Source organism: Lygodium microphyllum, chromosome 20 (genome assembly GCF_053477565.2).
Source record: "Lygodium microphyllum isolate KBCC chromosome 20, Lygodium_microphyllum_v1.1.10, whole genome shotgun sequence".
In the NCBI taxonomy this organism is placed as follows: Eukaryota; Viridiplantae; Streptophyta; class Polypodiopsida; order Schizaeales; family Lygodiaceae; genus Lygodium; species Lygodium microphyllum.
In genome coordinates this window covers 21,197,141-21,341,319 of record NC_141154.1, presented here as the reverse complement: position 1 = coordinate 21,341,319, position 144,179 = coordinate 21,197,141, and the positions used below count along the sequence as shown (strand labels likewise).

Genomic DNA, 144,179 nt, shown 5'->3' with positions numbered 1-144,179 from the left:
CTATCACACTATATGCAATTGTGCTTAAACCCTTCTTTGATAAGCCTTTAGAATACTACCCATCCCTTCTCTTCCACTTTACTTAAGCTTATAACTTTTAAGAATAACTCAACTTTCAAGCTTTCCAAGGACTACTCATCATCCACATCTGATTATGTATATCAACTTTCAAATTCACACAGCAAGATTGTAGTTGCAAGACCTTTCTCAGATCTATTTATGCAATCTTTTTAAATTTTCCCTATACCCAATGCTATGTATTCGAGGAAAAACTCCTCTAAGAGCCTTTTTAAAGACAACCCAATTTGTAGCTCTTGTATACAATTCCACTAATCATTCGTGCAATATTTACACATTAGACAAACAAAATATTGGCTCCATCTATACTAAGAAACCCTATGAGAATGCATACTGCTTGCATATACTCAAATAATTTTAACTCGGATGTATATCAAAGTTTTATCCTAGGATCTACAAGTTTTTCTTAGTGGTGAAACCTTAGAAAAGAAGATAACATTCTGCTAGTTTGGAGATATATTTGAGTGGAAAAATATCAAAAGTCTTAATTATGAGCTATGCATCGCAATGTGGAGGTTAACTTTTTTCTCTTCTACTTTAAGATTCGAATCAATGCCATGCCATAATAAAAGCTAAATGTATCTTAATTATAATTTTTCCTTAAGATAACTAGTTTGCAATAATATCTCTATAAGAAAAACATTAAGGAATACAAAAATTTCAAACATACTTAAAGGAACACATTTGATGGATAATAAGCTACCATTAATCATGCCTATGTGAGTCAATAGAGCCTCAAACTTTGAGAAAAGCCAAATATCAACTCAATAGAACCAAATTGAGAGAATACGAAAGTTGAACAATGGTCTAAAGTGTGTGAAGCATATAAATCCACTCTATGGATATATAATTTTCTTAACAAATAATTTAACACTAGTGAGGCATACTAAATTAATTGTCTAATATGTTGCACAAAGTGTTATGCCAAGATCTAACCTCCAATTGCACTAATATTCTACATTGATGAATGATCTTGGGATCAACAACCATGGTTTGGTCCCGCAACAACTTAATCCTATGTATGAACCAATTCTCGTATAAATTTTTAACCAAACCTTTAATACGATTTCAGATGGATTTTTGGAGTCGGTGCTTGGCTTTGTTGATGCAATGTTTCTAGTCTTGATAACAAAAGCTTGAAATTCAATATGGAAAATATTTTCAAAAGTATAGTATAGTAGCGAATGCAATGGTTCTTCTACAAGAAATTGAAAGCTCAGAAATTTACTTGGTCCTAATATATTATTGCTTCGTTTGAGAAACGTTAATACATAAGAAAGTGGAATCTAAGCCAAAATAAAATGCTATTCGTACTCTTTCACGAAACCATGTCCATGACTTGGAGAATAACATTGACATTCACACAATTAGGATTTAGAAGGAAGACCAAGACACGATGGAAGGCGTTCGGTACGTTCAAGTGATACCATCAATCAGTTAAGTACTAGCACTCCGACAGAATATCACTTAGAGAAGCGGGCAGAATATCCATTATCACAAAGCATGAAACAAAAACCAGTTGAAATGAAGGATGTTCAATACAACCAGATAGAGTGGCACTCTTCCGTACGGCAACTGCAAGCTCGTTGCCAAACCGAACAAACAAACAATCTAAGACTGACAGATTTTACACCATGGCTGGAGCAGGAGCACTGGCTGGGCCGACGTTGTTGCAATACTTTTTGATCAAAGGGCACCGGCAGTATGGATGAGTGGCAGGTAGCTTCCTTAGTTGATCTGGATCACTAACTGCTGCTGAGACGCCATCATGCACCGCAGCATGAGCCTTTTCTCAAGAGTCCTTGAACAAAGGGCATTGGCAGTGCACCTTGTCCGCCGTCACCTCTAGCTGCTTAATCTGCATCTCATCCACCATGTCGGCCGCTGTAACAACACACAACAAGGGAATGGAAGCGTAGACTTAATAAGTGCTAGATGAGTCACGATTATTTGCCCAAGTATGCAGCCTATTACAGTGCCATAACGCGATTAACAGAAGACAACAAATTGAACGATGAGTGTAATAACATATGCTTTCGATGACACCAACACTACTGAGAAAGAGTAAGACATGTGAGGGCAAAATCGAGATAGAGAGAGAGAGAGATAGATTTGGCGTCCCTGAAAAGCTTCGCATCGGCTATACTACGCCCGCCAGCCAGAACATGTAGCATGATCATCGCGAGGGTAATGGTAGGGATGAGAGTAATGGTCGACATGATGGCTCGCAGTGATTTCTTGCTTCCACAAGTCGACTATGAAAAGATCGCTAAACACTGCAGGTACAACGATAACTTCATAGCTCAGGTGCATATATAGTAGCTGCATGCTCTCGAACTGCGTCGAGACGACCAACGTGCCCGCATGTCCAATGTGTGTACTGTGGCAGAAACCACTTGCCAGCCGAGTGTCAAGACCCTAGGTCAAGACCTTGCGCTAATTGCGGTAGGTTCGGTCATGATGTCGCACATTGTAGATTACCAAGAAGACTTCCATACTCACAATCTTATGGCCAGCCTTACCTAGCAAACAGGCCGCAACCATTCTTTGGAAGGGGACCCCCATTGGCTCTTCCCGTGCCTAACAATATGAAACCAACCATCCCTAGAATGGACATAAATCCTACAGGCATTCCTAGACCGCCTAGTCCTTACGTGACCCACCCACCGAGCGATGCTCTAGTACACTATGTGGAGGAGCCGAACGATGAAGAAACTTACATATACCCTTACGTCTCGCATGATGACAAGGGCAACATGGTCCTCATGGATTATCGACCCGTGCCAGTGATGGTGCTAGGATGAGGGCGAGGTAGAGGCCTAGGAGGGCAGCCGTAGGATCCGGTCACTTGTTGGACTTGTGGTTACCCCGGTCATCTCTCATCACGCTGCCCTGAAAGAGAGCAGCAAAACAGAGACAAGGCTGACCAAAGGTGCGCAGAGTGCGGAATCACCCATCTTTTCATAGATTTCCCAAAGCGAAAGCCGTTCTTTAGCTCAGCCAACTTGCCATCCATCCCATTGGGGCTATTTGGTGTCGAAAATCCCAATGGGGAAGCCACACCTATTCCATTGCGGCTTATGACTCGAGCCCAAACGAAGCAAGCCGCCATCTCTCTGCCAGGACCTAGCAATCTTGACGCCACCTCGATAGGAAAGAAAAGCCGCAGGCGGAAAAAGAAGAGATCGGAAGCTAAGGTCACACTAAAGACCAAGAGTGCTACGACTCTACCTGCGGGAAAGAAGGTTTCAGACGCAGAGGCAGAGACTTCAGCCCCTAACACTACAACAGAAACGAGGCATAGACGTACATGTTAGACGCGCAAAGTCGGGCGCGTCTATCACAGCGTCTATAAGCATGTGTAAACGTGCGTGTAAATAGACGTGACTTTTGCATCTATATATCCACGCAAATAGACACGCTTATATACGTAAAAATAGACACACACGTCAAAATTCAAATCATACTTAAATCATTTCTTTTCAAACTGCGCCTTTCCTTTCCTATGTTTTTTGCCATTCTGAAGCTTGAATTTAGCCAACATGTAGTCTCTTCATGCCTCACCTCCTCATGACTCACCTCTTCTTTCATTTCAAATACACAAGAAGGAAAAAAGGAAAGCCAAGGAGAGGAAGAAAGAGAGAACAAGAGAGAGGAGAAAAAGAAGAAGCAGCAAGCAAGGATGCAAGCATCAAGGGAGGGTAACTTACTAAGAAGAGGAAGAAGGAGAATGAAGAAGCACCACCACCCGCCACATCCTAGTGTAGAAGCAGATATAGATGCAAAAAACGTTTCTCTGGGGGCGTGTCTTTGAGCGCATATGTGGGTGCATGTGCTCTGCAGTGTGTACGCGAGGATACACACACTGACAGATGCCCACAGAGACGCAGGTATAGACTACACCTATGTCTCTGTGGGCGTCATCTATACCTGCGTCTACACAGGGTAATATAATTTTTCTTGTGTAGATGTGGAATCATGGATCCTCCAACACCCCATTCAACAAGGAGCAATTCATGGGGGAGATGACCAATTATCTTGGTCGCCCTCCCACTGCCGATGAGGTTTTCAATGTGATGTCTGGGACACCTATCACATCTTTGCCTACACAGGGATCAGCTGAGGTACATGGATCGGCCGAAGCACGTACATCTACAGAGGCACATGTATCAAGTGAGGTAGAGGGTAGTGCATGTCGAGGGAGGAGGGAGAGTGGTGCGGGAGGACGAGGAGGTCGAGGGCTTTGTGGGGGTTGCCTAGGTGGTGGCTCTTGATCACCCTCACCAGAAAATGAGAGAGGTGAGCCTCCACAAATGTACTACTCTATCACTAATGTTGGTGGTATCTTGCATGACTTCAAGAGGAGGGAAGTGATAGCCTACTTGAGGAGTGTCGTGCATGCCACATACAAAGATTGCATGATTCGCTTCAAGCACCAAAAAAATGGTTTGTGGCAAGACGTGCTGCGAGCAGTACATAAAAGGTACCCTAATCTTGAGAATTCACGATTCTCAGATGATTGGGGACGGTCAAAGGTGATAGACACGCTTCATAACAAGAGGTCTCACCTTATGACGCGCGCCAAGGAGTCATTGCGGAGACAAGAGCAGGGGCGCCCTGGATATGGCCAACCACCCAATTGCCACCGCAAGGAGTGGAAAGAGGCCAAGAAGAGAGCAGCGGAGAAAATGACAAGTCGCCAGCATGTAGAGGCGCGACGTATCCAGATGGCAACCATGGAATCGTCGCATTATGGATCGGGTGGCAGGGAGTCATGGGAGGCTAAGTTTGTAAGTATTATTTGATTTCTTTTTTTAAATTAAATTTTGTAATTTGTTTCACTTCATTATGTAGTGTGTTTTAATACGTTGTATGTTCTAATTGTTTTATAGTTCCATATCGTTGGTAGGATGCCTACTCCTAGAGAGGTAGGCTACCATCGAGGTCATAATCGGGCGTCCACTTGGCAGCATTTCTATGAGGAGGGACTCATCACGGAGGAGCAATATAATCGCGCCATGAGGATTCCACCACTAGAAGAGGTATGTTTTATTTTTTACATGAAAAGTATAAATAACTCTAATTTATTGTTTGTAATGGTATTTATATACTTTAATCCTTTGTGTTGGCAAACCCTCATGCATTTGAGGATAGCGAAGGGGGGACTAGCAATAGCGGTAGTGGCAATGGCAGCGGCACAAGCAGCGGTGGTGGTAGTGATGATGATGCCTCTTCTGAGGATATATAGAGGAGCCCCATGCATGCATGCCTCCCCTTGGCTTGTAATTTTCATTTTTGATACCTGCGTCTACACAGGGTAATATAATTTTTCTTGTGTAGATGTGGAATCATGGATCCTCCAACACCCCATTCAACAAGGAGCAATTCATGGGGGAGATGACCAATTATCTTGGTCGCCCTCCCACTGCAGATGAGGTTTTCAATGTGATGTCTGGGACACCTATCACATCTTTGCCTACACAGGGATCAGCTGAGGTACATGGATCGGCCGAAGCACGTACATCTACAGAGGCACATGTATCAAGTGAGGTAGAGGGTAGTGCATGTCGAGGGAGGAGGGAGAGTGGTGCGGGAGGACGAGGAGGTCGAGGGCTTTGTGGGGGTTGCCTAGGTGGTGGCTCTTGATCACCCTCACCAGAAAATGAGAGAGGTGAGCCTCCACAAATGTACTACTCTATCACTAATGTTGGTGGTATCTTGCATGACTTCAAGAGGAGGGAAGTGATAGCCTACTTGAGGAGTGTCGTGCATGCCACATACAAAGATTGCATGATTCGCTTCAAGCACCAAAAAAATGGTTTGTGGCAAGACGTGCTGCGGGCAGTACATAAAAGGTACCCTAATCTTGAGAATTCACGATTCTCAGATGATTGGGGACGGTCAAAGGTGATAGACACGCTTCATAACAAGAGGTCTCACCTTATGACGCGCGCCAAGGAGTCATTGCGGAGACAAGAGCAGGGGCGCCCTGGATATGGCCAACCACCCAATTGCCACCGCAAGGAGTGGAAAGAGGCCAAGAAGAGAGCAGCGGAGAAAATGACAAGTCGCCAGCATGTAGAGGCGCGACGTATCCAGATGGCAACCATGGAATCGTCGCATTATGGATCGGGTGGCAGGGAGTCATGGGAGGCTAAGTTTGTAAGTATTATTTGATTTCTTTTTTTAAATTAAATTTTGTAATTTGTTTCACTTCATTATGTAGTTTGTTTTAATACGTTGTATGTTCTAATTGTTTTGTAGTTCCATATCGTTGGTAGGATGCCTACTCCTAGAGAGGTAGGCTACCATCGAGGTCATAATCGGGCGTCCACTTGGAAGCATTTCTATGAGGAGGGACTCATCACGGAGGAGCAATATAATCGCGCCATGAGGATTCCACCACTAGAAGAGGTATGTTTTATTTTTTACATGAAAAGTATAAATAACTCTAATTTATTGTTTGTAATGGTATTTATATACTTTAATCCTTTGTGTAGGCAAACCCTGATGCATTTGAGGATAGCGAAGGGGGGACTAGCAATAGCGGTAGTGGCAATGGCAGCGGCACAGGCAGCGGTGGTGGTAGCGATGATGATGCCTCTTCTGAGGATAAATAGAGGAGCCCCATGCATGCATGCCTCCCCTTGGCTTGTAATTTTCATTTTTGATATGTATTACTTTCAGCTAGTGCTTGCAACCATGACGTCACAAGCACTAGAACTCATAATGTAAAAACGTTTCATCTATATATATGAAATTTCGTGTGCTATATACATTTTTTTGTTTTCAGTATCCAATCTTTGAAATAATCTTTCTCTGTTTTTCCTAAGTATACAATTTGATGTTGATGGGAGGAAAAAAACTAGCTACTCTTTGGTTTTTTTTTCATACCTCTGTTTTGTGTGTCTATCAGCACGTCTAAATTGCAGGATAAATGAGCATCTATTCTCGTCAAAAACTTTCAGAGTAAACGCGGTTTCAGATGCGTAGATACACGCGTGTATAGACGCACAATATAAATATATCCACTTTTTTATAAATATGATTATATATTTACGTAGCGCATTTATACGCATGTTTATAGGCACATCTAAGTGTGCATGTAACTCTGATCATAAGCACGCTTTTAGACGCGATTTTGTAGACGCGAAAATAGACGCGTCAATAAACACGTCCGACATTTTTTTTCACAATTCAAATATTGTGTCTACAAGCACGTTTATGGAGCCTTTTTGTTGTAGTGCAAGACGACCGAAAAAGGGAAGCACTAAGGTAGGGGAGTACCTGCATCCGAAGCGACTGTTAAAGGCCATAGAAAAGGTGAAGGAATGGGTAGGAGGCCCAACAGCACCTCAAAGACGCTGAGCCCATCATAGAGGACGAGATCAATGATCTCTCCAGCATAAGCATGCCAATATCATTGCCTCAACCTAAGTGAGCCGAAGCAATTGCGCCACAAGCAGTGCCGTTAAGACAAAGCCTTGACACGATAGAGCCACAGATCCACCGCGGCCATTGGCACGATCAATCTAGGCTAAGGGAAGGATGAGTATCTAACGATCTCCTGATCATGCTAGTGACCACCCCCGTAACACTTAGCCTGGGAGACCTACTTAAGCAGCACCCTACCCTATGGCAAGACCTTAAGCAGTGGGTTGAAGGATCACAAGGGAAAATCACGGCAGACCCTCGAGACCAAGATGCAGAAACGCAATTGCCAAGTTTGACACTGCACTCCGTGCCTAGATCCTTGCACGTCAACGCCTTTTGGGAAGGCTCTAAGACGCACGTTGTCCTACTGGTCCTAGCTCTAGGTGACATGACAAGAAACGGAATCGTAGACATGGGAGCTGGGGTTAGTGTGCTTAGCCACGCAGTGCTTTAGACTTGGGGAAACCCACCTGTCGAAGCTGTTAGGTTTAATTTCGCGTTAGCAAATGGCATGATAGTGAAGCCATTCGGGGTACTGAAGAATTGGCCAGTGAAGCTCGCAGGTGTGAGTTCTCTGTTGACTTTATAGTCATGAAGGGAGTGGACTACAATGTCCTATTAGGCCGATCCTGGATGCGCAATACTAGAGTCATCGAAGATTGGGGTAACAGCTTGATCTTCCTTGGCAATAGAACAGACGCCGTAAGAATAGAGATGGACACTTGGAAGACCTCTCTAGTTGACCTAGACGCCATCTCTACTATGCTCAAAGGGAACACTCAGGTCAAGAAGCCCTATGGGCCCTTGACCAAGTATATCCCAGGCCCCGAGGATGAGCGGGATCGGATGCACGTTCTCGCTACAATCGACCTGCCATTCTCAGACCATGAGGCGTACGAGCAAGCCATCAAAAGGATCGGCAAGACCAACGAAGCACTCTCTATACTAGTTTTCATGATGGCAAGAAGTCATTGAACCTTTCACCTTCCAAGTACCATCCAACAAAAGGGAACTCCAGGGGGTACTGGAATACCTAACAGACCAGCAAGCTGGCAACCCAGCTGCAAATTTCAAACCACTCCAAGATCTCGTAGAGGATTCCAAGTGGCAATGGACCAGGATGCACAATTTAAACCTCAGGTACAACTGGGCCCTAGTTCTTGACCAACGACACGAGGCATACCAAGCCCTGGGAAATGATGAGCAGTCGGATGACAAGGATTCCAGTGACGAATACGAAGATTGTCAATCCTTCAGTGAAGAGAGCAAGGGTGAAATAGATACCATAGAATACGACACTGAAGGACAAGAAATTGAGCAGATACGAGCAGATGCCAAGCCGTAGGAAAGGCAGACCCCTAGAATAGAGCGACGAGTCATGCGCATGGAATGTGATCGCGATTGGTTGGAATGCATAGGAGCCATATACCTTGAGCAAGTAGGTCGAGCCCAGCCAGGAATGAGATGTCAATACTTAGGACCGAATCACCATTTGAATTGCGGCCACCAGGGGAAACCACCTCTTCTAGTGAAGATGGAAGGTTTGACTCTGAATCGGAAGTTACTTCTGACAGTGATCCAGAGATCCCTAGGCCACCCAGGACCAGACGCACCAAGGAGGACCTACCTGTCCACCTGAGGCGTAGACGATTAAGGCAGGAAAAGGCAAAGCACCCTAGGGATACACAATCAGAAGAATAGCGAAAGCCACAGGACCTCCCTAAACGCTTCATGAAATTCAAAAAAGGGGATAGGGTGGTAGTTCTGTTAGGTGCCAAACGTCAAGGGCAGACGAGCGAACCAATCGAAGGACCAGCCAAAGTCAAGGAGGTAGACCTAGCCCTGGAAGGGGAAACACACCGACCAGTGCTCATTGCTGATGACTTGACTGGTAAAGAAGAATTGAGTCTTGTCGCTCTCTTGCAGGAGTACATAGACGTGTTTGCGTGGTCCTTAGAAGAGCTACAGGGGGTAGATCCGAGTGTTGTGACTCACAACGTACCCATGACAATGGACGCAACGCCGGTCAAGCAGCGACCGTACCCTATGAATCCAAAATATGCTCATGCTGTCAAAGAGGAAATTGACAAGGTGATGAGAGCTGGATTCATTTACAAAATTGAGCACACAGACTGGGTATCACCCATAGTCATTGTGATGAAGAAGAACAGAAAAATTTGAGTGTGCATCAATTACAAGAAGGTGAACACTGCTACGAAGAGAGACAACTATCCATTGCCATACATCGAGCACATGCTTGAGAGGGTGGCAGGAAAGGAAGCCTACAGTTTTTTGGATGGCTTCTCAGGGTACAACCAGGTGCAAGTGCATCCTGCCGACAAGCACAAGACCGCCTTTGCCACTGAGTGGGGCATCTTTGCATACATAGTCATGCCCTTCGGGTTGACCAATGCCCCTGCCACTTTCCAACGTCTCATGTGCACCATCTTTAAGGGCATGCTTCGTAAGGAGTTAGAGGTCTTTGTCAATGACGTGTGTGTCCATTCAACCTGAATCAAACACTTAGACAAACTCTGCGCAGTCTTTGAACAGTGCCGCTTATATCGTCTCTCCTTGAATCCCTTGAAGTGTCAGTTTTGGGTCAAGCATGGATGCATCTTAGGACACGTGGTGTCGAGGAATGACATTGCCACTAACTTCTCGAAGGTCAGGGTTATTGTTGACCTTCCACCCCTAGTTAATTACAAGGGAGTTCAATGCTTCTTACGCCATACAGGATACTATCGACGGTTTGTGCTGAACTACGCACTGATCGCCAGACCATTGTACACATTGCTAATCGTCTTCGAGTGGACCGAGGCATGCCAATAAGCATACAAAGAATTGAAAAAGGCTCTAACAACAGCACAAATTCTACAAGCCCTAGATTGGACCATTACCTTCCACGTGCACATCGATGCTTCTAAGTTTGCCGTGGGGGCAGTGTTGTGCCAACCTCGGGAGCACAACTTAGAGTACCCGGTGAGCTTTGCTAGCAAACAACTCACTGAGATGGAGATGAATTACTCGACAACAGAAAGGGAGGGATTAGCCATGGTGTTCGCTGTGAAGAAATTCCGGCATTATCTATTGGCCACATCCTTTATCTTTTTCGTGGACCATCAAGCCCTGCTCTATTTAGTGAACAAACCTTGTGCTACGGGCGCATAGCTCGATGGATCCTCCTACTCCTAGAGTTTGATTTCTCTGTGGTAGTATGAAAGGGAAAAAAACATTACATGGCTAATCACATGTCACGCATCCTCACAAGAGAAGCCGCTAGACAAGGCATCATTGACGAGTTACATGACGCCCACTTATTCTGCCTGTCTAGTGAGAGAGATTTATTTAAGGCTTATCTACCGCCGTATTGGGCGGACGACATAGTCCAAGTGCTCGAGCACGGACTGCCTGAGCGACCAATAGAAAAGGCCCAAATTACGTGCTTGATCCTGAAGATCCAACCCTACCAGTTGATTGCAGGTCAACTCTATAGGATGGGGCAAGACGGATTGTTGCGTAGGTGCGTGTGTGAGCATGAGATGCAGGATGTGCTCTTGGAGGTGCACAACGGCATTGTGGGAGGATACTTTAGTGGAGACATGACAGCACGGAAGGTGTTGCAGTCTCAACTATGGTGGCCTACACTTTTCTGTGACACCAAGAGATTCGTCAAGCATTGTGACAAGTGCCAATGGACAAAAGTCCCGATTCGTAAAGATCAAATGGAGTTGACCCCAATTATTGCTCACCAACCCTTCGAAAAATGGGGAATTGACTTCATAAGACCCATCAGTCCTACGGGTAGTACTCACAAGCCAAGTACATCGTAGTGGCCACAGATTACCTCACAAAATGGGTAGAGGCAAGAGCCACACGAAAAAATGACGCTAGGATGACTGCCAAGTTCTTATGGGAGCAAGTGATCTCGAGCTTCGGCTGCCCTGTCGAACTGGTTAGCGACCAAGGCACACACTTCATCAACGAAGTGATAGCACATCTCCTATCTACCTTTCTCATAATCCATCGCAGATCCTCACCATACTACCCTCAGGCTAATGGCCAGGCAGAATCAACTAACAAGATTCTTATCAACGTCCTGGTTAGCGACCAAGGCACACACTTCATCAACGAAGTGATAGCACATCTCCTATCCACCTTTCTGATCATCCATCACAGATCCTCACCATACTATCCTCAGGCTAATGGCCAGGCAGAATCAACTAACAAGATTCTTATCAACGTCCTGACTAAAGTAGTCTTAGCCTCACGGAGCAACTGGGACAACAAGTTGATGGCAACCTTGTGGGCCTACCGCATAGCTTATAAAACGGCAATTCTACCATTAGAATTCTTCGTTCTTGGCCTAAAACTTCAAGAACGATGGGAAGGGGAGGAGGCATGGACGCAACGCATGGTCGAGCTGAAATGCCTATTAGAAACTCGTCTTCTAACCACCCACTCTCTTATCTGTGAGAAAGCCCGACGCAAGAGTGGGTTTGGCAAGCATATCAAGCAGTGCGAGTTTGAACATGGTGACTTAGTGCTCCTTTACTCAATGAAAGGGCATAAGTAAAAAATGAAATTCAAAGGTCTCGGACCCTTCAAGGTTCGTGCAATCAGCCGAACCGGAAATGTCGAGCTTGAGACCCTAGACGGTGAAGGAATAGGCTTCTTCAATGGCAGTTGTGTCAAGAAGTACTTCCCTCCCACGTATCCTTTGCATGAGTCACCAATGTTAGGACCGCCGATCAACGTACGAGTAGCTACAATCACTGAAATCAACGAAGATGATGAGGAAGCTGTAGAACCCGCTTATCTCCGTGTCACGGTCGCTGCCAAGCAAATATACACTTTTAATGCCTTGATCGACAAGGGAGCAGACTTCAATGCTTAACCCACAATCATTGGATCCAACTTGGCAAACCATTACTTCAACCCACAACTGCCAAGTTAAACCCATATGGAGTTCAATCATATGCACTTCTCGGTAAGTGCAGAGTCGCCATTTCCATCGAGTCTGAGACTATTCCAATGCTTTTTTACGTGCTGCCAAGTGCTACAGACGCAAGCACGGAGTCACTGTTAGGGTGAACCTTCAAAAAGCAGACTCGCTGTAATGTTGATTATGAGTTGTAGCGCATCCACCTAGCAATAGGCAACGTGCGCATTGTCATAGCTTTCAGCAAGGGCTGCGCGACACCATCACCATCCGCAAAGCCACCGATAGAAACATCCATAGGCAAGACTAAGGAGGGGAAAGCACAGCTATCGCTCTCCGTCTTCCATGAACCGCAACCCACAGTGACCAAAGCAAGGGCCCAACAGCCTTGCCTCCAGTGGGCGCCTAAAGAACCGCGACAACCGCCTAGGAATAGACGCACCTATCATCATAAGACCTAGCACTCTAAATCTAGGAGGCCAAGAGGCAATCACAAGAAGAGCCGCGTGATCAAGCAAAGATGGGTCCCTAAATCCCTCTTCCATGCACAAGGCTACTATAAGGGAAATACCTCACTGTGGATCCCTAAAGTCCCCATGGCCAAAGGCATTAGTCGTACGCCACCCCCAAGCTTGATCAGCCCACGTCCCTCAGCACAGCAAAACCATAGGCCGCAGCGCTCTCCAGAGCCCCAACCATCCGACTCGTCTATGCTTCGGCCCAAGAGAGTCGCAAAAATCTATCGACCCAAGCAACAGCCACAGTTACAGGAGGCATCACCTGACCAAGTCAATCCGACTTGCCAAAGCAAAGCTTAATATAGCAGTCTATCTGTTAAGGCTGACCCTAATCCACCCATGTTCCAAGTAGCCCAACCACAAGCTCAAGGAAACTTCCAAGCGCCCATCTTCGTTGTCAAAAACGCTTGTTTTGCCAAACCTCAACCACTTGTTGGCCTTACACCCTCCTACGAAAGAAAATCATTTCTGGCGCTAGCCGCTGACGTTGCGGAGGACACCGGGGATGACATAGTTGAATGCATTAAACAACTCGATGCCACCTTCGTATTGCTAGCCCTCAACTACGACAGCTTGGACTTGGGTCTATTGGAAGAACCCTTTGCAACGGAAGTGCGCAATATGCCTTGCTCTTGGGAGACTTCTGAATTCGCATTTGCAAAAGCTTCTCGCTCTACTTCTGGAGTTGCTCAGTAGCGAGATATCCAAAGAGCAAGCCATTAAACAATGTCTCATCACATCATACGATCCACAAAAGACTTCTGCTATATCACTGACCAAGAGATCGCATGGTTATCCCACCTTGTTGACACTAGATCACCTTTCTTGAGGCAGTGGTACGCTCTTAGGTTGCAATGAGAAGTTGACGGATGTCGCATAATGACCAATGCCAAGCCATCAAAATGGTAGAGTATGATCCCACTTACGTCGCGCCTACCTCTTATAGAGTGTTAACCACTCTTCGAAGCCGACCCATGGACGAGCATATCAAGGGACATCCCTACCTTGACCGCCTCTTAACAGAGGAAGAGCTCCACATCGCAAGTCGGGTCGACTCTGGTGACTTCCTCATAGATGTCCTCACATGCATCACACACATAGAAATTTGACCCTTTGATCTAGACTGCGCAGCTCAACTGGAATATAATTCAAATTTCTACACTTGGCTCATTCACAACTCCTACCCCAACATGCCAAAATACCCTAACCTTTTGACCCCCAATCCTAGGAAGGATTCTTTTCAAGTTGGAAGGGGAGGGGGTATAGTGAAGGTGAAAGGAATCAGATGGGACTCACAAATGACCGCATAGCATCCAGGACATCCCTGACACACAAGCTAGGTTGCAGGCCAAGTTGGTACATATGCTCTTCTCCAGCCAGTGTTACAATTCCTTGATGCATCGAATTAGCGTACCAGTGCTGGAGAATGTAGTAACTTGTACCCTAGACGAAGTAGATTGGAATGGGCACGTGCAGAAAACGATTGATCAAGCGGCCAAAGCGCTAGCCCTAGGAAGTGATATTCCAACAGGTGGAGAATCTGAGGCTTTTAATGTTACTGAAAGAAAGAAAGCCTCCTCCAAAGCCTCCTTCATCGGGTATGGAGAAGTCTTGACTGCACTCATCCAAGAGGCAGTGAAGGAAGCACAAGAGGCGGAAGAGGGAGAAGGAGAAACGCCAGAGAGGTCACCTCCTCACTAGGACAAAGATAGGTCCACCGACAGAACTGAAATAGAAGAAAAAGGGGAGGGCAGAGAGAGAAGACTTGGAAAGGGCAAAGAAAGAGTCCCTAAAAGAAGCAAAGGAGAGAGAGCGAACAAAGAGACGGGAGGAGGAGAAGGAAAAAGAGGAATTACAGAAAGCGAAGGAGGTGTCAAAATAAGAAGCAAAAGAGAAGAAAAGGAGGGAAAAAGAACAAAAAGGAAAAAAGAAGAAAGAGCAGAGGAGGAAAGGAAGAGAAAAGCAGATGAGGAAGAGGAAGAGCTACGAAGGAAGGAGGAAGAGGACCTGGCGGAAGCCACCCACTGGTCCATTGAACAACAGAGCCGAGCAGATGAACTGAGGAGCTTGAGCCTGCGTAGAGAAGAGAGGCTAGGGTCTAGCACACAGGTGCCAGAGTTTGTGCCACCTCCAGTCCCTGAGGGCAAGGGCAAGACCCCGATCCATCTGATTCCTACCCTCGTGGTGTGCTCCGCTGAACCCACCACCATCACCCCCAGCATCCCGACCAGTGCATATGTGTCAAACTTCGTGGCGTGGATGCAGTATTTCATCAACAAAGAGATGGGCCAGGGACAGAGCACAGAAACCACGGCCACAGGACAGAAGAGGCCAGCTACAAATGCGGAGTCCAAGCAAGAGCCCAAAAAGCAGAAAGTCGAAGCCTCAACCTTGCCCATCCACACAACATTGACACCATCAACTAATAACGATGAATACGCCACCGAGCTGCTCTCCTAATTGGAGAAAGCTAAGGAGGAACGCAAGATATCCATGGCTGAGTTGACAACCAAGAAGGAATCAGTGGCCACCTTCCAGCTGGATAAAACAAGAATGATAGCCTTGCAGTAGAGGGAGATCGCAGATCTCAGACAAGAAATGAAGGCTAAGGATGAGAGGGAGGAGCATTGGAGGCAGCAGCTCGAAAACGAGACACAAGAGCTAGTAAAAATGCAAAGAGAGCACAAGCTCCTAATAGTACAGTACTAGGAGCTTGCTGCGAAATCTACTCAAATTGATGTACTTGTGGCTGAGCTGAATGCGAGGGATGAAGAAAGAAGACAGGGCATGGAGGAACAGCAGGAGGAAATCGAGCGCCTGACAGACCAGCTAACCTTTGAAAAAGAAGAGCAAGAGAGGCTAGTCAGGGAATTGGAAGACTATGAGTAGAAACTCATGATGCTAACCCTAAAGCAAGGAGAGAGCTTGGAAGTAATGAACAAAAGAGTAGAGGAGTGGGCTGCGCATAATGAAAAGAGGGTGAAGACACTGGCGCGATGCCTTACTGTGGGGCAGAGAAGGAGAAAATCATCGTAGAGAGCAAGGCAAAAGTAGCCAAAGTGGCCTTCAGCACTCAACAGAAAGCCTTCCTTGACACCATCCTGGACGCCACCCACACAGTGCAAGGAAAGTCATTGGAGGTGACGTAGAGAAAGCTCGACATGGCGTAGAGATCCGTACACGCTGGATTGCAGATGCCACCCTTACCTACGGAGGCTAGGGGTGAGCAACAAAAATACCTATTGCTGGCCGGCCTAACCCCCCAGGAGATCGATACCCTCGGATTTGAGGAAGAAGCAGCACACACAGAACGACAGGGGGAGGAAGCAGAACTGAAAATCGATATGAATCGATTCAGGGAGGATGTAGTCCCCAACCCCCCTTACCGTAGTCTTAAGAACCACCACAAGAGGACCCATCTGCGGAAAGAAAAGCCGCCTCTAGGAAAAGATGCAAAAAGCTGGTGGAGGAAGCCAGGAAAGAGCTAAGAGCCAGGCCAGCTGTGCTACCATCCGCACCTCTCTCACCGTGCCCTGATGATCTTCCCGCAAGATTCCACGCAGAACTGGTGTTGTGGGAAATACAGGAACTAGGAAAGGATCCATTCCCCTTTAGTTTCCTCCTACCCAACAGTCTGCGGAGGGTCGGCCTGCCACTCAAGGTGATGGACGAGGTAATCACGGTCGGTGGCCGGTTGGGGCAAAAATGGCTAGAAAAGCGAGAAAAGACCCCGACCTCTTGGCGCACAGAAGCGGCCGACTACTGGCAAAATAAAGTTTTTGAAGTCCCACACACTGTACAGGGCTACAAAAGCCCACCCCTATGGAGGAGGCGAGTATGCGACATCAGCATGCTTGCCTGGATGGCGTTTTGTAGCACCCTGCCATTTGAGCGGAACAACCCTACCTACATGGCGTACCCTCGAAGGATAGGGGTAGATTTTGATGCCACCCTCCATGGGCGGTACGACTTCCCTATTATTTATAATTCAACTATAGTTTCCTTCGAGCATGCCCTTCTTTTTAGTGTCGCCGAAAGCCTAGATGAGTCTATGACGCGCTTTCTTGTAGATTTTTCCTCATGTCCTGACCCCGCTTTTGTAACAAGTTGTAATTACCTTAGGTTACTTAGGCTACTTCTTAAGCAGGACCCGACTCCACAAGAGCGCGGTCTACCTCCCTTATTCTTTGATCCTAATGCTATAGACAACTGCGCCATGGCTCGTCTTATGATGAGGGCTAGTCTCCTTCCCTCTTTTTGCCTAGCCCTCCTAGAAGATATGAACGACAGCCAATTCACTAGGTGCAGTCACCCTTTCCTCTCCACCACTTTGACGCTTCATGTCCGCATGAATCTGAAAGATTACATGCAAAGTCGCCAGTTTTTGAATAAATCTATCCGACCCCCTTCCCCTCCTCATTCCGATGAAGACAATTAGGCCTATTTATCATTTCCAAAAAAAAAAAGAAAAAAGAAAAAAAGAAAAGAAAAGAGAAATGCACCACAATCACTGCACCTAGGGTTTTCCCTAGCCCCCTCCCCACTTCACGCTTAGGGCACATCAACGGCAGGACTTTCAGACCTGTCACCCTAAGACTTGCACCGCACCTCCAACGATGCACAAACCCGGTCCTCAAGTGTGGGACGTTACCAAGGGCTTGCCCAAGGTTTACCCATCTCCCAATTTCACTGCCATGGGCACCACACACTACACGGAGAGACAGACACACCCCTTAGGGAGTGCACAACTTTTCTTGTAGGTTATGTTCGAGTTTCAACAAATGGCTACTCCGTTGAAGAGGATCACCCACAGCATCCTTTAATGACCAAAACTTCCTTCCATGTGTCGACATCCAGCCATCTGCTGATGGCTACCATAATTGAACCAAGTCAAGAGAGATTTGCCATTGGCATAGATCTTGGAACCTCATCTTCCAAAGATGCATGCCCAACGCCTCAAGATCTACGGATTGCTTATTGATTCCACCAGCCTGAAGAATTTCAATGCAGGGTTGAAGATCTTCAATGATTGTACTGAAGACCTTCAACTCAAAGACAAAGACCTTCAAATCAACGACACAAATTTTCAATACGTAGACAAACTATATCTTTGTCAAGACACAGTTTGGGGGGGGCTTCTCCAGAATAAATTCCTCCAATACCATCCTCCTAATGGATTGCTTATTGCTTCAAGTGTTTCTAACGCTCAAGGGACAACTGACTACGTAACGAACGCGACAACTGTGTGAAAGATGCCGAGCATCTTCATGGAGTCTAAAGCATGCGGAAACCCCTCCTGGCCATCGTCACTAAACTCCATCAACTCTCATTCACACAACCACCTTGGAAGAAGGTGTCATCCCCCCACTAGTTCTGCCTCATAGCAACCCTAACTAGCCACTACTTCCCAACGTTGTGCCATGGGACTGGCACTTGGCTAGGAGAGGGATAATGTTACCGTGTTTCTCGGCTATTTCCCCTAGCATAGAGGAGCAGAAAATAGAAAAAAGGAAATAGCCAGAAAGGCGCCTTGACCGGTAACCAGACCCTGAAAAATTTAAATTACGACCCTCAGAAAGTCTCAGTGTCACCCTAAGGCGACGAAAGAGTAGAAGATGCACCATTAAATATGGAAGCGCTCCAGAATCCTTGTAAAAGAGCGCCAGGATCGCTCCTGTGCAAATTGTATGCATTAGTTGGGAATAGGATGAAATTAGAGTGGTGGGAAAAAAGGGCCTAGGCTATAGCTGGCCATGTAAACAAGGGAATGACCACCCAAAAGGGATTTAGGGTTTTGTATATAAAGTTGAAAAGTGAATAATAAGCTCATTCTTTGGTGTGTGGAAAAAAAGATTCTTCTTCTTCCTCTCTTCTTCTCTCCTTCTTGCTTCTGTGTGCTCTTGAGAGAGGGAGTGTGAGAGTGTGAGGGAGTGAGTGTGTGTGGGAGTGAGGGATCAAGAGGGTGAAGCTCTTCACCATCTCCTCTTCTCTTCTTCTCTTCTCCTCTCTTCTCTTTTCTTGCGTGCGCGGCTATGGAGGATGGAGCTCGGAGATGGAGGAGGCTTGAGGATGCTTGAGCTAGCATCAAGAATCGTGGAGCTACCAGAGTGCAAGAGAGAGAAGGGTACTCGATCAAGTATCAAGGTAAGGTCACTACACTCGTAGGATCGACGGCGCGTCAGCTAGGTGAGAGATAGCCATTAGAGCTCGCTTGGAACGCTTGAAACAATAAGCGGTCCGTGGGTCTTGGCGGTTGAGCAAAAGCTCCCAGAGCGGATCCTTACACAAGCTATCTTGCAAGAGGATGAATACTTTAGTATCCTTCTTAATATTGTTTACCATGGTGTCTTTTAACTCTTTGACAAAGTAGGCATTCAGATACAAAATTAGATACATCAATGTCCATGTGTGGCCAATAAAAATCTTCAATCAGTGTACGCAAAGTAGATATAATTCCTCTATGACCTTGGTATGGGGAACAATGAATTTCATGCAAAACAATTGATCGAAATGGAACAGTTAAACATAATCTTTTTTCATAAAACATAAATCCATTAGTGTAAGACAATGAATCAATAAGAATCCAATTATTTGCAACTAGTTTATTCCAATGAGCTTAAAAAGTAGGATCTTGGTGATAATCTTTCATTGGGATAAGAGAATCAAATGATATCACCAAAATATTGTGAATTGTGGGTCTTCTACTCAAAGTATCAGCAACAACATTCTCTTTTTCAAGTTGATAATGTATAAGGGTATGAAAACTTTGAATAAAAGCAGCCCATTTAATGTGTCGGTCAGATATTTGTGGTTGACTAATGTAACGTGTCCGCTAATATCATCCAGGACACGTCTTAGCAGTCCATCGGAAAGAATGTCTAGAAAGCTCTGCCTGGCACTCCCATGGAATGTTACGGGGTTTGCGATCTAGGGCTTTTTGTGTCTGCCATGCAGTGAAAGTATTCCGGCCGTTTCCACTTAGGATCGACCTGAATTAGGGTTTTCCTGTTTGGTCATTTCCTAACAGCAACTAACGTCGAACCCAAGCGAACTACTTTACGTAGAAACGCGAAGTCCAAAGCGGATTCATGCTACACTTGGTTTAAGGAGAATGGAAAGCGAGAGGGATGCAAAGCTCAACCTGTCTGCCATAAGGCATAGTCCCATTCCGTTCCCCTAAAACAACGTAAATCTGGTTAAATCATAACTCTAGGTCAACGTTTTTGTTGTTCGTGTCCTTTGACGATCATTCCGCTGTTCCTCGTGATTTGAGAAAAGTTCCCCGCCAACCGGGACCACCCATCCGTAGGACGGACCTATGGCCCATCCTCTGCACTTTCCTCGGGTTGTTTTAGTTATTTAATTATCTAACACATTAGTTGGACATGTAACAACCAGCTTCTTTAATTAACCCATTAGGCATTGGCTCATTCACGTAATCTTATCACTTCACATAGAAAAACAATATCAGACAAGTTCCTTATTAACAGGCCATCATATTTATCTTTGAAATACAAAGAGTCCAACCTGTAGGCTTATCCACAATCCGCCCGAAGGCTATCGAGTAATCCAGAGGGATTACTAATCCAAGTTTTCGCCCGTAGACTAGTATGTGGGTCTCGAGATCATATCCCGAGTCACATTAGTCTCTTGTGCAGGACCCGGAAGGCAAGGGATTTACGGCCAGAGCCCCCTCGGCACCCAAGCATCCTCCTGCTCCAAGTAGCGCTCAACAGAGAGACCTCTCATGGCGATTTAGGTCCACATTCTTGGCGCGGTCAACAACCCCCTTGGTTAGGGTCAGGCAGGCAGTCCGGGGTAATTGAAGCTGCCTCTTCCTTCAGGACTTTAACCTGAAGTATAGATATCCATTTTATATTTTAACTCATTGATCAAACAAAGCCAAACAGTGCTCTAAAATCTATATCAAGCACAAACATTTCCATTGATCGTTTTTGTTATTGGTAAACTACTAAGGAATGAATCCTTCCTTTCGAATGCATCCAGCACTCGATCCGAGATGACTTGCAACTTGGCAAGATCCCCTATATCCTGGGTTAGGGCATACCCTATTAACCCAACTTGGACAAACCTTGAGTTCATTACTTTAGTATCATTTTTGGATGCAATCCCAAGGCATGGATGCAATCCCAAGGTATGCAATCCCAAGAAATTACAATCTATACTGTAAATCGCAACTAATATACTTGTTCTTCTCCCAGTATAAGGTCCATAGTGCAGCATGGTCACGTGGACGAAATTTCAGAGTAGAGCACATCGACAAGTTACGCTCGACAATGGACTGTGGAGTGATGGCAATGTTTGAGCAGGAAAGCCGACGACGTGCCATAGATCCAAACCATGTAGTTGCAGAGATGGAGTATTTTGGATGTTTACAGAGTATCCTTGCAGTGGACTATCGAAGTTTCTCAGTTACCATATTTGATGTGCAATGGTTCAAGGTTACTCTCGAAGGAGCAGGTAAACCTGTTCGGCAAGGACCAAGTGGCTTTGTTGAGATTGACTCAACGAAGAAGTGGACTGATTTGAGTGATACATTTGTTTTGCCAAATCACTATGAGCATGTAAGCATCCCTAATACTTGATGCGCTTTAGCAATCTCAAAGTGGATTTTATACTAATCGTAATATGGATTAGGTTGTTTTTTTCCCTAATCCGCAACAACCTCAATGGTGGTATGTCATTTCCATGACATCTAGGAGTATCCCAGCGTTTGCTAGAACCCCCATACCGATCGTAGAAGAGACACCCTTAATAGCGGCAATGACAGAAGGCATACAAGAAACTAGGATGAACTGCCTGGAGGACCAATGCATCTCACCTATAGAGATAGAGGATGGGTTTTTTGAAAATGAACCAGAGTCCTCATTTTGTGAAGAATTTTGTATAGATCTTCCGGTGTATATTGAGCTATGTCAAGATGAGATTGTGGAACCCTAAACAAAAGTGACTCGATCAAAATGTTCCTCCCACTACATCATGTCCACTTTTTGCAAATCGGTTAGGAGAGTTTGTATGTTTTTGGAGTATCGTATTTTGTATTATCTAAATTTTTTAATTATTTTAAAATGAAGTCTTGCAAATTAAGTCTTAGTTTTATTATGTCTTGCAATTCATTATCAAATTCACTTATTTTTCCTTATATGTGCAGGTTTAGGATTTGGGCACAGACGGCAGCATGAGCCGGGATTTTACAGATGACGACATCGACACGATGCTAGCGCGTTTCTCACCGGAGTAGCTAGCACGGGTCAGAGATAGAGTTGATGCACAGCTTTCCTATTCCACCTCAGCACGATCGGTCCGATGCGTCGATCTCCAGTAGACGCAGTCGCAGGTCTTGCTTTGCTTCAGAGTCACGTGGTCGAGGAGGAGGTAGCTCCTGTTGTGGGTATGCAGATGCAGTCTCTCCCACTCGCATTGCCACCACGGAGTCGACACCGTCTTTCACTGGCGGTGGCGGGCAGACGTCTACTGCTCCCACTCCTTCACGCACCCCAACAATCACTCCGAGGGCTGACAAGAAGTACATGAAACCCACTCCTCCAGGTATGTATTTTCGCATGAAGATTTTCATAGTAGCACTTATCAATTCAAATTGTGTTTGACACATTTTTATTAATGTCTTGAAAGTACCCATTTGCAAAATCTTGCAGGTTACTCGTATCTCATAGATAAGGCCTCTAGCCATTTATACATGAATGATGATGGAAAAGCTGTCATCTCTAGGATGCATGAGTTGTGCCAACAAGTATTTTGGCACAACATTATAGACAAGTGAAAGGAGATCCCAAATGCCAGCAAGGAGTACACAAGCGATACATTGTATGAAGAGTTCCCTCAGCCCTCTAGCAATGATAGATTTTCGAGAAGGTGGATGATGATGCGTATGCGTGACTATCAATCGCATAGGCGGTCTGATGCACGCAAAGCAATCAAGCAGGGCAAATCGAAGCCGGAGTCGCTGGATACAGAGGATTGGAGTAATCTCCAGGATGAGGCGACATCCACTCCAAACAAGTGGAAGCAGTAGAAGGACGCAACAAAGGCGCGCTTGGACGCAGGATCGGTGCATCACCTTGGTAGCGGCGGCCACGCAACATTGTGGCAGATTTTGTAAGTATTAATAGGATAGAGTACTCTAATTTAATGACATCCATGTTGATGTATGTATTTCGAACATGAATCTCAAGTACGTTGTTTTTCAATGTTTGTGTGCCACAGCAAGGTTTTACGAATTGCGACTGACTGCACTGGAGGTGACATACGGGGAGAAGCATGGTTTGAGTGCCCTGATCGAGAAACTCTATGCTCATGGAGGACCGGTAAGTAGTAATAAATATCATTCCTAATTTGAGAAATCTATCATTATATGTCAGTTTGTATTTGGTACTCACAATTATATATGCATTTGCTGTTGTAGACTCCCTTCGATATGTGTAGGTTTAGGATTTGGGCACGGACGGCACGATGAGTCGGAATTTTACAGATGACGACGTCGACACAATGCTAGCACGTTTCTCACCGAAGCAGCTAGCACGGGTCAGAGATAGAGTCGAGGCATAGCTTTTTCGTTCCACCTCAGCACGATCGGCAGACTCTAGACAGTCCGATGCGTGGGTCTCCAGTAGACGTAGTCGCAAGTCTCGCTTTGCTTCAGAGTCACGTGGTCAAGGAGAAGGTAGCTCCTGTTGTGGGTACGCGGATGCAGTCTCTCCCACTCGCACTGCCACCTGGGAGTGGACACCCTCTTTCACTGGCGGGGAGACATCTACTGCTCCCACTCCTTCACGCACCCCACCGATCACTCCCAGGACTGACAAGAAGTACACGAAACCCACTCCTCCAGGTATGTATTTTTGCATGAAGATTTTCGTTGTAGCACTAATCAATTCAAATTGTGTTTGACACATTTGTATTAATGTCCTGAAAGTACCCGTTTGCCAAATCTTGCAGGTTACTCGTATCTCATAGATAAGGCCTCTGGCCATTTATACATGAATGATGATGGAAAAGCTGTCATCTCTAGGATGCATGACTTGTGCCAACAAGTATTTCGGCACAACATTATAGACAAGTGGAAGGAAATCCTAGATGCCAGCAAGGAGTACATAATCGATACATTGTATCGCGAGTTCCCTCAGCCCTCTAGCAATGATAGATTTTCGATAGGGTGGATGATGAATCGTATGCATGACTATCAGTCGCATAGGCAGTCTGATGCACGCGAAGCAGTCAAGCAAGGAAAATCGAAGCCGGAGGCTGGATACAGAGGACTAGAGTAATCTCCAGGATGAGGCGACAACCACTCCAAACAAGTGGAAGCAGCAGAAGGACGTAGCAAAGGCGCGCTTGGGACGCAGGATCGGTGCATCACCTTGGTAGCGGCGGCCACACAACATTCGTGGTAGATTTTGTAAGTATTAATAGGGTAGAGTACTCTACTTTAATGACATGCATGTTGATGTATGTATTTTGAACATGAATCTCAAGTACGTTGTTTTTCAATGTTTGTGTGCCACAGCAAGGTTTTACGAATCGCGACCCGACTGCACTGGAGGTGACATACGACGAGAGAAGCATGGTTTGAGTGTCCTGATCGAGAAACTCTATGCTTGCGGAGGACCGATATGCATTTGCTGTTGCAGACTCCCTTCGATATGCCACTACAGCGAGAGGAGTTTTCTGATGTGGATGAGTCGTAGAGAGCAGATTAGGCTACATAGGATTACTCCCCATCTTGTATTATGTATGGCATTATGGCCTCTATCCTCCATATGTAATAGCAAAGTATATATGATTCGGACTTCTATGTTGTCCCAATGACTCCATATTTGCTTTGTCGCAGTAGCACTTCTCAATTTAAGTTTTGTTATTTTCTTTATCAATGCAGTGCACATTTCTGTTAATTAATGTCATGAAAGTACTTGTTTGCAAAGTCTTGTAATTATTTGGGATTGATTGTCTAACTTCTTTGACAGCAAGAAATGTCTCTTAGCCCTATGTGGCTCTAACTATGGCAAGGCTACATCTGCAGCTCTGCCACAAAAAAAATTTATTCTCTGCAACCATTGGTATCAGCGTCGGAAAATTATTCTGCAATTGTCAGTATTAGTGTCAGAATTTGTCTGTAACCGTCACTATTTTCGTCGGTATTAGCGTCGGTATCTGCATCACTAAATAGTGATGCAAATAGCAATGATTTTCTAGCGATGCGAATACCAACGCTAATATCGATGACGGGGATATTTTTTATATTTCATAATGCTCTCCCAAGATGAATCCTCCTATGTCAACTCCCATCTAAATGAGAACTATATTCCTCTTGAATAACATATGAGACTATGTTGAAGCTCTCATATCCAATTACGTATTGTTCATAATGTTATTTAATAGCCTTGCATATACTGAACATGCTACTATATCACCCTCTAATGTAGGCTACGATGTCTTCTATAGCTTGTGATTTTTTTTCCTTTTGTCCTCATTTTTTCCTTCTCTCTAATAACAGTTGTATAATCCTCTCCCTTGCTCATACCTATTGAAGCCTTACTTTATCTTCCAATGAATATACCAAAGTGTTAAATGTACCATTCAAAAAACTAGGCAATCTTCCACCTCAAAACCTCCCCTTCTAGAGAAGCAAGACATATTTCTTCAAGTCCCTTTCCCCTTCTCTATTTCTTCTCTTTGACTTGGTGTAAATGAAGTCTAAAATAGCTATAGCAATACTACCCTCTTCTCTTTTCAGAACCAGTTCTAACTTCTAAATATTTTTCAAAAAGACTCATAAAACACAATACTCAATATGTACTTCTATATAATTTCTATTTTGAATCTTCTTTGAAAAGGACCCGTGAAAACACAATCTATACTTTTGTATAATTTCTTTTTTCTTCCCAATCATGCTTACTAAAAAAAATGTCCTCTTGTACGTACTCTACACTTGCATAGAGTTTCTTGTTTTCAATTCCAATCAAGCTTGCCAAAGAACATATCCTCTTGTTTTTTCTCATTCCAAACTTGGACTCCTATTTTCTATTAACAATCATCTCATGTTCAGTAGGAAGTGATGACCCTTTCACTCTTTCTCATCTTTCTTACTTTATTTTTGTATTTTTCTCCATAATGCTTTACATTTTCTTCTTTTCTTTCTGTCTTTGTTGGTAAGGCATCGAGAACAATACAAGCATATACTAGACAAAAAGCATAGGTATACACATAAGACACAAAGATACAAATCTCTCTTTATCATGCACACATATGAAAGGATTATTCAAGAAACATAAGGAGAACAATAGACATAGTGAACCTCATCAAAACATTCATAATTATGCATATCATATATTACACTCTAGTACATGGACATGCACATGTATACATGCACGAGTGCACGTGTCTATGCACGCACACACACATTAATGCATCCACTCATAAAAACTAGGAAATGGTATATACATGTTCATCACTCTTTTCTCACCAGTATTGAATGAAATATAGCCTACACTAACTACACAACCCCTTTGAAATCCCTTAAGGCATGATCAAATAAATGAAGCTAATTTCTCACACTAGGACCCTTTATCTAGGCTCTTACACATCCCTTGTGCAGCGGTAAGAATATCATGTTTATGCTCTTGATGAAAATATACCCAAGCACATGTGCATCTAATAGTAGATGCAATTAAGATCATGACATGCATGTCATGGTCCCAATGCACAAAAAAGAGAAATTAATGCATTGAAATGTTATTTGCATACTCTATTTTGACATTTCCATGCATCATGCAAATGCTAACATAGATTATTGGATTGAATTATGCCTTTTGATTGTCAAGACTTCATTCCTCAACTATGCAAATGCTAACATAGATTATTGGATTGAATTATGCCTTTTGATTGTCAAGACTTCATCCCTCAACTAGAAGGTTTAGCTTCACTCTCATACATGTTCCTAACACTCTTGATGAAAAGTATGATCATCAAAAATATTGATTTAAGCTAAAATAGTTGGGGTAAAAAAGAAGGGTATGTGAAAATCCTAATTAAAGCTATTTTTGGGTGAATTGTAGGCCAAAATAAGTAATCTTTTATATATATGGGCTTATTTTTTGTTAAAACTCTAGCTCAATAACCAAAAAAACCTTCAAAAAATAGCATTTTGTGCTAAAATTGATCACTAACTTTTATCTTGGAAGTAGTCCTTCATGGTCCATGTCTAACCCTTTCCCCTTCCACATTGTATCCAAGGTTCTCAATTAGCATAAGAATTTTCCAACATATTGTGTAAGAGGTGTGTGTTCAATGAGGGTGCAAACTCTCATGCATGTCCAACAAGGTTTGTTGAGGATAGACTAAATGGGCCTCATCCCATGTGGTGCAAGAAAATGGTATAATTCAATGCATTAACCTAGATCCTTGTTTCCAATTTGTGGAAAAGCTAGGGCTTGGAAATCTTATCTCTTCTTCGTGTTGTTTTCCTCTTTTTCAGACCAAATGCTTCTCAGTGTACATAATTTTTTTTACCTCCAGAGAAAGTGTTATAGACATTGTGGATATCAAAGTAAATAGAACTAGTGAGCTACTTAACTCAAACTTAATTATCATTATCATTTGGCTCTCCCAAGCAATTGCTTGTTTATGTTTTCACATCACCATTAAGATCTCATTGTATAGTCTCTATGGTTCCTTTTGCTTCAATTCCTATAATATAAATATGAATGGTAGATAAAATGACTTTTTATGGCACCTTTCATGAAACATCAACAAAGAAAGGGGAAAGGGAGAAATGGGAATAGGAGACTAAATCAAGCATGTGCAAAGTACCACACTTTGTGGTTATTAAATTTGTGATTTTTAATGGCCTTTTTAAGTAGCACTCGCTTACATATCTAATGGCACATCACTGCTATGATATGTATATAATGCTCTTGCATAACTCCTTCACTAGTCACTCATACCTTTATTCTCCTAGTTCCAATATAAAAATAAAGGGCAAATTTAAACCTAAAGGCTATTCTTCAAAGGTTTTGCTGACCATTGGACTAAATTTTTGAACATGAAAACTCAAGAAATAGCCCATACATTTAAAATTTTATAGTTTTGTGCTAGAAATTCATCCCAACATAGCGGAAAAATCATGCATTCTCTTAATGTTTGTCCCATTTTCTAAACTCCACCTTTGATCAACCAAACATTCTCCAACCTATTTACAAACTGAAAATCATGCTGTCTCTTATTTTTTAACCTACCTAAAACTCCTTACTTACCCGCTCTAGTATATAGGAGAAACAAACATACATTAACCAGGAAGAAAACACAATTCACCAACTACCATCTCAACTAGTGGTCGTGTCACTTTTTGAGACCTATGCAAGAACCCTCACTTTCATAGCATCTCACAAAATTCATAATTCTTACCATCTAATTTGTGATTCCCTCTGCCTCTTCATCAATAATATTTCTTATCCCTTCACCATTACTTCATATAGTCAGCGTGGATGGGATATTAAAGTATTAGATGTTATCTAGAAGGTTAAACCTTGGCTTGGATAGTGAAGTATGGGACATTATATAGGAGGGTAAACCCTAGCACATGTGATGAAGTATTAGGCATTACCTAGGAGGATAAACCTAAGTCTCTACTATTCTTTATATGAGGTGGCACCAATTTGAGTATACCCACATCATCGTTAAAAGTAGTGTTAACAATGAATCCATCTATTTTGGCATCTTTCTAACAATGGGACTTGGGCTATCAGCCAAGAAAACACATCTCTTAGTCTATACGTCAATCATTACTATGTGAGAGAGGTTGACAATGATGATGAGAGGCCAAGGTAGTGAGTGTTAGAGTTGAGAGGATGATATAGCGAGGGTGAGTGTGGGAGCCTCTTCTCCACCTCTTCTCTTCTCTTCTGCTTTCCTTGTCTAACCTACAAAGTCTCGCAACATGATCAAGATTTAGTGCTAGGTGATAGAGGAGATAGTGGAGGGGCAGGCGAGAAGTGTAGGCACAAATGTAGGAGCCCAATGAGAGTAGAATATAATGGCCCTATCTATCCTGTTTGTGAAGAAAGCTGAATTAGTTTACTATGCTAGGCTATGCATTGTCTTAGCTTGTTTAGTTTCGAGGGTGTTTGAAACACTAGATGGGACCACCCCGATGCCGCATTCCCCCTTACTAGTCTTTGAGGAGGGTGAGTTAACCACAAGTGGAAGAGAATAGAATTCCCGAATCCCCACACAGTCAACGTGATGAACTGACGGTACAGGCTTATAGCTTCTCCTACACAAAGATTTCCATGAAAAACAAAACATGGAAATGCGTACGCGAGGCTACAAACACGAGGAGGGTGGAGAATCCAGGCGGCACACGGATCGAGACTCGAGTAGGGCGCAGGTAGACGCGGTTCGAGAGCATGCGGCTACTATATATGGACCTGAGCTGTGAAGTTATCGTTGTACCTGCGGTGTTTAGCGATCTTTGCATAGTCGACTTGTGGAAGTAAGAAATCACTGCGAGCCATCATGTCGACCATTACTCTCATCCCTACCATTACCCTCGTGATGATCCTGCTACATGTTGTGGCTGGCGGGCGTAGTACAGCCGATGCGAAGCTTTTCAGGGACGCCAAAGGTGTCTCTCTCTCTCTCTAGAAGGAACTTTAGACACTAAACTAGATAGTAAAACGACTCACATTTAGTAAATGTATAAAATTTTCTAGTTAGCAAGTAGGAAATTTTAGATCTCAGTTAGGTTTTTAGTTTTACTATATAAAAATGAAGTTAGAACTAGCAAATAGACTAGTATTTAGCAAATGCATGTAGTTTTCTAGTTACCATGTAGGGAGTTTTAGATTTAAACTAGGATATTAATTTTATTTGATAAATATAAAGGCATCTATAACTAGTAAAATACGTGTTTACTTAGCAAATAAATCTTATAACTTATAAGTCATAGAAAATAGTCATTATCATAATAAGCTAAGTAACACTTCTTAAAACCATATTATGCTAATGTGTTGGACCCGAACCTATGTTACTAAGTCTTGGACAACTATTAATGTAACTTGCATCTCAATCTCCTCTTGCATGCTTTGCATTTCAAAACCACTGTTCATGTGTAGGCAGTGATAGAAAAACCATTTCATATAGCTATTGTTTACAACAAACATAGTTTAATGTACTAATTGCATGATGTGTAGAACTTTTAATGTGATGTAGTATTGTGAAGATTCTATTATGGTAACATAGGAAACTTGCAAATTTATCAAGGTGTAAACTTGCCAATGTAAATTTTTCATATCCTAGATATTTATTCATATTCTCATGCATGGTTTATATATCTAATGTCTAGATAATCATGCATTTGCATATACACTTATTTATTGAAGTCACACATACACATGATATATATTGTGTCACAAGGGTAGTTTGGACCACCTTAAACATTACGTTCAACCCTAGTGCAACACAAGAAGGTGGAAGATGTGTTTACTTGGCACAATAGACACCAGGGAACCACATGGTGCACTACCCGCTTGTATAGGTGCTATGCTAATAAGCATGCATGGTGGATCTCCAATGGTCTTCGGGTCCTTTCCATCCTCTCAGAGATGGTGTCCAACCATATCCCCTTGTTGGTCTCCCTTAGGGTGATCCTCTTAGGTAAGAAATCTAATGGTCCCTCCCCATTTAGACTCAACACTTCTTTTTTGGACGAGAAACAATTTGTTCAATCCCTATGTCGCATATGGGAAGGATTCAAGGACAACATGTGATCTCCTGTGTTCAGATGGATCAAATGCTCAGAGAGCATTGTTAAGGCCTCAAAGAGACATTGCACCAAGATGGTTTCTTGTAGAAAAAGGAATTGCCCCCTTGTTGCTAAGGCATGAGAAGTTGCTATTAGTGCTCTTGGCCTTACTCTTGGAGATCATGTAGTGCAGTTGGAATTGAGGATTTTTTCTGAAAGGAAGAAGAAAGGAAGGTCTTTATTGCTAAGGTCCAACTCAAAGGTATGTGGGACATCATGGGTGATGCTCCCACTTCTTGGTCTCTAGGCACACTTAGATCTAAACACAAGATAGAAACCATTGTTTGTGTAGAAGATGAGATGGGTAATATGATTTTTTATGATCAAACTGATCCCCCAAAGACACATGACTATGAAGCTAGAGTTGAGGCCTTCTTCAGAGTCTCTAGTTGACTCCAAAGGCATCAAGCGTAGTAGTGATAAATCTCTAGTTGACTCCCCCTTTTTTCAGAGAACAATGCCATGATGGCCTCCCCCTTGTACTTAATCGGGTCAGTGCCTCAAGATATCTCTCTGAGATTTTAAATAGAGGGCTCATTAATTTAGTGCCCAAGTCCTTTGAGAGAAGCAAGCCAACTCACTGGAGGCCTGTTAAGAATGCTCCCCTTTGCATACAAGGTTCTAGCCAAAACTTTGGCTATGAGAATTAGGATATTGTTGTCCAAAGTGGTCTATCAGAGAAAATATGGTTTCATCCATGGGTGCTCTGTACAGAATGTGGTTATGAACCTTGTGCTTGCTATAGATGAGGCTCTGATTTACCAAATCAACTTTGTCTTTGTTAATACAGACCTCAATAAAGCTTATGATAGAGTCAACTAGAGATTTATCATTGCTACGCTTGATGCCTTTGGATTTAGATCAATTTTCATTAAGATGGTCTCAGCATTGTTCTCCAATGCCTTGGCCTATATGATGGTTAATGGTTTGGCTCCCCCCCCCCCCCCCTCAAGAGGTTGATATGACAAGGATGCCCATTGAACCCTCTACTATTTGCCCTCATCATTGACCCTTCACTTAAAAGAAATGATATGGCAATGGTTGATGCTGCTATCTAGGGCCTACCCATGTCTAACAAATAGCAATTCATGGTGCAATTTTTCACTAATGACAATGCTAGCATATTGCAAGCTAAGAAATCATGGATTGATTTACTGGCTATCTATAAGGAGTTTGCAACTCTATCGGCATCCAACATTAGTGTTAGTCATGGATTGATTTACTGGCTATCTATAAGGAGTTTGCAACTCTATCAGCATCCAAGATTAGTGTTAGTCAATCCTTACATCGAACACAATATATATGGGCTCTCCTTCCAATCACACAACATTGTGGAGTAGATAGAAACAATAAAACTTAGGGATGGAGGAACCTAGAAAGAACTACACGTGATCAATTACTCATCAATTGGCCTTAGAGAGAGAGAAAGTCATTGGCTCTGTAAGGTCACATCTGAACACAAAACCCAATGGCCAACTTCACCAACCCCGAAATTGGTGCACCTAATTAAGCTTATAACATCCCCATAGGCAACCCACTTTGGGTGTGCAAGAAAGAAAGGGATATTAAATGCCCGCACCCACCAAATTGGCTATGAAGACCTAGGTAGAATGGAGGAAGGAATTCTTGTACACTAGACCATCAACATGGAGAAAGAGAGCTCAAAAGGCACGGTGGGCTATGAAGTCAAACAAATCAAATGCACTGATATAGTGGGACGTGACAATCAACATAGGCTACCTATTAGAGCTAGGATCTCATTGATTGTTAAGGTACCCTTGTGGCGTTGTCGAAGGATTTATGAAAGCAAAGTCGCGTCTTCAGAAGACCTTGATAGATTTCAGGATAAAAGATCGAACAGATGAATAAACAAGATGAGAAAATAATGTCAGGACTCTGTTTTATTTCTGTCAATAAGAGTTTCAAGATTCAAGATGAAGAAATCCGAGCAACCTCTCGAATGCATAGATCATATATACATTTCAAAGAAAATTTCCAAAAGTATGGTCTTCATTGATGAATAAGAAAGTGGAAGATCATGGATAATTTTCTGATTCAAGTTCCATCATGATGACTATTTACTGATATTGAGATGGCTTATCATCTGTTGCCTTTCAGTTCTTTCAGCCGTTAAAGGTCACAATCCATGTCCCAGCTTCTTTGGCACCTTCAGCAACCGCAAGGCCAACAGTTCCTAGACCGAATATTACAACAATTGATCCAGGCTCCACCTTTGCAGTGTTCCAAACAGCACCTAAACCTTTATCTCCTTGTTTAAATACTTCTCAACCAAAACTGGCACTTGTGAGCGGCTTTTGAAGCCACCAAATGCTGTTCCTTTCCAAACTTCACCTAGTTTAAGAGTAATTGGCTTTTCAACTGCTGCTGGCTCAACACAAATCATATGCTTATATTCATCATCTCCATAATCAGCCATAGCTTTTGCTTTTCTTTCCCATGGGTTCCAAACAACTGCATCCTCAAAAGTCAGAGCATCTCCTTGTTCTGTGAAGCGCTCTCGGTTTTGAAGGTTATCAAGATAATCCAAAGTTTCCAGTCCTTCAATTTGCACTTCACTGATATCTGAAACTGAGAAGTAAGTGTGCATAGCCACAGTAAAAGAGAGAGGCTTAGCATCAGTGTTGCGAACACGTGCAGTAAGTGTCAACTCTCCTTCAGGGCTTACAGCAACTCGAAGGCGAAATTCAAAGCTATGATTCCAGAGTTTAAAATCTTTCTCACTAGGTCGGAGAATAAGGTCAATGACCGCTTTGTTGCTGCTTGTTGACAAGGGCAAGGGATTTGGATCTATACTCCAGAACCTGTTCCGAGCAAAACCATACTGTTCTGTTTGATCTAGATTGCTGAACTAAGGAAAACAGATGGGAATTCCACCTCGGATAGCCTTTGGAGGCTTGAAGATTGCCTTGCTGCTAACAAACAGCAATTCCTCTCCACAGTCGTTTTTTTCCGCCTCCCGTCTGCCTCTGCACTTGAGGAACTTCCCTCTCCCTTTCCATCCGAGCTTTTTTCCCCCCTTTTTGTCAGCTCACTACTCCGAAAAAAAAAACCTTCCCCCAAAGCGTGGCTCCCCTGTCCGAGAAAAAGCCCCCTATCCCCCAAAAGATTGACCCAAATATGATCGCTGATGATATTGACATATTGGCACAAACTTTATTTGTAGGTCCATCTCGCGTAGCCTGCAACCAGGCACGCAATCTGAATTGCTTCCACGAACCAATACGATTGATAGGTGCAATAGGGACTTTTATAATCTCGGTGGAATGAGACAAATCTCCTCCATTTTCCCCCTGTAAATTGAGCTCATAACTCACATGTGACTTCTGCCCAAATGCTTGAAGTAAATTATCTAGGCGTATGCAAGTGGACGTTTCATTTTCAAGCGAGCTGTAGTCTACAGAAATGAGGTCTGCAAAGAACTCAGCTAGAATTACATGCTGTGGGCATGGGTACCCAAGTTCAGTAAAGTAGGACAAGGCATAATCCTGGGCAGGGCCAGCATAAACAAGTGACCCTTCAGCTAGCAGTACAAGGTCATCAAATTTTGCATAAATTGAACCTCGAGGTTGATGTATTGAACAGACAACGGTATGCCCATCCTTGGCTAGGTTTTATAAGGTTTCCATTACCCTTTCTGCCTGTTGTAGGCTCATCAGTAAATATTACTGAAGGGCTAGCAATTAACTCACAAGCAATTGACAGCCTCTTTTTCTCTCCTCCACTTATTCCACGCACTTTCGCATCACCTACACGACTATCTGAAGAAGACCCATTCGGTCTTGTATGGATGTCTGCAACAGCCCCATCCTCCATGCTCTCTACTTCTAAAATGCTGCCACATTTACCATAGATACTAATAAGTGTGCTATTAACAAAAGTATCTGAAGTGAAGCCCTTCATGCGAGCATCTGCATGTAATGCTCGGAAAATTTCTCAAGAAACTTTTCTTGGTTTCCCATCCATGCTCATAACATCTTCCTCCTCAATGAGGGCATCACATGCTTGAAATGTGATCTTAAATGTCTACTGATTTGAGAAAATATCCTCCTCTTGCATCTGTTTGTATAGTTGTAATGTCTTCTCTCCTTGACCCTATTCAACATAGACTGAAAGCAACCCTTCATGCTCGCTACTATACTCATACGCAAAGAATAAATGTAATCACAACAACTAAGTATGCACAAAGTATCTAATCGCACACACAACTTTCGGGTGGTTTTCACACCTCGAATGCGCAGCAATACGACATCCACCCCCTCTAATCCTGCGCATCCTCCGGATGGGCCAACTACCCATGATCGTTATCATCAAGATCCACAAACAGATCAATCTCTTCATTATGCATTTCCGGTAGATCAACAAGATTATCTGTCATATCATCTGTCTCTTCCATTCGAGTTTCTTGTCGTTTCTCTTCTCTTGAAAATTCTTCCAATGCATAATCCTCATCATCTCTTTTCTTGAAAATCTTGATTCTTTTTCCAGCAATAGGCACTCTAAGCACTGTCCCATCCAATTCTGTCAGCTTATATGTTGCATTATCAAAGACATGTCTGACTATGTATGGCCCAAACCATCTTTTCACCATCTTCCGAAGTGCAGTATGCTGATTTTCAAGACTGCTATCAAACACCAATACTTAATCTCCCTCTTCTATTGCTCTAGGCCGCAAGTGATGCCTGCTGTCAAACCTGTCCTTATTCCTTAGTCTAGCAACCTTCAACCTGTCAATAGCTAGCTGAATATCCTTAGGTCTCCTCTCCAACTGTCGAATCCGAAGAGCTAAGAGCTCCTCTCTCGTCAAATCCTCCTGCCAAGGTAAAACTGACCAAGTCAAAGCACAAGTCTCAATCGGCATAACAGGTTTCTGACCATACATCAACTCTGTAGGCATATATCCTGTGGTAACACTATGAGTCGTACGATCAGCCCATCAAGCAAATGGTAGAAGTCTTGGCCATTCTCCAATCCGTCCTCTGCATGCTTTGGCTAATGCTTTCACTATCGGCGGATGCCCTCTTTCACTCTTTCCATTTCCCTCTGGATTATACGCTGTGGTTAGAGCCAATTTGATTCCTAGCTGAGAGAAAAACTCCCTAGCTTCATCTGCATCCAACTCACCACGATCCGCAGTGATCTTACCCACACAACCATACCTGCAGAAAATTTCCTCCAATAAGAACTTACACACTGCACTAGTGGTCTTCGTTCTCAAAGATCTGCCCTCAACATGATTAGTAAGATCCTCTCTAGCCAAAACAATGTATCTCATCTTCCATAGACCCATAGGCATGGTAACCAAATCAACTACCCACTTATAATGAATGCATAGCAGATAGGTCGGATGGAGCTCATCTCGATGACGCACTACTGAATACATCTGGCAGTCTCTGCAAGTCTCAACAAAGTGAGAAACATCTCTATACATGCCTTTCCACCAATATTTCTCCTTGATTTTCTCATAAGTAGCCCATACTCCTCTATGACCAGCCCAAGGACTCTCATGAAACTCCCTCATCACCTGTAACTGTGTCTCTCTATCGCAGACAACCCACAAAGGTAATCTGCCTCTTTTCTTCGGATGCTTCCAAAGAAATCCGTCCTTGAGAAAATAACCATAGGCTTTCCTTCTGATCTTCTTGAACTCTTCATCTGTCCATTCATCTCTTTTGCTTAGTGTACTAAGGTACCTGCCAATCTGCAACCAATCTCCAATATAGAGTTCTTCTGTGAAAGCCACAATATCATAGACATGACAAACATGATCAACCATAATGGCTGAAATTTCTACATCATCCTCTTCTGCAAGTAGAGTCTCCTCATCATCATATCTGGCTCTAGACAACATATCTGCCACTGGATTATCCTTCCCTGCTATGTGTTTAAATTCCGGATTTAATGACTTGATGTATGCAATCCATCTCAACATGGCTATATCCGGAGTAGAGCAACTCGTGATCATACCAATCAATGGCAAGAAATCTGTCTCTACCACAACTGAAGCTCCAATAAAATACTCCTTGTCACATTTGAGAGCCGTGACAATCCCCAATAACTCCCTCTTGATTTGCGGATATCTCCTCTGTCTCTCGTTTAGGACTTTTTCCCCAAACGGAATAGCATACCTATTTCCATCTGCATCATCTTGACCCACAGCCCAACCTATGCCAATTGGACTAGTGTCAACTGTCAATACAATAGGCCTATCACAATTATAATCCCCTTTCCTGAGAGTAGGAGCATTCTGCAATAACTTCTTCAATTTCCGCATGGCTCTAGTGTGGCTCTCATCCCAATAGAATTTCTGCCCCTTTCGAAGCAGCTGATACAAACAATCTGCTATGTGTGCAAAATGAGGTATCCAAATCATATAAAACACACAAGCACCAATGAATCTCCGTACCTCCGAAGTGGTAGAACAATACTCTGCAATCTTGCCTATAGCATTCACCTTATCAGGTGAGGGTTTCCTGCCATAATATCCACACATATGCCCAACAATGACAACCTCATTCACTCCAAAAACAGATTTTTGCCCTGAAAGTGTCAAGTTCACTTCTTCTAACCTGGCCAAAATTTTCTCACATGCTGAAATATGATCAGCCACAAAGTATCTGCATCCCTGCTCATTTAGACTCTCATTCTTCTCTTCTTCTGCACACCCCTTAATGGGCACATCATCCAAGAAAGGCATAGTAATCTGAGGTATGTAATCACGAAGGACCTTATGCATGGCATTCATCATATGTGCAACAGAATTAGTGGCACCTTGAGGCAAGGTACACATCCTGACAAGCCCAATAGGAGTTCTCATGGTGGTTATATCCGTGCTTTCCAAAGCCAGCTGAAACTGATCATATCCTGAATACAAATCACCCAAAGAATAGATGGCACGTCCAGCAAATGCCTCTGCAAACTCATCCACAACTGGACCTATACCAACATTCCTAATAGTAACTCTGTTCACTGGCTGCATGTCCTGAATAAATCGAAGAGTACCATTCTTCTTTGGAACTGTAAACCACCTGTTTGAGTATGGTGCAGATGAAGCCTCAAGGATTCCCATCCCGATTTTCTCATTCAATAAATCAATCAGCTTTGGCAAGTGTGCTTTAGGCACTGGAATAGGTCGGAGATTCCATGGGATATGAGGAATAGTAAAAATGACCATAGGAGCAACAATATCAGGATTCACACATCCAATCTCATGTGGGAAAAAAGCAAATCCCCTTCCATGACGCTCAAGCATCTCCTCAAAGCATTGCTTCTCTATGGGTAACAAGAAATCACCATTTCCAATTTTCAATTCAGCAAGAGTCTCTGCTGAAAATTTATGACCAATATGCTCCGGATTCCTCAAAATTTGCTGTTTAGCAGCCCTCTCTATTTGTTGATCACTATCAAGTGGAAGCGGTACAACAACCGGCTTCACCTTCTTATCCACAGTTTTGTATTTCGTGTCAACCCTGGCTTCATTATACTCTTCTGCATTACATAAACCTTGCTGTAAATCAGCAATTCTGCACTCTAATGGCTGAATATTCTCAGCCCTCTGCTCTATGGACTGCATAGGAACAGCCCCAAACTCTGAATGCTGAAATATTTCAGCAGTAAACTCTGTTGGCTGAAAATTTTCAGCCCTCTGTCTCTCTGAAAGCTGATCATAATCAGCTGGAAACTCTGTTTGCTGAATTTCTTCAGCACTCAACACTCTTTGCTGAGTTACCTCAGCCTCTGACTCAATCTGTGACATAAAATCTGCAATTTCATGAAACATGTCCAGGGACTGCACTAATACATTACCGTGACAATTCAGCATATCAGTTTTCAGCATATCTCCCATCTCTGTCATCGTATCTGCACAAATCACAATATCATACATCCCATCTATGTGCTCATCATCCTTCAAAATTCCTGCATTTTTCAAATTTTTCTCCTTCCTGCATATATACTGCCTGGCAGCTCTAGGCAACCTAGAAGTCTTCTGATAACTCATCGAACTGTTTGCTGAAATCCCAACAAAATCGGAGGAGAAAACACCGCTGCCAGGAGGCGAGAACTCCAATCTCCTCTGCTCTGTACCACCATCGTCTCGCGAAACGGCGGTACCTAATGAAAACCCGAATCCCTCACAGTGGGTAAGGGTGCATCTTTGAGAGTATCCCTGTTTCTAACATGGTTCACACATACAGTCATAAACTGAACTGCTCTCATACCATCTTTACTGCAAATCCGTGCATAAGCAGATCCATCATCCATGACCTTTGTTTCCATGCGCATCTCTGTAATGAATGGCTGACCAAGAATTATAGGATAAGAGCATGAATCCTGCACAAAGAAATGAAAATCCTCCTCTACATCACCAATAGAAACCCTGACACTAGGACAAGCAGCATATAAATCACCTGCAATGTTATTGGCGGCTCTCATACGCCACCCATGCTCTACATCCATAGGCCATCTGTTACTCTCATAAACTCCACGAACTATGAGATTAATCTCTGAACCATGATCAACCAATGCAACATAAGGCACCTGTTTCTCTCCAATCTTTACCATCGTCTCTGTAGTTGCCCTAGCCCAATGGCTTCGCGAAAAGTGACTACGCGGTATCATGACAGGCTCATCAATTTTAGCATAATGCATAGGCTCAACCTTCTTCTCTACCTACGGAAAAACAGAAGCATTATCAACCATAACCTCATCATCATCCTCATCCAACTCCTCAATCAAAACTCCCTGTGTATCAGTGGTAGACAATGCATGTATTTTCCTCTTCAAGACCTCTTGAAACTGATCCTGAAACTCTCTTTTTGAGATGCCCAAAATCTCAGAAATAGTGAAAGTCACCTCACTGCCAAGTATCTTATCATTAAAGATTTTCTTCATGTCTGTAGATGTCTCAATATCGGACATCAATCTGAATCCTGGTTGCTTTCTCTCTCTAGGCTCTTGCCTCTTTTCTCTCTTTTGAGCATCCTCCATCTGTCGATCTGGCCCTGGTCTTGAAGATGGTCCTGCAGTAGGTGGAGTAACAAACTCACCCCCTCTAGTCTTCTTAGCTGCACTTGGATTTTCTTCATCCCTCTTACGCTTCTCCTCAACAAATACATGTGCACCATGAGACTTAGCCAAATAAGCATAAATAGAATACCTGTCAACACGCGAGTCCCAACCTGTCTCTGATCTGATGCTAGAGCCTGCACTAGTCAAAACAGTTTGCTGAATTTTTCCCTTGTTTGCAGTCTCCATAGCATAAGTCCATAGCGCTGACTGAGTCTCTGATCCCTTCTCAATCTGTACTCCATATGCAGAAGCATCACCTCTAGCTATCACATAAGAAGTATGCGCAGCCATGTCCTCCACTAACTTCTTCATTCCACCTTTACCAAAGTTGGTAGCAAGTGGAGCTCCTGTCTCACTCAACCAAATCTTACCATCTTGCCCCCAATATACCAAATTCTACCTCCTTGCATCTTGGAAAGAGTCACAATCCCTGCAATGATGATGCTCCGTACTATCACACTAAATACATCTCCGATCTCTCCTAGGTGTACTAGGAGCACTCCTAGGTGCAGTAGGAGCACTAGAAGTAGTAGTCACAGTTGAAGCAAACTGCTCCTTCAACTTTCCCACTAACTCCGCTTTGACTGACTCAAGTGTCAAATCTGTGATGCCTTTGATTATGTCATCAAGAGAGGTAGGCACCGATGGAGCGGATGGTTTTGGAGCAGAAGGTGTAGGCATCGGTCGTGGAACAGGAGGAATAGGTGGAGTAGAAACAGTAGGCACTGGCATAGGCCAAGAAACTGGAGGAGGAGGAGAAGAAATAACAGGGATAGAAGTAGGCATAAGAGCTGATGATGGTGTAGGTGTCATGGAACCATTCTGTAGGCAAGTCTTCCATATCCTCCTCTTGGTCAAAGTCGAGACTGCATCCTGAGCATCCTGCCAATCAGTTTTAAGACCCATAGGCTTCGTGCGATCTTCAAGAAGCTCACCCAATTCTTCTTGAAGAGCAGGATCTGCAGCTTGCAAGAAAAGATCAACTTTTTCAACATCCAATGCTCTTTGTTCAATGGCATCAAGCTGACTATACCTCTCTTCGAATTCTCGAATCAACTCCGAAGCCGCGAGACCTTTGTTTGGCATGTAGATCCACTCTCGGAATGACCGCCGAGTAGCCATACCAAAGTCCTCAAGGAAGTATTCTTCTTTCAAGGCCTTCTTAAAATCTTGCCAATGTGTATTTTGAATAAAAAGATCGGTCACTTTTGTCCTCAAAGCAGGTGTGACAAGACGAAGGAAGTACTTACTCATAAGTCCAGCAGGAACTCCAAAAAACCCCATCTTGATCTCATATGTCTTCAAATATGCTGAAACATTATGCCCGTCAAATAGCTTCTTCTCACTCTCAATTGCTTCAATAGCCTTAGTCGCGCTGTTTGCATTCTCCTGCTTTGAATAGAGTTGCCTTTGTTGAGACAACTGCTGTTGATGCAATTGTTGTTGCTGCTGCATATACAATTGTGTTTGCTGATTTTGGAGCTGCATATACATGGACATATTCTGCAAAATTTGTTTTAGATCCTCCGTTGAAGTACTTGACGCAGCAGTCATTGATGGAGCTGAAGTAGACACAGCTGGAGTTGTAGAAGAAGCTGAAATAGAGGCTGAAGTATCTCCCATCCTGAAATTTCTGCGACGCTTTCACGTCGGGTTCACCAAAGATGTCGAAGGATTTATGAAAGCAAAGTCGTGTCTTCAGAAGACCTTGATAGATTTCAGGATAAAAGATCGAACAGATGAATAAACAAGATGAGAAAATAATGTCAGGACTCTGTTTTATTTCTATCAATAAGAGTTTCAAGATTCAAGATGAAGAAATCCGAGCAACCTCTCAAATGCATAGATCATATATACATTTCAAAGAAAATTTCCAAAAGTATGGTCTTCATTGATGAATAAGAAAGTGGAAGATCATGGATAATTTTCTGATTCAAGTTCCATCATGATGACTATTTACTGATATTGAGATGGCTTATCATCTGTTGCCTTTCAGTTCTTTCAGCCATTAAAGGTCACAATCCATGTCCCAGCTGCTTTCGCACCTTTTGCAACTGCAAGGACAACAGTTCCTAGACCAAATATTGCAACAATTGATCCAGGCTCCACCTTTGCAGTGTTCCAAACAGCACCTAAACCTTTATCTCCTTGTTTAAATACTTCTCAACCAAAACTGGCACTTGTGAGCGGCTTTTGAAGCCACCAAATGCTGTTCCTTTCCAAACTTCACCTGGTTTAAGAGTAATTGGCTTTTCAACTGCTGCTGGCTCAACACAAATCATATGCTTATATTCATCATCTCCATAATCAGCCATAGCTTTTGCTTTTCTTTCCCATGGGTTCCAAACAACTGCATCCTCAAAAGTCAGAGCATCTCCTTGTTCTGTAAAGCGCTCTCGCTTTTGAAGGTTATCAAGATAATCCAGAGTTTCCAGTCCTTCAATTCGCACTTCACTGATATCTGAAACTGAGAAGTAAGTGTGCATAGCCACAGTAAAAGAGAAAGGCTTAGCATCAGTGTTGCGAACACGTGCAGTAAGTGTCAACTCTCCTTCAGGGCTTAAAGCAACTCGAAGGCGAAATTCAAAGCTATGATTCCAGAGTTTAAAATCTTCCTCACTAGGTCGGAGAATAAGGTCAATGACCGCTTTGTTGCTGCTTGTTGACAAGGGCAAGGGATTTGGATCTATACTCCAGAACCTGTTCCGAGCAAAACCATACTGTTCTGTTTGATCTAGATTGCTGAACTGAGGAAAACAGATGGGAATTCCACCTCGAATAGCCTTTGGAGGCTTGAAGATTGCCTTGTTGCTAACAAACAACAATTCCTCTCCACGGTCGTTTTTTTCCGCCTCCCGTCTGCCTCTGCACTTGAGGAACTTCCCTCTCCCTTTCCATCCGAGCTTTTTTCCCCCCTTTTTGTCAGCTCACTACTCCGAAAAAAAAAACATTTCCCCAAAGCGCGGCTCCCCTGTCCCAGAAAAAGCCCCCTATCCCCCAAAAGATTGACCCAAATATGATCGCTGATGATATTGGCATATTGGCACGAACTTTATTTGTAGGTCCATCTCGCGTAGCCTGCAACCAGGCACGCAATCTGAATTGCTTCCACCAACCAATACGATTGACAGGTGCAATAGGGACTTTTATAATCTCGGTGGAATGAGACAAATCTACTCCATTTTCCCCCTGTAAATTGAGCTCATAACTCACATGTGACTTCTGCCTAAATGCTTGAAGTAAATTATCCAGGCGTATGCGAGTGGACGTTTCATTTTCAAGCGAGCTGTAGTCTACAGAAACGAGGTCTGCAATGAACTCAGCTAGATTTACATGCTGTGGGCATGGGTACCCAAGTTCAGTAAAGTAGGACAAGGCATAATCCTGGGCAGGGCCAGCATAAACAAGTGACCCTTCAGCTAGCAGTACAAGGTCATCAAATTTTGCATAAATTGAACCTCGAGGTTGATGTATTGAACAGACAACGGTATGCCCATCCTTGGCTAGGTTTTATAAGGTTTCCATTACCCTTTCTTCCTGTTGTAGGCTCATCAGTAAATATTACTGAAGGGCTAGCAATTAACTCACAAGCAATTGACAGCCTCTTTTTCTCTCCTCCACTTATTCCACGCACTTTCGCATCACCTACACGACTATCTGAAGAAGACCCATTCGGTCTTGTATGGATGTCTGCAACAGCCCCATCCTCCATGCTCTCTACTTCTAAAATGCTGCCACATTTACCATAGATACTAATAAGTGTGCTATTAACAAAAGTATCTGAAGTGAAGCCCTTCATGCGAGCATCTGCATGTAATGCTCGGAAAATTTCTCAAGAAACTTTTTCTTGGTTTCCCATCCATGCTCATAACATCTTCCTCCTCAATGAGGGCATCACATGCTTGAAATGTGATCTTAAATGTCTACTGATTTGAGAAAATATCCTCCTCTTGCATCTGTTTGTATAGTTGTAATGTCTTCTCTCCTTGACCCTATTCAACATAGACTGAAAGCAACCCTTCATGCTCGCTACTATACTCATACGCAAAGAATAAATGTAATCACAACAACTAAGTATGCACAAAGTATCTAATCGCACACACAACTTTCGGGTGGTTTTCACACCTCGAATGCGCAGCAATACGACATCCACCCCCTCTAATCCTGCGCATCCTCCGGATGGGCCAACTACCCATGATCGTTATCATCAAGATCCACAAACAGATCAATCTCTTCATTATGCATTTCCGGTAGATCAACAAGATTATCTGTCATATCATCTGTCTCTTCCATTGGAGTTTCTTGTCGTTGCTCTTCTCTTGAAAATTCTTCCAATGCATAATCCTCATCATCTCTTTTCTTGAAAATCTTGATTCTTTTTCCAGCAATAGGCACTCTAAGCACTGTCCCATCCAATTCTGTCAGCTCATATGTTGCATTATCAAAGACATGTCTGACTATGTATCAATACGACAGCATGTATCACATAGGAATAACAAGGAATGTACCAAGCACCTACTCTGGGATTGCCCCCACTCCCAAGTAGTTTGGAATGAACATAAAGTGCCAATGACATGGTAAGATTGCACATGGAAGTCTGTCTTAGAAAGAAATAAAAATGGGAAATAGATTGAAAACTGGTTATATAAAATGCATTGGTACCTATACCCATAGCCCATCTAGTTGTCCTTCATATTCTATAGCACACGCAGTTTACTTGGAATATTTTGCAAGTAGCAAGCAATCATGTGACCAAGGACATTACCTTAAGTCACTCATGTTTGACCAGGGACATAATAGCCCGTTATATCTATGATAGACAATATCTACGATGTCTATCTTTATATATAATATCCAAGGAGTTGTGGAACTAAATGTTGAGACATAGGCATATGAACCCTATGTAGCACCATAAATATTTTCAAGCTTTATGGTGCTATAGGAAAGAACTCTAAAACTTTCCTTAAGATCAAAATTTGTAGTCTAGAGTATAAGCAAGGAGAAGACCTAGGTAAGTTCATTTCTCACATGAAGGGGCTCATGGCACAACTATCCTTAGTTTAAGCTCCATATCTTATAGCTTGCCAATACTAGTATGTATGCTTGTTGTGCCAAGTGAAGATGGCCCTATGCATAATTGAACTTTACTACTATTTTCTTACAAATTCTAATCCTTCTATTATTGAAGCATGGGTTTAGGATGGCCATATTTACAAGAGTAGTAAATGAGGATAGAATATATCAAATATCTATATCATCATATCATAGTAAAAGAACTAAAAATAAATCAATATAAGCCATGAGCCATGATTTACAAGAAATTAAAGTCATAAGAGCTCTTCCATGTATCAACAACCCCATCTATAATGCACACAATCATCATTCAATTTTGTGAGTAGATGTTTTATTTGCAATGTTAATGTTGGAAATGATTGTTTCCAAAATGGTCAAGATAAATTTTATATGATAAGTTCAAAATAATTGCACTTGGCATAAATCACTCTTCTCAAAAATTCAAATCAAATTGTATTATAATCCTTGGAGGGGTTAGAAAAAAAGATGTTCTCTATACTTAAAAGTAGAAATTCAAGATTAGAAATCTTAAATACTTTAGTTGAAAATTCTTCAAATTGCATTTTTGATAGAGATCTCTACAATATTTATCTATCAAATTTTTTAATCTACATTGAGCATCATGCATCATGCTCAACATCCGTGCCATGGCATATGCTGTGATCATGAGCATGGGGAAGGAAGCCCATCATGGGCTCATTTCCAAAGGATTCCCATGGGATTATCAAACATTAGAAACAAATGAAATTACATGGGCCAAAATATCTTGCAAAACCCTTAAAACAAATTCGCTAATAGTAACACCCTTTTGAAGGGTAGCCGTTCGTTGTCTTCTGCCATCGTCTGTCTTAGGGTAGTCATCTGTTGTCGATCTGGGGAGGCCTTTGTAGCAGCATCGTCCCTTAAAACAAATTTGCTAATGGTAACACCCTTTTGAAGGGTAGTCGTCCGTCGTCTTCTGCCCGTTGTCTATCTTGAAGGGCAGTCGTCTGTTGTCTATCTGGGGGGGCTTTTGAAGGGTAGTTCTTCGTCGTCTTCTGCCCATCATCTGTCTTGAAGGGCAGTTGTCATCTGGAGGGGCCTTTGTAGCAGCATCCTCTTTGTCTTGAAGGCTTCCCGATCACAACCAGTACCCCCCACCAAGGAATACGCCTCCAGAAATTGAGCAACCATGCCTTCGAGAACATTCCCAATTGTCGAGGTCTTGCTCTCCTTGAAAATCATAAAGACCAACACTCGCCAATACAAGGATGAAGAAGTAGAAACTGGTTGATTTGGAGCTAAATTTGGCAAGGTAAATCATACACATGATAAATTATCATTAGCTAGATGAGCCTTATCATTTGTTAGTATGCTAATGTGAATTGACTTCATGTTTGTATTAGTCCACCAATGATCATCAAAGCTAAATGAATTATAAGAATCGCATGTAGCAACACATATGAACACTTCAATGTAGGCAGATTTGGTGATGATGAGCCTGCTTGTAGAGGGTGAGGCCTGCTTGGATATTTCTCTTGTGGTGTAGAAGGGGTTGAGGGTATTGGTGATAGTCCTCTCCATGGAAGGCAAATAAAAACTACTGCAATATTGCAGTTGGGCAGAGCTATCAAGCTCTTTTTGCAACCTACCTTCTAGTCAAAGATGGTGGATCTGAAGATGCCCCTTCCTAGATACATCCAGATCAATAGCATATCCTCAGAGGAATGCAGATCCTCACCCCTCTGGGATTAGGGGTTAGGACTTGTGCTTGGATCCATGCACTATAGGTAATTTCAATAACTTTGTATTGAGAGGTTGGTGGGCACACTTCTTGACCAGATCAAGTATTATTCGGAGCTCCTGTGTGCTCATCATGATTGATTGACACAAGTATTTGGATCAATAGTTCCTGAATCTCCCATAGGCAACTCCAATCCCCTCTCCCTAGTAGACCAGAATCATGAGGGAAGTGAGAGCTGCAATGACTCTCCTTGTGGAGAGGGATGGCATCACGCCCTAGAAGAAGCGCATTAATGTCTTTGTATCCCCCTTTTCAGGTTCTGTGTCATTGACAAAGTGCATGAGGAACATGCAAAGCAGAGAGATGACTGAGTTGCAATACCCCCTTGCTTATAGCATTTATAGAAGAGAGCGTCAGAGGTGACTTGCTCTCATTTGGGTGTGATCAGCCCATTAGCCGTTTAATGATGCTTCCATGGTGCCAATCGTCTCCTCTCTGACCTGGATTGGATCTGTTGATGGCCTCATAGGTTTTGTTATTCCGTTCTACGACATCCGGTCATCTCTTCAGTCACATTTCATACCTGTCCGAGATAAGAAGGCAACCCATCAGCATCCCATCCAGGGTGTTTAATGTTGCCCTCCCCATGCAGGTGCATTAAACAAATTACCTTGGTTCCACAATTAGAATGTGCAGACTGCCCCTTGCATGGTACTTTTAGGTCTTCTTCCTGTTCCATTCATTACCAAGCTATGATTAGATCAACTTTGATTCCATATATCCGTTTTCTCTTCTGCCTCTTTGGATTCTTGTCAGTTGATCATTTACACAAACTCTTTGAGCATTGCTCTCAATCAGTTAGATGAAAACATCTACACTGTCCCACTGCATTCTATGTCTCATGTTCCCTAGTTTTAGTCATTTAATAATGATAAAGACCACAGGCCCTTCCTTGGAATGAAGAAGATGTTGCAACTTCCTATTCCCTGGTTTTAGTCATTTAATACTGATAAAGACCATAAGCCCTTCCTTGCAATCAAGAGTGGGTGCGACTGCTCGTTGTCTGCTCCATGCTATTTACAGGGTAATGCTACTCTTTGATGAAAACAAAAGCCTACAACTCTAATGCTGGGAGTGATAGATGATCCCTCATATTTCTGCCAATCAACAATCAGATACTGACAAGTACATTACTTTCATAATTTTTACTTTGCTCATTTGAAAGTGTGGCCTGTCTTGTGGCTGTATTGGAGTCATATGTTCTTGATGAGCCTAAAATTGGTTGCTCTCAATTGGTGTGGAAGAGTACAAGGCTACAAAGAAAGCATTTATGGAGGAAAAATTAGTCGAAAGTGATTACTCAGATGAGTCTCTCTGCACCTATGAACTGACTTATGGCTTCATGTCTAGAGATGTTGAAGTTTGAGGTAAGATCGTGCTTCTCTGAACTGTATTGTTCCTTTGACATAGCATGCATGAAAACTAAGATCGTAAACATCTTGCAGAGAGGAGGAGGAGGAGGATACTTTGTCAGAGCTGCATGCAATGGACTCTACATGTAGCCATGCCATTGAAATCGCACCCATGGGCCCACCTTTAATCGTGCCTTTTAACATTTTGTTTATGTATGGTTTAGATAACTATTGCTAAAGTACGTATGTAGCTCTATTGCTAAAGTACTTCAGAATATGGTTTTAAATGTAGCAATATTGCTAAACTAGTATAGACTATGATATGTCTATGCAACTAAAATATGTTATGGACCGGATTTTTTTTGCAGTCTTGGAGTTTTAATTGTGAAGCTCATAATTTCATCAACCTTGGATTGAAGATTGAAGATACTCAAGTAAGGGATGTCTTCTTCTACAAGCACATTAAAAAAATGTATATGTAACTACAAAATGTTTAATTATTTCATTTTGTTAGCATCAGTAGCAATCCAAAAATGTGTAATTATGTTGGATATGTGGCCCAATGTGCAGAAAATGGACAGTTTGTTGGCTAGATGATAGCATTAGCACTCCAAAATGGTGTAGTAGCTGGGAATTCTCCATGATGAGATGTACGTCATGTTTGAATTCCTTTTTAAGGATACATAGACACTTGTTGGTTATATCACGATATATTCATATACTAATGTACACGTTGATGGCCATAAGTTGTAGAGAGGCATCTTACTTGCACTTGTCATGTTGTTGTAGGACTTAGTCGAATTGGTGAAGTTGTAAACAAGTTTCTTACTTGTTGACATGTTGGTAGGACTCAGTCAAAGATGCTATGGGTTTCTTCTATTGTTAGTCAGTGATGATTATACTAGCCGGTACTTCCTAGTTAGGGTGAGGAACATCCTTCAACACAACATAGAGATATGGTTGGACCTTGGGGTTGAAAAAAAAAATGGTGCATAATGGTTGAAGAAATATTTTTTATCCCCGTTGGTCTAAGTGAAGAGCTTGTTCTAAAGAAATGCTTTTGACATTACAAGTCAAGCTTCGCCATCAATCAATGTTGTGTGATTATACTATAGGTTTCTTGGACAAACTTTGCCTTTAATCAATGCTTGCACCTCTAGAAAAGTAGTGGGGTACAATAGTTTTAAGGTGAGGTGTCATTTGAATAGATGTCTCTCCTAAAACACATCAGTAGTAGCTATCCACAAATGTCTAATGATGTTGGGTACATAGTCGAGTGTGCAGAAAATGTAGAGTTTGCTAGCTAGATGATGATATCAACACTTCAAGACGATGTAGTAGTTGGGCATTCTCCATGATGAAAGGTATGAAATGTTTGAATTTCTTTTTAAGGATATATAGACACTTTTTTGTTATATCAGAATGGATTCATATACTAATGTACATGTTGATGGCCCTAAGTTATAGGGAAGCATCCTGCTTGCACTTATCATGAAGTTGTAGGACTCAGTCAAATTAGTGAATTTGTAGAGAAGTGTCTTACTTGTACTTTAATCATAAAAGCTACTTCAAGGATGCTTGCTCATGGAAGATAGCTTCAAGGATGCTTCCTCATGGAAGAGAGCACCTGAAGATGGAATTGGATTCATAGTTTTTTTCCTAGAAGAGGATGAAGAACATCATGAAGCATCTGAAGATGCTCATCTCAAGTCTTGGTTTGAATCAATATGCCATCAAGCCAAATGAGTAAGAGTTTCTTATGTATTAAACGATGGAAAATTGTGTTGCTATGAGTGTTGCATGTGGCCTTATTTAGTGTACAACAACTCTATTCCCTCTAAGAGGATTTTAACTATTACTTTTTCATATTTAGACCAATGATGGTTGCATATGACACTTTAAAAGTGATATACCCATAAGAGGATGTCTTCAATAATGGGCAAAGGAACTAAGCTTTTTGGACTTGAGGCTTTGATTGATATTGGTGCTGTTGCTAATGATACAACATTGTGAACAAAGTGTGATTAGTTTGGTTAACCATATGCATTAATGTGGTAATGACCTATGTCAATTGTTCTATCTCAAGGTAAACTTAATGTATCTTGTGTAGAAGAAGTGAGACTTCAAGGCAATGCATGAGGGCTCATCATTGTAGAGATGCTTTGTATTGTGTCCGCCATCTCCACCAATGTAACAGGAGTAGTCTCTTCTATTATTTTTACTATGAATACTTTGATACATGTCAATCTCACCTTGATCATCCAGTCACACATTGGCAGTAACTATTCTTGTCACGTGACCTTGGGTAGAATGTGAAACAAAAATATACATTTATAAACATAAATATCTTTATTTATGGCTTCATATTTATGTTCACATATAAAGCCATAAAGGTTAATATATTATGATAATGCTTTATTGTGTTAACTTTTACACATTGATCCTCAAAGTCCACTTTTCATTACAACTACCACTCCTAAAACTACCCATGCATGAGTACAAATTATCTTTTTTATTTTACTAATCAACTTGTATCATAATTTTGCTGAAACTATTAGTACTATATAAAAATATTTTGTTGTATTAATGGTTCCAACTAGTTTTCTTGTATAGGAAAATTTTACTATATCTATGGTTTGAACTAGTTTTCTTATCTAGGAATATTTCACTAGATCATCAACTAGGAATTTTAAAAATTTTCTACATAGAAATATTTTACTAGATCACTAACTTGTAAAGTGTTCCACTTTTACTAGTTGAGACTTTTTCTAGATACTTTGATAAGTATCTAGAAAATCTCTCTTTTTTTACTATATGGAAACGTGTTTAAAGTTCCTTCTCTCTCTCTCTCTCTCTCTCTCTCTCTCTCTCTCTCTCTCTCTCTCTCTCTCTCTCTCTCTCTCTCTCTCTCTCTCTCTCTCTCTCGATTTTGCGTTCTCCTGTCTGTATTCTTTATCAATAGTGTTGGTGTCACCGAAAGCATATGTTATTACACTCATCGTTCAATTTGTTGTCTTCTGTTAATCGCGTTATGGCACTGTAATAGGCTGCTTGCTTGGGCAAATAATCGTGACTCATCTAGCACTTATTAAGTCTGCGCTTCCATTCCCTTCTTGTGTGTTGTTATAGCGGCCGACGTGGTGGATGAGATGCAGATTAACACAACTTCCAATCGATCCCCATATAGGAAAAAAAGAGAATTCCCCATGGAATTCCCTAGTTGAAAATACATATAAATGGGAAAAGTAAAAACTAGGGAAAATGGGACATTTCCTAGTGAGAATAAGTAGGGAATCACATAAGACCTTTCTTATGTAGGAAATATTTCCTACATAGGAAATTCCATAGGAAAATACAAAATTTTCTATGTAGGGAATAATTCCTATATACGAAATATTCCATATATAGGAAAAAAATTCTAGAGGTGATTCCCTAGGTACTCTCACTGGGAAATCTCTCATTTTTCTTATTTTTTACATTCCCTACTTATATGTACTTTCAACTAGGGAATTGCGTGGGAATTCTCTTTTTTCCTTATCACTTTATCTACTTTGCCCTTACTCTTAGACATGCTAATATCAAACAAGAAATTACATAATAATTTTTTAACTAGAAAATTATATAGAGAATGTCATCATTTCTAAGTAAGGATCAATAACATACATCGAATGATCAAAATAGATGAAACAAATTAAGACATCAACATCTACTTCTAGCAACCAAAAGAAAAATGAAAATACTTTTAAAGGAGCATAGAACTAAAAACTAATTAAGCAACATGTGTGTCTCGATTTTTTAATCCCTTAAATCTCCAATATGTTGCAAAGTAATAAATGTTTGAGTAATCCCTCAAATCTCCAATATGTTGAAAAGCAATAAATTCTTAACTCAAAGTAGAAGTTATGCTAAAACTTCCACATCATCTAGACTAAGCACATTGCTATTTTTGTTTAATACAACTTTGCCATTTCCTAGTAGCCAATAAATAATCTCCTTAATCATATCATCACTTGTTGGCTTCTTGGTATCCTTAAGCAAGACTCAAAAGCTAGCTTCAATCTTTTTGAGATTCATGTATGTACTCTTTAAAGAAAAGTACATATCATGAATTGTAGACACACCAAGATACTTCAAAAGTAAGATTTTCATGTTTTCTTTTGTCATATTAACTTGCATTGAATAACAAAAAGAGAATAAGTAACTTATTATACTATGTATAGATAATTAAATGACACGAATTATAATATGAAAAGCCATAAATTTAACTACATGACTATTATATATATATATATATATAAACTATAAAGCTACCCTTTAAGCATCATTTGAAATGTTAATCTCAATGCCTTGGTTTGGGAGATTTTTAAATTTCTAATTCAAATAAAATAAAAAAATTAGATTACGCTTTTCATGTATGACATAAACAAAAATATAAACATTTACATCTAGCACCTTTGGTTTTTTTTCGTTGATATTGGTACCTCGTTTCATGCTCCTTTGTTGCAAAAGATCTTTCATCTTCTCACTTGGCTAATCAACACGTAAAATAAATAGTTATGTAATAAATTATATCTTTAGTTATTCACTAAACTATGACACTATTGTTCTCTCACAAACATATATCAAATACCTTCCTCTTTCTTTGATTTTTTCGAGATGTTTCATTAATGTCATCATCTGGATTAGCCTACATTCAAAACTAAAATTAGTAATCACATTAAAAAAATTTATATAGAAAAAAAAGTTACATACCTTGTCATTGCTTGAACTATGGATACTTTGTTCCAAAGTTTCTTGACATTTAGTTCAGTACATTATTTTGTCTAAACCATGTGACAATAACTTTGAAAAGCTGGCACAATTTTTCATATCAAGTGTCTCATCTTCATTTTCAACATCCTACATTTTAAGCATGTAAAAGATAAGATACTGTTAAGAACATGAATCATATGGTCAATCTTAAATTTAATATAAAGCAAAGAACCTCATCGGATGTATAACATTGAAATTCTTCAAAGCTCTTTTCTTCCTCCACGAACATATTCATCTATGGGAAATGAAAGTTAATGTATAAGTATCTGTATAACATACATTCTCAAAGAAAGTTATTAGATATGAGCTTAAAAGCATTACCTACAATGATAAATCTGTTTGCTTGTATTATTGTCCTTCAAAGGAGCTACTTTCTTCAAGAGGCTACATCAACAAAATAAGATCATGTGTATACATCAAATGTCTCCAAAATATATGAAATCAAGTACAAAAATGATAAACATATAAGATTATAAGATACCTTTTCCAAACCTTGTTCATTCGCAGTATCATCCATGCTAGGAATGTATACATCAAGTTGATTAGAATCAATAGTAGCAACATATGGTTCACTCTACCATCAATAGACACCCCTAAATGAGTATGGGAGAAAAAAAACCAATCCTACACTTATGATATCAAACTTATAAATCATATCATCTTACCATTGATGATGTTATGTCATTTGATATTTTGTATCAATTTGGGTCACCAAATTTGTACAAGTTTTTGATCCTTAAAGTTGGTACCTGCATCTTGACATGAAGAAACATTATTGCAAGTAACCTCCTGATATCCCTTTCTTACATTACCTCTTTTCCCACCTTCTGTTGTTCTTTTATCTATGTTTATATATATACACACAATTACTCAAAGTTTAAAAATATGAATAACTATGAACATTTTAAATTAGGCAAAGAGACTAATTAAAACTAGTTAATCCCAAAATGAATCACCTAATAAAGCAAGATGTAATATATGTACAAATTTTAGTTTTCAAAGTTTAGTAGAAATAAAGACATTTACCTGTATCGTGATTTGAAGAGACATTAGGGCCAATGACCTCCTTGTTGAACAGTGCGCGAGGGAGACGAGGAACGGAGGAAGAGAGAGAGGAGAAGAGAGATACGAGACACCAAAAGTGGAACCCCAGAAGTGTGTCAACTGAGCACACATGATAGGAATATATATAGAGGGGACTGGGGTGCTATATATAGACAGACTATATATATACCTAACACCCCCGCTCAAATAAAGGTCCCTTACTATGGATGAAAAACCCCTTGGGGGCTCAAGGGAAAAACCCACAACTTTATATAGGTCTACCATTATATTAATATTCAAAATATAAAATTACAAAGTTGAACTTACAAGAGCCTATTCATAGGCATCAAAGGAGCTACATCACTCATGAATTACAACATCAACGGAGAAGGAGCTACATCACTCCTGAATTACAACAGCCTATTCAAAGGCATCAAAAGAGCTTTATCACTCCTAAATATACAACATGTAAAATAGGGATAAGCGACATCATTGCAAAAGATAAAATCTCCAAGAAATTCCTTCAACTGAACTTGGAATGTAAGATGTATATCTGTCACATCAAAACTTAAAGAAAAACGTTACAACACAAGTTCTATAGAGACAGTTCGTGACGCCGCTCTATAGACAACATAACACATGTGGGACCCCATGAACAAAATATAAATAAAACAATTTGTCATCAACTAGAATATAGACGCTCATCAGTTGGAACGAAATAATGGGTCATCAGCTGGAATTTAGACACTCGTTAGGAAAGAATATAAACGAAACAATTTGTCATCAGCTGGAATATAGACCCTCATCAGCTGGAAAGAATATAAACGAAACAATGTATCATTATCAGCTGGAACAACTCAATAGCTAGAATAATAAGAAATGTAACACTAGCACGCATAGCCAAAAGAAAATGTGTAGCTCAAAAAGTGTGATAGAACACAATCCAAATGATGACAGTGATCCTTCTAGAGAGATGAAGTTTTGAAAGTGCAAAATCTGAATTGAACTATTCAGAGCTCGCACATAATAGCCTAGATCCACTAGGTCTAATTATACAAACATTGATGATTCTAACAAGAGCGTGGCACTAGGTCTAATTATACAAACATTGATGATTCTAACAATATCGTGGCAACTGAAAACAAATATGATTGCTGCTTCTATACTTCTCTAAAATAGATAATTATTATACATAATACGTTCCACATTTCAAGTGGAGCACTTGAATTGGTTATGATGAAGCTCCACCAGAAGCTATAGAACACCAGAAGTCAAACCCTCAAACCACATTCCAAAAGCATAATGGATATAATACACCATAAAATAACTTCTCAGCTTGAAGTAGTGATCATCTATGTCCTTCGCAACTATCGTCTACAAACTAAGCAGAACATACTGACCCAAGGTAGTCATTCCAGGTTACATACACTTGGTAGTTAAGTGATGTTGATCAGACTGAAACCATGTTAAGCAATTTCGTTAACAACATTAGCAAAGACCACCAAACCAATGGAGCAGATACCTTTCTGTAGTTTCCCTGACTCAAACAACACCTGCATGAATGCATCTCAAAAGGGTGCACCAATAGAAACTGAAATAAAGCTCTCTGATATTCTAAAATGTCAGTCATCTCACCAAAGAAAAAATACAACATATTGCTATCAGCTTTCTAATACCTACCAAGAAAATACTGCCCCTCTACTTCCATTGACTGAGAAAAACAAGAAATAAATGGAGTCATGAACCAGATGGTTTTGGAGGTAACAGAAACCCTGAACTTACCTCCATCATATCCACCTCCAAAAATCACCACTGTCTGTGAGATAGAAGCCATTGAGATAGAGGCCCGAGCAGCCAGATAGACATCTCCCTGATACAATCTATGCCAGCTAACAGCACCTAAAGCCAACATCTGCCTGTGCAGGCGCTTCCATCCTATCTTGCCATCACGAGGCAAAAGCCAAGCATCCATGGCACTGATCCCCCATTCTCGCCTGCAAATTAGAGCCCAGAGAGCATCTCAATTGGCAAGATCATGGAACCGTCAGCATGTCATCCCAAATGCCAAAATTGAGGATACTGGGAGGCGTTAGAAAATGCCCAGCACTCGATCTGCTCTAGCTGAAGTATACTGTGATCTCCATCGTCCTTATTGTCATTATCCGTTTCCTCATGGAATGACCAATCCATGGTTACTTGGAGAAGTCAGATAGGTTCTATTGACCATGCCCAAGCACCAGAGCCCTAAAAAAATGCTCTGATCTGTGTACTGGGATATCAAAAAGCAATTGGCCTGAGAGGCTCTATTCACCACATACGATTTGTTCACTAGTACTTGAGCCCTAGTAAATGCTCTGATCTATGTACTGAGGCATCAAAAAGCCGTCAGTCTGTAGACCATGTCCAGTCTGTTTGCAAGTATCAAGCCCTAAATATTGATGTCAAGATGAAACACTGCTTCGAAGCACAGTCACAATATCTGTGTGCCGCCCAGTACAACTAGAGGAAGCCCTAAAAGGAGAAGAGCTTCATCCTCTCAAATGATCTTCAGCTGGAGAGAGAGCATGTAATCCGAGCAGCAGCAGGGGAGGGCATGCGCAGTCCGTCGCATCGAGAACAGCACCAGTCCACAGGTATTGGAGATGGAGGAGAAAACAGGGGAAGGTCTCCCGACTGGGCATTCTTGCCTTGTGCACTAACATAGAACAAATGTCACTTATTTCTCAACATAATGGCCAAACACTTGATATTCACATCAAGAATCTTGCCCTTTTGATTATGTTTTTGAAATTCCATTATGAACCTTTATCTCCATTTAACTACTTTAATGTTTTGATATTTCAATTAATATCTACTAGCAACACTTGCAAAAATAGATACACATGGAGAGTGGCTACAAATAGGGCTAGCATTTTGCAAGACAGTCATTATTTTGAAGTTGTGGTCCCACAATATCATACTTATAAACCATCGATGATTGCGTATTTGAGATGTTGCAAAACCAAGTGAGCCCTCACTTGTTTATGGTCGTAGAGGCGTACGAGTCTCGGTCCAATTCATGAAGCACATTTGGCTTGGTTTCTTTTCATTCGCCCCAGGTCCACGAACGGTGAGCCGATTTCTTTAGGCTCCCTTCAAGCTCAAGAGCTAACATTTTTACATTCTCTCATGTCAAGAATTTTTAGAGAACATGGGGATTCCCTTTGGTGTCATTGAATTGAGCTGCATCACGCTTAAGCAAGAGGTAACTTGCATAAGTCTACATGAAAGCATACCAATTTTGTTTACGATTGACCTCTCCTATGGTATTACTGTTGCAAAGAGGACGATGATGTATTATACATATACATGCAAGAAATCTAGGTAGCCATCACTCAAAAATTTATTTCACTGTGCTATTGGTTTTGGGAGACTTTTGTGGATCAACAATACTTGGACACATTTGGAAAGCATATTTCTAGACAATAGGGATAATAGAGGCATCACATATATTTCTTCCTATTCCATCATTTATGCTACTATAGATTGGGATGAGGATTCTCTATATGGTTGGTATGGTACTCCAAACACCTACTCCAGGGCTAGTCCATATCCCAATGTCATCCAACTTATAGGAATGATTATGCCTTGGATTATGTAGGGCATGATACGGACTACAATATGATGCTTGTGCATTATACTTGGACCATGTTGGTCATTATCAAGAGACCATGGATCATTCGCACGCCACCTCCTCAATAGGATGTCGATGCCCTCTAGGAAATACATGCACAAATTTTAGGTAGCTAACACTCATATTTTATTTCAGTGCATTATTGCATTTGGGAGCCATTGGTAGATTGGCTAGTACTTCGATGCTCTTAGGAATTGTATTCTTCAATGAATGATAATAGAGCCTCATGGCAATTGTAGCATAACTAAATACAACAAAAACATTAATACTCTTTAAGGATGAAATTCAATGTTTCCTTTGGTTCTAATCCACAACATCCAACACATTTTACTAACCTAAATGCTAATTCATGTAGTTTCATTTGAGAATAAAACCCCCAATGCATGTAGTGTGATATGAACATAATGTGATTGGATGCATCTACATCATCAATACTTTCTCATTTCTCATCCTCTTGCTTGATGATTTGCTTCCATTGTTTGTTCTTGTTCTCTCTTGCTTGATTGTCTTTATTCAACATCAGAATCTCTATAGACTTACATGTCCTCAATGTGCAAGTGTGTCCGACACTAGCATGTGCCATCACTTTCCATTACACACCTTGCAGTCTTTTCACTCTCACATGGTATACACCTTTCAAGCACATCACATGATATTGGAAGATACTTTCAAAAACACATCATGGAAGGTTGTTATACATTACACGATTGGTATGCATACACACACAAAAAAACACACACACACACAAGGCATTTCATTGCAATACTGTAAAAAACAATCTAATAGTAACTAAAAAGGTTGTGTTTTTTGGAATTTTGCCACTTTTACTTCATTTTTCCTAGGTTTATTTGGGAATATGTGTTGTACAGATATAATACAACAAAATATTTGCTTATGTATGTTAAATCAAACCACCTAGTACATTATTCCATTATAGCCCTATATATATATATATATATATATATATATAAAGAGAGAGAGAGAGAGAGAGCACAAAGTTGTTACCCTTAAGACTTCATTTTTCCTAGGTTTATTTGGGAATATGTGTTGTACAGATATATAATACAACAAAATCTTTGTTCGTGTATGTTAAAGAAAACCACCTAGGACATTATTCCATTATAGCCCCATATATATATATATGTATATGTATATACATACATACATAGAGAGAGAGAGAGAGAGAATGCACAAAGTTGTTACCCTTTGAAGTTAATGTTAATGTTATAAATACAACTATAATATATTTAAATTCTCGTGATTAATTTTAGTTTACCAAGCCTTTCTTGTATACCCATCATAGCTACCCATGTGGTCTAGGAATGGGGTCTGAATGAAAGTTAAACATAGAAGTAAAATAAATAAAATACTAAATATTAGTAAAGTAAAAATAAGATTGATCTAGTCACCTTAGTCGAGTATGTGGGCTAGGTGTGGGGCCAGCAAGTTTGGCTAGGTGTTGTATGCCCAAAGCTAGAAATTTTAGTGTTGTATAAGTTGCAGCAAAGGCACATTCACTTTCTACAAGCTCAAGTACTAGCACAAGAGGCACATGCTATGGTTGGACAATAATCTCTTTATCACTTGGCATTTCTAGAAAAGACAGTGATATTGAAGCTCTATAATGCCTATGATGGTTCATCTTGCCTTCTTTGGAAACTTATTGAAAGTGGAAACGTTTACATTACTCCATACGATGACAAAGTACATGTGAGAGTTTTGTTTTGTTGTGATGGAATATGGTGCACCTTTTTTTCAAATTATAAAGGTCAATGCTAAGGTATGAAGAAAATTTGATGCCTTTGAGACTTCATGTGGAACAATCTTTTGATCATACAATGAATAGTCCTTTCCTTGAGATGCATACAATGCTCTATACCTCATGTGGCAAACATGATATATATCATGTGGTGATGTCTAGCTACTAGTTGGCTTAGTGAGTTGTTGCCATGTCCAAAATTTATTTTGGTTCAACTCTTAAAAAAGAGAAAGATTAGTATGTTGAATTAAGAGAGTGATGACTCTTTACTTGAGGGATTGATTGCATGAAGAATATTGTGAGAATCAAGAACAACCTACTAGTTCTAGGTGTTTTGACTTGAGAATGTTCTTACATGCTTACAAAACCTAAGAAAAGGAAGATATCATCAAGAGTTTGAGTTGAGTCTAATAACATTAGATTCGGTGATAGAAGGATCCTCATTGGATAGAAAGATTTAAGACTACTTCTTGGAGGAGAGTTCAATTATCTATGTTGGTGGCTTAGGGTTGTAGCACTTGTTAGATATCCTCACAACTTGAAAAGGGATTTTGAGGGAGGTGAGATGTCTGTAAGAGTACTCCACCATTGGGCAAAGGGAAATTAAGGCTTAGGAAAGTTGCTTCTTTGTAGTTTGATATGAAGATTGTTTCCCCTTGAGCATGTAGTTGATGTTGCTAGTTTTATCACGTAAGTCTATCAACCCCTAAGTTGATGTTGAGTGTAAATATAGTGAGTGGATGAGAAAGCCGCTATAGGTCAAGCAACACTCAAGTTTTTAGCATAGTTGCAAATCTTTTGGGTAAGTTGCATGTTTCTCCCAAGGAGATTTCCTAAAAAATCATGAAAAAACTACTCATTTTCAAAAATTGGGTTCAATGTTAACATGTGCTTTTTAAAAAAATCCCAAATCTAGTAGTTTTTTAATTATACTTCTTTAGTGATAAATATTGTTAGTAAATTGGATATTTTTAAGTAGTTTATATTCACACTAGTACATGATTAACTATCAAGAGTTTTATCCATCACAAAACTATGCATTTTGTTTATCTTCACCTTAGTTTTAAACAAATTTTGATCTTAAAGCTGTCAACTATTTTGACCCCCTAAATAACTCTTTAGATATCCAATGGAGTTTCTACACTTGATATTTGGGATAATATCAATATATATTCTAGGATGTACATATTGATATATTAATACTTAGTAGTATTTCCTAATGAAAACAAGTATTGTATACTAAGTTTTTTGCATCTCAATGAGATACTGACTTTAAGATGCCATATGTGAAGTGAATGTAGTAATTTTTCAATAAGATGTTAACTTACACTTATGAAAGTAAGTGCTACATAAGAATTTACCACATACTCTTTGCATGAGAACTTGATTCTAGACCATCAACACATTTATTTGATTTCATAAATAGGAATACCTCATACTAGAGGACCCTCTAAATGGAAGTTATGTGGAATAATTGTCAAATGATTTATGAAGCTTTTGGGCACAATATCCAAACTTGGTCTAGTTTATCAAATCATATTCACAAGATGAAACTTGCTCTACTTTTTCAAATCTCAATGCAAAAGTGGGCATCAATATTGCAAATCCAACAAAATTAATCGAGTTGATTAAAAAGGGTTGCAATATTAAGGAGCTACAATGAAAAATAAATAAAGGATTCAAATTTAATAAAATGCATCAAGGTAGATTGTAAGAATTGTATTAAATAATCTATATTTTCCAAGGAAAATTTCTCATATTGTGTAACTTTTCATTAAGTAATAGGGTTAAAGCTACATGACTTATAATCATGTTGTGCACTATTTAAACGTATGCTACAAATATATAAACTCATAAACATGACGACCTACAACTTATAGAAAATATATGATTTTCAAATCTATGTAGGCTTGTTATAAGTTATACATCTATAAAGTACCTTTAATCACATCCTTATAATTCCTTATGTAGGGATTTTCAAAGGAATGTGGGGAATGCTCTATATTCCCTATTATAAGATGTAGGGAACGTAGGGACTTTCAAAGGAATGTAGGGAATGCTCTATATTCCCTATTATAAGATGAAGGGAATGCAATTTCCTAGTTATAGATGGGGAATACGTACTTGTCTACATAGGAAATATTGGAGAATTTCCTATATTCCACCAAATTGCCTATGTGGGGAACGATTGAAAGTTCCTTGTGTAAGCAGCTGGAGGTGACGGCGGACAAGGTGCACTGCCAATGCCCTTTGTTCAAGGACTCTTGCGAAAAGGCTCCTGCTGTGGTGCATGATGGCGTCTTAGCAGCAGCTAGTGATCCAGATCAACTAACGAAGCTACCTGCCACTCATCCATACTGCCGGTGCCCTTTGGTCGAGAAGTATTGCAACAACGTTGGCCCAGCCAGCGCTCCTGCTCCGGCCATGGTGTAAAATCTGTCAGTCTTAGATTGTTTGTTTGTTCAGTTTGGCAACGAGCTTGCAGTTGCCGTACGGAAGAGTGCCACTCTATCTGGTTGTATTGAACATCCTTCATTTCAACTGGTTTTTCTTTCATGCTTTGTGATAATGGATATTCCGCCGGCTTCTCCAAGTGATATTCTGTCGGAGTGCTAGGACTTAACCGATTGATGGTATCACTTGAATGTACCGAACGCCTTCCATCGTGTCTTGGTCTTCCTTCTAAACCCTAATTGTGTGAATGTCAACGTAATTCTCCAAGTCATGAACATGGTTTCGTGAAAGAGTACGAAGAGCATTTTATTTTGGCTTAGAGTCCACTTTCTTATGTATTAATGTTTCTCAAACGAAGCAATAATATATTAGGACCAAGTAAATTTCTGAGCTTTCAATATCTTGTAGAAGAACCACTACATTTGCTACTATACTATGCTTTTGAAAATATCTTCCATATTGAATTTCTAGCTTTTGTTATCGAGACTAGAAACATTGCATCAACAAAGCCAAGCAACCACTCCAAAAATCCATCTGAAATGGTATTAAAGGTTTGGATAAAAATTTAAATGAGAATTGGTTCATACATAGGATTAAGCTATTGCCAGACCAGACCATGGTTGTTGATCCCAAGATCATTCATCAATGTAGAATATTAGTGCAATTGGAAGTTAGATCTTGGCATAACCCTTTGTGCAACATATTAGACAATTAATTAAGTATGCCTCGCTAGTGTTAAATTATATGCTTCACACACTTTAGACTATTATTCAACTTTCGTATTCTCTCAATCTGGTTCTATTGTGTTGATATTTGGCTTTTCTCAAAGTTTGAGGCTCTATGGGCTCACATAGGCATGATTCATGGTAGCTTATTATCTATCAAATGTGTTCCTTTAAGCATGTTTGAAATTTTTGTATTCTTTAATGTTTTTCTTATAGAGATATTATTGCAAACTAGTTATCTCAAGGTAAAATTATAATTAAGAAACATTTAGATTTTATTCTAGCATGACATTTATTCGAATCTTAAAGAAGAAGAGATAAAAGTTAACCTCCACATTGTGATGCATAGCTCATAATTAAGACTTTTGATATTTTTCCACTCAAATATATCTCCAGACTAGTAGAATGTTATCTTCTTTTCTAAGGTTTCACCACTAAGAAAAACTTCTAGGTCCTAGGATAAAACCTTGATATACATCTGAGTTAATTATTTGAATATTAGAATAAGAATTTGAAAAATTTGTTGTACCTTGGAGAGGCACATAGCTTGGAGTAAATAAACTTCAAGGAGGATATGCAGAAATTAAAGTAGCCATGATGATTTCGAAGGATTCATTTTATCCAAAAATGATCTTCTAGTGTCCAACTAAAGGTGATGAAAAATTGGATAATTAAAAAGAACCCATTGTAGAAGGAAAGCACTAAGATGGATTCTATGCATGGATTTTTCAAAAATTGCTTAATATATACATGAATAGTAAATAGGTGTATATATGAGATTTTGAGATGCACTACAAGGGTACACACATATAGTGACGCTAACTAGCGACGTTTTCTTTTCGGCGTCGGTATTAGCCTCGGTATTATCATTTGTATCTGCGTCTTTAAAAACATCGGTATTTGCGTTGGTATTGAGCAACGCAAATATCAACGTTTGTAAAAACGCAGATACCTTTAGCGACACAAATACCCACATTTTTAAAGACGCAAATACCAAGGCTAATATCCACGACTTACTGCGGGAAAATTTCACTGAAACCCGAACGTTTGTTTCATATGAGTGCGCGAAGGCAGAGAGAAAGAAAGGATTGTGAGCAAGAGAGGGAGGTGAGCAAGAGAAGTGAGCAAGGGAGGTGAGCAAGGAAGCAAGCCACGAGCTGCACGTGAGGACAGGAGTGTCGCCCACATGAAGAGGTCATGGAAGAAGAAGAGAGCACGACGGTATGCCCTGTTTTGGTTTCTTTACAATATTTGTTTTGCTTTGCAATGTAGGTTAGAAAGTATTGGTTTGTCTTCGATCTTTGTGTTGCTTTGCAATGTAGGTTAGGAAATATTGAAAGAGAGAGAAATGGAAGCGAGTGTTTTCAAAAAATTTCTTGTGTTGGTTTTTATTCTTTACAATGTAGGTACGAAAATGTATGTGTGTGAGGACAATTTAGAGCTGACCTCAAAGATAGATAAGTTTAGAGCCGACCTCAAAGATAGATAAGTTTAGAGCCGAACTCAAAGAGATAGGTATGAAAATTTAAGAAAAAAGACCTAAAATATATATAGTGGAGTGGTCCCAATATACAATATAGAATCTTTATTAAATTATCATTCCATTACATCGCGGTCAAGATGTCTAGCACTCACGACCAACATGGTGGTGATCATGAGGCTTGGCTCAATCAACGTGTCCCCTGTCCATGCACGCAATGCAAATTGGCCATTCGTCGAAAACGTCATTTGTCCATAGAGCATGTGCAACGGTATGGAGAGTTTCGAGTTGAGATAATCGACTAAGCAGTCTTGAATTACGAGATTGCGGTAAGTTCTCTCTCATTACGTACTATATGACATGTAATTGATTTAAGTATAACAGTTTGGGGTTATCTTAGAAGTTAGCTCCTTAACGTCCTTTATAGGGTCAGGGCCATGTCGATACATTGCAGTCCACAGATCTCTTGCGTCCAGTAAGACGGGTTCGTCTGCGCTCTATACAAATGCCTTCTGAGATAACTAACTATCTCATAGAAGGTGATAACTCTCAACCCCCTTCTATGGGTGAGAATACTGGAGACATGGACGATCCTCCTGCTTTTTTGGAGCCGGAGTTAGAGGACATGATCGAATGATTTCTTCCGACGGACTCGGAATCCCAAGATCCTTTAATTGCGGAAGTGCCATTCTATTGTATGATGGGAGTCGGGAATCCCATTTGAAGACACTTCTTACATTGTTGAGCATACAAACAAAGTATGGGTGGAGCCATGCGAGTGTGATAGAGCTATTCAGGTATATTATGATGTGTATGATTCTTTATTCAAAGCCATTAAAATGTGCTATATAGCACTCTAATAACGTGCTTCATTGCAATTTGTAGAACGTTGAAATCTTATATTTTGCCTATCCAAAACACGATGTCTGAGTCTCGTGACGATGCAAGACAAGTGATGCGAAAGCTAGGCATGGGTTATAATTGCATTCATGCTTGCCCCAATGATTATGTTCTCTTTTTTGAATTGTTGGCCACATGTCCCAAGTGTGGTGCGGACAGGTATCGAAATGACTTGCAAGGATAGATTGTTCCGCAAAAGGTTTTGAGGCACTTTCCGCTGATACCGCGTGTTCGTCACATTTTTCGGACCAAGAGTTTTGTGAATTTGACTACATGGCATGCGGAAAATCAATCCACTGATGGTGTACAGCGTACACCAGCTGACTCAAAAGCATGGCATCACATTGATGAGACTTTCCTTGAATTTGCAAAGGAGGTGAGGAATATACGATTTGGTCTTGCCATGGATGGGGTAAATCCTTTTGGTTTACGTTCCACCTCCTATAGTGTATGGCCCGTGGACCTTGTTAACTACAATATACCACCATGGCTTTCCACCAAGAAAGGACACCTTTTTCTCAGCTTGCTTGTGCCTGGACGATACAAAGTCAAGAATATGGATGTCTACCTCTCTCCACTGATTGATGAGCTAAAGGAGTTGTGGGAGGGAATTGTAGTGGAGGACATGAGCAAACATATTGGTAGGCCATCCACAACTATAAGGGCAATTCTTATGTGGACCATGCATGACTTTCCAGGTTATGGAGAATGCTCTAGTAAAGCGTGTTTTTTTATTTTGCTAGTTTTCTTTGAGCGATGTTGGTATTATGACATGCCTCATTGTACATGTGTGTTCTGTAGAGCTAGTCACGTTAGGTTACCATGCATGTTCTCTGTGTGGACCAAGGTTGGATTCTCGTATGTTAAAATCTATGAAGAAGATGGTATTTGAGGGACATTGGGCTGTTTTGCCAGAGGGTAATGTCATGAGAGAAGAATTTCTTGGTTGCCCTCCTGCGAGAATGAACGCACTGAGCTGGTTTGATCGTAGGATGGTGGACCAAGACTCGCTTCCCAGTGGAATGTGATGCTTCTCAATTTTCTATGAGCTGACTTATTGGAAAAAACTGAAGATTAACCACCTTTTAGATCCCATGCACATTTTTAAGAATGTGGGTACCTTGCTATGGGACCATCTCACTAGGCAGCGAGACACACTAGGAGCGAGGATGGATTTGAAAGCAGTAGGAAAGATGGAACCATATTGGCTTGTAAGTGGCGTCGACGGTCGAGTGCAATTGCCGCGCGCTCCTTGGGTTTTGTCTGGCAATGAAGTGCAATTAGTAAAGGAAAACATCAAGTCCTTTCGCACGCTAACTAGCCTAATGCGTTCTCTCAAGATAGCATTCACAAAGGATGACCAACTGACAGGACTCAAATCCCATGATTGGCATAAGATGTGTCAGGTATTGTTGAGTGTTGAAATGACTTGTTTTTTGGCTGTTTTTTGTTGTTTTTGAGAGCTGAATGGTTGATTTTATGAGATGATTGGTTGATTTGGAAGTGGATTGAGAATGTTTTGGATAATATTGATTGTGTTTTGGAAGTTCATGATGTTTGTTAATGGTTCTGTGATGTTCTGATAGGTTCTGAATGGTTCTGTATACCTTCTGTTTTGTTCTGTTTTGGTCTGTTTTGTTCTGATTGTCTTCTGTAAGGAGGGATGGAGTATTGATTGATGAAGGATGAGATATTGTGAAAGTTTATTGAATGTTTTGTGAGAGTTTGGAATGGTTTGAGAATGAGTTATGAGGTTTTGATGACCTTCTGTGACCTTCTGTAGGTCTTCTGTAGAGCTTCTGCTTCTGTTCTGCTTCTGTTCTGTTCTGTACTGTAGCTGTTCTGGTACTGTTCTGTAGACTGTTCTGTATGCTTCTGTAAGTGTTCTGTGGAATGTATGTATGACTTTGGGGAAAGTTTTCTAGCCTTGGAAAGAGGTGAATACAAGTGCAAAGAGCTGAAAGAAGTGGAAGAAGTAGCTGCTAAAGACTCAAGAGAAGACTAGAGTGAAGTGACAGTAGTGAGCTGTGAAGAGACACTGTAGTGGCTCTGGTGACCCTTCATATCAGACATACCTCTTGGGAGGAGTATCCACGACCTAAGAGTGATTATTGAGTGTAATTTGGAGATATTGTAGTGAGGATATGATGTATTATTGATGGAGTGAGAGAGAGAGAGTCAGAGATAGCTAATTCTACTCAAACAGAGTGATCGTATATGAGAGATTGAGAGAGAAGACTATGAAGATATTGAAGATGAATACTATGTGATGTATTTCCATTCAAAGATGGTGTATTCTTTGGTTTCTTTGTTCTATTGATGGATTTTGTGAAGATGTTGAAGAATATGGTTGATTCTATTAAAAACCGTGGGAGATCTACATGATGCTGTATGAAGATTTGTTGTGCCTGGTGTTCTTTTCTTCATTGTGATCATATAAAACATGATAAATAAGCTTGTTGATGTTACAAGATAGATTTTCTTGCAAGAGAATTCCCTTTTCCTTGGTGTTCTTCTCGGGGCTCCATGTTTTTGGTGCGCAGCCGGGGAAACTTGCCATCAACAAGCACCAAAAGAGGCTGAAAATGAAGGAATTGGCATTGCCAAGAAGAGAAGAATTCAATGGATGATTGTAAAGTTCCTTCTTCCACTGAAGAGTTGGAATTCCTCATAATCAAAGCCACTTTCCACAAGAAGTTCATTCCACAATGGCGGAAACACATCACCATCATGATGCATGCTCTATGTGGTGGACAGTTTCCTCTTCCTATTGAAGCAGCAGAAACTTGCATCTTGGTGGCAAACTGTTTGGGAACAAACTGAAGAGCAGAAACAGAGAGAATGAACATCCATGGAAGATTTGGCATTCATTGAGAAGTTTCCAGACAACATCAAGTGGGAGATTTTGAAGAAGCTTCAGGAGTCTTGGTCTGTAGAGGTTCACAGGGACAAGAAGGAAAATAGTTGGAATTTGTTCGTGGATGCTCAATAGCAAGATACATGGGATGCTTGGTGTACTGATAATCTTCTGTTTGTTCAATTAGCAACCCACTGGAAGTTGGTAGACAGAGTGTTTTTCACAACATACACTGTTGAAACCATCAGAAGCTGGCATTACTATGATGATGGTACTACCACAATGCTCAGACGTATGCATTTTGATACCTTCAGAACCGAATACCTTCCCCTGTGTAGTGGCATGAAAGCAGAATTCAGGGACGTTGAAAAGAAAGAAGTAGAAGAAATGTTGGCAAGAGAGTCCTCAAGAGACTGAAGCCTTCTGTTAACCCTCTGTAGAGCACTAACAACATAGTGGAGTCACCCCCCTGATGAATGACGCAATAAAAAGGCAAGCGTTGGAACGAGTCCAGAGGTACGTGAGAAGAGAGAAAGCAAGAATCACAGCCGAGAGCGAGCTCGCAACAGAAGCCGCCTTTGACGCCCTTGCGGAACTCTTTACAGAAGTCCCAATGGCACATCAAGCCCTTCCTCCTCCTGTTGGAGGTCCACTTCCAAGCCAGATCCGTCCTGGAAATATTGATGACAGACCAGCGAATGTAGTCCCATTGCCAGTTTTTAAGGGAGAGTACAATGAAGACCCCGATCTTCATGTAGCAGAGTTTATGGTAGCGTGTGTGGCTAACAATGCCAGAACCCCTGAGCATTGGTTAGCAATATTCCCCGCCACTTTCAAGGGCGCGGCGTTTCAGTGGTATGAGAGACAAGCAGTAGGAACTTTTGGCACATGGGACGACCTGAAGTTGGCCTTCCTCACTAAATTCAGGTGTGAAGGTTTTGAAGAGCGGATGAGAGAGGAATTTATGAACCTAAGTCAGTCCTCTGGAGAAAGAGTAGAAGCCTATGTCTCACGAATGGAATCCATCCTAAAGAGATGGACTAACCATAATCTAGATGATGGCATTCAGAAGGGAGTGTTTCTCAGAGGATTACAACCAGAAGTTCGTAAGTTTGTGGAGCTACAAAGACTAGCCACCCTGCAAGCTGCAACAGAAGGTGCAAGACTGTACGATGAAGTGGAAGCTAGATTAGCAATGAATACAGGAAGAGGAGTCCTACCTCCTCTGGTGCCAGGAATGATGTACCCACCAAATGCAGTCCCAGGTACTGTTCCCTACCCCTACCAACAGATGCCCCCGGTATCACAGTACAGTGCACCAAATCCACAGTGGCCACAATCCATGCCTCAAATGATGGTTCAACCACAACGACAATGGTCCCAACCAATTTCCTCAATGCAAAATCAGCAGCAACAGTGGAACCCTACCAACTGGAGTCAACAGCCAACAGTTCAAACAGGAGCTCTGAATCAGAACCAGAACAGAGACCCCTCTGTACCAGCCCAACCCGTTTATGCAGTAATTACAGAGACTCCTCAAAACCCTCCTGTCAGTACGTCTGGAGGAGAAAGCTTGAAGGATTATTTATCCAACTCAGTTGCAAACATAAAAAAGGAGTTGATGGATGTGATTATAGAACAACTACAGACGTTGAAAGTGAATACCGCAAGCATATCCAACGTTGCAGGAGCAGGAAGAGATGTGATGCGGTCAAATACTTGGTGTGGTAAGTGTCATCAAGCAGGCCATTTAGCCACTGAATGCACACGGAAACCAACCATCCCTGGAGCCTTCTGTTCCTACTGTTTGCGAAAGAATCATACAGAGGACATTTGCTCCCTGAAGGAGATGCATGATAGGAGAAGAAAGGAAGAAGACGCAAGATTTAACTTGTTGGAATCCAAAATGATAACACAAGATATTGGACCTAAGCCTAGAGAGTTTGGTCCTAATTTCGGACCCAGAAGATTTCCCTCTCAAAGTTACAGAGGAAGACAGTCTGTCGGTGGTCAGAGATCAGAAGTGGAATGTTACAGATGTGGAGAAAAGTGACACATCTCACCAAATTGTCCAAATCCTCGAAGGTCAGTGGATTACAAGCCCTTATGCAGTCGTTGCAAAGGAGAAGGCCACACTGCAAAAGACTGTCCAAGCCCAGCCCCAGTGAAAAACACTGCTACTGATAGTCTGGTCAAGGCCCAAGAGCCTACCTCCAATTTGGTAGAATTGGAAGTTGCTGCCATCACGCGTGCAAAGCAGAAGGAACCACCTATCCAGAAAGAAAATAACCCTCCTGCCAGAACAGTTAAGTTCAATCTTCCACCAGAAGAACAGAACAGAACAGAGCCTAACAGTGCCGTACAGAGCCCTACAGTGCCACAGAGAGTTACAGAGACAGTTACAAAGACAGGACCAGAGGTCCAGGATACAGAAGAGGAGGAAGTGCCACAAGTGACAGAAGAAGTTCCTGTAATTCCTCTGATGGAAGAAAGAGGGAAAATGAAAATGGGTGTTGCCCCATTCCCTAATCGATTAGAAAAGCCAGTGGATCCTATTAAGGAATACGATCTGGTCAGAGATCTAGATACCTTTAGACCAAACCTTACATTCCGACAATTATTGATGTTGTCTCCCAGTTGCCGGAAAAGGTTCAAAAGTATACTGACAAAAAGACGTGGTTTAAGGATTGCTCCCTCAACAGTAACAAAGTCCAACAAGGCTCCAGAGCCTGTAAAAGAAGTGGATGTGGCTAACGCTTTCCTAGATCCAGGTACTCCAGAGACTGGCGTATGGATAGAAGGTTGCTTCATCGTAAATGCACTGATTGATGGTGGTTCATCAGTGAACATTATGACGGATGTGACAATGAAGGATCTAGGTCTACAAGGTGTGCAACCCACCCAATGGCTCATCAGATTGGCGGATCAGAGTAGAATCAAGCCTTTGGGCATTCTTCCATATGTGAAGACTACAGTGGCTGGAAAAGATTATTGGCTGACCTATTTGGTGGTGAAGCCAAACTCTTATGGCACATCCTATCCTCTGTTACTGGGCAGACCATGGCTTTTGGAAGCAATGGATCCACCTCCTTGGAATTATCTTCTGACTCCCCTAATGAGGTTGCGGATGGAACATCAGCAGACGAAGATGCTGTCAAACAGATCCTTCCCAAGAAAATAGTGGCACATTCTTTAACAGTGGATACTGTAAGACGACTTCCAAAAGATGCAAAGCCATTATCAATGGGTGAATACTTCCTGCCTGAATCAGAAATGACTTCGGAAATCACTTCTGACAGTGAGATAGAAGCATGGATGTACTGCTCTCCCTGTTACATGGTCACAGCAGAAGTAGACGCAGAAGCAGACGCAGAGACAGAGACAGAGGCAGGAGAGGAAACAGAGAATCTGTTCTTCTATTACAGAGCTCCTACAGAAGCAGAAGCAGAAGCAGAAGCAGAGACAGAAGCAGACGCAGAGACAGAGACAGAGACAGAAGAGGATGGATATGATATGGACGAAGAAGATTATGAAAGTGAGCGAGAAGAATCTATCCCACCTGAAGAGGATACATTTGAGGAAGAAGTTCCAGAAGCATCAGAAGCCGACGAGCTCATGCTATGGGACAGAATGGCGATGGTACCATTTGGTCTGGTAAATGGATCTTCTCATATGCAAAACCTTTATAAGACATGGATTAAGAAGAACAAGCCATCTTTCAAGTGTGGCTCCTGCCGTCCTAACCTATCCTTGCCAAAGAAAGATGATGATGATGCACCGTGCCAACAAGCACCAATCCAACTAACCCAACAGGCATCAGAGGGTCCCTGTTATGTGACATTCCTGGATGTATCATCAGAAGATAAGTCTTCAAGCCAAGAGGTAATTACTCTTGAAACCAAACCCGAAACAGCTTTAATCCCATTCCAATATCTTAAAGAGCAACCCAAGTCTCCACCAAAAGAAGAAATTGGTGCTAGTGGGACATCAGAAGAGGATACCATTCCCTTGAAGGAGTTGGATCTCTACCCAGAAGCAGCCCGCGGGACCTTCATCCGTGAAGTAGAAGGTGAAAGGCAGTTAACCTTTGTGGATACTGAAGGCACTGAACGCCACTTGAAGGTGGGTAGCAGTCTCCCAAAAGAGGAGTTGTCAACCTTGTACAACTTGTTGAAAGAAAATTTGGACGTGTTTGCATGGTCTTACAAAGACCAAAAGGGGATTGATCCCACAATATGTCAACATCATATTGACTTGGAGCCTGATGCCAAGCCAGTACGGCAACGACAGAGGCGAATGAATCCGAATTATTCCACATTGGTGAAAGCGGAGCTGCTGAAGCTTCTGGAAGCCAAGTTCATTTATCCAGTGGCAAATAGTGAATGGGTTTCACCCATCGTGGTTGTACCCAAGAAGAATGGCAAATTGCGAATATGTGTGAATTTTCGAAAGCTTAATTCCAAAACAAAGAAGGATCATTTTCCAATCCCTTTCACAGACCAACTGTTGGACACAGTAGCAGGACATGAACTTTATTCTCTTCTGGATGGATTCAGCGGATACAACCAAGTCCAAATCGCAGAAGAAGACCAATCCAAAACAACCTTCACCACAGAATGGGGGACCTACGCTTACCGAGTGATGCCATTTGGGCTCTGCAATGCCCCTGCTACTTTTCAACGAGTCATGATGGCCGCATTTCAAAATCATCTGCATGACTTTATCGAGGTATATTTGGATGACTTCTGTGTCTATAGTTTGATCAGTGAACACTGGGGACATTTGGAACAATGTTTTGACCGATGCCGGGAGTATGGGATTTCCCTCAACCCCGACAAATGCATCTTTGGGGTCTCTTCTGGAGTCCTGTTGGGCCACATTGTCTCTGCACAAGGGATATCAACAGACCCTGCAAAGATTGAAAAGATCGCCGCTCTGACAGCACCCACCAACCTCAAACAGTTGAGGGGATTCCTAGGCCATGTGGGTTACTACAGAAGGTTCATAGCCCATTTTGCGACAAAGGAAACCTCCTTGCACAAGCTCCTGAGGAAAGATGCAGAGTTTACTTGGACAGAAGAATGTGACAAAGCCTTCCACACTCTGAAGCAGTGTCTGATTGAGGCACCCATTCTGCAACCTCCTGATTGGACGAAAGAGTTCCACGTACACACTGATGCATCAATTGAAGGCTTAGGTGCTGTCCTCTGCCAAAAGGGCTCCTCAAAGTTGGATCAACCGATCTATTATGCAAGCCAAAAAGTCACTGATAGGGAACGAAACTATACAGTGACAGAGCTGGAGTGCTTGGCAATGGTGTTTGCCCTAGAGAAGTTTCGCCATTACCTCCTATCCACCCACTTTAAATTTTATGTGGATCATGAGGCCCTGTCCTTCTTGATGAACAAAGCAGATGTGAAAGGACGAATGATGAGATGGCTCCTTTTATTCCAGGAGTTCGACTTTGAGGTGATTACTAAGCCCGGTCGTTCCCATGTTCTGGCTGATCATCTGTCGCGTATCCCACAAACTGCAGACGAGGAGCAGGATGATCCAGACCTCCCTGATGCTTCCCTATTCTTGGTAGAAACTGTTACTCCTTGGTATGCAGACATTGCCAATCTGCTAGCAACCCAACAGTACCCTCCGGGTATTTCTAGTCGGGAAAGGAAGAAGCTCATGCTAGAATCAGCCCCCTACACCCTGCTCGGCGGTGCACTGTACAAGAAGGGCAAAGATGAAGTGCTCCGAAGATGTGTTGCCGGGGATGAGATTGGGATTGTTCTGAAGGCTTGCCACGACGAGCCATGTGGAGGTCACTTTGCAGGAGAAGCTACAGCCAGGAAGGCTCTGCTAGCAGGATATTGGTGGCCTACCATTCACAAAGATTCCTATGATTACTGTAAAAGATGTGATGCTTGTCAAAGAATGGGAAAACCCACCAAGACAAGTGCCATGCCATTGCAACCTATCCTTCCGTTGAAGCCGTTTGAGAAGTGGGGCATTGACTTCGTAGGTCCAATCGATCCTCCTACCAGAAGGAAACAGAACCGATACATCCTCGTATGTACGGATTATGTCACAAAGTGGTGTGAAGCTAAAGCCCTAAAGCGGGACGATGGTAACAGCGTGGCCCTGTTCATGTACGAGAATATCATCACCCGTTTTGGCAGTCCCTTAGAGCTTGTAAGTGACAGAGGCACTCATTTCCTCAACAAAGTCATGGAAGAGTTGACAGAGTTGTATAAGATCCGCCATCGCAAGTCCACTCCTTATTACCCCAGAGCCAACGGCCAAGTCGAAGTCACGAATCGCATCCTCTGCTCGATTCTGACAAGAACAATTGCCGCACATCGTCGTGATTGGGACGATCGACTTACAGAGGCCCTCTGGGCGTACAGAACCTCCCATAAAGTAGCAACAGGACAAACACCCTTCCAGTTGGTGTATGGTACAGAAGCAGTTTTTCCTGTTGAACTGGAACTACCCTCTTTGAGAGTGGCGATCAAAGAGCGTTTGGGGGATGACGATTCACTGCAACGCCGTCTCCTGCACCTGGAATGTTTGGACGAAATTCGTCGGATGGCTCTACAGTGCATGGAAGCCACGCAAGCTCGACGTAAGGCTTACCATGACAGCTTCATCAAGCACAAGGAGTTCAAAGAAGGTGATTTGGTCCTAGCCTATGATTCACGCTTTGGCAAGTTTCCTGGCAAGCTCCAACAGCAGTGGATGGGCCCCTATAAGGTACTTGCCGTCAACCCTAATGGTTCTGTCCAAGTGCAGACCGTTGACGCCTCTGATGATCCCTTTCTGATCAATGGATATCGCCTCAAGAAGTACTTTCCTCCTTGGGGATCTTGACAATTACGGACACTTGATCTTTTCCCTCGTTGGCGCGGCACTGTACTTCTTATGATGATACTTCTGTTAGCCGTTCTTCAATCACTCCTGATGAAGTGGACGCAACCCTCTGTCCCCTCACACCCCCCTTCTAGCCTTGATCTCTTATCCTCTATTTTCCACCAGCGACAGTGGCAAGGTGGGTTCTGACAAATGGTCTCTCTACCATTCCCTTGCTCAATATTTTAAAAAAAAGAAAAAAAAACATATCGGTTATGGGAGAAAAGGACTTAGGTCCCTGTCATGCCGACCTATTCTTCGAGAAAAGGTGGAAACACCCTCGGGAATAGGGAAAAAAAAAAGAAAAAAAAGAAAAAAAAACAAATAAAAAAATCTGTTATGAGAGAAAAGGAAGCAATTCCCTGTCATAGCGGGCCTCGTTCCAAGAAAAGGTGGTAAACACCCTTGGGCGAGAAGCTGGCTGTGGAAAAGGTGGTAACACCCAGCAGTCCCGAAAGCGGATTCATTAATTGATATCCCTAGGATCCAATTCCGACGCTGCCTCCCTTGGTACGCTGTGTCCTGGGTCTCTTTGCAAAGTGACTAACTGTCCTCTAGCATATGACATGTCCTATTCAACACAATATTCGATTTGATGGCTACCTCCCTGGGTACGCCCCTCTTCAACAACTGATGACACGATCTTCATCGACAACCCCATGAGTGATGTGAGCTTTCATCCTAACCGGATGGGGAAGTGAGTATGGTTGCCCTCTATATCTATCAACAACGAGTGAGACAGAGGGTGGGGCGAGAGACCAGTCTTTTCCCTTCAAATCGAATGAGAGGTGAGAAGTGTGAATGAAGTGTTGCACGCACGGGATGGGCCTCTCAAAGCACAACGCACAATTTGTTTCTGTGCACTGCACCATAAGGCTCCCTGGTCTTCCTTCTCGCACCGTATGCCGGCACAAGGCGGGATGCACTGTTGCACCATCAAATGCGCACAAGGCATACAACCTTTGCACAAGTGACCGTGAGGATTACATCAATGGGTTTTAGGAAAAGGCTGCCCTTCTGTATCTATCCACAGAGCGTGAGACAGAGGGTGGGTTGAGTTTGACTGGAGTTTCTTCAATCAATTACCGAGAGGTGAGATTGAGGGACGTTACGACACTTGGAGTCAGGTATGTTCCACTTTCCCTATGCACCCACGGGATGGGTCTTTGCCATAATCACAAGACACATCACCCTATTTTGTACACTGCACTGTAAGGCTCCCTTGCCTTCCTCCTTGCACCTATGCCAGACGGGTTGGACGCACTAATGCACCATCAACTGTGCACCCTGGCATACTCCTTCTGCACCATTCCCCCCTTGTCGATTCCTCAACCGGGTATGCGATATGGGTTTTAATTATTCTTCTGCGAGTGATATTAGTCATGGGGCGAATGACTGTTCTTTCATTCCAATTGAGTGACTGTGAGTTGAGTGCAATATCCCTCATCATCGACAAATCTCCTGCGATTCCTTCTATCAGCTACCTCCCTGGGTGCTGCGGCGTGGTCCCTGCCATGACGAACGTGTGCCGAGAAGATGCCTTGGTCCCTCCAGCGCCGCCAACAACACTGGACGTGCCATCGACACTCAACCTTGATTCTTGACGAAACGGGCCAAGTTTATCTAACCCTACACTTTGGTTTCTTCATGCCGATCATGTTTTAAGTGTGGGGAAGTTAGTGGATGGTCTGTGGCGTGGTTCGGTTAACCCTATCCGTTAAGGTCTTAAGTGTGGGGACGCGTCCCTGCGCGTCTATGTTGCATACCCTTCTGCATATGCCTTATTCTGCTCATGCATGAATGCCTTGCCTTGCTTTTACCCTCCTGGGGACCCTTCCCACCCACCCGGTTATGTTCCACCCATCCTTGGGGCTATTTCCTTGCAGTTTTCCTTCATTCCTTGATTTTGAGGTCCTGCCATGTGAATGCACCCTACGTTCACTAAAATCCAAATCCAACCTTATAACCCTGTTCCCCCCATTGAACTGATCATTTTTCCTTTTTACCTACCCCTGTTCCGGTGCACGGTTTTCGAGTTATTAATTTTTGAAACATTTTGCGCAATTTCGCCGGTTTTCCATGTGAACGCGCTTTTCTTGCTTCCGAATCATGCTCTGACATCATAGCCCTGACCAACGCTTTTTCCCTGATATTTTTCCTTTTTATTCCGCATCATTCCGATACACGGTTTGTCCGTTATTAATTTTCCGGGTTTTCACGACTTTTTCGTGTGTATTTTTGACATTTTTCCATGTGAACCTGCCCTATTTGCATCGGAATTTCAATTTGATTCGACAGCCGTGTCCCCTGTGCCTTCCCCTACCTTTTTCCTTTTTCCTCCACCCTTTTTCGACTTTCGGATTTTTACTTATTAATTTTTAAATGACTTTTAGGGAGAATTTTTAGAGTTTTTTGCATGTGAACCCCTCCTACTTCCGTCAGAACTGTGGTTTAACGTGATAACCCTGTGCCACTCCTTCCTGCGGACATTTTTCCTTCCTACTGCATGTCATTCCGGTGAATGGTTTGTCAGATATTAATTTCCGATCCCATTTTCGGGTTTGTTTTTTGGGTTTTTCCCATGTGAACGTGTCTTATCTCAGTCGGAATTATGTTTTGACGTGATAGGATTGTCGGGCACATCTTTTTGCACAGTTTTCCTTTTTTCTGCACTTCATTCCGATGCACGGATCTTTCGATATTAAATTTTAAATTGCGTTTTTGATTTGTTTTTTGTGTTTTTGCACGTGACCGCCCTTTACCCCTCCCGGAACCCCCGTCCCGTATTTTTCTTGTTTCCCCCCTGTCGTCCTGCCCACTTTTTGTTTTTACGATATTTCGTTTTGACGTCCGGATTGGGAGTTATTAATTTTTCTTTATTTTTTTATTTTTCTCGCGCTCGTTTTACGCGTGAACGCGCCCTTTTTCGATTTTACGAATCTCCACGCGCCTCGGTCGTGTCCGCGAAACCCGTACCGTCTTTCCCGCACCATTTCAATTCCGTCACGGCAAATTTTTTTACCCCGTCCCGCGCATGTGCGCGGGACGGGGGTACCTACCCTTGTCCCCACCCTGCCCACCCCCTGTCCCTACCCTTCCCCCCCACCTGCCCACCCCATGGCCCCCCCCAAGGGCCCCCCCACCCTTCCCCCCCAACTGCCCTTCCCCCACTCGTTCTCTCTCTCTTTCTTTTCCTTCTTCTCTCTCCACTCCTCCTCCCCCCACTCCCCCGTCCTGCCTCCCCCCGCAGCCCTTCTTCTCCCTCTCCTCCTTCTCTTCCCCCCACTCCTTCTCCTCCCCCCACTCCTTCTTCCTCCACCACCTCCTCCCTCCTCCTTGCGCCTTCCAGCCCCCCCCACCCTCGCCGTCGCCGCCTTCCAGCCCCGCCACCCCCGCCGTCGCCGCCTTCCAGCCCCCCCACCCTCGCCGTCGCTGCCTTCCAGCCCCCCCCAGCCCCACCCGCCGCCTTCTTTCTTACCCCCGCCGCCCCCCAGCGAGTCCTCCCTCGCTTCTCCACACCTCCGCCGTCCCTCCCAGCGTCTCTTCCTTCTCCACCTCCCCCCCCGCGCCTCACTTCTCCTCCCCAGCCCCGCAGCGCCTCCTCCCTCCCTCTTGCCAGCCGCGTGGACCGCCGTTCGCCGCCGTTGTTGCCGCGTGGACCGCCGCCAGCCGCCGCTGCCGCCGACGTACCTCTCCCTCCTCCACCAACACCACCTCCTCCTCCTCCTGCCCTGTCTCAACTATACTAAGGTTAGACTCTAACCTTAGTTTAAGTCACACTAACCTAAGTTAGATTAAACACTAACCTAAGTCAACCTTTAACCTACCTTAGGTTAATAACTAACTTAACTAGACTTAGGTTAAAAACTAACTTAACTAGGGTTAGGTTCAACACTAACCTCACTCGGGTTAGGTTAACCCTAACCTAATTGTAGTTAGTCAACTAACCTACCTCAGGTTAGCCTCCCCCCCACTAACTAACCCTAGGTTAGTTAGTCTCACCTAGGTTAGTTAGAACTTACCTAGACTAACTTAACTAACCTAGCCTGACCCCAAACTAACCTAATTGACTTAGTCTAACCTAGACTAACCCAGACTAACCTAATCAACCTTGACTTACCTGACTAAACTTAGGTAGACTAACTTGACTTATCCTCCTAAATTGACTTAATTGACTTATGTGATTAATGTGATTTAGGTGACTTAATTAATAACTACATTAATTTTTCCATTAAAAAATTTCAGAAAAATTTCTAAAAATTCCTTTTGACTTTTGTCAATTTTTGAACATTTGTCTGCTGGGAATTGCCTACCCTATAATTTCTGAAAATTCCACATTTCCTAAATTTACCCCTAAAATTGCCAATAAATATAGAAAATTCATTTAAAAAATTCTAAAAAATTGTAAAAAATTTCTAACAACATTCTAAAAAATTCCCCTCACCTCCCTTCATCATTTTCCATTTATTCAACCATAAATAATCATAATTAAAAATTTAAAAAATAATAAAAAATATAAAAATAAATAAAAACAACACCAACACCAACCAAATTAACACATCTGCTAAGGTGTTGTCATTGTTGTTTCACCAGTGTTCTTTACTTTTCCTTTACTGGAACTCTTCCGTGCGCATTCCTGCATTACATACACACCCCTTCCAGGTATTTATTTTATGTGCTTTATTTATTTATTTTCCCCCTTAATCACAATTAATTGTTAAAATGAATCCTTTAATTCACCCACAGTTTCCATGCGCATTCGCACTAAACACACATTTTTTTAAAATTAAATTAAAATAAACCAGCCGTTCACTTAGCACGCGCTACGTGCGCAAGAGGCACTTTAAATTTTTAAATTAAAATCAACCCGCCGTCACATGAGCACGCGCTGGCAAAAAAGCGCTCCACATCACCTTAAATTATAATCAATGAATTGCATTTAGAGACCCAGTCGGGAATCGAAGTCCGGGAATCGAATAACTGCACCGTTTAACCTAATAATTGGTAATTAAATTTATAATAAGGAATCGCCGTTTTCTTATTAAGGTTTATCACCTAATAAAAATTCAACCCTTTTTAATAATTGATTAAAATCAACCCTTCATTAAATTAATTCCCCCCTCACTGCACTTAATTCCCTTTTTTAATGAAGCGTTTCGTGGGATGGGTCTACGCAGTTCTTAGTGTTATTTTCCATGGTCCAGTCTTGGTTCTATCACAGATGTCGTATTGATATGTGTCGGATATGGTATGGTTTTGGTTTCCTGTCTTAGTTACGGTTACGGGTACGGTATGCAGTTTTTTTTTTCTTTTATTGCCTGATACGGGGTTCAGGGTGTTTGTCTGATGCATCGCATGAAGCTTTCGGTCGCATTTGTCTCAAGGTCATGTCAAAATTTTTCTAGAATGTGGTTTGCTTGGGGTTAGTAGGTCGTGTCACGTTTTGATTGGTAATTCTCTTATCCTTGGTTTTTGTCTGTTGCTTTGCAGGCATTCTCTTTGATTGTCTGTGTTTGTGGTGTGTGTGTAACCATCTGAATGGCGCCTTCTCATGCTCCTCCCCCTATCCAGTACGTCCCATTAGTTAGTAGGGATTACTCGTCCCTACTTACTTTTGAGCCTCTCACGAAGGTAGGACTTGCTGCTTTTGTGGCCACTCCTTTTCCATTACTTCCAGAGGATCCGTCCGTATGTGATGAGTTCCTGGCCTCTTACAGCAAGAAGACAGGCGTAGTCCAAGGCATGTCTATGACATTGACGTCTCGAGGCTTAGGGAAGGCTCTGTCTTTACCCTCCAAAGGAGAACCTTTTGTGACCACTCGTCAGCTCTTCTCTAATGAAGAGATTCTCAAACTGTTGCAGAAGCAGACAAGGGAAGTCCTTGATGTTAAGAAAGTGATAAACTCTTCAGGAGTTTCGTTTTCTATGATCACTGATCCCGTATGGAAGACAATGTGTCAGTTCCTTCAGGACAGGTTCATGCCTACCAAAACGCCATCCCACTATTTGTCCAAAGAGCTTTTCACAGCTTCCAGGATGGTGCTGAAAGGAGTTGCTATTGATTGGAGCACATACCTCCTTACTAAAATGGATCAGCATTTTGTTAAAGTCACGAGGGGTAATGTTACCAATGTTACCTATGGATCATATTTGTCTGCCTTCTTGACCTATTCAGGTTTACAGAAGACTGTACCTCCACCTCCTCCATCAGATCCAGTACCTCCTCCTCCACCTTCAGAAGAGTCAGCACCTATTGACATTGAGGATGATGATTCTCCGTCTCCCCTGGTCATACAGCGCAAACGCTTGAAGAGGGTAGCGGACAAAGCCCCTGCTGTACTTCCCTCAGTGTCTATCCCTGCTACTTCTGGCAGTGAACTCCCTGGGTATCTCACTTGCAATAATCTGTTCCGAGCACATAGAGAAGGATCCTTGGAGATCTCAGTTCCCTCCCTGAACAGTCTCGTCTCAGGAGATGCCATTCCTTTCCTCTGCAAGGATATTCAAAGTTCCATTGAGTTGTCAGTGACAGCATGTGTTCAACAGCTGTATGCATCTTTCTATGAGGAGCTCATGCAGTCCAAAGACCAGTTGCATAAGGCAACATCTGAGTTAGCATCTGCTAAGGATACCCTAGCAGATCTATTTAAGCAAATGGAACAGCAAACCCAACTGGTTGCCACTCAAAGCGATGAGATTTCTTCATTAAAGTTCCAGTTATTCGAGGCTCAATCACAGGTTACTAGCCTTTCAGCAGAGAAGGAGAGGATGTCCAGCGAAGCGAAAGAATTCCAAGTTCTTTTAGATGACAAGCTTTCAGCTTTACAGATGGCTAATGACACAGTGGCCAACCAAGCCTCCCAAATCCAGCAGTTGCAAGATCAGCTTGCAAAGTCCCGCTCTGTTCCTCCAAGCCCTCCTGTTTCATTAATTCCTTCTCTTTCACAGCAGGACTTGGCTGCCCTACAGAGACAGGCTACTTTGTGCCCTCTATTCCAAGACAAAGTGGAAAGATTGCAGTCCCGAATGGACTTGTTATGGTCTACCTTTGAGCAGTTTCAGGACTGTGTCTTACCAAACCATTCTTTCTTTGTCCACTACCACTTGCAGAAGTTGGTCTTCTATATGAAGCTTTCCACGATGGATTTACCTTTTCCAGAGGATGGCTGGAGTGGGGCTTGGTCTGCTGAGTTGTTGACAGAGGTAGTTAGAATGCTCTTTGAAGATTCTGTCACGCCAGACACCATGTTGATGTCATACATATATCTCCGAGGAGATTTGTTAATCCCAGATGAGGTAGATATGGCATGGTATGTGGGGGATGTGGTCTTACAGGCTGTTCTATATGTCAATCATTTGGAGTTGCGCATAGCTGATATGTTTCAGAGTTATTCCTCCAAAGTGGCTGATTGTCAGGATAATTCGTGGCATCCCATGATTGATTCGGTGGTCCTAAATCAAAGACAAAACACAGCTCCTACCTTTAACCAGAGTACTAACCAATTGAGGATGGATCTCTTAACCTATCTTTCCAAACATAATCCATTTGATGCTATCTTCTTTGATGCCTATCATAGACGATCTCTCTTAGGACCTTCTGTTCCTACCCTCCTCTATTACCAACAATTGGCTCACCGCTCTGCTATATATATTTCCCTTTGTCACACTAACTCCACAGTAATTTTACAACTTCTTTTCCAACCTTCATCTTTCCCTCAAATTTCTATTTTCACTTACTGTTCCTTTATTGAGGATAGGGTATTTTCCCATTCTCCACCCTGTCCTTCACCCCTTATAAATGTACCCTCTACATTTCCTATTTATCAGTTAACACCGTTCCTTAGTGATTCCTTACAAATTTCTGCCACTCCTTCTTTAACCTTTTCTTCCTTTTATGATTTTTCCTATCCTTCCCTACATCCACTTTCCCTTATTCCACTACCCTCTCCTAACACTTCCATATCTCAACCACCTCAGTTGGTTAGTGACTGTGACGGTTTTGATACTCAGATTTCCAGACGAAGGGGATGGAGTTCGGATGATTGCCTTACAGGACCGCAGATTAATTGGCCAGTAATTCCAGGGGAATGGACAGCTTCAAGTCAAGCTTATCAAAACTATGTTCATTTTGCCCAACAATATTCACAGTCTGCAGATCCCTCAGTGAGATTAACTGCTCACTTTGCTTGGTACCTGGCGTATATGCATAGGCACTCTCATACTGATTCAAAGCCTATTCCAAAACTATGCATGAATGTCAATGTTAGCATTGATTCTCAACAGCTGGAGATACTGTATTTTCATGCCCTCTGTTTGCCTAGCAGATACTTGGTCCTGTTGGAAAGGATGTGCTGTCTCCAATTTTTTCAAAATCCTCCTAAAAACTTTGTAGATGAATCCTTATCTATGGATCGATTCCGACAACATCAATCTTTTAAGAGGGATCATCTTCATTGATACCTTTCCAATGTATACTGGAAGCTTTTTAATGCCAAACTCTCTTTTTGAGGAAGTCATTCAGATGGTTGTGTTGTGTATTAGTGTTTGTGTTGTGAGTTCATTTATGTCAAACGAACGTGGTGGTTTCCTATTGGATTTCGTGTACGAGCTATGTTTTGGAGATTTGTCGAGATGGGGTCGTGGTTGGAGAGTTGAAGCTGATGCAGATAAAGAAGCAGCAAACTATTATATCCTTTACAAATTTGTGCTGATTTTTAGTTTGATAAGAGGTGTTAATTTCAAAAGAGTTTTCATTTCTTTGTATTTTTATATCAGAAACAGGTTATAAAATGGGGTCGTGGTGGGTGGATTCTTTTTGAAAAGATATTGAAGATCACAGTGAAGCTTTTTCTTGAACTTGTATTCCCTTTTTCCTGGGTCGCGAGGACGCTTCCTTATTAAGTGTGGGGATATGTTGAGTGTTGAAATGACTTGTTTTTTGGCTGTTTTTTGTTGTTTTTGAGAGCTGAATGGTTGATTTTATGAGATGATTGGTTGATTTGGAAGTGGATTGAGAATGTTTTGGATAATATTGATTGTGTTTTGGAAGTTCATGATGTTTGTTAATGGTTCTGTGATATTCTGATAGGTTCTGAATGGTTCTGTATACCTTCTGTTTTGTTCTGTTTTGGTCTGTTTTGTTCTGATTGTCTTCTGTAAGGAGGGATGGAGTATTGATTGATGAAGAATGAGATATTGTGAAAGTTTATTGAATGTTTTGTGAGAGTTTGGAATGGTTTGAGAATGAGTTATGAGGTTTTGATGACCTTCTGTGACCTTCTGTAGGTCTTCTGTAGAGCTTCTGCTTCTGTTCTGCTTCTGTTCTGTTCTGTACTGTAGTTGTTCTGGTACTCTTCTGTAGACTGTTCTGTATGCTTCTGTAAGTGTTCTGTGGAATGTATGTATGACTTTGGGGAAAGTTTTCTAGCCTTGGAAAGAGGTGAATACAAGTGCAAAGAGCTGAAAGAAGTGGAAGAAGTAGCTGCTAAAGACTCAAGAGAAGACTAGAGTGAAGTGACAGTAGTGAGCTGTGAAGAGACACTGTAGTGGCTCTGGTGACCCTTCATATCAGACATACCCCTTGGGAGGAGTATCCACGACCTAAGAGTGATTATTGAGTGTAATTTGGAGAGATTGTAGTGAGGATATGATGTATTATTGATGGAGTGAGAGAGAGAGAGTCAGAGATAGCTAATTCTACTCAAACAGAGTGATCGTATATGAGAGATTCAGAGAGAAGACTATGAAGATATTGAAGATGAATACTATGTGATGTATTTCCATTCAAAGATGGTGTATTCTTTGGTTTCTTTGTTCTATTGATGGATTTTGTGAAGATGTTGAAGAATATGGTTGATTCTATTAAAAATCGTGGGAGATCTACATGATGCTGTATGAAGATTTGTTGTGCCTGGTGTTCTTTTCTTCATTGTGATCATATACAACATGATAAACAAGCTTGTTGATGTTACAAGATAGATTTTCTTGCAAGAGAATTCCCTTTTCCTTGGTGTTCTTCTCGGGGCTCCAGGTATGTACGATATGAGCGCTACTTAAGGAGGATGATCGTTTGAATGGAGATGTCCTAGTGTGAAATGGAATAGAGAAGAAGATGGATGCATCCATGCAGTCCAAGGTGAACCGATTTTTTATGCTGCATAGCGCTACGATGGAGAAGTGGCTGCAACGGTATGAGGATGCTCGCGCTTAGCGAGAGTCTGCAAGATTTGACTTTCGACGGAGTCACGACAACGGCCCATTCGATATCCGAAGGGCTTAGAGGAGATTGGTGATATACATGGGAACATGAGAGGAGTGTTTTGTGAGGATTATGGGTTGATTTTAACTCTATTCAGTAATGAGGAAAATAGAGCACAAGCTGTGTTATAAAAAAACATGATGGGGAGACTTCTTGAGTTGATGTGTTAAACACACACCATATATGCAAAAGAAAGCTCATTCAAGAACACAAGAAGAGAGATGGATGCCAAAAAAAATTCTTACTATCTTATCCTTTTCTCACACTTAATACAATATACACAAAGTATCAATAAGATATAACATAAAGAAAAGTAACATATTAGGTCAAATAGTACATTATTTATTATACTAATCAACTAGCACTATATTTATGCCAATTGTAGGTAGGTGCAAGAAACCAAATATAATAAGTGATAAGTTAGTGGCCATGTGAGGATCATAATGACCATCAATATGCTAAGTATAGATTTGCCTATCCATCTAACTAGGTGATCCATCATCAATATTCGTAGGTGTTGAGCTTGCCATCTCAACACTTCCCCTCAGGCATAGTTGTATCTTTGGAACTTCGAGTAAGCTTTGAAATTTTTGACCTCCCTACACCCAATGCCTTGGTGAAGATGGTAACTATCTAATCATGTGTACCTACATATACAAAGTAAGTCAATTTCTATTGCAAGTATATTTTCTCTCACAAAATGGTAATGCACGTCAATGTGTTTTATCCTAGCATGGAACATCGGGTTCCTAGCTAACTATATACTACTCATATTGTCCCATTGAATGACAATTGGATTATTTCCTTGCACATCCAAAACACCCAATATTTTTTGCAACCATACCACCTCACATGTTGACATATCAACACCTTATACTCGATAAAGAAACTACAGGCTACTTTTTACTACTTCATGTTATTGTTGCACTACCAAGGGAAAACAAGAATCCACTGGTAGTTCTTGTGTCAGAAAAATTTGTATTTGTTATAGATACACCATTTTCAAGCACTCTTGGTGCATTGCAAGCTCATGCATTGTTTGGGTGCATTTACAAGCTATAGACTTGTTTTCTCAGGAAGAACCTTCATTCCTTCACACATGCATTTCTTTGGAGGACTTAGCTACGACACTTCTCTCTTATATTTTTTCATAAAAATTTGATGTGTTCTACACCAGTCTTCTCACTTCTCATAACCGAGAGACTCTCACTTAGGAGGAGCTAGTTTTATTGGTGCTAGAGTAGGATGCATATCATAGTAAGCCAGATTCTCCATTGTTGTTCATCATCTTCCTTGGCCCTTAGTTCTGCTTTTAGCACATTGATTTCTTTGTGTTGCAAGGCCACCTGGCCAGTCTTTTCTAGTTGGGAGGAATTTTCCACTTTCCTTTCCGTTTCCACCCTCGCCACTTCTACTCTCTCCTCCTCCTGTGCCCATTCCAACTAAGCGTAGAGCTCCTTGACATGCTTGTCCTGGTCTACAGCCTACAGCTCCGTGGTGATAGCCTCTACCTTTGGTTGCCTGGGTCCTTGTTAAGATTTGGCATCTACAGTAGCGGGTCTTTTCACTCGTGTAGTTGGGGTGCCCACACTGGAGGTGGGCATTAAGATATGTGCCTGATTGACTAAGAATGGCACCCATGCCATGAGGTTGCTGGCATCCACTGTGGCAGGGGTACCTGGTATTGCTGTAATGGTTGGCGTAGTGGGCAAGAGGGTAAGTGGGGTCAGGTAGAGTGTGCCTTTGACCTTTCCTTCAGGGACGGGTGGAGGCAAGTCTTCTGCCACTTTGGCATTGCTTCTCGGCCTGTCTTGCTTAGGGAGGCTCATTGCTGCTAGTTTCTCCTGTCTACACTATTGTTCGATGGACATGTATACAGCTTGTGCCATGTCCTCCTCTTCTTTCATTCTAAAATCCTCTTCTTATTTCGTAGCTCTTTTTGACTCAGCCTTGGCTTTAAGTAGGTATGCTTCTTCTTTTCTCTTTATCTCTTCCTCTTGCTTCTTCATACCTCCCCTTCTTTGAATTGAGAAAAATCCTTCCTAGGATTAAAGGGTTAGAGGGTGATGGCCATTCAGCACCTTCGCATTTGAGAGTGTTACCTTCCCAATGAGCTAGGCATACAAATTAGGATTATAATCAAGATTAGCATGGTTGTCCGTGTCGAAAGGGCGAATGCCTACATGCGTAATATAAGTGAGGACATCAAACAAGAAGTCACGAGAGTCCACTTAACTAGCGACATGCAACTCTCATATGTGATGATGCCATCTAAGAATGGATGTCCCTGAATGTGCTCTTCTAGGGGTCAGTTGCGAATAGAAGACAACACCCTATAGGAAGCTGAAGCGACATAGATTGGGTCATATTCAGATGCCTTGATTGCACATTGTTGTTTAGCATTGGTCATTATTTGGTGTCCTACTTTCTCCCATTTCAATCATAGAGAGTGCCATTTCTGTAGGGAGGATTTATGGTCGATAAGTTGTTCCAAATCCGCAATTTCTTGATTTGTGGCCATGGTTGGATTCTTGTTATATGAGATTTTACTTGCATGTTGACATATCAACACCTTATACTCGATAAAGAAACTACAGGTTACTTTTTACTACTTCATGTTATTATTGCACTACCAAGGGAAAATAGGAATCCACTGGTAGTTCTTATGTCAGAAAAATTTGTATTTGCTATAGATACACCATTTTTAAGCACTCTTGGTGCATTGCAAGCTCATGCATTGTTTGGGTGCATTTACAAGCTATAGACCTATTGTGAGGATAGCAATAATGGGTGTAAGGATCAGGTTGCTCTCCTATATTCTCAAATAGATCAGTGTCAATCAAAGGGGATTTGAGTGTGACTGGTGTGTCCTCCCAAAACAATCATTGAGAGGTGAGATTGAGGGACATTCTAACACTTGGCACAATGTTTGTTTTCCTTTTCCTATGCACCCACGGGATGGGTCTCTACCGTCATCATAGGACATGTCATCCTATTCTGTACACTACACCATAAGGATCCCTGCTCTTCCTGCTTGAACCTATGCCAAACAGGGTTGGACATACTTATGCACCCTTAATTGTGTACCTTGGCATACTTCTTGTGTACCATTTCCCTTGTCCATTTCTAAACCCTGTGTATGTTATGGGGTTCTCTCTGAGATTCATCAAGTAATGTATGTTATGGGGCGAGTGACTATTCTTTCCTCCCCACTTGAGTGACAGTGCGTTGAGTGCAATATTCTTCATCATCATTCGAATTCCTACACCTTCATCAGCAAAAGTGCCTCCCTGGGTGCTATTGTGTGGTCCCTACTACATTGAACGTATGCTGTGAAGACATCTTGGTACCTCCTACACAGCTGACTATGACATGGGACACAACGTCAACAGTCAACCGCAATGCTCGATAAACTGGGCTAATTTTCTCTAACCCTACACCTTTTGTCTACAAGTGGCAGTCATGTTTTAATTGTGGGAACATTAACGTGCAATCCAATGACATGTCTTGTATTCATGCAAAGTCATTTCATCCTCCCTAGTAAGGTTTTAAGTATCGGGATGCGTCCGTTGTCGTGATGTTATGACATAGTGTGAAAATATATGGAATGCATCATCATCTGACTTCCCTATTGATCTAGAGAGTCAATGTGATCTGAGCCATTAGTACTAGTGCAAGTTGCATGAATTATACAAAAATACTAGATTTTTGGATAATTTTAGTCTATTTTTTATATTAATTATCATAAAAATCCGAAAATATTAGAAAAAGCTTCTAGATTAGGATGGCATGAAAAAAGCTAGTTGCTTTTTCAGCCAATTAGGGGATTTTCACAAAAATGACAGATTGACAAAATCGCGCGCGTCGCGATCACTGTAAACAGGTTGAAAACTGCAGATTGAACTGACAGAAGAAGGAATGATCTAGGAGATCCGTGTGACCAGATTTCCTAGGGTCTTACCCTCCTTTCGGAGCCAACCGAGCCATCAGATTTGGGTTTCAGACAATAGAGAAAGAGCTAATTTTTCTGATCCAAGTTTTTGGTATACAAAGGAGCTCCAGGAGAACTAATGCCTAGAGATTGCTTTTGAGTAGAGCAAAGATTTGAGGCTCTTTCAATACATATTGTTTCAATTCATTGTGATTTTTTTTTGTCGTGTCTACCACTTGGGTATTCTCTATCTTCTCTTCTATCTCCTATCTCTACTTCCTTGTACTTTTGATCCTCGGTGGATTCGACCTTTCGACAAAAACCCCTCCGACATTGGTGAACCCGACATGAAATGGCACATCACTGTTATGATATGTATATAATGCTCTTGCATAACTCCTTAACTAGTCACTCATACCTTTATTCTCCTAGTTCCAATATAAAAATAAAGGGCAAATTTAAGCCTAAAGGCTATTTTTCAAAGGTTTTGCTGACCATTGGACTAAATTTTTAAACATGAAAACTCAAGAAATAGCCCATATATCTAAAATTTTATAGTTTTGTGCTAGAAATTCATCCCAACATAGCCGAAAAATCATGCATTCTCATAATGTTTGTCCCATTTTCTAAACTCCACCTTTAATGATCAACCAAACATTTTCCAACCTATTTACAAACTGAAAATCATACTGTCGCTTATTTTTTAACCTACCTAAAACTCCTTACTTACCCACTCTAGTATATAGGAGAAACAAACATACATGAACAAGGAAGAAAACAAAACTCACCAACTACCATCTCAACTAGTGGTTGTGTCACTTTTTGAGACCTATGCAAGAACCCTCACTTGCATAGCATCTCACCAAATTCATAATTCTTACCATCTAATTTGTGATTCCCTCTGCCTCTTCATCAATAATATTTCTTATTCCTTCACCATTAATTCATATAGTTAGCATGGATGGGATATTAAAGTATTAGATGTTATCTAGAAGGTTAAACCATGGCTTAGATAGTGAAGTATGGGACATTACATAGGAGTGTAAACCCTAGCACATGTGATAAAGTATTAGGCATTAGCTAGAAGTATAAACCTAAGTCTTTACTATTCTTTATATGAGGTGGCACCAATTTGAGTATACCCACATCATTGTTAAAAGTAGTGTTAACAATGAATCCATCTATTTTGGCATCTTTCTAACAATGGGACTGGGGCTATCAGCCAAGAAAACACATCTCTCAGTCTATACGTCAATCATTACTATGTGAGAGAGGTTGAGAATGATGATGAGAGGCCAAGGCAGTGAGTGTTAGAGTTGAGAGGATGATATAGCGAGGATGAGTGTGGGAGCCTCTTCTCCACCTATTCCTTCTCTTCTCTTCGGCTTTCCTTGTCTAACCTACAAAGTCTCATAGCATGATCAAGATTTAGTGCTAGGTGATAGAGGAGATAGTGGAGGGGCTGGCGAGAAGTGTAGGCACAAATGTAGGAGCCCAATGGGAGTAGAATATAATGGCCCTATCTATCCTGTTTGTGAAGAAAGCTGAATTAATTTACTATGCTAGGCTATGCATTCTATCTTAGCTTGTTTAGTTTCGAGGGTGTTTGAAACACTAGATGGGACCACCCCCATGCCGCATTCCCCCTTACTAGTCTTTGAGGAGGGTGAGTTAACCACAAGTGGAAGAGAATAGAATTCCCGAATCCCCACACAGTCAACATGATGAACTGACGGTACAGGCTTATAGCTTCTCCTACACAAAGATTTCCATGAAAAACAAAACATGGAAATGCGTATGCGAGGCTACAAACATGAGGAGGGTGGAGAATAGAGGCAGCACACGGATCAAGACTCGAGTAGGCCGCAGGTAGATGCGGTTCGAGAGCATGCGGCTACTATATATGCACCTGATCTGTGAAGTTATTGTTGTACCTATCGTGTTTAGCGATCTTTGCTTGTGCTGCGGTGCATGATGGTATCTCAGCAGCAACTAGTGATCCATATCAACTAACGAAGCTACCTGCCACTCATCCATACTGCCGATGCCCTTTTATAAAAAAGTATTGCAACAACGTCGGCCCAGCCAGTGCTCCCACTTCGGCCATGGTGTAAAATCTGTCTGTCTTAGATTGTTTGTTTGTTCGGTTTGGAAATGAGCTTGTAGTTGCCGTACGGAAGAGTGCCACTCTATCTGGTTGTATTGAACATCCTTCATTTCAACTAGTTTTTATTTCATGCTTTGTGATAATAGATATTCCGCCCGCTTCTCCAAGTGATATTCTGTCGGAGTGCTAGTACTTAACCGATTGATGGTATCACTTGAACATACCGAATGCCTTCCATCATGTCTTGGTCTTCCTTCTGAACCCTAATTGTCTTTCTTCATTGCTTTCTGATGCTTCCTTTTTCAATGAAAATTTTGACCTTTCCTTTGAAGCTGATAAAGAGCATTGGCTACATGTGCAAAGTGAGGAATCCATATCAAATAGAACACACATGCACCCAAGAATCTATACACCTCTGATACATTCGTGCATACATCTTGCATTCTATCAATCCCAACTATTTTTGCTGGTGATGGCCTTTGCCCATAAGGCCCACACATATGCCCAACAATAAAAACCTCTTCAACTCCAAAGACTGACTTTTGTCCCGAAAGAGTTAAATGCACCTCTTTTAGACGTGTCAAAATCCTCTCACAATCCACAATATGGTCTGCAACAAACTATCTGCATCTATGAGCATCCATCTCTTCAATCTTTTCTTCCACTGCACACCCTTTGATTGGAACATCATCCAAGAAGGGCATAGTCAATTGTGGTATAAAATCCTTGAGTACCCTATTCATAGCATTTGTCATGTATGCCACTGAGTTCATTGCACCCTATGGGAGAGTGCACATCCGTACTAACCCCAAAGGAGTCTTCATGGTTGTGATATCCCTGCTTTCAATTGCAAGCTAAAACTAATCATAACCCAAGTACAGATCACCCAAAGAATAGATCGCTCTGGCTGCAAAAGCCTCTGCAAATTCATTAACCACAAGACCTGCACCCACATTTCTTATGGTCACTTTATTGACCGGTTGCATGTCTTGAATAAATCTGAAAGCCCCATTTTTTTTGGGCACAGCAAACCAACGATTTGAATACGGGGCTGAAGAAGGCTGCAAGATCTTCATGCGAATCTTTTCATTTAGCAAATTCATCAGCTTTGGCAAGCAAGCTTTAGGCACTGGAATAGGCCTCAAGTTCCATGGTACATGTGGCACAGTAAATATGACCATAGGAGAGACAACATTTGGATCCACACAACCTATTTCACTTGGCTGAAATGCAAATGCCTTCCCATGTCTAGCCAACATCTGCATAAAATAGTTTCTCTTAGCAGGCAAAAGAAACCCTTCTGCACCAACTTTCAATTCCTGTAATGTTTCAGATGTAAACTGATGACCTATATCTTTAGGATCTCGTAAGCTTGGCTATCTTGACACTTTTTCATACAAACCCTCACTCTCTAGTGGAAGTGGCAAAGCAATTGGTTTCACCTTTTGTCAATTGTCTTGTACTTTGTCTCCACAAGTGCTTCAGCCCATTTTAATCCTTCCTGCTGATCAAACAATGCTATAACATCATACATATCCAAAGAACATACTGACAACACTTTGTTTTCAACCTCATTTTCTACATGTATAGTTGCTGAAATTTTAGCCATAGTGTCAGTAATATTCAGCCCATAAAAGATGCCTGAAACGCCATCATTTTCAGCTAATAGCCCCAATGATCTCAGTTTCTTAATAGCCCATTTCATAGATATGCGTTCAGCCCTACACATAGCTTCCATCGGCTTAAACCAACATGAACTGTTTGTTGTAAACTGAGAATTATCAATAGTAAATACATGCTTCATTTCATCAAGAGGCGAGTACACCCTTTGAACATCACTACTGTAGCTCCGTATTAGAGCAGTGCTTAATGAAAATCCAGGTCTTTGAATTCCCTTGCATTTGGAACCAAAGGAGACTCTTGAAGCGTATGACGATTTCTAGGATGATTAACACAAACAGTAAGAAATTGGAATGCTTTTCTCCCATCCTTGCTTCTAACTCTTGCATAAGAAAAACCATCATCAAGTACATTTGTTTCCATACGCACTCCTGTAATATAGGGTTGTCCCAAAATCACTGCATGTGAGGAATTATCTTGCACAAAGAAGTGTTGCTCTTCCTTTACATCACTAATTGTCATTTTTACATTAGGACATATAACATAGAGCTCCCTTGAAGAATTATTTATAGCCCTCATACGCGAACCATGATTAGTGTCCACAGGCCATGCACCATTTTCATACAATTCCTGCTCAATGACATTTATCTCAAACCCATGGTCAAGTAAAGCAACACAAGGAGTTTTACGCTCCCCTATTTTCACTACAGTTTCAGTGGTAGCTCTAGCCCAATGATTTCTTGTGTAGTGACTTCCAGGAATAAATCCTAGAGTCTCTTCTCCATATTGTTGCATTTGCCTTACTCCACCATGCATATTGCTATAAGATAATGCATTTTCAGCCACTTTCTCCTATTTTCCACATGTTGTCCACCACTAATTAGTAGCTTCATGCATAGATAATCCAGTACTTACTTCATGCTCATATTCAGCCCTAATTCCCAACAAATGAGCTCCCTCTTCAAATTGCAGCAATGTACTAGTGGTATCACTAAGAACCTGACGCTTCCTTTTAATTATGTCAATGATCTCATCATGAAACTCGCGCTTGGCAATGCCAAGCACCTCTCCCAAGGTAAATTCCACCCGATTGTTTAAGATCCATTCTTCAAGAACCTTCTTAAGATCTATGGCTGTCTCAATGTCAGATTGCAACTTATATCCTGGCTGCTTGTCCTTCTTTTTGCCCTCTTGTTTGTTATCTTGTTTTTGCTCCTGAATGACCTCTTCCATAACATGCTGGGGAGGTGACTACTTTGCAGCTTTAGGCTGATACACACTTTTTCTTGACATTCTTTCAGATGTCCCTGCAATATCTTCATCTCTTTTTCGTTTTTCTTCCACAAGTACATCCGTGTTTTGTACCATTGCTAAATATGCATACACTGAATATGCATCTACCGGTGATTCCCAACCAGTTATGCCATGAATGTCTTGCCCTACATGAGACATTTCACTATCACTGACCTTTCTCTTTTCAGTTGCATGTAAAGCATGTGTCCATATTTCAGCCTTTGGACCAACCATCACTTGGCCATGCATTCTATCCAACTGTAGACCAAAAGTAGAAGCATGTACCGCCATATAAGCATTTCGGACAGCCAAGTCTTCCAACAACTTCTGCATACCTTCTTTTCCAAAATTCAAAGCAAGAGGCAATCCCGTTTCTTGTACATGGATCTTCCCATCTTTCCAAAAGATAAGTTGTCGTGCCAAGGCCTCGTGATAGGCATCACAATCCTTTCTCTCGTGCTGCAAACTGTCACACCACATGTATCTTTTCCCAGGCTTAGGGGCTGCTGCCCATCCCCTTTCCTCTTGCCCTTTTTCATCCAATTTTGCAACCTTCAATTGAAGATCCCACATCCCTCTGACCAATTCATCTAAGACATATTCCTTAATAGAGGGAACAATACAAGGTATAGCCATAGGGCTAGCCACATAAGTAGATGGCTTACTGGATACATCAACTGTCTTGCCCATAACACTAGGCAAGCTAGAGACATGCAATCTTTCTCTTCTTCTATGCTTCTTCACAAGTGTAGTAACATCTTTCTTGATATGTCTCCGCTCTGTTTTCAAACATGTCTCTGTACTCAAATCCTCCAGCAAATCATCAAGCTTCTCTTGAAGCTCAAGATCAGCTACCTATAGAAACAATTCAATTATTTGACTTGCAAGAGCTTGTTGTTCTGCAAGATCCTACTCAAATTGACTTTTAAATTCTCTTAACAATTCTGTAGCCATAAGGCCCTTATTGGGTTGTATAACCCACTCCTGAAAAGTCTTGTGCGTAATCAAACTGGTGTCCTCAATGTAAAATTCTTCCCTAAGTGTCTTCTTGAAGGCTACCCAGTCAGCATCCTACAAGTATAATTCAGTAATCTGTGCTTTCAGTTCTTGAACAGTAACACATACAAAATACTAACCCCATGAAGATTGAGCCACTCCAAAGAATTCCATCTTCTAAGCATAGGTATGCACATATGCAGATACATTCCTGCTATTGAATAACTTCACCTCACGCTCAACTGCTTGCAAAGCATTCATCACAACACTTTTTGTTTGAGCTTAAGCTTGCATCACCTATTGTTGTTGTTGTACCTACATAAGCATATTTATATTTTGCACCAACTATCGCAAAATATCATTGAAAATTGTATTCGAAGGTTCTCCCATATTATCTTTCCTTCTTTTATGATGACCTTTCATGTCGGGTTCACCAATGTCAAAGGGGTTTTTGTCAAAAGGTCGAATCCATTGGGAATCAAAAGTAGAAGGAAGTAGAGATAGGAGATGGAAGAGAAGATAGAGAATACCCAAGTGGTAAATACTACAAAAACAAATCACAATGAATTGAATCAATATGTATTGAAAGAACCTAGAATCTTTGCACTACTCAGAAGTAATATCTAGGCATTAGTTCTCTTGGAGCTCCTTCGTAGACCAAAAACGTACGTCAAAATTATAGCTTCCTCTCTGTTGCTCGAAACCCAAATCTGATGGCTGCGTTGGCTCCAAAAGGGGGGTAAAACCCCAAGATGCTTGTTTAGTCATTGTGAAATGGCTCTTATATAGGCCAAATATATTAAGCGAGAGTCAAGCTTTGCTTACATCATAGGTGAGCTAGATGTCACTCCCCACCAAACATGCTACCTAGTATTCCACCAACTAAAATTCCATTTTCCACCACTTTAGAGCTTGTTCTCATGGTCTTTTCATAGTATCATTACACACAAGTTCTCATGCTTTTGGACCATAGTAATACATATGTAGAACCACAATATTTCAACAAAGATGAACACATCTTAATTTTTTCTAGAGAAAGTGATTGTAATATACCAATCTTGGTACCTTAGAAATTATATAATATTTAGTAATAAAGCTAATAATGATAGTTCTTATTTGTTTCACATTAGTAACTTCAAGAGTAATGACGTTTGGGAGTGTTGAAGGCCTTGCCTTTGTTGATTTTTTTGAGATATTGGTAGGGATGTCTAACAAAAATCAAGAAAGATTGAATTTTGATATTTTATATTTCTCAAAAATATAAAATGAAGTGGGAGAATTGTATAATTCATTGCATTGATTGCAATTGTTCAAATGGATTCAAAATTTGAGTTCTAGATCAAAAGTTATAAGTATTTAAAGTTCTATCCAATGTGCATGGATTTTTACTGCTAGAGCCAATGTTTATCTATTCACATATATATGTTATAACCTTGCAAATGTTGATCACTCATTAACAAACTAAACAAATTGTCATCTTCATCTATGGTAGAGCTAGTGTTTTGGAAAAAAGAAGACAACCAAAAACTATAGTTTATCTTCTTTCTAATACATATGTGCTTATTTATGTCTATGTATCACACTCTAGCCACAAAGCTTGAATAAAGAGCTTCCACATTGTGATGTATCCTCTTGAAAATAAAGGAAATTGATGTGGTTATGATGACATTGAAGTTGGATGAATAGTTTGATAAGAAGCAAGCTCACTTGAAAATAGAGAAATTGGCATAGTTAGCAAGTTCTAGTAGACACTTTCTATGTGCACACATTAATTCTACTTTGTTATGACACATAATGTGTAGAGACAAAACTCATGCTCAACCACCAAGACCCATAGACCGCTTATTGTTTCAAGCGTTTCAAGTAAACACCCATGGCTATCTCTCACCTATTTGATGCACCTTTGATCCTACCATGGTGTAGTGAGCTTACCTTGATGCTTGAATAAGTTGCCTTCTCCCTCAAGCATATTACTAGCTCTACAATTCGAGATGTGAGCTCAAGCATCCTTAAGCCTCCAGCTCCAAGGTCCATCCTTCATAGCCATGTGAGAGACAAGAGATGAGAAGAGAAGATCAGAGAGGAGAAGAGAAGAAGAGAGGAGATGATGGAGAGCTTCACCTCCAATATCCCTCACCCTCAGACTCTCACACTCCCTCTCCCAAGAACACGGAAGCAAGCAAGAAGGAGAAGAGAAGAAGATGAGTCCACTTTGCCACACACCAAAGAATGAGCTCCTCTATTTACTTTTTTGCTTTTATACATGCCTAAATCCCTTGAGCACCCATCCCTTTTTTTACATGATCGGCCATTCTAGTAATGTCCTCTTTTCCCATTCCCTTCTATTTACCCTATATCTTTGCCTATGCACGTCTACCTTTTATAATTTTCATAGGAGGGATCTTGACACTCTTTTTACAAAAGTTTAAGGGGGTGCCTTGCATTTAAAAATGTGCCTTTGTCTTTGACTTGATTTTTGAGGCTGCCCTTATGCTTTTGGTTGTTGCCATCCTGCTTCTTTCATTGCATATGCATTCTTGTCTCCTTTTCTCTCCATCTCACTACAAGGGACTGGGGCAATAGTGACGCCGATTAGCGACGGCGTTTATCGGCGTCGCTATCGGCGTCGCTATTTGCGTCGCTATTTGCGTCGCATATAGCGACGCAAATAGCGACGCATATAGCGACGCAAATAGCGACGCCGCAGGGAAAAAAAGCGCAGCCGAAACCAGAGCGCCGTTTTCATTTTGTTTTCTTCGCCTTTTGAGAGCGAGAGCGAGGGAGAGAGCGAGGGAGAGAGCCAAGGCTTTGTGAGAGAAGAGGAGGAAGAGACTTGCTGCCGCCGCCGCCGCCGCCACCGCCACCGCCACCGTCGTTGTTCGCGAAGGAGAGGAGGAGCCCTCGTTGCAAAGAGAAGCCACCCACGCTCGCCATATCTCATTGGTGAGTCTCCGTCTCTCTTTCTTTTACTTGTTGAAGGTTTAAATCGTTCTCTTTTGTTTATTTAGGAGAGGAAAAGAAAGAGAAGGAGAGGGAGAAGGAGAGAGAGGGAGAGAAAGAGAGGGAGAGGGAGAGAAAGAGAGTGAGAGTGCATTCTCTCTCTCTCTCTCCCTTTTGCTTGTTTAATGTTTAAATTACTTTCTTCTTTGCTTGTTTAGGAGAGGAAACGAGAGAGTAAGAGAGAAAGAGAGGGAGAGGGAGAGGGAAAGGGAAAGAAAGAGAACGAAAGAGAAAGAGAAATAGAGGGAGAGGGAGAGGGAGGGGGAGGAAATAGGAGAGGGAGAGAAAGAGAAAGAGAGGGAGAAGGAGGGAGAGTGCATTCTCTCTCTCCCTCCCTCTCCCTTTTGCTTGTTTAATGTTTGAATCACTTTATTTTTTGCTTGTTTAGGAGAGGAAATGAGAGAGAAAGAGAGTGAGAGGGAGAGGAAGGGCAAGGAAATGAGAGAGGGATAGAAAGAGAAAGAGAGGGAGAGTGCATTGTATCTCTCCCTCTCCCTTTTGCTTGGAGGATGTTTAAATCACTTTATTTTTTGCTTGTTTAGGAAATGAGAGAGAAAGAGAGATAGAGAGGGAGAGGGAGAAAAAGAGAAAGAGAGGGAGAGGGAGAGGGAGAGGGAGGGGGAGGGGAAGGAAATGAGAGAGGGAGAGAAAGAGGGAGGGGGAGGGAGAGGGAGCGAGGGAGCGAGGGAGAGGGAGAGGGAGAAAGAGGGAGAAAGAGGGAGGGAGAGGGAGAGGGAGGAGGAGGGAGGAAATGAGAGAGGGAGAGAAAGAGAACGAGAGGGTGAGGGAGAGGGTGAGAGAAAGAGAGGAAGAGAGGGAGAGGGAGAGGGAGAGGGAAGGGAATGAAATTTAAGATAATATACGTATCGATAATGGTATGCAATGTGCTTTGCATACGGCCACGTACTTCATCAAAATTAACCCAAAATTATTGTTATAGAAGTGGAGATCCCTTAAATTGAGTATAGGATAATTTCTCTCAGGTCTTATGACTATGAGTAGAATTGATTGAAATAAATTTTATTACTATAGTTGTAAAATTTCATAGATGGCGCGCATTAATTTTAAAATGGATTACTTATACTCAAAGCCGAGATATAACAAAAAATTATCTACCGGGACAAACAAATCGTTGAGCATGATACAAGGCCGAGATATAACATCGGAAAATCTCTCGACTACTATATATAATGCAAGGTTTATGGTCCACTTGCAAGTTGACGTACATCTCCAAAAAGCTATCCATTTAAGCCTCGTTTGCTGTAATGTAGATAAGATGGCAAACGAAGAAGGTCCTATTGTTCAAGACCGCGAGTCGTATCTTAATCAGCGTGTCCCATGTCCTTGCTCTCAATGCAAGTTGGCAATTAGACGAAAACGCCGATTGTCTATAGAACACGTACGACGATTTGGCGAGTTTCAACCTGAGATTATTGATCAGGCGATTGCAGATTTTCAGCAAACGGTATTTTCAAGTTAGCATTTTTCATGCATTGTACTCTCAAGCTAATTGAAAACCATACACAATAAGATTGGGTCTTGTTGGCAAATTTTGTGTCCAGGGGGGTGATGTCTCGACCCAAGGGGGAGTGCACCCTTTGCGGCCAATTAGAAGAGTTCGTGGACGTGCGATGGATGGATGGCAGGAGCCAATAGACCACTCGCAAGGCCCATCTATATCGTCAATGCCAGAGGAGACAGACAACCTTCCCGACTTGCCTACAATCTTGGAGCCTGAGATGGAGGCAATGATCGATGCATTGATTCCCATGGATGTTGAGACATCTGACCCGCTTAGAGAGGAAGCATCCATACCATTATATGATGGGTGCCGAGTATCTCGGTTGAAGACATTGCTTGCACTCTTAAGTGTGCAAGCAAAATACGGTTGGAGCAATACGAGTGTGACTGAGTTATTCAGGTACCTTGCATACAGACTTCATTGTTTTTTTTAAAAACAGTATTATTGTAAATATGGATGGATTTTTTAAGGTGTTTTATGATTTTTTCAGGTTATTGAAATATCATATATTGCCACCTGCAAACACCATGCCTGAGTCTCGTGATGATGCACGACATGTTTTACGGAAGCTTGGCATGGACTACAATAACATCCATGCATGTATCAACGATTGCATATTGTTTCGAGATGAATACGAGACTATGGAGACATGTCCAAAGTGTGGTGCTCACAGGTATCGACAGGACTTGCAAGGGCAGACCATCCCTCAAAAAGTCCTCAGACACTTTCCGCTCATCCCCCGCATAAACCACATGTTTCGCACGTCTGCCATGGCAAGCTTGACAACGTGGCATGTGCAGAATAGGTCTACGGATGGAGTGCAACGAATATCAGCAGATTCGCGCGCATGGAGCCACATTGACTCTACCTTCCCAGGCTTTGCGCGAGAGCCAAGGAATCTTCGGCTCGGTCTCGCCATGGATGGTGTGAACCCATTCGGTCTGCGCTCGACTTCTTACAGTGTGTGGCCTATAGTGCTTGTCAACTACAACATTCCTCCATGGCTTTCTACGAAGGAAGGACATCTCATCCTTAGCTTGCTCGTCCCGGGCCGCTACAAAGTAAAAAATATGGACGTGTATCTTCGTCCATTAGTCGATTTGTTTGCTACATCTAATTTGAGTGTTTCAATGTGCAGTACAAAATATATAGTGCAGCGTGGTCGCGCGGACGGCATTTTCGGGTGGAGCGTATTGACAAAATGCGCTCCACAATGGACTGTGGTGTCATGGCAAGGTTTGAGCAAGAGAGCCGGCGACGAGCAACGGATCCGAACACGGTTGTGGATGAGATGGAGTATTTTGGGAATTTGCAAAGTATTATTACGGTGGATTACCGTAGCTTCTCCATGATAATATTCGATGTGCAGTGGTTCAAAGTGGTACTTGGAGGAGCTGGCGCAACGGTTCGACGAGGTCCATCTGGATTTCTCAAAATAGATTCCGAAAAAAAATGGATGGATTTGCGCGACACCTTTGTGTTGCCGGCACATTGTGAACAGGTAATCTTCTAGTCATTTGCTTGCTAATTGTAATACGACATGCTTTATGTCACAATGGTTTGAAGACGGTTTGTAAGTGTTTGTGAACAGGTAATCTTCTATCCAAATCCCCAACAACCTCGATGGTGGTATGTTATACCTTCAACTCCTCGAGGTGCGAGAGTATACGATCAAAGCGATGTTCGAGGCATAGATGAAGAATATATGCAAATAGAGGGATCGAAATTACAAGGGGTGGAGGCCACCGCAAGCTTAGAGCCCGCATCGGCTAACAATGATGGAAATACTGAAGTCGTAGAATTTTTTGAGAACGAGGTAGACTCGTTCTTTTGTAGTGACATGTCTATCGACCTTCCAGTGTATGCAAAGTTATGTCAGGAGATTAACATGGGACCATAGAATACTTCATTCTTGGAGAATTGTATTACTCAATTCGTTGTTTAGATCTTCCATAAAGGTAGATAAGATATGCATTTTAAGATGGATTTTTCAAAAATGATTTATATTAATGCACTTTGTATAGTTTCAATTGATTATTCTAACATTATTTTTTATCTCTGCAGGTATCGATATTTTCAGGATGAGTCGAGGGATGAGCGATGAGGAGTTTCAGGAGATGATGGCACGTATGTCTCCAGATCAGCTCGCGAGATTCAGAGAGATAGCAGATCAGGAGTTGTCTCGTTCTTCGTCAGGGCGCTCTGCTAGATCAGCTTCAGTGCGATCAGATGCTTCAGCTTCGAGCAGACGATCTCGACGCTCGCGACTTGGGCTAGAGGGAGGGACTGCGACTGCAGGAGGATCAGGGGGGTGCTGCTGTGGAGACACGGACGCGGTGTCTCCGTCTCGTCGTTCAGCTAGAGCTCGGTCACCTCCAGGATTTGTCACACCTGTGGGGACGTCCACTCCAGTTACTCCGGCTTTTGCGCAGCCGTCGGCAGATGTCACGCCTTTTGGTGGCACTCCTTTTGGTGGCACCCCCTCTGGTGGCACTCCTTTTGGTGGCACCCCCTCTGGTGGCACCCCTTTCAGTGGCACTCCGGGAGAGGGTACCCCCGTCGGTACACCGGATGTTCAGGGGTATCCTGGATATGCCCAGGAGCGTGGACGGAGATGGGAGAGGGCCCATACGAGGCACACTCCTAGGGATTATGGATACCTAGTGGATGGCAGGTCAGGAGCTATCATCATGAATGATGAGGGGAGGAGGGTAATGGCTCGCATGAGGGAGTTGTGCCAACAAGTTTTTCGGCACAACGTCCTGGATCATTGGAGGAACATACCGGAGGGGAGCAAGGAGTACATAGTAGCATCCTTGCACGAGGAGTTCCCGGTGCCAGCCGCAGTGGATAGATTCTCTACGGGCTGGATGATGGATTGCATGCGTGCATACATGTCACATAGACGATCCGACGCACGCAAGGCAATCAAGAGTGGGGCTCCAAAGCCCGAGTGGTTAGATGCAGAGGACTGGCGCCGACTGAGGGAGGAGGCTACAAATTCGCCAGGACGTTGGAGTCAGCAGCGGGAGGCGGCGAGGGCACGAATTGAGGCCGGATCAGTACATCATCTTGGGAGTGGCGGCCACAGGACATATTTGGAGGACTTTGTAAGTTTCTCTTTTGTTTTGCTTATTTGTTTTTTTGAGATGTTATTTGTACTGACAATCATGTTTCTAACAGTTAGCATTTTGTTTTCTTTGCAGCACTCCATTACAAATCGTGATCCGCAAGGCCTTGAGACTCAATATGCAGAGAGGCACGGTCTCAGATCATTGATCGACCGATTGTACAGACGCGGCGGCCCAGTAAGTCTCTCATCTTTCATGTCCGTAGTTACCATGAGATATTTGAATGCATTATTGTATGGTGGATTGATATGTTGTTTCTTTTTCTGCAGAATCCGTTTGATGCTCCTTTGCAGAGGGACGAGCTTTCGGGGGACGACGATTTGTAGCTCGCCCTCGGATCCTTAGCGCTCACATACCTTTAGTTTTTAGTCGCCCGATCTATGTAGACATTTTCTATGTATTAGTGATATTGTTTTATGATTGTACCAATCGCATTTTATGCGATATCATGTATTTATTTCATCTATCAGTTTTATGATTTCAGTATAGATTCTTTTTGTTTGCAAACGCTTTGTATGCAGCAGTGCAGAAACTATTTTGTATGGCTCTCATACAGCACACAGTGCTCAAGCTGCCCTGCCACAAATTTTTTTTTTCTCTGTTACCGTCGCTATTTGCGTCGCAAATTTACTGCAGGCGTCGCTATTATCGTCGCTATCAGCGTCGCAAAATCTCTGCAATCGTCGCTATATGCGTCGCTATTTGCGTCGCTATATGCGTCGCATATAGCGACGCAAATAGCGACGCATATAGCGACGCAAATAGCGACGATTCTATGGCGTCGTCAATAACGACGCTTTTTGCGACGACGGGGGCAAATTTTGTTGTTTGTATTTTCGTCGCTTTAAACGTCGCTATAAGGTCTATATCTTGTAGTGTCTCAAACTCAAGTTAACATTACCCCCTCCTAGACGAGTGCTAGTCACATGGCACTTACAGGTCTTTGTTGATGAGACCTTGGTTCTTTGAAGGGTGGTTCCTCAGTTGATGGTGGGGCCTTCTGTGGATTGGCATTGGGTAAGAAGCTTTGGAAAATGGTTGCATTGTTGGAGGCCAAGGGTATGTAGAGTGGATAGTGGGGCCTTCAATGTCGGTGGTTGTAGCATTCATCTTTACCTAAAAAGAAAAGAAGTGCGGTACCTATGGGGAGTGTCTACCTTACCATCTAGTGTATTATGCTCGTGCTAGTGGAATTGGGAGTTGGGTCACAAGCCTGGGTGTTGTCCCACACTTGAGAACCTAGTTTCTGCATAAGGGCGGTACTGTGGGTGTAGCTTAGGGTGACAGGTCTAACCATAGGCGAGTATGACATCCCTAGGTATGTCATGCCCTTGATGCACCCTAAATTGGATGTGAGCAATCAAAAGGGGAGCAAGGGGGTTAGACGGAGCTCGCCGAGTGAGGCCATTAGGCATGCCTAACTTGAGAACCCCTAGGTGTAGTGACTCTGGTTAATGTGGAGTTAACTGCTTTTTCTTGTGATTTCATTCTCTTTTCATTTTTATTCTCATTTTTATTTTCTTTTTCCTTTTCTTTTTTTTTTTCATTTTCTTCTTCTTTTCTTTGTTTTTCTTTTCCTTTCTTTCTCTTTGAAATACATAGTCATGATGAGAACTAATCTTCATCATCTGCATCAGGAGAGGGTGGAGTTGGGGGCTTACGAGATTTACTAAGGAATTACGAGCTTTGCATGTATCCTCTAAGGTTCAGACGTACTTAGAGAGTGGTGGTGGAAAGAAATGGATAACTAAAATGGGTGAAGAGTCTTTCATTCATATATTCTAGGAGGGCTAAGCAAAATAAAGGAAGTAGAGTAGCTCACATCATCAATCTAGCCATGGCACAGCTCTCTATTCTATTGGGATAAAAAAAGGGGAGTGGAGGGTGATGCTTTTCTGGCATGGGATCTTGTCTAAGTAGTATCCTAAGAATCCTAAGATAATTACAGGTTGTGATGAAGGTAGGATGAAGACAGGAAGAGAATTTGTCCATGAAGTAGACTATTGGATCATATAGATCCTCTTATGTGAAAATGAGGGCCTCTGCGGGTTTAGTAGCATTGGCATTCTAGATCCATGGAAAGTCATACTGGCCATGGATTCTTGGGTTAAAATCCACTCCTACTCCTACCCTTCTCCGATATGGCATGAAGGTTGGGTTATTCCTCTTGAAGGGTAGGCTGTTACAAAAAACCATCTATGCATCCATGTTTGCATAAAAAATGTGCCTCCTCCATGTGGGTTGGCACTCATAGCCCTTCATAGCCCTAGCACTTCAAAAACTTTATCCTACCAAAAATTTGCATCTTAGTTCTCCCCTAGGGTGGGATTCAGCTCTCTCTCTAAGGTCCATTTGACTAGTAGTACTCTACAAGATGGACTCATATCAAGGCACCTAGGCATAGTACTATCTTAGGAGTAGAGGAGCAACGAGCCCATCTAATCTTAGCTTGCTTAATCTCATAGGAACTTGCTTTGCTAGGGTTTGGAGAGTTAGAGTAGCACAAGTTTTGCTATCTTCACCAACAAGAGAAAGAGCAAGTGCATGAACTGAGACCCCCATCCATAGCCACAAGCATAGCTAGACGAGCAAGAGGAGAAAGTTTTAAGTTCCACAATAGCTGCCATCTTTGAAAGTGAGGAGTGCAACCCTATGAGCTAGGGGCAAGAACTTGCAGTGTGAGATGATGGAAAAATTGTGGCTACCCTTTCAAGTTCTTCTTCGCTACCCTTTCAAGTTCTTCTTCACCTTCCTTCATACATTGGATAGGGTACTATCTTCAAGGGTGCTCGAGGATGTCATAAAGCTCCTAGAAAGGCTACAAAGGATATGGCTAGAGGAATGAATGAAATAACCCCATGAGGTGGTAGCAAGAACTTTCAGATTATTAGGAAGATAAGGCGATGGAGGTACCTTGGAAAGTGGAGGGATATGAGGCTCAGCTTAGGTGGCATAGAAACATTTGGGACTCTAACTTAGAGGCTCGGATGGATTTTTGTAGCACCTACTACATGAAAGTGATAATCCTACCTACATGCTCTATTCAAGGAGAATTAGAGTTGACTTCAACCAAGAGCTATGTGGTAGTATGAATATCCTCTCATCTTCAATGTAAATGCCTCAGTCTAGAAAAAAATCTTGATCTTCACTGAAAGGGACCAATACCCACCATCAATAGCAGATTTTATCAAAGGTTTTTCTATATGCCCTAATTCGAGATTCATCACCATTTGCAACTATCTTTGTCTGTTTTACAAATATTATTAAAATAAAAACCTATTGAGGAGGAAGAGTGGTTGCCAACCCTGTTTTTTGATATCAATCTTCGAATAGATAACTTTGCAATGGTGCTCATGATGAGAGCTACCCTCTTGCTAGCATTTTGTATGAACCTATTAGAATACATGAGCAATAATATATTCACTGGGTGTAACCACCCGTTTTTTTCATCTACGCCACTCAATGTAAGAGCTAACTTGAAGGGGTATTTGTAGAGCAGGGCCTTTCTAAGCAAAGCCCTTAAGCGACCATGAAACTTAGCCCTTGCTCATGAATGGGATGCCTCTTAGTATGCGCTCTTTATAATTCAAAAAAAAAAGAGAAAAATTAAAAATTAAAAAAAAGAAAAAAGAAATGAAATGAGAAGGAAAAAGAAAATCCAAGAAAAAGAATCAGGACAAAAAGAGAAAGAAGTGAAAAGAAAGGAAATAAAACAATGAAATCGGCCCATCTGTACTCTATCAAATTCACAAGCATTGCACCTAGGGACCACCCTAGCCCCTCCCCACATCATAACTTAGGGCACATCAAGGGTTGGACATGATTGATAGACCTATCTCCCTAAGTCACTCACAGCACCTCCATTTACAAGAACTGAATCCTTAAGTGTGGGACAACACCATAGGCTTGCCTACCCATCCCCAAGTTCCACAATCACTTGCACAATGTACTTCACGATAACGTAGATATGACTACCTAAGAAGTGCACTCTTTTTCTTTTCACAAACATTATAGGATGGTGTGACAAACCAACACTTATGGAGAACTTCTTTGATCCATCATCTATCTTCGCCATCGATCAACAACCTCCTAGTCTCACTTCACAAAGCATACCCAATGTGACCCACCTCCCCAACAACCAAAAGATTCATTCCCGATCAACCCTTTTTAAAATCATTCCCTATTATTTGGTGCCATGGAAGTGGCACCCACTAGAAGGGGGTTAATGCTACAACCTTAGAAGATCGAGACAAAAAAGCCAAAAAAGTGAAAATAAAAGACAATCCCAAGGTGAGAGAAAAATGGAACAAAAAGGCATACTAAAAAAAACTAAAGACATAAAGTGTAGGAAAAAGTCTCGAATGTAAAAGGAAGAAAATAATAACAAGCACACCCTGATATGCTAGCAAGAGAAGGGTCAAGCACATTGCAATTGATTTTGTAAAAGAGTATAGGGCTCTTCATATGCCAATAGTGAAGAAGGAGAGGTGTTGGTTGAGGCCTATGCTAATAGGAGAACCAAAACAAGAGAGTAGGGAAATGTACAATTCCTATCCAAAAAGGGGATGGTCACTCAAGGAGGGGATAAGGGTATGTATAAAACTCAAGAAATGAATAGAGAAGCTCATTCTTGTGTATGGCTGAGCTTTTTCTCTTCTTACTTATTGCTCTTACTTCCTTCTTATGCATGAGAGAGGGAGAGAGTGTGCATGAGAGAGTGTGGGACCGTGAAGAAACACTTCTTATCCTCTCTTCATCATCTTCATCTTTTCTCTTTCTCCTTCTTACATGCACGACTATGGAGGTCGAAGCTTAGAGCTTGAAGATGGATCTTGCTTGAGGGTGCATTCGGAATGGTGGAGCTATTGATAGATTCATGGGAGGAGGTAATTGATCACATTCAAAGATAAGCTCAATTTATCATTGTGTGGAAGAGTGAGATGGCTTTGTGAGAGAAAATTATAGATTTAAGCTTGAAATGCTTAAATAAATAAGCAATCAGTGGGTCTTGGTGGTTTACTTGTAAGAGCAATGAGAAATGCTAAGCTTATTCTTCAAAATCTCTAAACCATTGGAATCTTGATTAGATTCCAAATGACTAGTAGATGCATAATTAACATTTGACAATTTCTTCTTCTCTTTGTCCTTACCTATAATACTAGTAGATGCAACCTAAAGATATGGGACTACTCCTTAGTCTCCTTGACCAAGGGATAACTTTAGATGTAGTACTAGATGATATTTTTGGTTTACTAAGGCTCTATGATTCTTCCTTTTCTTTTTGCACATAACTATCATGATCATCATCATCCATTGCATCACCACTAGATACATACAAACAGTTCATCTCATAAAAAATAACATCCCTACTCACTATGAACTCACCTTGACAAGCCTATAGCAATAATATACTTTTTTCTCTAAAGAATATACAATAAAAATATATTTTTTAGCCTTTGTATCAAGATTCTTTTGTAGCTCATATGGCATATGAATATATGCAATGCATCCAAATACTTTCAAGTGTGATACATCGGACTTCTTACCTATAGAGCATTCTTCGGGGGTCATACCATGAACTATATTTGTGGGAGTTTTTTTTCATAATACAGAGAGTAGTATGAACAAATTCACACAAAAAATATTTTGATATATTCTTTTGAGCCATCAATATGCGTGCAACTTCTACAATATGCCTATGTTTTCTTTCTACACTCCCATTTTGTTGGTTAAACTATCTCCTTACCCCATATTGACACAAAAATAAGTCATTAAACTCATTGTAGATGTAATCTCCCCCTCCGTTTGATCTGAAATACTTAATTTTTAAGCATATTTCTATTTCAATAGTAGCCTTGAAAGCTTTGAAGTCCTCAAATGTATCACACTTTTTCTTTATGAAATATACCCACAAAATTCTTGAACAATCATCAATAAATGTGACAAAGTATTTGTTACCACCAAGATATATATTCTATGAAGGCTTCCAAACATCTATATGCACAATATCAAGAATATTCCTACTCACATCTCTATCATATGAAAAAGGTTTTCTTGCTTACTTACCAAATTAACATGCTTCATATACTTTATTAAAATCTATAACTCTAAAAGCATGCAACCTTGTAAGAAATCCTTTGAACTACATTAGTTTTATCTTTTTCATATCCAATACAGTTGTGTCATATTTCAATGCTTGCAATAACCACTCCTTTTTAACTAGCATATATAGTAGCATTCATAGTATGAATTTCAATATCTAAAGTGAACATGTGACCAACTCTACTTTCTTTTGTCACCAACTTGTACTTTTTATTAAAATCCTCCACAAAGCATCTTTTCACATTAAATCAAACTTGCAATCCTTACTCTAATATCTAACAAAAAAATACCAAATTCTTTGTAATGGATAGCAAATGTAATACATTTGATATATTCTTTGTCTAACCATTATGCAAGGACAAGGGAATCTTTGCAATGTGTGAAACTGGGTGGTATAAATCTCACCCATTTACAAATAACCTTGATTTTATAAATCTTGCCTCTCTCAAACTATTTAACATAACTCGTTATATGATTAGATGTATCTAAATCAACATGCCATACATTATTATTGTCCCCTTTTCTATAATATCAATCTCCATATGTTGCAGAACAAACAAACACTCATTTTTTTCTCATTTTCTCATGAAGATGATGTATAGTGTCCTTGCTCCAACAAACTACTATGAATATAATTCTTCTTAGCATAATAATGGGCTATAATATGATCTGTTTTATTACAATAATGACAAGTGATACACGAGTTGTCAAAATATTTGTTTTGCCATCCACCTCTTTCTCTAAAGCTTTCCATGGCACTAAAGTTTCCACATCCTCTTAAAACCTATATCTCATCGAGTTACTGATTTAACATATTTTACTGACTATTACTACTACATCCTCTATCATGGCCTCTTGAAGAGGATCTTTCACATTCCCTTTCTTGAACTTATGTAAAGTTCTTGGACCTATTCACCACTTTGTTCAAATGATTCACCTTGTATGTTAATCTCTTCAGTGATCATGATAGAGACCAACTCATCAAAAACTCAAAATGGCTTGCCTACATATATAAAAGTGTCAAATGATCTCTAAACCTTCCTACTATTAAGGCTACCGAAAGTAGATAAAATCAAATGATTGTCCTTATACATTGCATTGATAGTTGGTAAGGCATCTACAATGCTTCTCACTTTCAAAACATACTCATTGATAGACATCTTCTCTTTCTTCAAAGTATTCAACTCTTGCTTATGTTGAATCTTTCATGCATTTGTATTTACTAAAACATGACCTTAGAAATCCTCCAAGTTGCATGTGAAGTTCGTGCATTTTTTGTTTACCCCAACATACTATTATCAATAATTGTAGATATCAATACTTCACCTCTTTGTCTCTTACATTCCATTATTTCAACACCTTTAATTCTTTTGGAGTCTGTAGGGTCACTTAACTTTGGCTCCTTTTCTTCACTTGAAATAAACTCGTAAAGGCCTTTTTCAATAAGGAAGTTCATTTCGTCAAGCTTCCATGATAGATAATTATTATTGTTTGGCTTCTCAATGATAGGTTTTTTGTTGTTCTCTACAATTTTCACAAAATTGATTTAAAGTAGTAGGCAAGTCTTTTGCAATCTTTCACACAAGTTAACAACAATACACCAAGCATCCTTTTTCACTATCTGCTCAAGAGTACATGTAGTTCGCAAATAAAACTTGTGTTTGCTTCTTAACAAACATCTAAAAACTTATAGATTCAAAATTTGAAACCTATACATAAACTTTCGATCACGGTATACCTTGAAAATGCTTTCTGCAACCTTATGGGTCTAAAATAGGGCTTGAAATAGCCTCAAATGGCCAAGAAAGCAATGAGATAGCCTAAAAGGTTATATGTAGAATATATAGTACTAAAACTATATTTTCAAGATGTGTCCCATTAAGAGTGATATAGGCCTTCAACAAGTCCACATGTGATGCATTGATGGAAACTCAATGATATCAAATGTGTTGGTTGAGTTCAAAGGCAAAAGTAGAAGCTTCAAAATCCTCCAAGGATTGAATTAAGCTACCATTTCCTACTAAAATCAACCGTGATCTCTCAAAGACTTAAACATTGAATACCCTTGATTATGTCGAGTCCATACCATTACTTACTAAAATCAACATTGAGTTCTCAAATCCTTAAACACTGAATATCCTTGATCACTTGAGTCTATACCATCAAATACTACCAACTAAGCAGAGAATTGTCACAAAATCATGATCTTTGACTTGGATTGGAGGGGCAAATGACTAGAATATCCACAATCAGAGCTCTTAGTTATGTGACTCTAAGAAACCATAAAGATTGTGTGATATTTCCAATGATAGTTTTGATGGAATAAAGATGTCTTCCATGCAAGCATGGTCATTCACTAGGCCTTATTGCATGCTCTTTTGCTACTATTGAACAATCAATTGAGATAGTATGCTACTATGGCATAATTTTGTAAGTTCTCATCTCCAATCAATCTTGGTATAAATGTTTTTAGGCACCACATCACAGTCCTTTGAACCTTTGCTAAGAGCAGTCACCCATATAAATGAGAAGTTTTGGCCTTAGCTTTAGACTTGTCTGGGATCCAACATGTTGGTCATAATGTTCTCCTAAGAAGAATCCTCCTATGCCAACTCCCATCTAAAAGAGGACTATATTCCTCTTAAACAACATATGAGACTATGGTGAAGCTCTCAAATCTAGTTTCCTATTCTACATAATGTTTCTCAATAGCCTTACATGTACTAAGGGGCTACTATATCACCCTCTAATGCAAGCTACAGTGTCTTCTATAGCTTGTAATTTCTTTTTCCTTTTTCCTCATTTTTTCCTCCTCTCCAATAGTATTTATATACTTGTCTCCCTTCTTCATGCCTATTGAAACCTTACATTTTCTTCCGATGTCTACATCAAAGTGTTGAATGTACCATTCAAGAACTAGGTGATCTTCCACCTAAAAACCTCCCCTTCTAGAGAAGCAAGACATCTTTCTTTAACTCCCTTTCCCCTTCTCTATTTTCTTCTCAACCTATAACCTCTTAATTGTCTTTGGCTTGGTATAAATGAAGTCTAAAATAGAAATACTAACTCTTGACCTCCCTCTTCTCTTTTGAGAGCCAGTTCTATATTCTAAATCCTTTTTTAAAAGATCCATGAAACATAATATTCAATATGTACTTGTATATAATTTCTCCTTTCAATATTTTTTGAAAAAGACCACTAATACAAAATCTATACTTTTGTATAATTTCTTTTTTCTTCCTAATCATGCTTACTTAAAACAATGTCCTCTTGTACATATTCTCTACTTGTATATAATTTCTTTTCTTAATTCCAATCTCGCTAAAAAAACATTTCCTCTTGTTTTTTCTCCTTCCAAACTTGGGCTCCTATTTTCTATTCACAATCATCTCATGTTCAGTAGGAGGTGATAACCCTTTGACCATTTCTCCTCTTTCTTACTTTCATTTTGTCTTTTTCTCCATAATCCTTTACACTTCCTTCTTATTTTTTGATCTTTGTGGATAAGGCCTCTAGAAGAATACAAGCATATACTTTACGAAAAACATAGGTATGCATACACTTAAGAAACATAGAGATACAAATCTTTCCTTATCATGCACATAAATTAAAGGATAATTCAAGCAACATAAAGAGAACAATACACGTAGTCAACCTCATCAAAACATTCATAATCATTCATATCATACATCACACTTTGATACATGGATATGCACATACACAAATGCACGTGCGCACGTGTGTGTGTACACACACACACACACATTAATGCATCCACTCATAAAAACTAGGAGGTGGTATATACATATTCATCATTGTTTCCTCATCAGTATTGAATAAAATATAGGTTATACTCACTACACGACCCCTTTGAAATCTCTTAAGGCATTATGACAGAAAACAAGCTCATTTCTCACACTAGTATCCTTTATCTAGATTCTTGCACATCCCTTGTGCATTAGTAAGAATATCATGCTTATGCTCTTGATGAAAAATATGCCCAAGAACTTGTGCATCTAAGAGTAGATACAATTAAAATCATGGTCTGCAATTCAAGGTCCCCAATGCACAAAAAAGAGAAATTAATGCATTGAAATATTATTTGCATATTCTATTTTGACATTTCCATGCACCATGCAAATGCTAACACAGATTATTGGCTTAACACTACAACAAAAAGGCCTCATAGATGCACTTTGAGATGCGATTTTTGAATATAGAGAAAATCTTACGGGCGCGTCTATCCGCCCTTCTATTTGCGCGTCTATCGTGTCGCGTCTATAATCGCATGTATGAACAAATTTACACGTAAAAATAGACGCGCAATAGATACACATATACACGCGTGAATACATGCTCATAATAAACCAAAATTGCTATTTATTTAATTCATTTTGTGCGTCTATTAGCGTGTCTATTTGGCAGTTAGACGAGCATATAGACACGCTTATAGACGCGCTTTTACAAGCACCCGTAGACACGAACAGAAAACAAAAAAATCTCATTTTTTAAAAAAATATATTAAATTTCTTTTTAAATTTGAATTATCTAGCGCATGTATAAGCGCGTATACTCTGCACTGTAGACGCGCATATAAATGCACATTTTTTGCAATTTAGACGCGCGGATAGATGTGCAAAACAGAACTGGAAAAAAAAAACCATGCTCTCTGGTTTTTTTTTCCCCCTCCCATACATTAGATTGTGCATTTGGGAAAAAGACAATGGATCTAAAAGCACGAGAATTGAAAATAAAAGTCCATGTATTCATTATAGATCAAAAGCATTTACATGGGAAGTTTAAGTGCTTGCGACCTAAAGCGTGGCCGCAAGCAGTAGGCTCAAAGATAGATCATACATATACAAGAAAACAAGGCCATAGAGGAGGTATGGTGCTCCTCTACGAATTTGAAGAAGAAACATATTCGCTAGTACCACCATGGCTACTAGCATCGCTATCCCCCTCCTCGCTATGCTCCACATCCAGGTTCGCCTACACACACAAAAGATCAAGGTTGCTTACGTAGACATGGTGGATAAAAAGTTATAATTAGCTATACTTTTAATAGAAAAGTAAGAAAAACATACCTCTTCTGGCTATCGAATCCTCATAGCCCGGTTGTATTGGTCCTCAGTGATGAGACTCTCCTCATAGAAGTGAAGCCATGTGACTGCGCAGTTATAGCCTCGATGGTAACCTACCTCTCTAGGAGTAGGTATCCTACCAACGATAGTAGCCTGCAAAACAATTATGATATATACAAACAATTATGAGACACAATATATTATAACAAAGTATATATAGAATTGAAAGAAATATAAATTTTAAAAAACTAGAAATAAAAATATACTTACAAACTCTACCTCCCATAACTCTCTGCTGCCCGATTTGTAATGCAACGATCCCATGGTTTCCATTTGGATCCATCGCGCCTCTGCGTGTTGGCGACTCTTCACTTTCTTTGCTGCTTTCTTCTTGGCTTTCTTCCACTCTATGCGGTGGCACATAGGTGGTTGGCTATAGGCTCCACGCCCCTCCTCCTACCTCCGCAGTGAGTCCCTGGCGCGTGTCATGAGGTGGGATCTTTTGTTGTGAAGCATATCTCTCACTTTTGTGCGTCCCCAATCATCTAAGAAATGCTGACCCTCAGGATTTGGGTACCTCCTATGGACTGCCCTCAACACCTCCTGCCACACGCCGCTTTTCTGATTTTTGAAGGCAATGAAACAATATTTATACGTTGCATGCACGACGCTTCTCATGTACACCATTACATCCCTTCCTTCATTATCATGGAATATGCCACCAATATTTGTAACTCTATAGTATTGGCGTACAAGCTCCTCTACGTGATCTACTGGTGAGGGTGATCGCTTGCCACCTCCTAGGCAACCCCCACACAAGCCTCATCCTCCCCCTCGACTCTCCCTCCTCCCTCTCTGTCGACTATCCTCTGCCTCGCTGGATGCACATGCTTCTACAGATGCTTGTGCTTCAGCCGATGCACGTACAAGTGCTGCATGTGGAGTACCTGCATATGGAGTACCTGCATGTGGAGTTTGGGAAGTAGTGCCAGGCAAAGACGTCAGAGGCGTTCTAGACATGACATTGACCACCTCGTCTGCTGTGGGAGAGCGGCCAAGGTGTCTAGTCATCTCTCCCATGAAGTCTTCCCTACTAGGAAAACCTCCAAAAAATGCATTGACCCCCTGCCAAACAAGGCCAAGGTATCATTCATGCGATCCAAATCCGGATCATTGCTAGATGAACCAGGATACAACATCTACCAAAAAAAAAGGAAAAAGACAAATTTGTTTGCATACAAAAAATCATATATTATCTACATTTTCAACGAGCTTTCTTTTGACATTGAGCATAAAACTTAATTGCTAATGCTTCTCATAAACAAGAAAACTGATAAACACAAACATGGGATTGGTCACATTCATCATTGCAAAAATATATTGTTTTTTATCAGAGCTAGGAGAGCTGGCGCATGTATAACCGCGTCTAAATTGCAGGTTAGACGCGCTCTCAGATGCGCTCTAAGATTCGTTGTCAGACGCATATTCCAGGTCAATCTGCACACGCTTGTATCATCGCGTGTAGATTGACCTGCATACGCGCCAGCACACGCGCTCTAAGACGCACCCTCAGATGCAATGAGAGGAAACATTTTTTCGCGTCTATACCTGCGTCTACACTGAAATGTAGAAGCGCTAGCAGACGCGCTCAGTCGGCTGATTTTAATCCGACGACCGCCATTGATGATTTACAAAATGCAATACATAATGGAATCAGAAATCCTAATACACAGATAGAGTAGAGAGAGAAAGAGAGAAACAAAGAGAGAGAGAGAGAGAGAGAGAGAGTCACCTTGGGTGTTTGGTGTGGCGGGTGGTGGCGCTTCTTCCTTCTCTTTCTTCCTCTCCTTGGTAAGTTACCCTCCCTTGATGCTTGCTTGCTTGCTTGCTACTTCTTCTTGTTCTCCTCTCTCTTGTTCTCTCTTTCTTCCTCTCCTTGGCTTTCCTTTTTCCCTTCTTGTGTGTTTGAAATGAAAGAAGAGGTGAGTCATGAGGAGGTGAGGCATGAAGAGACTACATGTCGACTAAACTCAAGCTTCAGAACCGCAAAAAACGCATGAAAGGAAAGGTGCAGTTTGAAAAGAAATGATTTAAGTATGGTTTGAATTTTGACGTGTGCGTCTATTTTGGCGTGTATATGTGCGTCTATTGTTCATGTAGATGCGACTATAGATGCGAATATAGACGCGCAAATAGACATGTATGTAAATGCGGTTATAGACGTGTATTTAGGCTTTATCATAATTTTTTGTTTTTAAGATAAGTTTTGATAGTTAATTATTATCATAAGTTTTAATGTATTTATGATGATTTTTGTGTATTTAAAATAGAGATCTTAGAATAATTAATACGTCAGCTTTAAGTTTTAATGTAAACATATGAATGACAAATATTTTGATATTTTTATGAATTAGGTTTAATCATGTCGTCATCATCACCTAGTGCGGTGCATGTTGATGAGTAAATGAGCACATCCTCAAGTGAGGATGAAACATTGCGTCTTCATAATCAAGATGCATGGCTACGACGAAAAATTAAATGCATGTATGATCGTTGTCGAGGGTGTATTTTTCGAGCACGTTGAATTGCAATGTCACACCTTAGCTTGTATGGAGAATGGGACCGAGAAAAATCACCGGTATTCATTGTTTTTTTTTTACCACTAAGATTGCTAGTCTATGTTATGGGAATTATATATCAACGTACATGAAACTCCCTTTTGTGGTTGAGCAGGATGCGGTGCCACATCCTCAGATACTCCCTCCCGGGCGTCGAGAGGCTGTAAAATATCGACGCGAGGAGGCAAAGTCTTCAAGAAGAGTAGAGACTCACAACCATGATAGTAGCCCTCATGAAATGCCCCAACAAGTCGTAGAGGATGAGATTTTGGACTTCATGGTACACCATCTATTTTCGCAACCGGTTCAGGGAGAAGGTCACTCTACGAAGCCAGATGATCCACTATATGTAGCATCATCTACTCTGTTGTATGAAGGTTGTACGTACTCCGTTCTTCGTACGTTCCTCGAGATACTTAACTTGCAGACAATTTATGAATGGAGTAATGTCAGTTTGGATGCGTTATTGAAGTAGGTATCAATTCAGTTTGGCTTATGAATCATAATATTAATTGTTCTATTTTGAAATCAGACAGAAATATATGTTGGTGGTTTTTTTAACTCACTTTTAAAAATATATGTAGTTTATTATCACAAATGCTTCCAAAAGGAAACAAATTTCCAACTAAGAGAGAGCAAGCAAGACATTACTTGACATCTTTGGGAGGCCTCGATTATGTCAAGATCCATGCATGTGTCAATTATCGTGTCTTATTTCGTGGGATTCATGAGTTCGCACAAGAGTGTCCTGCTTTTGGAAAATCAAGATACGAAGTAGAGATAAAGTCAATGGATGTGCCTCGTAAGGTTTTGTGACATTTTCCGATTGTTCCACATATAAAACTTATGTTCAAGTGTAAGTCTATTGGAAAGCTCATGTCATGGCATGCTAGTCATCGTTCAAGTGATGGAAAATGGACGATCCCTGCAGACACACCAGCATGGCAACATATAGATAATTTGTGGCCTGTTTTCAAAGAAGAGCCAAGAAATTTGAGATTTGGTTTAGGTATGGATGGAATCAATCCATTTGGCATCAAAAGCACATCATACAGTGTATGGCCAGTGGTATTGGTGAACTATAATATTCCATGGCAATTAAAAAGGGACATGTGATGTTATCCCTTCTAATTCCTGAAAAGCACAAGGTAAAAAACATTGACATTTACTTAGAGCCTTTGATTGAAGAGTTAGAAATGTTATGGGAAGGTATTGAGGTGCAAGATACAAGTGCATCTGCATCCTCTAGAGATTTCACATTGAAGTCCATGTTGTTGTGGACCATGCATGACTTTCCAAGATACGGAGAGTGTTCAGGTACATGTATATAACTCTATATTTGAAATTCAAGATTTGAATGAATTGTATTTTATTAATTCCCTGTTTTTTCAGGTTTAACCACATTAGGATATCATGCATATCCTATTTGCAGTCCCTCTCTAGTTTCCTCTAGGCCGGCACGGTTAAAGAAGGTTATCTACGACAATCATCATCGATTTCTTCCTATTAACCATCCCAAATATGTTCTCCCTACTAATGGAATGACTCCACAATCTCTAACCATTCGAGATTGGAAGGAGAGATGGATTAATGCCGACAGCCACCCTCCACTCGGCATGAGTCAGTAAGAAGTGCATTTCTCTCGATTGACTTTAAAGTATTTAGCATGATGAATTGTTTTCATAATCAATTGTTTGTTTGTTAGATTCTCTATATTTTTTTGTCTTCCGTACTGGATTGAACTCAAGATCAACCCCATACACATATTCAAAAATGTTGTATCTACATTATGGGATCACTTGATAGGGGCTCGTGATTCAATTAATGTAAGGGAGGATTTACATAACATTGGTCGCATGGGACGAGCCTGGCCATGCATTGGACCCAGAGGAAAGATTGAGCTACCCCATGCACCTTGGATGTTGTCAAAGAACGAGGAAAAAATAGTGAAGGAACAAATATATAGCTTTTGAACACCCACAGGATGTATGAGATGTCTCAAGGGAGCCTTCATAAAGAAAAAGAAAAGAGGTGTGGAGCAACTATCTAGTTTGAAGTCCCACGATTGGCACAAAATGATTCAAGTAAGGGTATCTCTAACCATGAATATAGTAATTAGTGGAGTAACTATGTGTAAACTTTGGGGTATGATGACTTTTTCCTCAACTAATCATTTGATCTATGAATATTGTTTGCATTCAGTTCGTACTTCCTACTAGCATATCCCATTGTGTATCCAAAGATGTACGTGATATCATTTACAAGATGGGAGAGCTTGTGAGGTGTGTATACATTGTATTCTTTCATTATATATCTTTGAATTTCTACACAAAAATAAACAATTCTCAAATACATCCTGACAGATACGTGAGCTCGAGGGAAATTGATCCAAACACATTGCAAGATGCTCGAGTATTATCTGTTGAGGTGGTTTGTTTGGTGGAGGAAATTTTTCCTCGATCCACTTTGACTACTCAATTACATTTACTCGTACATTTGATTGATGAGATCGCATTTTGTGGGGCAATTCATGTAAGGTGGATGTTTTCTCTTGAGCGCTTCATGAAAACCTTGAAAGATTTTGTGAGGCAAAAAGCACGGCCTGAGGGAAGCATGGTTGAGGGTTGGTCAGTACAATCATCCCTTGTTTATATCTCTAAATATCTTGCTGAAGTGGATCCCTCTCAACCACGACTATGGAAAGATGATGAAGACTTGAGGATGACCTCTATAATACCTCAAGGAAAAGGAATGAGTAAAGTGCTAACAAAAGAATAACTTCGTAAGTTAAATAGTTTTTGTGTGCTCAATAATGATGTAATGAGCAAATGGGTGACACTATATAATGAAGCAAGGGCAAGAAGAAAAAGCGAAAGACAAGAATTTCGCACTAGATATGGACATAATGTCTCATTTCCAGATCATCTAAATGCGCTCCTACGTCATATTGATATAGATTGGTTACATGAGGAAATGGAGAGAATGGAAAAAGAGGAGGAAATTAATATATCTCAAGAAGAGTGGGAATACGTACGAGGTTGCTTATCAAAGGTGAGACATACTATCAATTAATTTGTATAAATAATTGAAATGTTTAATCTTTTATCTTTTACTACTAGTGCACATTATTCAATGCACTTTTGTGTGGGGGTAAACATCTTCGAACTCAACGTATAGATGAAAAGAGAAATACCCAAGATTGTGATGTCCTTGCTCACTTCGAGGATGCCAATGGTACCATGGAAGGTTATTGTGGCTTGATCCAAGATATTCTGACGCTTGACTCCAAATGATTCTTTATATATGTACTGGATGTGAAGTGGTTTAAAGAAGTGGTAACAAATGGTGAGCATTGCACAATCAGACGTCATCCAAGTGGTTTTGTAATCATTGACTCTACAAAATTTCACCAAAACAAAAATGACACATTAGTACTACCTCAACATTGCGAGCAGGTATATATGCAAATGCTAATTTTTTAATATGTATACATGTGATACATATACACAATATAATAAGTATTTAAGTTTCTTGCTTTTGTTTTTCAAATACAGGTTGTGTATCATCCAATGGTAAACAATAACCGATGGTGGTATGTCATCCCTATATCTAATCGTTCAAAACCAATATATGGTAATATTACCGACATGGAGATAACAGATGACAATCCAACAATTAATGATGATGTGCATGATGACACCATAATGGATGATATGTGTGATATAGTACAAGATGAACCTCGCGAGGATGTTCAAGGAAACGCAGAAGAAGACAGTATGTGATTGTCGATGATATTGATGAAGTTATTGAGTAATATAGCAACACATCTAATAGTGGGATAGACTTATTTGTTTAGTTACCTCTTGGTAACATAGACCTAGAAGTAGATAGTTTAGCAAGGGCTGATCTCATTGAAGATGAGATGGATCATTCACTATAACATACTTAATTTGCTTAATGATTCAATGTGTATTCTTAATTCTATGATTTTTATCATGCGCACACGTGTATACTCAAGAATTAATAGTCAAGTTTAAAGCTAAATTGAATTTTCCATAATAAAAATAAAGTATTTTTTATCATCTTCAAGTAGAGAAATTACGATATACATATTGCAATGCTTGCTACTAATTGTAAGGTTTCTGACGCTTGCCGCTAATTACTTATATCAGGCTTGTCAACTAGAGGAACTACCATTCATTAGAGAGCAATGAAAAAGTAATTATTAACTCTATTTTTTTAATACAATGATTCAATGTGTATTCTTAATTCTATGGTTTTTATCATGCACACACGTGCATGCTCAAGAATCAATTTCAGGTGGTTAAATAATTATTAACTTTGGTTTTTTAATTATATTAATTCCAATTTTAGGTGGTTAAATAATTGTGCGTTTGCTAGCGTGTCTATATTGGCGTCTTTGCGCAGATATATAGACGCAAAATTCGCGTCTATTTACACGCACATATAGGCACAATGATAGACGCGCCCGACTTTACGTGTCTATGTCTCGTTTCTGTTGTAGTGTAAGTTATGCCTTTTGATAGTTAAGACCTCATCCCTCAAACTCAAATTTTTAGCTTCACTCTCATACATGCTCATAACAATCTTGATGAAAAGTATGATCATCATAAATATCGATTTAAGATGAAGTAGCTAGGGTAAGAAAGAAGGAATCCTCATGATTTCTACTTTGTAGGTAGGTGTGCAAATGTTTGGCTAATTAATGGTAAAGAGGTTAGAAAATTGGAAAATTGTTGTGTGAAACCCTATTTTAAAGTTGTTTTTGGGTGAATTGTAGGCTAAAATATGTAATCTTTTGTATATATGGGCTATTTTTAGAGTTTTCAAGCCTAAAGTCTAGCTCAATAACCAAGAAAACCTCCAAAAAATAGCCTTTGGCCTAAAATTCATCCCTAATTTTTACCTTGAAAGTAGCCCTTCATGGCCTCACCTTTTCCCCTTCCACATTGTATCTAAGGTTCCTAATTAGCATGAGATTTTTCCAAAAAATTGTGTAAGAGGTGTGTGGTCAATGAGGGTGCATACTCTCATGCATGTGCAACTAAGTTTGTTGAGGATAGGCTGAATGGGCCTCATACCATGTGGTGCAAGAAAATGGTATAATTGAATAAATTATCATACATCAAATGTGGCTTGGAAAACTTATCTCTTCTGCCTGTTGTTTACATTTTTTTTACACCAAATGCTTCTCAATCTACATAATGTATTTCACCTCCATAGAAAATGTTATAGACATTGCAGATATCAAAGTAAAAGAAATTAGTGGTGCTTAACTTAGACTTAGTTATCATTATCATTTGGATCTCCCAAGCATATGCTTGTTTCTGTGCTCACATCACTTTTAAGAACTAATTGTATAGTCTCTATGGTTTCTTCTACTTCAATCCCTATAATATAAATACAAATGGTAGATAAGATGACTTTTTATGGCACTTTTCATGAACCAAAAACAAAGAAAGGGGAAAGGGAGAAATGGGAAGAGAAGAATAAATCAAGCATGTGCATAGTACCACACTTGCAAGTTATTACATTTGTGATTTTTGATGGCTTTTTCAAGCAGCACTCTCTTACATATCTAAGGAAAATTTAAGGTTATGACATGTATATAAAGCTCTTGCAAAACTCCTTAACTAATTACTTAGACCTTTATTCTCCTAGATCTAATCCAAACATTAACAGGGGGAAATGTTAGCGTAAAGGCTATTTTTTGAAGACCTTGATGGCCATTGGGGTAAATTTTTGGACATGAAAACTCAAAAAATAGCCATATGTTTTCTCATAACTTTTACTTAATTTTCTAAAATCTTCACCTTTGATCAACCAAACATTTGCCCACCTATCTACGAATTAGAAATCATAGCATCTCTTATTTTTTAACCTACCTAAAACTTCTCACTAGCCCACTCTAGTATTAGAGAAACTAAAAAATAGGAATAAGGAAAAAAAACATAATTCACAATTAGAAGATTCGGTTTTCACCAACTACCATCTCAACTAGTGGTTGTGTTACTTTTCGAGATCTATGCAAGAACTCTTACTTGCATAGCATCTCACAGAATCCACATATTCTTACCATCTAATTTGTGATTCCCTCCCCCTCTTCATAAATAATATTTCTTGTCCTTTCACCATTACTCCATAATGTCAGCATGAATTGAATATTGAAGTGCTACCTTCTAGTAGTTTAATTAATTTTCTTTGTATGAGGTGGCACCAATTTGAGTATACCCATACCATCATTAAAAGTGGCATTAACAATGAATCCCTCTATTTGGGCATCTTTTCAATTGTGAGACTCAAGCTATCAACCAAGAAAGAAAAACATCTCCCACCCTATACGTCAATCATTACTGTGTGAGAGAGGTTGACAATGAGGATGAGAGGCCAAGGTAGTGAGTGTGAAAGTTGAGAGGATGATACAATGAGGGTGAGTGTGGAAGCCTCTTCTCCACCTATTCCTTCTTTGCTCTTCATTTTTCATTGTCGAAACTATAGAGTCTCACACCATTATCAAGACTTAGTGCTAGGTGATAGAGGAGCTAGTAGAGGCAGTGGAGAGAATTGTAAGCATAGATGTAGGAGCACAATGAGAGCGGACTATAATGGCCCTAACTAGTGGTTAAATAGTTTTTGAAAAGAAAGTTTTGAGTGTGTGGCCCATAGATATTGAAAGAAATGACATTCATGGTTTTCTAGCATGCTAACAAGATTGGTTACATGATTACAATATGATATAGGTGCAAAAGGTACCTCCATATGTTTGCCTTCGATGGACAGTGAAGAAGATATTGATGATCCTGTTTGTGAAGAAAGGTGATTTGGTTTACTATGCTAGGCTAAGCATTCTGTCTTAGCTTGTTTAGTTTTGAGGGTGTTTGAAACCCTAGATGTGATCACCCCCATGCCACATTGCCGTGAGTTAACCACAAGTTGAAGAGAATAGAATTCACGAAACCCCACACAGTTAGTATGATTAAGGAGCTAACGATACACTCTTACGACTTTTGCCACACAAGGATCTTCCACTGGCCTATAAACAAAACATGGAAATGCGTAACGGAGGCTATAAACACGAGGAAGGCGGAGGATCCAGAGCGGCACGCGGATCGAGACTCGACAAGGGTGCAGGTAGAGGCTGGAGAGCATGCGGGTACTATATATGCACCTGAGCTGCTAAGTTATCGTTGTACCTGTGGTGTTTAGCGATCTTTGCATAGTCGACAGCTGGTAGAAGCAAAAAACCACAGCGAGCCATCATGTCGACCATTACTCTCATCGCTACCATTACCCTCGCGACGATCCTGCTACTTGTTGTGGCTGGCGGGCGTAGTACAGCCGATGCGAAGCTTTTCAGGGACGCCAAAGGTCTCTCTCTCTCGATTTTGCACTCGCCTGTCTGTATTCTCTATCAGTAGTGCTGGTGTCACCGAAAGCATATGTTATTACGCTCATCGTTCAATTTGTTGTCTTCTATTAATCGCGTTATGGCACTGCAATAGGCTGTATGCCTGGGTAAATAATCGTGACTTATCCAGTACTTATTAATTCTGCGCTTCCATTGCTTTCTTGTGTGTTGTTACAGCGGCCGACGTGGTGGATGAGATGCAGATTAAGCAGCTGGAGGTGATGGCGGACCAGGTGCACTGCCAATGCCCTTTGTTCAAGGACTCTTGCGGAAAGGCTCCTGCTGCGGTGCATGATGGCGTCTCAGCAGCAGCTAGTGATGCAGATCAACTAACGAAGCTACCTGCCACTCATCCATACTGCCGGTGTCCTTTGGTCAAAAAGTATTGCAACAACGTCGGCCCAGCCAGCGCTCCTGCTCCGGCCATGGTGTAAAATCTGTCAGTTTTAGATTGTTTGGTTTGGCAACGAGCTTGCAGTTGCCGTACGGAAGAGTGCCACTCGATCTGGTTGTATTGAACATCCTTCATTTCAACTGGCTTTCATTTCGTGTTCTGTCGGAGCGATATTCTGTCGTGTCATGGACATGGCTTCGTGGAAAAGTACGCAGAGCATTTTATTTTGGCTTAGAGTCCACTTTCTTATGTAATCACGTTTCTCAAACGAAGCAATAATGTATTAGGACCAAGTAAATTCCTGTGCTTTCAAAATCTTATAGAACTATATTATGCTTTCGAAAATCTCTTCCATATTCAGTTTCGAGCTTTTCTAATTGAGAGTAGAAGCATTCCGTTAATAAAGCCAAGCACCCACTCCAAAAATCCATTTGAAATTGTATTAAAGGTTTCTATATAAATTTAAATGAGAATCGGTTCATACATAGGATAAAGTTACTGTGCGGGACCAGACCATGGTTATTTATCCCAAGGACATTCATCAATGTAGAATATTAGTGCAACTAGAAGTTAGATCTTGGCATAACAATTTGTGCAACATACTACACAATTAATAATTAAGTATGGCTCACCAATGTTAAATTATTTGGTAAGCAAATTATATATCCATGGAGTAGATTTATATGTTTCACACACTTCAGACCATTATTCGACTTTTCTTTTCTCTCAATCTAGTTCTATTGTGTTGATATTTGGATTTTCTCAAAAGTTTGAGGCTCTGTTGGCTCACATAGGCATGATTAATGGCAGCTTATTGCCTATCAAATGCGTTCCTTTAAGCATGTATGACATTTTGTATTCTTTAATGTTTTTCTTATAGAGATATTATTGCAAAGTAGTTAAGGCAAAATTATAATCAGGATATTTAGATTTTATTTTGTCATAACATTGATTCAGATCTTAAAGGAGAAGAGCAAAAAGTTAACCTCCACATTGTGATGCCTAACTCTTGTTCCCAAACTTTTTGCAACAATGATCTTGATTCCAATAGCACAAATGTGGATCCTATGTGGGGCTTAATTTGGATAAAATTTTAGACCAAATGTTTTCTTTCTATAGATTTTCTAGATGACAAGCTATATAACTTTTGGGCTTTCAAACTTCAAAATAACTCATAATTAAGACTTTTTATATTTTTCCACTCAAACATATATATATCTAGACTTGCAAAATGTTATCTTCTTGTAAGATTTCACCACAAAGAAATTGGTGCGCAAATCGGATGTCATATGCGAACGTAGCGAGCACCGAAAGGTCTCCAAGAACAAAGAACTCTACTTTTTGCTCATAAACAAAGGGAAAAAATTTGCACAACATGAAGTAAGAAGACCATTTGGGTAAAATCTCCCTTCATGCCTTGTGTGAGCACTCCACAAAGCATGTGTTTAATATATTATTCATCTCCAAGCTCAAAAATAGCCCAAATTTACAATTAGCACGCTTTAGCTTTTGTGTTTGCTTTTGTCTAAATAAAGAAAAAAGCGGTTGGGTGCCCAAAGAGTTGAGCTATGCCCAAATACAATGTCGAATAACGAATATTTAAATCGTATGCCCATGCATATACAAAATAATAAATATATGTCAAGCGCTTTAATAAATAAACACATCAAAATAAATATTGGCGCCATGCCTAAGATGCATGCCCATAACAAATGATAATTTCTTCTAAATAACTTGAATACATGCTATCACCCAATGCTTTCTAGTGCCAGATCCAGCTGCTCTACACATAAATTGAAGCATTCACAATTGTTAGAAAATAATAAAATTAAATCGCCAAAAGTGAATACCTAGCAGTCTTCAGCTACAAAATAAATAAATAGGTTGGAACTCAGTCCTAACCTTAATTTATTACGAGTGTACTCTAAACTCATAAACGTCCATTAATTTAAATATGTATTTTGCGGAATCACCCACTATGAAATCACCCACTTGCACATTAAATTAATGAGACACCCCAAAAGGACGGGCATCCCCATCGACTTTTCGCACAAGGAATCCACCTTGTGTATGAGCCCTGGCAAATAAATATAAGTTTATGGAATCCACTGCAAAAACCTCACAGAATCCACTGTGGAATATGCCTCTTGGCATCATACCCCCGAGTGGGATAGCAATTGTTCTCAATTGCTATTAGCTCAATGTGGAGCGGGTAGTGAAGAGTTAGCACTTAGGTCACGAGCGTGCATCCATTGGGCCTCTTCAACAGGATGATTTTTCAATTTCACCAAATATCTAAAATATCTACGGCCAATTCTAGTGGTCATAAAGTCGGTATCTAAAATAGTCTCAGGTTCAAGGATTTGAGTCTCTTCTTCTAACAAAGGAGGATTGTCATAGATAGGATGGACATGTAATTGACCATTGAAAGGTCGTAACAAACTAATATGAAAAGTATTGTGGATTTTCTAGTTTTGGGGTAGTTCTAGTTTAAAAGCATTGTCATTGATTTTGTGAATGATTTTGAAAGGTCCATAAAATCTAGGAGCTAAGTTTACAACAGGGTGTTTCTCAACACTTTGTAGTCTTCGCTCTTCAATTCGTAACCAGACATAATCGTCAATTGTAAAATTCATAGCTTTTCTTTTCTTGTTTGCTTGCTTAGTATATGATTGCTAGGCTTTTGCAATCGTATCTTTAACTTCATGGAAAATAGAGCATACATGTGGGCAATATCATCAGTAGCTTTAACTTTGTTTGACAATGAAGTAAGAGGTGTAGGTAATCTATATCCATAAATGATTTCAAAATGTGATTTTCGTGTAGTTGTATGTGGTGTGTTATTATATGCAAACTGAAGTAAATGCAAGTGTGTATCCCAGGTTTGTGGTTTTGAAATTGTGTATACATGTAAAAGATCTAAGATTGTGTTGTTTGTAGCTTATGCTTGCCCATTTGTTTCAGGATGCAATGTAGATAAAAAATCAATCTTTGTTCCTAAGTTAGCAAACACAGTAGCCAAAAAATTATTGCAGAATTTGAAATCTCCACAAAAAATAATAACTTTTAGTAAACCATGGTTAGTGAAATTCTTTTTTGGAAACAATGTGGTAGCTTGAGATGTAGTTAATGTTTTCTTGCATTGAATAAAATATTCTTATCTGCTAAATCAATCTACAATAGTCCATATCATATTGTGATTAGCTTGAGTCTTAGGCTGATGCCAGGAGGCATATTTCACGGTGGATTCCGTGCCACGGTGGATTCCGTGAGGTTTTACGGTGGATTCCGTAAACTTTGATGATCGGGGCTCATACACAAAGTGGATTCTTTGTGCGAGAAGTTGATGGGGACGCCTGTCCTTTTCGGGCGTTTCATTAATTTAGTGTGTACATGGGTGATTCCATAGCGGGTGATTCCACAAAATGCATATTAAATTAATAAACGTTTATGAGTTTAGAGTGCGCACTCGTAATAAATTAAGGTTAGGATTTATTTGTAACCACTTGATTTATTTATGTAGCTAAAGACTGCTAGGTATTCACTTTTGTCGGTTTAATTGTATTATTTTACTAACGATTGTGAATGCTTCAGTTGATGTGTAGACATAGTAGTAGTGGCGGAGGAAAGCATTGGAGTCTAGCGGGTATTCAATCTATGGATTATATTTTGATAGGCGCCACGCCTATATTTTGTCATGTCTATTGAGGCATCGATTATTTATTATTATTTTGTATGCGCCTATGCGCACGGATATGTTATTTTTATTTGGACATTGTATTGGGCGTGCCAGACTCTTTGGGCACCATCCATTAGCTTTATTCCTATTTTTGTAAAAGCAAACTCAAAAGCTAAAAGCTTGATATATTTTTGTAAATTGGACTATTATTGAGCATGAAGAGGAAATATACATAAAATACATGCTTTGTGAAGCACTCACACAAGGCATGGGGGGAGATTGCACCCAATTGGTCTCTTGCTCTTGTCGTTCATGCTTTTTACCTTGTAACTTGAGCAAAAAGTAGAGTTCATTGTTCTTGGGGACCTTCCGGGATTCACTACATGAGCATACAGCGACCGATCTGCGCACCATAGGTGGACTAGTAATAAAATCCATTGAAATATGCTCCCATGGTCTTTCAGGGATTGGTAAATGCATTAACAAACCATACTACTTACCATGGTATCACTTTAACTCTTTGAAAAATTAAACACTCAGATACAAAGTTAGATACATCGAATTTCATCTGTAGCCAATAAAAATCTTTAATCAAAGTACGTAAATTAGAAATAATACCTCTATGCTCTTGATATGGGGGACAATGAATTTCCTGCAACACAAAAGATCTAAATGGAACAGTTACACATAACATTTTCTCATAAAACATAAATCCACAAGAATAAGAAAATGAATCAATTGGAATCCAGTTATTGGTAATTAATTTATTCCAAGCAGCTTGAAAACTAGGGTCTTGGTCATAGGTTTCTTTCATAGGGATAAGAGAATCAAAAAAGATATCAAAGAGATATTATGAATAGTCAGTCTTCTACTTAAAGCATCGGCAACAACATTTTCTTTTCTGGGTTGATATTGGATAAGTGGATGAAAACTTTAAATAAAAGAAGCCCATTTAGGTTGACTAAGGAGATGTTTAATACTTTCTTGGTCAGTTTTGATCATGAATTCAGATCCCATTAAATAGTGTTTCCATTGACGTAAAGCTCGTACTACAACTAGCAATTCCTTATCATAAGTAGAATACTTGAGCTCTAGAGGGTTTAAGCTTGCAACTAGAGTAAGTTATGGGATGAGAATCTTGCATAAGGACAGCTGCTATTCTAGATCCACTAGCGTCAGTGACTACTAGGGAAAATGGTCTAGTAAAGTCAAGAAGTTGCATTACAAGAGCATGAGTTAAAGCATGTTTCAGTAAATCAAAGGACTTTTGCTGATTTTCAGACCAATGACACATAATATATTTCTTTAATAATTTTGTCAAAGGTAATGCAAGCAATGAAAATTTTCTCACAATTTTTTTGTAAGAGCTGGCAAGACCTAAGAAATAACATAATTTATGTACATTTTTAGGTATTAGCCAATTCAAATTTGCTTATATCTTTTTAGGATCAACTTTAATACCTTCAGATGAAACAATATGTCCTAAGTATTCAATTTGTGTTTGAAAAATTCACTCTTTTCAGGATTAGCATATAATTGATTCTCTTTTAGTAATTTGAAAACCAAAGATAAATGTTCATAATGCTCGTTCTCATGCTTACTAAGAATCACTATGCCATCAAAGAAAGCAATGACACAACGTTGATGCTTAAAAAAGATACAATTCATCATACAACTGAATGTAGCTGGTGCATTAGTTAATCCGAAAGGCATAGCTAGTAATCCATATATCCAAATTGATTTCTAAGTGCAGTTTTCAAAATGTCAGATGTGTCTAGTCATACTTGATGGTATCCAGATTTAAGATCTATTTTGCTAAATATTGCAGCCCCTTGTAGTTTGTCCATAAGATCATCTACCCTAGGAATGGGATATCTATTTTGACAATGATTTTATTTAGGGCACGATAATCAATGCACATCCTATAAGTGTTGTTTTTCTTTTTAACTAATAAGACAAGTGCACCAAATGGAAAACTACTGGGTCTAATAAGTCCTCGAGTTAACAATTCTTGAACTTGAGTTGGAATTTCTTTCTGTTCAATTTGATTATGTCGATAAGGTGCTTTACATGGTGGTTGAGAACTTGAAATTAGGTCTATTTTATGATCTTCAGGATGCATGGGTGGTAAACCAGGTGATAAGTCAGTAGCAAAACAATCTTTAAATTGTGAAAGAAATTGTGCATACCTAGGATGCATTTTATTTTCCTTAACCTCAATTTCATTCACCTAGATTAAATAAGATTTGCTACCTTTTCTTAATGCACGTTGTCGTATTGCTGCGCATTCGAGGTGTGAAAACCACCCGAAAGTTGTGTGTGCGATTTGATACTTTGTGCATACTTAGTTATTGTGATTACATTTATGCTCTGCGTATGAGTATAGTAGCGAGCATGAAGGGTTGCTTTCAGTCTATGTTGAACTGGGTCAAGGAGAGAAGACATTACAACTATTCAAACAAATGCACGAGGAGGATATCTCTCTGGATAGTATCACACTTGTCTGTGCTTTAAAAGCTACAAAGAAAGTAATCATATCAGCACCTTCTGCAGATGCCCCAATGTTGTGATGGGTGTTAATGAGGAAAAATACAAACCAGAGATGCAAATTGTATCAAATGCCAGTTGTACAACGAACTGTCTAGCTTCGCTTGCAAAGGTTATACGCCAAGAGTTTGGAATTATTGAGAGTCTGATGACTACGGTCTATGCAACTACTGCAACTCAAAAGACAGTGGATGGTTCTTCTGGGAAGGACTGGCGAGGAGGCAGGGGTGCAGCACAAAACATCATCCCTAGCTCAACTGGTGCTGCAAAGGCAGTGGGAAAGGTTCTATCTGCGTTGAATGGCAAGTTGACTGGCATGGAATTTAGAGTTCCGACTCCTAATGTTTCAGTTGTTGATTTGACTTGCCAACTGGAAAAAGATGTTTCTTGCGATGAAGTTAAGGCAGCAGTCAAAGCTGCGTCTGAAAGCTTAATGAAAGGGATCCTTGAATATACTGAGGATGATGTGGTCTCTACCGACTTTGTTGGGGATGAGAGGTCCAGCATCTTTGATGCAAAGGCAGACATTGCTCTGAACAAAACAAATTTATGAAGTTTGTGGCATGGTCTGACAATGAATGGGGCTACAGCAACCGAGTGGTGGATCTCATCAGCCATATTGCTTTGGTTGCTGCTGGCAAGAAATATTGAGATATTCTAATCTACGCGACTTCAAGGTTGGGCCTGTCATTAAGCTGGTGGTTTTTGTGTAACACTCAAGAGCGTTCCCTATCAAGGTCACGGAACCAAGTTTTTTGCTTTTTCTGGGACAGAGCCGCGCTTTAGGGGAAAGGAGCTGCGCTTTGGGGGAAAGGAATACGCTAATCTGGGGGAAAAAGAGGAGGAGTGCAGACAGAGGAAGGGGAAGACGGAAGAAAAAGACGGAGTGGGGGAGTCTTGGGGAGAGAGAGGATTGGAAGAAGGGAAAAAGCCTTGTGGAAGAGGGAGGATTGGAGGGAAAACAAAGAAGATGACGGAAGGGGATTCCTCACGGAATTCGTATGGCACCGGACCAAGCTTGGGTTGTAAACTCATGGCACGGATCCTGTAATGACACTGTCTGAAAGAATGGATGCACCTCGGCATAACAACTGAGCAGGGGAATTGAAAAGGGAGGCTACTGTACATCGCAGAAAGAAACGAAGGAGGAAGAGGATAGATGGAACTCAACGGAACAGGGGGGGAAGAAAAAGAAATCAAGGTGAAATCTGCATTCAGAACATGGAAGGAGGGGAGCTATCTCTATTGGATTGACTGCGATGAGCTAAAGATATGCTAAACTAAAGAGTAGAAGTCTGTTGACATGCGACGAGGTGTCATCAATAATAACCACAGATATACATTGGCAGCAGACAGAAATGCAGGCGCAGAGGAAGGAACCTGAAGAAGTGCTGCAGGGTTGTCCTACAATGCTGTCGACAAGCTCCTGTCTCAACCACGTCAAACTTTACCCATGCCAGGATCACAAGCTTCAGGATAACTTACTACTTACGACAGAGATGATCCAAGAACCTTAGGATACAACAGAAGTGTTACTAGTAGCTGTAGCAAAGCTGATCGTTATGTTTCATGGGATGAGATCAAAGCAATGTCTCCAACACGAAGAGATGGGATCGATCCAGTAACAGTAAACAACCTTCGTAGATCATTTTGCAGGTTCTTGAGGGAGCTTGGAATCAAGCTGAGAATGCCCAGTGTTGCAATCGTCATATCCACTATATTTCGCCATTGATGTTACCTTCATTAATCACATCATAAAAAATGATAAATTTACAATTGCAACAGCATGTATGTTCCTGGCCAGCAAAATAGAGGAACATCAGAGATCTCTTGAAGACGTGGTTGCTTTGGCATATTGTTTGTAGAACATAATTAATCCTGTAGCAGCTCAGGAGATGAGAGATAAGGATTTCCCTATTGCCGGAGAATTCTATCCTTCATTGATGATATGTTCCTGAATTACTGTGGCTGTCATTTGATGATGATTCTAGCATTCATTTCAGTTCAGAGAACCTCAATATTACTAGAAATCCACCTTGACAAGATGTGTATGCAGTCACAAAGTTAGAAGAAACATGCTATTTTGTCCTTTTAGAATCATGAACTGATTTCTATTGTTCGTCTGACAAAAATCTGTGACACTTCTTCAACCAGTTTAAAAGCAAACACTGCTCCTGAAAAATTTATTCTTGTCTGAATGAAAAAGAAGAGCCAACCTTCTATACTATTTATTTTTACAAGGATGTCATCAGTTCTATATGACATAATCAACCTTGATTCCATTGATCTTTTTCTGAGCTGCAATGTGGACATTTACAACAGTAGACAGCAGTAAATAAGAATAATTCAGCTTGTTTGATCTTTTATCCTGAAATTTATCAAGGTCTTCTGAAGGCGCGACTTTGCTTTTATAAATCCTTCGACATCTTTGGTGAACCCGATGTGAAAGCGTCGCAGAAATTTCAGGATGGGAGATACTTCAGCCTCTATTTCAGCTTCCTCTACAACTCCAGCTGCCTCTACTTCAGTTCCATCAATGACTGCTACGTCAAGTACTTCAACGGAGGATCTAAAATAGATTTTGCAGAATATGTCCATGTATATGCAGCTCCAAAATCAACAAACACAAATGTATATGCAGCAGCAACAACAATTGCATCAACAACAGTTGTCTCAGCAAAGGCAACTCTATTCGGAGCAGGAAAATGTAAACAGTGCGACTAAGGCTATTGAAGCAGTTGAGAGTGAGAAGAAGCTATTTGACGGGCGTAATGTTTCAGCATATTTGAAGACATATGAGATCAAGATGGGGTTTTTTGGAGTTCCTGCTGGACTTATGAGTAAGTACTTCCTTCGTCTTGTCACACCTGCTTTGAGGACAAAAGTGACTGATCTTTTTATTCAAAATACACATTGGCAAGATTTTAAGAAGGCCTTGAAAGAAGAATACTTCCTTGAGGACTTTGGTATGGCTACTCGACGGTCATTCCGAGAGTGGGTCTACATGCCAAACAAAGGTCTTGCTGCTTCAGAGTTGATTCGAGAATTCGAAGAGAGGTATAGTCAGCTTGATGCTATTGAGCAAAGAGCATTGGATGTTGAAAAAGTTGAGCTTTTCTTGCAAGCTGCAGATCCTGCTCTTCAAGAAGAATTGGGTGAGCTTCTTGAAGATCGCACGAAGCCTATGGGTCTTAAAACTGATTGGCAGGATGCTCAGGATGCAGTCTCGACTTTGACCAAGAGGAGGATATGGAAGACTCGCCTACAGAATGGTTCCATGACACCTACACCATCATCTACTCCTATGTCTACTTCTATCCCTGTTATTTCTTCTTCTCCTCAGCCAGTTTCTTGGCCTATGCCAGTGCCTATTGTTTCTACTCCACCTATTCCTCCTGTTCCACGACCGATGCCTACACCTTCTGCTCCAAAACCATCCGCTCCATCGGTGCCTACTTCTCTTGATGACATAATCAAAGGCATCACAGATTTGACACTTGAGTCTGTCAAAGCGGAGTTGGTGGGTAAGTTGAAGGAGCAGTTTGCTTCGACTGTGCCTACTACTTCTTCTAGTGCTCCTACTACACCTAGGAGTGCTCCTAGTGCACCTAGGAGAGATCGGAGATGTATTTGGTGTGATAGTACGGAGCATCAGCATTGCAGGGATTGTGACTCTTTCCAGGATGCAAGGAGGCAGAATTTGGTATATTGGGGGCAAGATGGTAAGATTTGGTTGACTGAGACAGGAGTGTCACTTGCTACCAACTTTGGTAAAGGTGGAATGAAGAAGTTAGTGGAGGACATGGCTGCGCGTACTTCTTATGTGACAGCTAGAGGTGATGCTTCTGCATATGGAGTACAGATTGAGAAGGGATCAGAGACTCAGTCCGCACTATGGACTTATGCTATGGAGACTGCAAACAAGGGGAAAATTCAGCAAACTGTTTTGACTAGTGCAGGCTCTAGCATCAGATCAGAGACAGGTTGGGACTTGCCTGTTGACAGGTATTCTATTTATGCTTATTTGGCTAAATCTCATGGTGCAGATGTACTTGTTGAGGAGAAACGTAAAAGGGATGAACAAAATCCAAGTGCAGCTAAGAAGACTAGAGGGGGTGAGTTTGTTTCTCCACCTACTGCAGGACCGTCTTCAAGACCAGGGCGAGATCGACAGATAGAGGATGCTCAAAAGAAAGAAAAGAGGCAAGAGCCTAGAGAGAGAAAGCAGCCAGGATTCAGATTGATGTCCGATATTGAGACATCTACAGATATGAAGAAAATTTTTAATGATAAGATACTTGGCAGTGAGGTGACTTTCACTATTTCTGAGATTTTGGGCATCTCAAAAAGAGAGTTTCAGGATCAGTTTCAGGAGGTCCTGAAGAGGAAAAGACATGCATTGGCTACCACTGATACACAAGGAGTTTTGATTGGAGAGTTGGATGAGGATGATGATGAGGTTATGGTTGATAATGCTTCTGTTTTGCCACAGGTAGAGAAGAGGGTTCAGCCTATGCATTATGCTGAAATTGATGAGCCTGTTTTGATACCGCGTAGTCACTTTTCGCGGAGCCATTGGGCTAGGGCAACTACAGAGACTATGGTAAAGATTGGAGAGAAACAGGTGCCTTATGTTGCATTGGTTGATCATGGTTCAGAGATTAATCTCATAGTTCGTGGAGTTTATGAGAGTAATAGATGGCCTATGGATGTAGAGCATGGGTGGCGTATGAGAGCCGCCAATAATACTGCAGGTGATTTATATGCTGCTTGCCCTAGTGTCAGGGTTTCTATTGGTGATGTAGAGGAGGATTTTCATTTCTTTGTGCAGGATTCATGCTCCTATCCCATAATTCTTGGTCAGCCATTCATTACAGAGATGCGCATGGAAACTAAGGTCATGGATGATGGATCTGCTTATGCACGGATTCGCAGTAAAGATGGTATGAGAGCAGTTTAGTTTATGACTGTATGTGTGAACCATGTTAGAAACAGGGATACTCTCAGAGATGCACCCTTGCCCACTGTGAGGGATTCGGGTTTTCATTAGGTACCGCCGTTTCGCGAGACGACGGTGGTACAGAGGAGAGGAGATTGGAGTTCTCGCCTCCTGGCAGCAGCAGTGTTTTCTCCTCCGGTTATGTTGGGATTTCAGCAAACAGTTCAATGAGTTATCAGAAGACTTCTAGGTTGCCTAGAGCTGCCAGGCAGTATATATGCAGGAAGGAGAAAAATTTGAAAAATGCAGGAATTTTGGAGGATGATGAGCACATAGATGGTATGTATGACAGTGTGATTTGTGCAGATACGATGACAGAGATGGGTGATATGCTGAAAACTGATATGCTGAATTGTCATGGTAATGTATTAGTGCAATCCCTAGACATGTTTCATGAAATTGCAGATTTTATGTTACAGATTGAGTCAGAGGCTGAGGTAACTCAGCAAAGAGTGTTGAGTGCTGAAGAAATTCAGCAAACAGAGTTTCCAGCTGGTTATGATCAGCTTTCAGAGAGACAAAGGGTTGAAAATTTTCAGCCAACAGAGTTTACTGTTGAAATATTTCAGCATTCAGTGTTTGGGGCTGTTTCTATGCAGTCCATAGAGCAGAGGGCTGAGAATATTCAGCCATTGGAGTGCAGAATTGCTGATTTACAGCAAGGTTTATGTAATGCAGAAGAGTATAATGAAGCCAGGGTTGACACGAAATACAAAACTGTGGATAAGAAGGTGAAGCCGGTTGCTGTACCGCTTCCATCTAACAATGATCAGCAAATAGAGAGGGCTGCCAAACAGCAAATTTTGAGGAATCCGGAGCATATTGGTCATAAATTTTCAGCAGAGACACTTGCTGAATTGAAAATTGGAAATGGTGATTTCTTGTTACCCATAGAGAAGCAATGCTTTCAGGATATGATTGAGCGTCATGGAAGGGGATTTGCTTTTTTGCCACATGAGATTGGATGTGTGAATCTTGATATTGTTGCTCCTATGGTCATCTTTACTATTCCTCATATTCCATGGAATCTCCGACCTATTCTAGTGCCTAAAGCACACTTGCCAAAGCTGATTGATTTATTGAATGAGAAAATCAGGATGGGAATCCTTGAGCCTTCATCTGCACCATACTCAAACAGGTGGTTTATAGTTCCAAAGAAGAATGGTACTCTCCGATTTATTCAGGACATGCAGCCAGTGAACAGAGTTACTATCAGGAATGTTGGTATAGGTCCAGTTGTGGATGAGTTTGCAGAGGCATTTGCTGGACGTGCCATCTATTCTTTGGGTGATTTGTATTCAGGTTATGATCAGTTTCAGCTGGCTTTGGAAAGCAAGGACATAACCACCATGAGAACTCCTATTGGGCTTGTGAGGATGTGTACCTTGCCTCAAGGTGCCACTAATTCTGTTGCGCATATGATGAATGCCATGCATAAGGTCCTTCGTGATTACATACCTCAGCTTACTATGCCTTTCTTGGATGATGTACCCATTAAGGGGTATGCAGAAGAAGAGAAGAATGAGAGCCTAAATGAGCAGGGATGCAGATACTTTGTAGCTGATCATATTTCAGCATGTGAGAAGATTTTGGCCAGGTTAGAAGAAGTGAACTTGACACTTTCAGGGCAAAAATCTGTTTTTGGAGTGAATGAGGTTGTCATTGTTGGGCATATGTGTGGATATTATGGCAGGAAACCCTCACCTGATAAGGTGAATGCTATAGGCAAGATTGCAGAGTATTGTTCTACTACTTTATAGGTACGGAGATTCATTGGTGCTTGTGTGTTTTATATGATTTGGATACCTCATTTTGCACACATAGCGGATTGTTTGTATGAGCTGCTTCGAAAGGGGCAGAAATTCTATTGGGATGAGAGTCACACTAGAGCCATGCGAAAATTGAAGAAGTTATTGCAGAATGCTCCTACTCTCAGAAAAGCGGATTATAATTGTGATAGACCTATTGTATTGATAGTTGACACTAGTCCAATTGGTATAGGTTGGGCTGTGGGTCAAGATGATGCAGATGGAAATAGGTATGCTATTCGGTTTGGGGCGAAAGTCCTAAACGAGAGACAGAGGAGATATCCGCAAATCAAGAGGGAGTTATTGGGGATTGTCACGGCTCTCAAATGTGACAAGGAGTACTTTATTGGGGCTTCAGTTGTGGTAGAGATAGATTGCTTGCCATTGATTGGTATGATCACGAGTTGCTCTACTCCAGATATAGCTATGCTGAGATGGATTGCATACATTAAGTCATTAAATCCGGAATTTAAACACATAGCAGGGAAGGATAATCCAGTGGCAGATATGTTGTCTAGAGCCAGATATGATGATGAGGAGACTCTACTTGCAGAAGAGGATGATGCAGAAATTTCAGCCACTATGGTTGATCATGTTTGTCATGTTTATGATATTGTGGCTTTCACAGAAGAGCTCTATGTTGGAGATTGGTTGCAGATTGGCAGGTACCTTAGTACACTAAGCAAAAGAGATGAATGGACAGATGAAGAGTTCAAGAAGATCAGAAGGAAAGCTTATGGTTATTTTCTCAAGGATGGATTTCTTTGGAAGCATCCGAAGAAAAGAGGTGGATTACCTTTGCGGGTTGTCTGCGATAGAGAGACACAGTTACAGGTGATGAGGGAGTTTCATGAGAGTCCTTGGGCTGGTCATAGAGGAGTGTGGGCTACTTATGAGAAAATCAAGGAGAAATATTGGTGGAAAGGCATGTATAGAGATGTTTCTCACTTTGTTGAGACTTGCAGAGATTGCCAGATGTATTCAGTAGTGCGTCATAGAGATGAGCTTCATCCGACTTATCCGCTATGCATTCATTATAAGTGGGTAGTTGATTTGGTTACCATGCCAATGGGTCTATGGCAGATGAGATACATTGTTTTGGCTAGAGAGGATCTTACTAATCATGTTGAGGGCAGATCTTTGAGAACGAAGACCACTAGTGCAGTGTGTAAGTTCTTATTGGAGGAAATTTTCTGCAAGTATGGTTGTGTGGGTAAGATCACTGCGGATCATGGTGAATTGGATGCAGATGAAGCTAGGGAGTTTTTCTCTCAGCTAGGAATCAAATTGGCTCTAACCATAGCATACAATCCAAAGGAAAATGGAAAGAGTGAAAGAGGGCATCCGCCGATAGTGAAAGCATTAGCCAAAGCATGCAGAGGACGGATTGGAGAATGGCCAAGACTTTTACCATTTGCTTTATGGGCTGATCGTACGACTCATAGTGTTACCATAGGATATATGCCTGCAGAGTTGATGTATGGTCAGAAACCTATTATGCCGATTGAGACTTGTGCTTTGACTTGGTCAGTTTTACCTTGGCAGGAGGATTTGATGAGAGAGGAGCTCTTAGCTCTTTGGATTCGACAGCTAGAGAGGAGACCTGAGGATATTCAGCTAGCTATTGACAGGTTGAAGGTTGCTAGACTAAGGAATAAGGACAGGTTTGACAGCAGGCATCGCTTGCGGCCAAGAGCAATAGAAGAGGGAGATTGGGTTTTGGTCTTTGATAGCAGCCTTGAAAATCAGCATACTGCACTTCGGAAGATGGTGAAAAGATGGTTTGGGCCGTACATAGTCAGACATGTCTTTGATAATGCAACATATGAGCTGACAGAATTGGATGGGACAGTGCTTAGAGTGCCTATTGCTGGAAAACGAATCAAGATTTTCAAGAAAAGAGATGATGAGGATTATGCATTGGATAAATTTTCAAGAGAAGAGCAATGACAAGAAACTCCAATGGAAGAGACAGATGATATGGCTGATAATCTTGTTGATCTACCGGAAATGCATAACGAAGAGATTGATCTGTTTGTGGATCTTGATGATAACGATCATGGGTAGTTGGCCCATTCGGAGGATGCGCAGGATTAGAGGGGGTGGATGCCGTATTGCTACGCATTCGAGGTGTGAAAACCACCCAAAAGTTGTGTGTGCGATTTGATACTTTGTGCATACTTAGTTGTTGTGATTACATTTATGCTCTGCGTATGAGTATAGTAGCGAGCATGAAGGGTTGCTTTCAGTCTATGTTGAACTGGGTCAAGGAGAGAAGACATTATAACTATTCAAACAAATGCACGAGGAGGATATCTCTCTGGATAGTATCACACTTGTTTGTGCTTTAAAAGCTACAAAGAAAGTAATCATATCAGCACCTTCTGCAGATGCCCCAATGTTGTGATGGGTGTTAATGAGGAAAAATACAAACCAGAGATGCAAATTGTATCAAATGCCAGTTGTACAACGAACTGTCTAGCTTCGCTTGCAAAGGTTATACGCCAAGAGTTTGGAATTATTGAGGGTCCGATGACTACGGTCTATGCAACTACTGCAACTCAAAAGACAGTGGATGGTTCTTCTGGGAAGGACTGGCGAGGAGGCAAGGGTGCAGCACAAAACATCATCCCTAGCTCAACTGGTGCTGCAAAGGCAGTGGGAAAGGTTCTACCTGCGCTGAATGGAAAGTTGACTGGCATGGCATTTAGAGTTCCGACTCCTAATGTTTCAATTGTTGATTTGACTTGCCAACTGGAAAAAGTTGTTTCTTGCGATGAAGTTAAGGCAGCAGTCAAAGCTGTGTCTGAAAGCTTAATGAAAGGGATCCTTGAATATACTGAGGATGATGTGGTCTCTACCGACTTTGTTGGGGATGAGAGGTCCAGCATCTTTGATGCAAAGGCAGGCATTGCTCTGAACAAAACAAATTTATGAAGTTTGTGGCATGGTCTGACAATGAATGGGGCTACAGCAACCGAGTGGTGGATCTCATCAGCCATATTGCTTTGGTTGCTGCTGGCAAGAAATATTGAGATCTTCTAATCTACGCGACTTCGAGGTTGGGCCTGTCATTAAGCTGGTGGTTTTTGTGTAACACTCAAGAGCATTCCCTATCAAGGTCACGGAACCAAGTTTTTTGCTTTTTCTGGGACAGAGCCGCGCATTAGGGGAAAGGAGCCGCGCTTTGGGGGAAAGGAATACGCTAATCTGGGGGAAAAAGAGGAGGAGTGCAGACAAAGGAAGGGGAAGACGAAAGAAAAAGACGGAGTGGGGGAGTCTTGGGGAGAGAGAGGATTGGAAGAAGGGAAAAAGCCTTGTGGAAGAGGGAGGATTGGAGGGAAAACAAAGAAGATGACGGAAGGGGATTCCTCACGGAATTCGTATGGCACCGGACCAAGCTTGGGTTGTAAACTCATGGCACGGATCCTGTAATGACACTGTCTGAAAGAATGGATGCACCTCGGCATAACAACTGAGCAGGGGAATTGAAAAGGGAGGCTACTGTACATCGCAGAAAGAAACGAAGGAGGAAGAGGATAGATGGAACTCAACGGAACAGGGGGGGGAAGAAAAAGAAATCAAGGTGAACTCTGCATTCAGAACAGGGAAGGAGGGGAGCTATCTCTATTGGATTGACTGCGATGAGCTAAAGCTATGCTAAACTAAAGAGTAGAAGTCTGTTGACATGCGACGAGGTGTCATCAATAATAACCACAGATATACATTGGCAGCAGACAGAAATGCAGGCGCAGAGGAAGGAACCTGAAGAAGTGCTGCAGGGTTGTCCTACAATGCTGTCGACAAGCTCCTGTCTCAACCACGTCAAACTTTACCCATGCCAGGATCACAAGCTTCAGGATAACTTACTACTTACGACAGAGATGATCCAAGAACCTTAGGATACAACAGAAGTGTTACTAGTAGCTATAGCAAAGCTGATCGTTATGTTTCATGGGATGAGATCAAAGCAATGTCTCCAACACGAAGATATGGGATCGATTCAGTAACAGTAAACAACCTTCGTAGATCATTTTGCAGGTTCTTGAGGGAGCTTGGAATCAAGCTGAGAATGCCCAGTGTTGCAATCGTCATATCCACTATATTTCGCCATTGATGTTACCTTCATTAATCACATCATAAAAAATGATAAATTTACAATTGCAACAGCATGTATGTTCCTGGCCAGCAAAATAGAGGAACATCAGATATCTCTTGAAGACGTGGTTGCTTTGGCATATTGTTTGTAGAACATAATTAATCCTGTAGCAGCTCAGGAGATGAGAGATAAGGATTTCCCTATTGCCGGAGAATTCTATCCTTCATTGATGATATGTTCCTGAATTACTGTGGCTGTCATTTGATGATGATTCCAGCATTCATTTCAGTTCAGAGAACCTCAATATTACTAGAAATCCACCTTGACAAGATGTGTATGCAGTCACAAAGTTAGAAGAAACATGCTATTTTGTCCTTTTAGAATCATGAACTGATTTCTATTGTTCGTCTGACAAAAATCTGTGACACTTCTTCAACCAGTTTAAAAGCAAACACTGCTCCTGAAAAATTTATTCTTGTCTGAATGAAAAAGAAGAGCCAACCTTCTATACTATTTATTTTTACAAGGATGTCATCAGTTCTATATGACATAATCAACTTTGATTCCATTGATCTTTTTCTGAGCTGCAATGTGGACATTTACAACAGTAGACAGCAGTAAATAAGAATAATTCAGCTTGTTTGATCTTTTATCCTGAAATTTATCAAGGTCTTCTGAAGACGCGACTTTGCTTTTATAAATCCTTCGACAACGTTTAGCCTGTGTATGACTAAGCAATGGAAAATGATCAAAAGTGTGCATACTATGCCATGTGATTTGTTTCCCATGAGAATGAATCTTCATTGAATACGTGAAAAAATCTATATCGGGATTATACCGATGACGCCAAGGCATACATAGAATAATGTCACTAGATTGCAAAGGCACAACTAGAAAATTTATATATTCAACATAATCACCAATTATAATTTCTAAGTCATTTACTTCTTGTGTTCCATTATATCTAGTGCCTAAGAATGCAGCCTTGATGTGATAATGAGTAGAAACAGTATGTAATTTCAATTCTTTGATCAATTTTGCAAAAATAAAGTCGTATGTACTCCCATCATCATGTAAAATAGTCTTTTCTTTATCATGCACAAAATATTTCATCGTTAATAAAGAATGGAGATTTGGTATACTTGGTAAAGTATCTAAAGTAGTACCATTATCATCATCGTCTTCCATGAAATTTGGCATTTCTTCATGGTCTTCATCTTCAGTCGGTCCCAAATAGTTGATGTGAACAAGTGGCTTTTTGGATTGACAATTCGCCACTAGATGTCCAAGTTGATGGCATTTGTAACAACTATGGATTTGGCTTTAGACACATTATTAGTAATAGTAAAAAGTTTAGGAATGTTGGGATTTGACTAAAGAGATGGCTTAGGATTTGGATTTGTATTTGATGGTAAAGCAGGGGGTCGTGTCCAAGATTTATGGAATAAATATGGAAGGAAACAATTTTGATTGATACTTTGAAAATTAGAATTGAATTGTTTTGTACCGAAGTTACCATTGTTTGAAAATTGTTGTGGTCCCTTCTCTCGTCCTCGAATCTTATCTTTAGCATCATGGGCCAAGGAAATTGTATCTTCGAGAGTCATTGGCTTAAACATGTTCACTTCTACATAGAAGTGACCAAGTAACCCAAACATAAACTTACGCTTATGAGTCGCCTCAGGTATATCTTCGAGCATTCCTAGTTGTAATAAAGCATTTCAAAGACACTCGGTATATTGGAAAATAGGCTCGCAATCTCTTTGTTGCAGAATATCCCATTGTTTGATTGCTTTTTCATGGAATTGGGGTGGAAGAAAATTCTGCAAAATTTCCTTTTCGAAAGTCTTCCAAGTAATAGGACAATCAATGCTTTTGTAGACAACAGTCCACCATAAGGATGCTCTGCCCATTAAATGATTAGTGACACACTTGATTTTTTCTTTTTCAGCATATTGTTCTTCATGGAAATAATCATCAAACTGGTTGATAAAAGCAAGTATAGTCTTTTACTTATCTTTGTTTATTTCTAAATAGATTGCGCTTCAAGTGTCGCATCGATCGTATGTCGTATAATATCTTCAGATTGTGGTTCATCTTGATTGATAGTAGATCATTGCAGAGTGGCCAATTGAGCTTGCAAAGTTTGACATGCTCTTTATTTCTCTTGAAGCTGCATCATAATTAGGTCGAGTTTTTGCTCCATCGTTGGTTCTAGTAAATCACTCTTCGGCCATAAAGTCTTTCATATTCTTGCAAAATTTCAAACAACCTCACACACTCAAAATCTTGTTAGCCAGATGAGTGTAGCTCAAATTCGGGATTACAAGGCTTTTTTTTTAAATTTAAAGGTGGCTTTTGATGATCTTTCTTCTTCATGGCTATGGAAATTGATGTCAGCCTTCTTCCAAGAGGATGTCGTTTGTGTAGACTACATAGAGCAAACTGTGTGCTGGAACTTAGCTCTGTCAGAGCATAGGTGCAAATGGGGGCTTGTAGAGAAGTTAAAATCGGCTCAAGAGTTGCTGTGTATGAAATCCCGCTATGGAAGAGATTTAAAACCTTGGGATTTTAGCCTTTGTAGCTTAGTAAGCTTTACGCTTGAAGCTTTTTAAATAAAAACGTGTTCAGACTTAATCAAATTGACTAAGACGTCAATATAAATCGGGCGGTGCTATCGAACGGCAGTTCATCCTACCGGCGCATCGTTGTGAGTTCCCAATTATTAAGCTTTAAAAAAAAAACTTAAGTGTTAAGCTTAGTCACTAATGAAACTGAAAGTTGCTGAGAAAAAATGGACTTAACAATTGAAACTTTCCGGGTGGTCCTCCGCCTGTAGAGGCTGGTCC

General features: G+C 40.9%; 1 protein-coding gene and 3 pseudogenes across 1 annotated transcript; 3 read left to right on the top strand and 1 right to left on the bottom strand.

Moving 5' to 3' along the window:
* Positions 1-39,499: 39,499 nt before the first annotated feature.
* Positions 39,500-56,152, bottom strand: LOC148018739 (putative glucose-6-phosphate 1-epimerase). Its single transcript, XM_087701242.1, has 5 exons — positions 56,043-56,152; positions 55,745-55,956; positions 51,273-51,322; positions 42,109-42,750; positions 39,500-39,607 (listed from the first exon to the last, which is right to left on the bottom strand). The coding sequence occupies exons 1-5, from the start codon at positions 56,150-56,152 to the stop codon at positions 39,500-39,502; spliced, it is 1,122 nt and encodes a 373-aa protein (XP_087557368.1).
* An 8,484-nt stretch (positions 56,153-64,636) lies between these two features.
* On the top strand, positions 64,637-124,238 carry LOC148018738 (uncharacterized; annotated as a pseudogene).
* A 6,101-nt stretch (positions 124,239-130,339) lies between these two features.
* LOC148018737 (glyceraldehyde-3-phosphate dehydrogenase GAPCP2, chloroplastic pseudogene) lies at positions 130,340-131,075 on the top strand (annotated as a pseudogene).
* An 8,455-nt stretch (positions 131,076-139,530) lies between these two features.
* LOC148018736 (glyceraldehyde-3-phosphate dehydrogenase GAPCP2, chloroplastic pseudogene) lies at positions 139,531-140,266 on the top strand (annotated as a pseudogene).
* Positions 140,267-144,179: the final 3,913 nt, after the last annotated feature.

Bases quoted from the DNA above. Each gene is read 5' to 3' on its own strand.
- LOC148018739 (XM_087701242.1), bottom strand. From the start codon at position 56,152: ATGGATTGGTCATTCCATGAGGAAACGGATAATGACAATAAGGACGAT. The intron at 55,957-56,042 runs GTATCCTCAATT...TCTAATTTGCAG, and splicing joins GCATTTTCTAACGCCTCCCA to GCGAGAATGGGGGATCAGTG. The intron at 51,323-55,744 runs GTAAGTTCAGGG...ATTTTCAACTAG, and splicing joins TGGAGGTGGATATGATGGAG to GGAATTCCATGGGGAATTCT.